At 41.9% G+C, this 144179-nt stretch overlaps 5 protein-coding genes and 1 long non-coding RNA gene across 9 annotated transcripts; 4 read left to right on the top strand and 2 right to left on the bottom strand.

Annotated features, from left to right (window-relative positions):
• The first annotated feature begins 36381 nt into the window (after positions 1–36381).
• Positions 36382–53757, top strand: LOC117531048 (urotensin-2 receptor). The gene is made up of 2 exons (XM_034194056.1): positions 36382–37538; positions 53638–53757. Exon 1 carries the CDS (start codon positions 36432–36434, stop codon positions 37506–37508), a length of 1077 nt encoding a protein of 358 aa, XP_034049947.1. The 5' UTR covers positions 36382–36431; the 3' UTR covers positions 37509–37538; positions 53638–53757.
• uts2r2 (urotensin-2 receptor 2) lies at positions 53264–80622 on the bottom strand. Of its 2 annotated transcripts, none has more exons than XM_034194057.1 (9): positions 80539–80622; positions 77540–77760; positions 75273–75348; positions 75131–75173; positions 69669–69733; positions 69100–69156; positions 66112–66265; positions 63438–63561; positions 53264–53817 (listed from the first exon to the last, which is right to left on the bottom strand). In XM_034194057.1, the coding sequence occupies exons 1-9, from the start codon at positions 80604–80606 to the stop codon at positions 53681–53683; spliced, it is 945 nt and encodes a 314-aa protein (XP_034049948.1). In that variant the 5' UTR covers positions 80607–80622; the 3' UTR covers positions 53264–53680. The 2 variants fall into 2 exon arrangements, with proteins under 2 accessions (XP_034049948.1, XP_034049949.1); XM_034194058.1 differs by having other exon boundaries at positions 53264–53821; positions 63442–63561.
• Positions 80623–82227: 1605 nt separating this feature from the next.
• On the top strand, positions 82228–90830 carry hexdc (hexosaminidase (glycosyl hydrolase family 20, catalytic domain) containing). 2 transcript variants are annotated; one of them, XM_034193279.1, is made up of 11 exons: positions 82228–82420; positions 82513–82628; positions 83740–83827; positions 83946–84110; positions 84204–84387; positions 85799–85870; positions 85971–86169; positions 87615–87776; positions 87854–87961; positions 90025–90114; positions 90207–90830. In XM_034193279.1, exons 1-11 carry the CDS (start codon positions 82334–82336, stop codon positions 90376–90378), a joined length of 1443 nt encoding a protein of 480 aa, XP_034049170.1. In that variant the 5' UTR covers positions 82228–82333; the 3' UTR covers positions 90379–90830. The 2 variants fall into 2 exon arrangements, with proteins under 2 accessions (XP_034049170.1, XP_034049171.1); XM_034193280.1 differs by having other exon boundaries at positions 84204–84390; positions 85802–85870.
• A 725-nt stretch (positions 90831–91555) lies between these two features.
• LOC117530414 (cytochrome b-245 chaperone 1 homolog) lies at positions 91556–96160 on the bottom strand. 2 transcript variants are annotated; one of them, XM_034193282.1, is made up of 6 exons: positions 96044–96160; positions 94735–94822; positions 94618–94659; positions 94347–94517; positions 94114–94258; positions 91556–91712 (listed from the first exon to the last, which is right to left on the bottom strand). In XM_034193282.1, the coding sequence occupies exons 2-6, from the start codon at positions 94820–94822 to the stop codon at positions 91556–91558; spliced, it is 603 nt and encodes a 200-aa protein (XP_034049173.1). In that variant the 5' UTR covers positions 96044–96160. The 2 variants fall into 2 exon arrangements, with proteins under 2 accessions (XP_034049173.1, XP_034049174.1); XM_034193283.1 differs by lacking the exon at positions 96044–96160 and adding an exon at positions 95033–95069.
• Positions 96161–99392: 3232 nt separating this feature from the next.
• Positions 99393–129451, top strand: LOC117530415. The gene is made up of 5 exons (XR_004566358.1): positions 99393–99404; positions 114582–118701; positions 121458–121543; positions 121634–121927; positions 128205–129451. It is a non-coding gene; the product is annotated as an uncharacterized LOC117530415 (long non-coding RNA).
• Positions 100001–114298, top strand: narf (nuclear prelamin A recognition factor). Its single transcript, XM_034193281.1, has 11 exons — positions 100001–100073; positions 100157–100219; positions 101328–101456; positions 101542–101674; positions 103767–103901; positions 104563–104681; positions 110454–110583; positions 111400–111472; positions 113249–113386; positions 113508–113665; positions 113780–114298. The coding sequence occupies exons 1-11, from the start codon at positions 100017–100019 to the stop codon at positions 114025–114027; spliced, it is 1383 nt and encodes a 460-aa protein (XP_034049172.1). The 5' UTR covers positions 100001–100016; the 3' UTR covers positions 114028–114298.
• Positions 129452–144179: the final 14728 nt, after the last annotated feature.

The following is a 144179-nucleotide window of genomic DNA, read 5'->3' as shown; positions in this document are numbered from 1 at the left end:
TGCACGGTCTGTGAAAGAGGAGAGGGTGAGGTCTCACGCTCGTCAGCACACTTCCTGAGGTACGTTGGATTTTGTGACTAACAGTTATACAGTCAGTAAATGTGGTGTCCCTCACACCTTATTGTATTGAGCTGTATGTTAGTCATGTATCAGCTTCCACTGCGGTGGTGATTTGTGAACGAGATGTTCCATACCTGCAGGTTGGAAGCTGATCAGTAATCAAGCCAGGAAGTGTTTGCTGTTTGTACACCTTTAAGTGTTCTGTGTGTAGAGTGTGGACTCACATAATGGTTCCTTCTTTCACAGACTCGGTTGTTGCGGCCACCTGGGGGGTGTCGGCGGGGTCCTTGGGTCCGAAACAGCTTCTGGCTCCGGACCATTAGCGCTGCTGGGAGCGCACCACGCCAGACCGCACCTTTTTGTTATATTATGATCACTGTTATGTATTAAATTCAGTTAGCCTTTGTACCGTGCTCTGCTTATTTTATACTGGGTCCTTCAAACGCTGGTCGGTTCTCCGAGCTGCGTCCGACACATAACAATTCTGTTGATTCCTATCTGACACTCTTTATATATTTATGACCTAGTTTGTACAAAAAGATTTGAGAAAGATGGCAGACATTATAGGGCCCTCATTTTCATTATGTTTCTTAAACACGTGTTTCTTTGCATACTGTGAACAGCACATTGGGTCGGCTTTGGTTGTAGTAAAGTACTTTATAAATATAGATGTATGGTCCTGTGTGTTCTATACACACACTGTGGATATTTTATGAAAAACTAAATTGGAGTCTTTTCCATCACATTTCTAAATCAGGTCCATATATTTGTAGAGTGTATTTGGAAGGGGGATTTAAAGATACTTCAGAATAGGAAATATTACTATTGTACGAGGTCTGTCCATAAAGTATAGGTCCTTTTTATTTTTTTCAAAAACTATATGGATTTCATTCATATGTTTGTACGTCAGACATGCTTGAACCCTCGTGCGCATGCATGAGTTTTTCCACGCCTGTCGGTCACGTCATTCGCCTGTGAGCACTCCTTGGGATGGACTGGTCCCGCACCCTCGTCGGAATTTCTTTGTCTGAGAAGTTGCTGAGAGACTGGTACTTTGTTTGATCAAATTTTTGCAAAACCTGTGAGGCACATTGAAGTGGACATGGTTCGAAAAATTCAGCTGGTTTTCGGTGAAAATTTTAAGGGCTGATGAGAGATTTTGAAGTGATTCTGTCGCTTTAAGGACTTCCCACGGAGCGGGACATCGCGCAGCGCTGCCAGGCGCCATCGTCAGCCTGTTTCAAGCTGAAAACCTCCACATTTCAGGCTCTATTGATCCAGGACGTCGTGAGAGAACAGAGAAGTTTCAGAAGAAGTCAGTTTCAGCATTTTATCTGGATATTCCACTGTTAAAGGAGATTTTTTTAATGAAAGACGTACGGACGGATTCGCACGATGTGCTGCCACAGGAAAAACACCTCTGTGTTGATAACCGTTTGTAAAATCCAGGTGGCTTTTGATGGCTTTCAGTGGAGTGAATATCTGAGAAATTGTTTAACAGCTGGACATGTTCCAACTTGTCCTTAAGGCTTCCAACAGAGGTGTTTTCCTGTTGCGCTGCGCTGCGCCGGCTGGAAGCCAACGTGCCTGAGGTCACAGGTTAGTATCCAAGTCTCATGACCAAACACAAAGACAGAAAGGAAACAAAAGGTGCCACAAATGGACAAACTGCAGAGGCAAAGTCACCAGTTTACATGTGTAACTTTCTAAGTTGCGTTTCTCTGTGATGGACAAAGACTTTCACATGAGAGAACGACATACCGTCTGTGTGGCCCAGACGTTTTACAGGTAAGTCAGAACAGCTGCCACGCCACTCCACATGCACCTGGGTGCACGTGTCCAAATACACATGCATGGAAGGAACTTCAGAGTCACTTCACACCACCTGATACAAACCAGGGTCGAGAAAAACTTAAAGTGCAAACAAATAAGGCAACAGAAGCTGAAGAAATCCTAACCCTAACCCCAACCTGCACCCTTTCGACTCTTTCTGTAATCAGTTTGAGGCCTCGGCTGTAGATGATACACAAAAAATATCACACTTGTGGGCTGAAAACTGAACACACACCATTTGGAAGGTATCTGTCTCCTTTTGGGGATCTGTCTACTTTTTCTTCAAGCACCATCACCTTTGTATTAAGGTGGAAAAACAGGCACAAACAATGAATAACTGGAAAGAAATCTGTGCACCAGTAAACACGTCATCGTGTCATCTTGAGTGCACAGAAATCACAACGCTGAAATGCAGTTTTCTGCACGTCTTTTTGAGACATTTGGGGTTTATTGTGCACCTACACATGATGAAAGCAGCAGCAGCAGGAGTTGGGAAAACATATTGTTTGATATTTCTCCAACATTACGACAGGACGAGTTTATTTCAAGGTTTCCTGACGTCACCTGAACCTTCGTTGCTCTTGTTGCTGCAGTTGCCGCTCTGCTGCCAACCTCTCGTTCTGCTTGAACGTCCTCCTGCTTCCTTTCACACGTTTGCATTTCAGTTCTGACAGAAAATCAATCGCAGATTTAATTCCAGGGCGAACACATCATCAAACGGGAAACAACAGCCGTTCCCTCTGGAAGCTCACACCGTCTTCGTCAAAGTCCGACCTCAGTCAAACTGACAGCTTCTCTGTGGAAGCACCTCAAAGTCACATCACAGCTTTTCCGTGCGATGATGAGTCTGGTTTGGAATTATATTTCCAAAACGGTAACTTAAACCTGAGCAGCCGACAGGTCTGGTAAAAAATAATCAAACAGCTGCTCAGAATAATGGTGGGAAGAACAGAGAAAAAAAATGTAAAAGGTTGTCACAAGAGTTGAAATTTGGCATCAACATTCACGTTGAGATGTTCGTCAAATCCTTCTGATCTGCCAAGTGAAAATCAAAGATGGCTGACAAATTTCTGGCCAAAATTATATTTTTCCCGTATCTCTAAAGATTACTGATGGACTTGAGTGAATATTGGGTTTGTTCTTTTTTTTTGGGGGGGGGGGGGGGGGGGGATCCTAACAGGGATATTCCACAGGGCGCCGTTCCACTACAGTCACCCACAAATTCAAAAGTGCAAAACCGGATGAAACCACTTGATCCAGTTTGTCTCGTAACAGGCTGGCTTACAGAGTGCAGACCTGGCAACCCACCTCGACCAGAACCACAACAAAACGCTGCTCCTGCTTCAGTTTTTTTCCCTGATGGATCACAATCAACCTACGTTAAATACCCCATTTAAGAAAGTTCAAACATGACTGAAGCTGTTAAGATTACGAACACCCGGAAGTTACCACCTACTGTCAACAATTTCAAGAACCTGGATGAAATTTTTAAACTGTTAAAAAAAAACTGGATTCTGGAAAAATGGAACTACTACATACAAACTTCTACGTACATCAATTAGTTCAAGACAGACAAAGATGGATCGAGAAGTTACTGTGATGCTTCAAAACGTGCCCTGATTTACTACTCGGGATTAAATGGGAAGGAACGACACTCTGTGGAATCAATCAATCAATCAATCAATCAATTTTTTTATATAGCGCCAAATCACAATAAACAGTTGCCCCAAGGCGCTTTATATTGTAAGGCAAGGCCATACAATAATTATGTAAAACCCCAACGGTCAAAACGACCCCCTGTGAGCAAGCACTTGGCTACAGTGGGAAGGAAAAACTCCCTTTTAACAGGAAGAAACCTCCAGCAGAACCAGGCTCAGGGAGGGGCAGTCTTCTGCTGGGACTGGTTGGGGCTGAGGGAGAGAACCAGGAAAAAGACATGCTGTGGAGGGGAGCAGAGATCGATCACTAATGATTAAATGCAGAGTGGTGCATACAGAGCAAAAAGAGAAAGAAACAGTGCATCATGGGAACCCCCCAGCAGTCTACGTCTATAGCAGCATAACTAAGGGATGGTTCAGGGTCACCTGATCCAGCCCTAACTATAAGCTTTAGCAAAAAGGAAAGTTTTAAGCCTAATCTTAAAAGTAGAGAGGGTGTCTGTCTCCCTGATCTGAATTGGGAGCTGGTTCCACAGGAGAGGAGCCTGAAAGCTGAAGGCTCTGCCTCCCATTCTACTCTTACAAACCCTAGGAACTACAAGTAAGCCTGCAGTCTGAGAGCGAAGCGCTCTATTGGGGTGATATGGTACTACGAGGTCCCTAAGATAAGATGGGACCTGATTATTCAAAACCTTATAAGTAAGAAGAAGAATTTTAAATTCTATTCTAGAATTAACAGGAAGCCAATGAAGAGAGGCCAATATAGGTGAGATATGCTCTCTCCTTCTAGTCCCCGTCAGTACTCTAGCTGCAGCATTTTGAATTAACTGAAGGCTTTTTAGGGAACTTTTAGGACAACCTGATAATAATGAATTACAATAGTCCAGCCTAGAGGAAATAAATGCATGAATTAGTTTTTCAGCATCACTCTGAGACAAGACCTTTCTGATTTTAGAGATATTGCGTAAATGCAAAAAAGCAGTCCTACATATTTGTTTAATATGCGCTTTGAATGACATATCCTGATCAAAAATGACTCCAAGATTTCTCACAGTATTACTAGAGGTCAGGGTAATGCCATCCAGAGTAAGGATCTGGTTAGACACCATGTTTCTAAGATTTGTGGGGCCAAGTACAATAACTTCAGTTTTATCTGAGTTTAAAAGCAGGAAATTAGAGGTCATCCATGTCTTTATGTCTGTAAGACAATCCTGCAGTTTAGCTAATTGGTGTGTGTCCTCTGGCTTCATGGATAGATAAAGCTGGGTATCATCTGCGTAACAATGAAAATTTAAGCAATACTGTCTAATAATAGTAGCTACGCTAAGATAGCGGATTCCTAAAAACACGCAAAGTGAATAATGTGTAAATAATTTATAGGTGATTCAGCAGAAGGAGTGCTTTAGTTAAGGCACGTAAAGATTACACTGGGAAACAAATCGTAATCTAGATAACTAGATCAATCTAACTGCGCAGAGTAAACAGCTAACAGATACAGAAAAACACCGCTGTGCTCCGGAACAGGAAGTGATACAATACCGCAGTGAGAGCCAACCACCAGTAGAGGCCTAAACAGGCGCCTCTCAGCTGAACGCCAGAGAAAGGCAGCCGCCTTTGATGTGTGATGAATAGAAAGATGTCCTAGCTTTACGGAGGGCTTTTTTATAGAGCAACAGACTCTTTTTCCAGGCTAAGTGAAGATCTTCTAAATTAGTGAGACGCCATTTCCTCTCCAACTTACGGGTTATCTGCTTTAAGCTACGAGTTTGTGAGTTATACCACGGAGTCAGGCACTTCTGATTTAAAGCTCTCTTTTTTAGAGGAGCTACAGCATCCAAAGTTGTCTTCAATGAGGATGTAAAACTATTGACGAGATACTCTATCTCACTTACAGAGTTTAGGTAGCTACTCTGCACTGTGTTGGTATAGTGCTGGGGGGTGCTGGGGAAGGTCAAACTCACTTAAGAACTCACTTGGGTGACTGGTTTAATTCATCTGACTGGTTTAATTCTCATTCATAATGAGCTGATCCTGCTGTTTTTCTCTCTGTCTGAAGCACTGACGAAAACTTTGGCAGATTTTTTTTGGTTGGGACTGTTTACACAGAGACTGCTACCTGCTGCTTTGGACTTGAACTAACAGTCTTTTTCAAGACTTTTTTACTTCTTTATTTATTTTTTTTTATTTTTTTATTTTTTTACTTTTTTACTGTGCTCCAACGCCTAAGGAAGACCTCTAACGGTCGAAACATCGCGACGGAGCACTTTTATCAGCTAACTTTCATTAGCGTTGGCAAGCTAACTAGCTTGCTAACGCTTTCGTTTTTATTTTTTTATTTTTTTTATTTTTATTTTATTTTAGCACCGTTGTTGTGCGTTCCCTGTGCTGCTTCATGGCCTGTTTGGTGCCTTGATTGGGGCACTCCTTCTGCTGAATCACCTCTGGATTATTTACACATTATTCACTTTGTGTGTTTTTGGGAATCCGCTAGCTTAGTGCAGCTACTAGCTCTTAGCCGGTTTAGCATGGCGGCTTCTCCTGTCTCTCCCGTACTTTTTTGCTCTGGGTGTGAAATATTTAGTTATTCCTCGGCCTCCTTTAGCAGTAACGGTACTTGTAATAAGTGCAGCTTATTCGTAGCTTTGGAGGCCAGGCTGGGCGAATTGGAGACTCGGCTCCGCACCGTGGAAAATTCTACAGCTAGCCAGGCCCCTGTAGTCGGTGCGGACCAAGGTAGCTTAGCCGCCGTTAGTTCCCCCCTGGCAAATCCCGGGCAGTCGGGAAAGCAGGCTGACTGGGTGACTGTGAGGAGGAAGCGTAGCCCTAAACAGAAGCCCCGTGTACACCGTCAACCCGTTCACATCTCTAACCGTTTTTCCCCACTCGACGATACACTCGCAGAGGATCAAACTCTGGTTATTGGCGACTCTGTTTTGAGAAATGTGAAGTTAGCGACACCAGCAACCATTGTCAATTGTCTTCCGGGGGCCAGAGCAGGCGACATCGAAGGACATTTGAAATTGCTGGCTAAGGCTAAGCGTAAATTTGGTAAGATTGTAATTCACGTCGGCAGTAATGACACTCGGTTACGCCAATCGGAGGTCACTAAAATTAACATTAAATCGGTGTGTAACTTTGCAAAAACAATGTCGGACTCTGTTGTTTTCTCTGGGCCCCTCCCCAATCGGACCGGGAGTGACATGTTTAGCCGCATGTTCTCCTTGAATTGCTGGCTGTCTGAGTGGTGTCCAAAAAATGAGGTGGGCTTCATTGATAATTGGCAAAGCTTCTGGGGAAAACCTGGTCTTGTTAGGAGAGACGGCATCCATCCCACTTTAGATGGAGCAGCTCTCATTTCTAGAAATCTGGCCAATTTTCTTGGATCCTCCAAACTGTGACTGTCTAGCGTTGGGACCAGGAGGCAGAGCTGTGGTCTTATACACCTCTCTGCAGCTTCTCTCCCCCTGCCATCCCCTCATTACCCCATCCCCGTAGAGACGGTGCCTGCTTCCAGACCACCAATAACCAGCAAAAATCTATTTAAGCATAAAAATTCAAAAAGAAAAAATAATATAGCACCTTCAACTGCACCACAGACTTAAACAGTTAAATGTGGTTTATTAAACATTAGGTCTCTCTCTTCTAAGTCCCTGTTGGTAAATGATATAATAATTGATCAACGTATTGATTTATTCTGCCTAACAGAAACCTGGTTACAGCAGGATGAATATGTTAGTTTAAATGAGTCAACACCCCCGAGTCACACTAACTGTCAGAATGCTCGTAGCACGGGCCGGGGCGGAGGATTAGCAGCAATCTTCCATTCCAGCCTATTAATTAATCAAAAACCTAGACAGAGCTTTAATTCATTTGAAAGCTTGTCTCTTAGTCTTGTCCATCCAAATTGGAAGTCCCAAAAACCAGTTTTATTTGTTATTATCTATCGTCCACCTGGTCGTTACTGTGAGTTTCTCTGTGAATTTTCAGACCTTTTGTCTGACTTAGTGCTTAGCTCAGATAAGATAATTATAGTGGGCGATTTTAACATCCACACAGATGCTGAGAATGACAGCCTCAACACTGCATTTAATCTATTATTAGACTATATCGGCTTTGCTCAAAAAGTAAATGAGTCCACCCACCACTTTAATCATATTTTAGATCTTGTTCTGACTTATGGTATGGAAATAGAAGACTTAACAGTATTCCCTGAAAACTCCCTTCTGTCTGATCATTTTTTAATAACATTTACATTTACCCTGTTGGACTACCCTGCAGTGGGGAATAAGTTTCATTACACTAGAAGTCTTTCAGAAAGCGCTGTAACTAGGTTTAAGGATATGATTCCTTCTTTATGTTCTCTAATGTCATATACCAACACAGAGCAGAGTAGCTACCTAAACTCTGTAAGGGAGTTAGAGTATCTCGTCAATAGTTTTACATCCTCATTGAAGACAACTTTGGATGCTGTAGCTCCTCTGAAAAAGAGAGCTCCGTGGTATAACTCACAAACTCGTAGCTTAAAGCAGATAACCCGTAAGTTGGAGAGGAAATGGCGTCTCACTAATTTAGAAGATCTTCACTTAGCTTGGAAAAAGAGTTTGTTGCTCTATAAAAAAGCCCTCCGTAAAGCTAGGACATCTTTCTACTCATCACTAATTGAAGAAAATAAGAACAACCCCAGGTTTCTTTTCAGCACTGTAGCCAGGCTGACAAAGAGTCAGAGCTCTATTGAGCTGAGTATTCCATTAACTTTAACTAGTAATGACTTCATGACTTTCTTTGCTAACAAAATTTTGACTATTAGAGAAAAAATTACTCATAACCATCCCAAAGATGTATCGTTATCTTTGGCTGCTTTCAGTGATGCCGGTATTTGGTTAGACTCTTTCTCTCTGATTGTTCTGTCTGAGTTATTTTCATTAGTTACTTCATCCAAACCATCAACATGTTAATTAGACCCCATTCCTGCCAGGCTGCTCAAGGAAGTCCTACCATTATTTAATGCTTCAATCTTAAATATGATCAATCTATCTTTGTTAGTTGGTTATGTACCACAGGCCTTTAAGGTGGCAGTAATTAAACCATTACTTAAAAAGCCATCACTTGACCCAGCTATCTTAGCTAATTATAGGCCAATCTCCAACCTTCCTTTTCTCTCAAAGATTCTTGAGAGGGTAGTTGTAAAACAGCTAACTGATCACCTGCAGAGGAATGGTCTATTTGAAGAGTTTCAGTCAGGTTTTAGAATTCATCATAGTACAGAAACAGCATTAGTGAAGGTTACAAATGATCTTCTTATGGCTTCGGACAGTGGACTTATCTCTGTGCTTGTTCTGTTGGACCTCAGTGCTGCTTTTGATACTGTTGACCATAAAATTTTATTACAGAGATTAGAGCATGCCATAGGTATTAAAGGCACTGCGCTGCGGTGGTTTGAATCATATTTGTCTAATAGATTACAGTTTGTTCATGTAAATGGGGAATCTTCTTCACAGACTGAAGTTAATTATGGAGTTCCACAAGGTTCTGTGCTAGGACCAATTTTGTTCACTTTGTACATGCTTCCCTTGGGCAGTATTATTAGACGGTATTGCTTAAATTTTCATTGTTACGCAGATGATACCCAGCTTTATCTATCCATGAAGCCAGAGGATACACACCAATTAGCTAAACTGCAGGATTGTCTTACAGACATAAAGACATGGATGACCTCTAATTTCCTGCTTTTAAACTCAGATAAAACTGAAGTTATTGTACTTGGCCCCACAAATCTTAGAAGCATGGTGTCTAACCAGATCCTTACTCTGGATGGCATTTCCCTGATCTCTAGTAATACTGTGAGAAATCTCGGAGTCATTTTTGATCAGGATATGTCATTCAAAGCGCATATTAAACAAATATGTAGGACTGCCTTTTTGCATTTACGCAATATCTTTAAAATCAGAAAGGTCTTGTCTCAGAGTGATGCTGAAAAACTAATTCATGCATTTATTTCCTCTAGGCTGGACTATTGTAATTCATTATTATCAGGTTGTCCTAAAAGTTCCCTAAAAAGCCTTCAGTTGGTTCAGAATGCTGCAGCTAGAGTACTGACGGGGACTAGCAGGAGAGAGCATATCTCACCCGTGTTGGCCTCTCTTCATTGGCTTCCTGTTAATTCTAGAATAGAATTTAAAATTCTTCTTCTTACTTATAAGGTTTTGAATAATCAGGTCCCATCTTATCTTAGGGACCTCGTAGTACCATATTACCCCATTAGAGCGCTTCGCTCTCAGACTGCGGGCTTACTTGTGGTTCCTAGGGTTTGTAAGAGTAGAATGGGAGGCAGAGCCTTCAGCTTTCAGGCTCCTCTCCTGTGGAACCAGCTCCCAATTCAGATCAGGGAGACAGATACCCTCTCTACTTTTAAGATTAGGCTTAAAACTTTCCTTTTCGCTAAGGCTTATAGTTAGGGCTGGATCAGGTGACCCTGGACCATCCCTTGGTTATGTTGCTTTAGACGTAGACTGTGGGGGGTTCCCATGATGCACTGTTTCTTTCTCTTTTTGCTCCGTATGCATCACTCTGCATTTAATCATTAGTGATCGATCTCTGCCCCCCTTCTCGGCATGTCTTTTTCCTGGTTCTTTCCCTCAGCCCCAACCAGTCTCAGCAGAAGACTGCCCCTCCCTGAGCCTGGTTCTGCTGGAGGTTTCTTCCTGTTAAAAGGGAGTTTTTCCTTCCCACTGTGGCCAAGTGCTTGCTCACAGGGGGTCGTTTTGACCATTGGGGTTTTTCATAATTATTGTATGGCCTTGCCTTACAATGTGGAGCGCCTTGGGGCAACTGTTTGTTGTGATTTGGCGCTATATAAGAAAAAAGTTGATTGATTGATTGATTGATTGATTGATATGGCATTAGAGAACATAAAGAAGCAATCATATCCTTAAACCTAGTTACAGCGCTTTCTGAAAGACTTCTAGTGTATTGAAACTTATTCCCCACTGCAGGGTAGTCCATCAGAGTAAATGTAAATGTTATTAAGAAATGATCAGACAGAAGGGAGTTTTCAGGGAATACTGTTAAGTCTTCTATTTCCATACCATAAGTCAGAACAAGATCTAAGATATGATTAAAGTGGTGGGTGGACTCATTTACTTTCATTGACTTTCCTTTTTGCTAAAGCTTATAGTTAGGGCTGGATCAGGTGACCCTGAACCATCCCTTAGTTATGCTGCTATAGACGTAGACTGCTGGGGGGTTCCCATGATGCACTGTTTCTTTCTCTTTTTGCTCTGTATGCACCACTCTGCATTTAATCATTAGTGATCGATCTCTGCTCCCCTCCACAGCATGTCTTTTTCCTGGTTCTCTCCCTCAGCCCCAACCAGTCCCAGCAGAAGACTGCCCCTCCCTGAGCCTTGTTCTGCTGGAGGTTTCTTCCTGTTAAAAGGGAGTTTTTCCTTCCCACTGTAGCCAAGTGCTTGCTCACAGGGGGTCGTTTTGACCATTGGGGTTTTACATAATTATTGTATGGCCTTGCCTTACAATATAAAGCGCCTTGGGGCAACTGTTTGTTGTGATTTGGCGCTATATAAAAAAATTGATTGATTGATTGATTGATTTACTTTTTGAGCAAAGCCAATAGAGTCTAATAATAGATTAAATGCAGTGTTGAGGCTGTCATTCTCAGCATCTGTGTGGATGTTAAAATCGCCCACTATAATTATCTTATCTGAGCTAAGCTCTAAGTCAGACAAAAGGTCTGAAAATTCACAGAGAAACTCACAGTAACGACCAGGTGGACGATAGATAATAACAAATAAAACTGGTTTTTGGGACTTCCAATTTGGATGGACAAGACTAAGAGTCAAGCTTTCAAATGAATTAAAGCTCTGTCTGGGTTTTTGATTAATTAATAAGCTGGAATGGAAGATTGTGGAATAGACCCATAACTGGTTGTATGCCTGGGTGGTTGTCATTCAGGACCCAAAGTGGTTCCAAAGTGGTCCTGTGGTGTGTGGATGCGGTAAATGGGAGCACCAGCACGTGTCCAGACTTGACATCCTAAACCTGATTATGTCATTACTTATCCCCCCAGTGACCTTGTTGCTTCTCTAAAATGATTATAAATATATAAATATTCATATGGATCCAGTTCTGGAGTGTGGCTGTTCCCACCAGACTTGACGTTGTGTCCTGATGATGCGCGTGTGTCCACTAACGGCTAGTTTCTGTGTTGTAGCACCACAAACAAAACCCCAAAAGTCCTGTTTTATTTCTTCAAGAACTGGTTCGTGGAAATATAACTGATGGATTTAGGTTGGTGCCATAAACAGAAAATGGATCAATGTTCAGTATTTTGATGTTAACTGATCAAATTACATAAAATCACTGTTTCCAGCAGACGGCTGATTGTGGACCATCAGCTTGTCTCCTCAAGCTGAAATATGTCAAAATATGAGAAGTTGAAATCGATACATGATGATTTCCAGCGTGAATTCATCTAATAATCTGTCGGGGGGGCAGGGGGCAGCCTGTCAATCTCTGGGCACATCAAAGGAAAGCTAACAGGCTGCCAACATCTGCCTTCTGTCAAAACACATTTTATATAAAAATGAAGCAAACGTTACTGTACCTTCAGATTAAGTGCACACACGTGCACACCACGTGCACAGACTCTCCAGAGATGGACGGCTTGTCTGTAATTAATGTTGAGCCAACATTAGCAATTAGCGTCTTAATCCTTCATTGTGCTCATATTATCTGCGTGCTCGAAGAGCCTCTGAGCTTTTTTCTTTCATCTCAGCGGACTTGTAGAAATTGTCATAGTCATATATTTGCTTGTTAATTCGTCCCGCGTGTCCGCCTGCAATTATACGTTGGTTTTATTGACCTTACAGGCCTTAAGTCCTGTTGCGGTGTCAGGAAAATGTTCTCGCCACGGTTCTGGAGGTCAGAGTCGAGTGCAGGAAATGAAAAAATGCAGTGAAGGTTTTGGTTCTTGAAGCTGTTATTGTAAAAGGCCTCAACTGTGACTGTAAAGAGGACACGAGGCAAAAGCTAACAGCCAATTTTCTGGTTGTAGTCACACAAAAATAGCTATTAGACAGTATTTCTGCTGAAATTTTAGAGAACACTGCTCGCCATGATTGACTTACGAAATACAAAAGTGACTAGAAAGGTTCCCTGAGGAGTCGGCACCAACCCCATCACACGCCAAGTTCATGATGGCAACACAAAAAGTGATTTAATCTATTAGCTTGTGAAACCGTCACATACAGTGGGCCAAAAAGTATTTAGTCAGTCCCTGATTGTGCAAGTTCTCCTACTTAGAAAGATGAGAGAGGTCTTTTCATCATAGGTACACTTCAACTATGAGAGACAAAATGAGAAAAAAAAAAAATCCAGGAAATCACATTGTAGGATTTTTAAAGAATTCATTTGTAAATTGTGGTGGAAAATAAGTATTTGGTCATCCACAAACAAGCAAGATTTCTGGCTCTCACAGACCTGTAACTTCTTCTTTAAGAAGCTCTTCTGTCCTCCACCTGTTACCTGGATTAATGGCACCTGTTGGAACTCGTTACCTGTATAAAAGACACCTGTTCACAGCCTCAAACAGTCAGACTCCAAACTCAACCACGGCCAAGACCAAAGAGCTGTCGAAGGACACCAGGAAGAAAATTGTAGATGTGCACCAGGCTGGGAAGAGTGAATCTACAATAATCAAGCAGATTGGTGTGAATAAATCAACTGTGGGAGCAATTGTAAGAAAATGGAAGACATACAAGACCACTGATAATCTCCCTCAATCTGGGTCTCCATGCAAGATGTCATCCCGTGGGGTCAGAATGATCATGAGAACGGTGAACAAAAATCCCAGAACTACACGGAGGGACCTGATGAAGGACCTGCAGAGAGCTGGGACCAAAGTAACAAAGGCTACACACTACGCAGAGAGGGACTCAAATCATGCAGTGCCAGGCGTGTCCCCCTGCTTAAGCCAGTACATGTCCAGGCCCGTCTGAAATTTGCCAGCATATGGATGATCCAGAAGAGGACTGAGAGAATATCATGTGGTCAGATGAAACCAAAATAGAACTTTTTGGAGGAAGAAGAATGCTGAGTTGCTTTCCAAGAACACCATATCTACTGTGAAGCATGGGGGGGAAACATCATGCTTTGGGGTTGTTTTTTCTGCAAAGGGGACAAGACGACTGATCCATGTAAAGGGAAGAATGAACGTGGCCATGTATCATGAGATTTTAAGACAGAATCTCCTTCCATCACTGAGAGCATTAAAGATGCAACGTGGCTGGGTCTTCCAGCATGACAATGATCCCAAACACACCGCTCAGGCAATGAAGGAGTGGCTCTGTAAAAATTATTTCAAGGTCCTGGAGTGGCAGAGCCAGTCTCCAGACCTCAACCCCATAGAAAATTTGTTGAGAGAGTTGAAAGTCTGTGTTGCCAAGCGACAGCCCCAAAACATCACTGCTCTAGAGGAGAGCTGCATGGAGGAATGGACCAAAATACCAGCTACAGTGTGTGAAGACTTACAGGAAACGTTTGACCTCTGTCATTGCCAACAAAGATTATGTTACAAAGTAATGAGTTGAACTTTTGTTACTGACCAAATACTTATTTTCCACCATAATTTACAAATAAATTCTTTAAAAATCCTACAACATGATTTCCTGGATTTGTTTTTCCTCATTTTGTCTCTCATAGTTGAAGTGTACCTATGATGAAAATTACAGACCTCTCTCATCTTTCTAAGTAGGAGAACTTGCACAATCAGGGACTGACTAAATACTTTTTTACCCCACTGTAATGGAGTAGATTTTGTGTCATGAAATCTAGGGGTACGTGTTGAGGTTATGGTTAGGGCTAAAATTAGTGAACAAAGGGTGACCACATCATCAAAATGTAATGTATTTTGAGACAACATCACAAAAAAAAAAACGTGTGATTGGACTGTCCGTACATCCTGACACATTCAGTACTGGAAGTGTCTACTTGCATGTAACAATATTAACAATTCCAAATTCTATTCATACATAGTGCAGCCTTGTTAAGGTTAGGATTAGTGGTTAATGTAGTTTCAGAATCTACGTATCAATAGCAAATACATATACAAGTACATAGCCTCATGATCGCGTGACCTGTATGGACCAATGAGACGCTATGTACCAATAGAAGTTCGCTACAAGAATATGGCTATGTATGGATAGCCATTGCTCTTGATATTTGATTGCCTATGTGGCACGACGGCGTGAGTGTTGCGTCCCCTGCGGTTGACTTTACCGCTTTGGGGACATTCTGAACTAAATGTTATGTGTCGGACGCAGCTCGGAGAACCGACCAGCGTTTGAAGGACCCAGTATGAAATAAGCAGAGCACGGTACAAAGGCTAACTGAATTTAATACATAACAGTGATAATACAAAAAGATGCGGCCTGGCGTGGTGCGCTCCCAGCAGCGCTAACGGTCCGGAGCCAGAAGCTGTTTCGGACCCAAGGACCCCGCCGACACCCCCCAGGTGGCCGCAACAACCGAGTCTCAGGAAGTGTGCTGACGAGCGTGAGACCTCACCCCCTCCTCTTTCACAGACCGTGCATCAAACCTGGACGTTTCTCAGCATCCGCTGCTGATGAGATGGCTCCCAAGACGACGATCTCACCCGTCTGGTCACAAGGTCGAGTCTCCGGCAAATACACACTGTGCACTCCAGTCTTAAATGCCAACATGCTCCAATCCATCCAGATGCACCTCAGCTGTGAGTCCTGACGAGTCGCAGGTGATCAGGGTGAGGTCCTGACAGCCTCAGCAACACAGCCACTCAGTCCCAAACGCACGCCACCTGGGAGGAAAACAAACAGACAAACAAACCGGCAGCCAGGCCCCCCCCAGCCATATAACACTAAAACTATCTCCATGGGGGTGGGAAGCACAGGATTTATCAGCCCAAAAAAAAAAAGGCGTCAACTTGGTTAAAGTTAAAATATCCATCTACCAGCTAGCTGTCAAATTAGCTAGCTATTAGCTAAAATTATAAAATTCTGCCCAAAGCACTGACTATTCTAAAAACAGATCCATAAAGTTATAATGACAACACCAGACTGTAAAAATAAACTATCAGCCATGCTAGCTAGTTAGCTAGCTATCACAGTTTAGCCATTTAAGTAGACTTTCCATGCTAACCTGTGGTGGAAGTTATCACAGCAGCTAGCAGTCATCTGAATTTGTACATTTCTGTCCTAACAACATACACACTTCTATTAAAAAAAAAAAATTGCTATAATTGGTCACCTATACGTAGGTCAGTAATTAGTGTTACTGGTTGGAGGCTGTACTATTTGCCTCCTCACTACTACACTCTTCATGCTAGTTCTTGGCGGGAACTTCCCACTAGTCCTTGGTTCCACTAGTCCTAGTGTTAAGGAGAGCATGTCAAGGCTGTTTTTATATTTATGAAGGGCTATATGTTGCACTAAAGTAGGTAATGTTACAAAAGTGTGACAATTAAAACAACCTTTTAATTATGGTGAATTAGCATCATTTGATGATTTTCAATTCAACAGATTTATAGACAACAGTACAGTTAAAGGTGATTAATGGTGTCTGTCAACAGAATCATACATTTTATTTTTGTAAATTGAACAAAACTGGATCTGATTTGTTTGCTTTTTGAAAGCATTACATTTACATCCCCTGGCAAAAATGATGGAATCACCGGCCTCGGAGGATGTTCATTCAGTTGTTTAATTTTGTAGAAAAAAAGCAGATCACAGACATGACACAAAACTAAAGTCATTTCAAATGGCAACTTTCTGGCTTTAAGAAACACTATAAGAAATCAGGAAAAAAAAATTGTGGCAGTCAGTAACGGTTACTTTTTTAGACCAAGCAGAGGGGAAAAAAATATGGAATCACTCAATTCTGAGGAATAAATTATGGAATCATGAAAAACAAAAGAACGCTCCAACACATCACTAGTATTTTCTTGCACCACCTCTGGCTTTTATAACAGCTTGCAGTCTCTGAGGCATGGACTTAATGAGTGACAAACAGTACTCTTCATCAATCTGGCTCCAACTTTCTCTGATTGCTGTTGCCAGATCAGCTTTGCAGGTTGGAGCCTTGTCATGGACCATTTTCTTCAACTTCCACCAAAGATTTTCAATTGGATTAAGATCCGGACTATTTGCAGGCCATGACATTTGACCCTATGTGTCTTTTTGCAAGGAATGTTTTCACAGTTTTTGCTCTATGGCAAGATGCATTATCATCTTGAAAAATGATTTCATCATCCCCAAACATCCTTTCAATTGATGGGATAAGAAAAGTGTCCAAAATATCAACGTAAACTTGTACATTTATTGATGATGTAATGACAGCCATCTCCCCAGTGCCTTTACCTGACATGCAGCCCCATATCATCAATGACTGTGGAAATTTACATGTTCTCTTCAGGCAGTCATCTTTATAAATCTTATTGGAACGGCACCAAACAAAAGTTCCAGCATCATCACCTTGCCCAATGCAGATTCCAGATTCATCACTGAATATGACTTTCATCCAGTCATCCACAGTCCACGATTGCTTTTCCTTAGCCCATTGTAACCTTGTTTTTTTCTGTTTAGGTGTTAATGATGGCTTTCGTTTAGCTTTTATGTACGTAAATCCCATTTCCTTTAGGCGTTTTTTTACAGTTCGGTCACAGACGTTGACTCCAGTTTCCTCCCATTCGTTCCTCATTTGTTTTGTTGTGCATTTTCAATTTTTGAGACATATTGCTTTAAGTTTTCTGTCTTGACGCTTTGATGTCTTCCTTGGTCTACCAGTATGTTTGCCTTTAACAACCTTCCCATGTTGTTTGTATTTGGTCCAGAGTTTAGACACAGCTGACTGTGAACAAACAACATCTTTTGCAACATTGCGTGATGATTTACCCTCTTTTAAGAGTTTGATAATCCTCTCCTTTGTTTCAATTGACATCTCTCGTGTTGGAGCCATGATTCATGTCAGTCCACTTGGTGCAACAGCTCTCCAAGGTGTGATCACTCCTTTTTAGATGCAGACTAATGAGCATATCTGATGTGATGCAGGTGTTAGTTTTGGGGATGAAAATTTACAGGTTGATTCCATAATTTTTTCCTCAGAATTGAGTGAGTCCATATTTTTTTTCCCTCTGCTTGGTCTAAAAAAGTAACCGTTACTGACTGCCACAATTATTTTTCCTGATTTTTTATAGTGTTTCTTAAAGCCAGAAAGTTTCCATTTGAAATGACTTTAGTTTTTTGTCATGTCTGTGATCTACTTTTTTTTTTTACAAAATTAAACAACTGAATGAACATCCTCCGAGGCCGGTGATTCCATAATTATTGCCAGGGGTTGTATTTGTGAACTTTAAAATCAGTTTGGGGTTGTAATATACACCATCAAATAATATAAAGCGGTACAGGACCAGTGGAGCCTCCCGGCTTTCGACACACACTGGCAATTTTTTATTCTTCCAATTCCTGCGATCGGAACTCACTCCAGGAGAAAGACCATTTTCACCAGACAATTATCTGCCTCGTCACCCACTGATAGAGGACAGAAAGAAAAGAACTGTCTTATTTCCACACACACACACACACACACACGCACACACCACCAGCTGTCCAGTTCTAACTGAAGTACAGGAGGTGGATTGTGGATCTGATCTTGGACGCCTCACAGTGTGACGGGTCGTGTCCTCTGACCTCTCAGATGCTCCTGGACTGGAACTGTAGATACACCTGGAAGTTTTATCCTGAAGGTTGTGTTGTGTGGGCCGCTGAAGAGGAGGTACTGCTGGCCCACCACCACCAGGGGGCACCCTGCCTGGAGTGCGGGCTCCAGGCACCAGAGGGCGCTGCCACCTCACAGGAGCAGCCGGGGTGACAGCTGTCACTTATCACCTATGACAGCTGTCACCAATCATCTGATCTGCATCGGTATATCAGCAAGACGTCATCTCCACCTCTTTGTCGAGATATCGCTCTACCGAGGAGGTAACGTACTCAGCCAATTGTGTTCTTGACAATAATACTTTGTTGCTTGTGTGTTGGATAGCAGATAGTGAGTAGTACAGCTGGAGACTGTATTGGACTTTTTGGATAAGTACTCACACTCCTGCACTTACCAGTATTTTCCTGACGAGAGGTGGAGGTGGTGTTTCCACCATACGTGTTGCTGGGTGCAAACGCACCCACATCTAACTGTTTTTGTTCCTCGCCAGCAGTACCAGATCCGACAAGCGGAGGCAGTGGCCACCTGGGAGTTCGGGACTTGGCGGCTCCGGTATTCCCGGGGTTCGGTGGCGGAGGAAATCGTGTGGTTCCGGTTCTGCTTTGGACAGACGTCTTCTATCTTCGAGCCTGCCCACATGACACCTTTTGTGATTTGACTTCATTATCTACTATTGTAATTTGTCGTGTTTGTTGTGCTTATTTCACAACAGTAAAAGTGCTATTTGACTTCCTCCATTGTCCGTTCATTTGCGCCCCCTGTTGTGGGTCCGTGTACCTACACTTTCACAACAGGTTGTTTTTCTCTGAGAATCTGGTGCTTTTCATGGGATGACAGCAAACAGCATGATGGGAAACCCAAAATAGAAAATGAGGAAGAAATTGTTTGACCTGGAATTTATTTGAAAAAATGAATCTTTTTCATTCAAACTAGAAGACTTTTGGTCTGGGCAGGGATTCACGCCTGTTCCTCAGATCTTCTTTATTACATAATGACTTGTACCTGCTCCGTGTCTGTTACCACGTTGCTGGTCTAACATGTTGGTGTTTTTTTTTTTTTTTTTGCTCCTTGCACGTTGCTGGATTACAGAATCCATGGCAACGCCGATCACATCGCTTAAGAATTGACGTGTCCGAGTTCACGGTCATCCTAGATCAAAATGAAGATCCAGGCTTTTAATGACAAGTGATACAAATTATTGGTTGAGTTAATCAGGTTTGAAAGGGGAATCATTTGCACCATCCGTCACATTCAGTTTCACGTTACACGCTAACATTTGTCATATGTGACAGAACCCGACGTTGACCTCTGACCTTCACTTTGGAGACCACCATCAAAAATATTGCATTTATTGATTGTATTAGCTCAACTAATAATTTGCATCCCTTTTTACCAAAGCTGAAGCAACTGTAACTTTTGACCCCTGTGCAAACCGAAATTGACCTTTGTCACCATTCTTGCTGTTTTTACCCCATAACTCCAGAACTTTGGGTCAGTTAGTCCAAACTACATCTTATTTTAATCTTTATGAACAGATAGATAATACAGCGTATTCTTCAATATAATTACAGCATCTTAGGTAAAAGGACTGCACTTATAAAATGCTTTTCCATCTGAATCAGAAGCTCAAAGGGCTTTACAATGATGCCTCACATTCACCCATTCACTCAAACTGATGTCAGGGTGCTGCCATGCAATGTGCTGAACTACACACTGTGAGCAACTGGGAGATTAAGGACTGTTCCCAAGGGCCCTTAGTGATTTTTCAGGTCTGGCAGGGATTTGAACTGAGGATCTTCTGGTCTCAAGCCCACCGCTGGACCATCACCTCCCCATCACCTGACCTTCCCTCACCATTTTTATATGTTGGCTCCTAGTCCTTCTTTGACCCCTACCTGACTACAGTTGCCACCCTGGGTGGCCACCATACAGCTTAGTGTCGGTCACAGTACTGTGAGGTTGGATTGCGTCGTTTAGCCCCTCAAAGTGGAACCAAAAGCTGATTGGCTCACAGACTAAAGACATCTACAATGTTTCCCAGCTCATAAGACGCTTCCATCATCTGAAGACAAATTTTACAAAATGATGTCTGATCTTTGAGTTCCTGAGTTCAGTATCAGATTCTGGATTTGCGCTTCATGACACGACCTTTGCTGCTGGCGTGCGGCCTGACAGGCTGGAACGTCTCAGCACGGAACACAACTAATTACAGTCAGCAAACCGGGTGTCTGATTACAGCCGCTGCAGTGGAGCTGGAAAGCATCAGTCAAACGCTGCATCACTTCATCCATCCAGCAGATGTTCCTCACAGAGTAAATTGGGTTTTGACTGCACACGCCGGCTGTGCAGCGTCGCAGCGTCAAACTTCACAACCTGAGCAGCTTATCAACGTGGCGGGACAAAGACGAGGAGACGAGACGGAGCGTCTGTGTGTTTGTTCTCCTGCTACTCCGAGGTCCTTAAAGGGCTCCTGGCAGACGTCAGGTCACTGGGGTCAAAGAGCTTCTATCGATTTATGGAACAGAATTATTGATGCTGATTATCATATATTAATATACAAACTATCATTCTGAATTTCTTTTTTTTATTCAGATGAGTCAAACTGTAAATACAAACCTAAAATGTAACTTTTTTGTAGGTGAATATAAACATTGCCTTTTTTCCTGCCTGTTTGCTTGTTTTTTTTTTTTGTTCTACTTTTTCCAGCTTCCTCTCAAATTTAACTCTGATTTATTTGTACGTGTGAGGAGAGTCGGTGTAAAAGCAACACAAATTTAAATGTGTAAAATCTGACATTTATATTTTTGCTGCAGAGAGATAAAAGAAAAATTAAATCTCAGAGGCAGTTGAACTATAAAACAAGATATTTTGTCCTTTAAAAAAACAATAAAGTGAGATAATTATAATTTTACAACAAACACATTATAATTTCTCCACATTTTTTTAAATAGCTTCATAAATATCTGACACAGTACCGGTCCAGACAACATGTCTGCAGTCACGTCCAGACTGTAGGTTTTTTTTTTTTTTTTTTGGACACCACAATGGAATTAAAATGAAACCATCAGGATGCGCCTGGAGCGTAGAATTCAAGGTGTTTAATTTGTTGTGAGGTCAAAGACATATTCAGTGACGTGGAAATATTCATGTATCTGTCCTCTAACTTCAAGAGAACTGGTTGTAAAAGTGATTACTGTATTTTCCAGAGTACACTGAAAAATGAACCAACTTAATTTGTTTCAACTGGTAACACAGGGGCATCGGACTGGGGGGGGTAAAGGGTACTATGTACCCAGGGCCCAGAGCATGGGGGGGCTCCACAAAAAACTGGCATTAAATACATTTTTGTGTTGCATGTTATTAATGTCCATACAATTCATGTTGTAAAAGAATATAATTAGAATGAATGTATGAATGTTGCAAAACATAATTCTGCTCTAACAATAATATTGAAAGATCTCTGAGGGCCCTTCACCCCTGTGCACAGTTGTACAATGGTTTAGTCCAGGCACACAGGCGACACCCCCCCCCCCCCCCCCCCCCCCCACACACACACACACACACCAAACGGGATCTGACAGAAAGAGGTGTTTAGTCGTGCTGAAATAACTAATCGATTTAATCGATTATTAAAATAGTTGTCAACTAATTTAGTCATCAATTAGTTGTTAAATAACTTTGTTTTACCGCAAATGTTTCGTTTCTTCCATATAAATCAACCGTTTCTGCAGCGCGGCTTTGCTTTGAACCTTGAACCAATCGAAGCAGTGATTCGTAGATCAAAGCAGTGCTTCAGTCGGGTGCTTTGTTGATTCAGTGTTTTATTTCGCTTAATCTTAATTTTTCCCCACTAAACCCCAAAGAGCATATGTCTGTGAGTAACATTTACCTTTTTATGTTAATCTGACCTGTTGTGGTCTTCTGAAACAGTTGATAGATGTATTTTATAACTTAAAAACCGGACCAATGCTAATGCGTTAGCAAGTCTATGGCGTTTTCAATGTTGAAGTTAGCATTAAGCTGTTGTAGCACATTTGTTTTCTGTATAATAATTCATGGCTCAGTGTTTGTTGTTGTAAAAGAGTCAAATGTATTACAAATTGTAATCTTTTATTCATTTATTTTTATTTATATATCAATAATAACAATAGAAACAACAACAATAATAGTAATAATAACTAATAATGCCACAATACAGTTTTAGAGAAACAGACAAAAAGAATCTGACAAAACAAAACAGAAAAGATTAAACCAACTAACAATGAACCTAAATAAATATAGAAATAACTGTTTCCTGTGAACACCTAGTGACTCTTAAACCTCCACTTCATCCGTTTTATTACGTTTAATGAGAATGGAATGCACCACAGGAATGCACCAAATTGCACCATTTTTTTTAGGAAATGGTGCAATTTGGTGCATTCCTGTGGATTTTAACAGACAGGAATGCACCAAATTGCTCTCCCAACTTTAAACAGGGTTCTGACTCCCAGGTGTGGTATACATGATTTAGACCTGGTATGACTACGCATTAGAAATTTGGTGTTTGCATTAATAAAAAAGAACATAACGGGGGGGAGGGGGGGGGGGTCTTCAATATGGCTAGTACGTAGGGCCCAGAATTTGGTGCTACACCCCTGGTAACACATGAATGAACTCGGTGTTTCTCAGTTGTGAATCTTGCGCCGTCTCCTGCTCCGTAACTCACGCGAGAGGTCAGTTTCAGCAGAGTTCCGATTTCTGGAGCTCAACACTCACAGTGTAAACACATCTGGTGAAGTACGGACAATAAGACGACATCTGAGCACGCCAGGAGTCCATCACAGGTGCTCCACCTCCTCAGATAACACTCTCAACTTGGGAGCGCATATCATCAACATCATAATCGCCCGTGAACTCGCTAAATTAACACCATCCACATCCTCACTTTGCCATTGTTTACATGTGCTGAGACAGCGGAACTCTGCTGGCACCGCGGTGCATTCTGGAAAGCGCAGGGGACCACCAGGAGCATTATGGGAAATGCTGAAACACAGAATTAAATTGTTTGAAATTAAGTTAATAAGTCAGATTAGCCTGTGTTAATCTAATTTATTAACTTAATTTCAAAGAACTTAATTAATTCAGGTTTTACCAATTGACACAATTCAATTACGTTGGTTCAATCGATGTATAAGTCGCACCAGCTTAAAAGTCGTGCCTGTTTTCTGTGCAATTTGGGATTTCTGTGCATTGCTGAATTTTACTTTATATTATTGCCTTTTATTCTATTATTAGCATTTATTTTGTTTAGTTCTTTGATTCTTGATATAAAAAAATCATAATTTTTATTATTAATAACAAATGTGCAATTTCTGGTATACAGTATAAATTGTACCAGAGTATAAATCACAGGATGTCCCAAACTAAAAAAAAAAAAGACTCATACGCCAGAAAACATGGTATTGGGATTAACAAACTCATATTTTACTTATTGTATCTGAAAATATTTTAAAATAGCTGTAATTTATAAATCTTTAATGTGAGAATTTTGGTAAAAACACCATGAATTAAAGCTAAAATGTAAACTAGAAGAACATCTTCAGTGTTTCATTTCATCTTGATTGTGTTTGTGGAGCAAGCAGCTCATCCCACACTTCCCTATCCTCACCCAGGTCCTGTAAGTCTTCCCCGGGGATCCCAAGGCCTTCCCAAGTTAGGTGGGAAATATATTCTCTCCAGTGTGTCCTGGGTCTTCCCCAGGCCTCCTCCCAATTGAACGTGCATGGAAGACCTCCCCAGGGAGACGACCAGGGGGCCGCACCCGGATAAGCGTCTGAAAATGAATGAATGAATGAATGTACTGGTGGACAGAGGCAAAATTATATATGCACACACACGAAAAACTTGTGCTGCTGTCCAAACTCTTATGGACCTGGCTGCAGGCATCTATGCAAACTTCTCAAATCCATCTCTAATGTCTGTGGATGTATGTATGTGTGTGTGTTTCTGTCCATATCAATTTCAGATTTGTTGAGATTGAATTAAATTATTCAGCCTCTGTTCCTGCGCGCGGCATCTGAGCCTCTCCGGGCCGCACGCCTCTGATTTGTTTTCAGACTGCAGGCGCCGACGTGGGTTTGATGGAGACACGTGTCCAGTTTCACAGGTGAACATCAAACAGTCCTTCATTAAGAATTCATCTAAGCAGAAGTTGATCCGACATGTTGGACGTCACTGAGGAAATGCTCGTTATTAGCAGGAATGTGGAGCTCAGCTTTATTTATTAAAGATTCAAAAGATTTATTTATTAAAGATTCAAAATTAAATAAACACGACTTCTGGCAGTTTGGTTTCTACATATTACAGTTATTCTTCAGGGTTTAAAAATATTGGTTGCAACTCTTCTTTTTTATCTTTGCAGAAACCTGCGATCGGTGAATCTCACGTGACCTTTACGTAATTATTGAAATCCTGTAAGTACTGCTCAGAGTTAAGTTTTTTTTTTTTCATTGGCAACCTGCACTATGTAGCTTTGAAAGTTCTAAAACTTGTTTTCACTGTTTTGGTTGATTTTAATTTTTTTGACACTTTTTCTCTCCACTGAAATCAAACACTAATATTTTTATTGCCCCAATGTCAGATATGAGGCAACTAGCGCCCCTTACTGGTTTGGAGTGGCACCTAAATAACTCTGTTCTTAAAGATGCTCTGACTTACATTTTAAACTTTATCATGGCAGTCAACAATGATTTTCTCTGTAAAGATTTAGTGGATTAATGGCATCCTGTGCAGAGAATGAAGCAGCACTCCCTCTGTGCTCTGAGATTTTCTGTCCCGTTAACATTCTCGGTTTGGCTGCACATGCACAGAGTGCATGTGCATGTGTGTACACGTGAGCCCCGCCCTGTGAAAACAGTTGACCCTCCTGTTGTTATACAGACAGCAGCACTTCACTTTTTTTCCAAGATGGCAGATAGGAGCAACTTTCTAGAAATTCTTCACAAAACCACATTCAGAGGCTAAAAATGCCTCTGATCACATATGTGGTCAGATCACAACCCACTTACTTCTGTCTTTTCTCACACAGGGAGCCGACAGACCTGTTAAAATGCTCCAGCTGCCGTTCCTTCTGCTTGATGTGAAAGGGGGGATATTTGAGGAGGAGTGGCCGAGGATGGAAGCTTTGTTTATGTCTTAAAATGAGACACTAGTGCAACATCTAGTCACAGAAAAATGTATTCACAGCACATTTCAGGACTATACAGTGTGGACTACAAATGGCATTTTCACTCATTTACACTCTTATCTTGTCAGCACTCATTAACATTTGAATCATTCCTGATTTGACCAATAAAAGTTCGAGTGAGGTCACTGTCCTCTGAACTCACACAAACTGGTTATGAGATGAACCCATGCTGCAAATATCTTGTGTCTGTGATGATTTGGTGCCAAGTAATTGTAGGACAAAGGTGCACAGAAAGTCCAGTACTGCACCAGTATGTAAATGGATGATTTTTATGCACCAACCAAGATTTAACCCACAGCGGTTGGTCGAGGTCAGCACCGTCTGAACTCATATGAGAGCGTTGTGACATGAGCCAAATCCCCAGTATATAAGGTCCGTAACAGCGCCCGTTTGTGCCGCTGCCACACGGCAGAGTCGGAGCGCAAAAAGTTCCGGATGGTGGATAAACACGGTATGAGCAAAACCTGTTAAGAATACAGACAACAAAAAGAGAGAAACGTGTTGAATACTGTGATTACGAGTGTCTTCTGTCAGTGTGTCGCAATAAATTTTACAACCAACCAAAGAGCTGAAAAACATCTATTTTGGGTATTTCGTAGAAAGACATCTTCATGAAGAGGCTGAGATCTTCCACCTGGGTGATATTAAAATACAAATTTTCCTTTTCAGAGTGAATTTTATTGTTGTGTGTAACAGCAGATGCGTTATAATTAGCTGGATGAACGGTGTTGCAGTTAAATCCGATAATGGAGCTTGTTTTACTTTCTGACCTGATCCGAGGCAGAAACACGTAATAATTCCAATGATGTCTGCAGACAACAACAGCTGACGTATCGTTCAAAATCATCTCCGTCACTGTTGATGGTTATTTACAACAGGAGATAAAACACAGTATGTATTTGTGCCCAGAGCAAGCACGACTGAGGTGCTGACGATTCACAGGGGGAGTGGGGAGATTTTTTCCCGACTGTTGCTGAGCGGTGCGCCTGCTTGGGAGGACTCCACATCAGTTAGAAGAGCACTTGCACATTTGAGTTATTTTCCAAAGACCCTGATGACAGCATTAGTTTTTGAGTTGTTGCCTCCACAAGCTGACTTGTGATGGACGAATTCCACTCATCTACATTTTTGCTGCACGAGCCAAAAATGCGTCACTCTCAAGAATTCATGCATGTTCTTAATGTTCAGAATCTGGATTTCACCTCATCAGTGGAACAGACTCTGAACATACTTCCATGTGCACGGTTTGTTTCCTGCAGAGCCGCTCGCTCTCTGTTACGCCTCAGCCGCTGCACCTGCTCTGAATCTGCATGCGTTACTTAAACCAAATTACTCATAATCTTTTTTGATTAAAATGTCTTTAATGAAGAGGCACTCGCTGCAGATGGCTCAGAGGAGACAACGTTCCTGCTGCCGTACAGACTCAATGAGGCGTTCGTGGGTTAGGGTTAGGTGAAGAAAGCTGAGGTCAAGAGTTCACGTGTGTTTTCTGGACTTGAAAAAGGTCTCGGACCAGGTACCCTGAGGGGTACTTGTGTTGTGGGAGGTGCTGCAGGAGCAATGTGGCAACAGGTAGATGATTCAGATGATTATGTAAAAGCTGTTCTGGAAGGAAGCATTCATGTTGTGGATCAGCTGCAGCTGGTGGAAATAACCACACATGGGGAGTTGATGCACAGTGTTCACACAGACTGATCAATTTACTGCTCTGATATATTCAATCATCTTTACACTTATATTTATTCACCCTTTTGACAGTTTTCTGTTTAAATCAATATATATGGCTTAGGAACATAATACAGTGATACAGCAGCACCACAGCACATCAGAGAGTTTTTTTTTTTTAGACAGTGTGGATTCTGATGATGAGGAGATGATCCCTCTTTTGTTCTGGATGAGGAACCAGAACAGGTGGATCCACCAATGTGCACACACATCTCCACAGTGGGTCGGATCACTCGCTTCTGTTTGCAGCTTCTCCAGGACTCAGGCGCTACACAGCTGCGTCCCGGCGCCAAGTCCTGGAACGCAGAGACGCAGACACACACAGATCCAGCAGTGGCTCCAGGTGCGTTTCGTTTAAAGCGTCAAGATCAACATTAGCTTCGGTTTTGTTTTGTTCCTCTTTCGGTCCTTTTGTACTCTTCATTCACAGGCTGTTCGGTGATAAAGCTCGTTTGTCCACCTTTTCTCAACAATTTGTGACTTTTTAACTTTTTCCCTTCGTTCAGGAATCGTCATGTGCCGTGTGACCGGTACATTAGGGAGGTCTTCTGGGTACATACAACATACATACTCACAGTTGGCTGTTTTTCCAGTGACGTCATCAGTTAATAAATATAACTTAGCAGTACTGGACCTATGAGCAAAAATTAAATGACTGTAATTATACACAACTGAGAGTTGTTTGTTCTCTGTTAATAACAACACACACAACTTTCTGCAAAAAAATAACTTTCAAAATGAACCAAAATTGTTACCGTTTTATCTTGGTGATCACAACTTAATCTTGAACCTGAATTGTGTTTTCCTGTTGCAACAGTCCCCAGTCTCCCCTACTTTTATTTTATATATTAATATGAAAACATCATAAAAGATGACATCTAGTCCCCGAAATCCCTCCTCAGCAAAATAAAGCCACAGCTTCTTTTCTCGTCGCACGTGTTGCTGCTGCACCCAACAGGAGCACGAAGGCTTGAAATTACAAACCATTAATTTGCAGAAACCAGTTGGTATGAAAACTGAATTTTTGCACGTGCAGCTGAGTGTGAAACAGGCCTCAGTTTGAACTTGGCAGCTGCATGTCGGCCTGCAGAGAATCAACTGTGACTTACCCACAGTACAAGGATTCAAGCAAAACAACGACAAAAAATGACAGCAAACGGCATCGCTGCTACTCAACGAAATCCAAAAACCAACCTCATGTCCCACCACAGGAAGCTGTGGTAGCTTTTAAATCTTATTAACTGTCATTTGAAGATCTTCACCTCTTTGTTCCCATTTTATACGGCTGTTTAAAAATACAGGAACTACATCAGGACACTTTAGATACACGTGGCATATTTTGAAAGGCCACATATGACTTCCTGTTCACATCTATTCGCGGGTCTGTCGCATCTACTTTGACCCTGAACCTGAAACGTTAATGGGTTCATCCTTGGGTGGGACTTAACTAAGGGATGTAATGTGGTTAAAAACTCTCTCACACACACACACACGCAAATATCAGTTAAAAATGAGACCATCTGATCTGAAAACTCAGACCTCAGACACAAACCCCTAAAACAGCCACTTTACTTGCACTCATCATCATTCTAGGACGTGCTTATCTGGATCCTGGATGCTCCGCATGTTCTGGATCACTTCTGAAAACGTGCCACTTATTTTTAAAGAGTTTGTCTCTATGCTCATAAGATTTAATGAAGATCTGCTCATAACTTCTGGACTTACATGTTGCTATGTGACAAACATTCTTCTGGATCTCAGTTCCAGATTACTTTCAAAACTGAGTCACATATTTCCTGGAACATTATTGATCTACTCACAAATTTCATCTGAAATCTGTTCATTGCTTTTTGAGTAATAAACAAACAGCAGAGAGAACATAACCTCTTTGCATTCTTTGGGATTTTTTTTCTCAACAATTCAGTTTTTTATATAATTAGTGAATCTTCACTGTTCAGCTTCTCAGGCGACAGACTCTGGAGATTTGAACTCTTGAATTTTTGACCTGCATTATGCAGAAAAATGACTGACAAATCACAGAACACAATGCACGCCGTCAGTCACTCTGACTGGCCGACTGATGACGGGTCGCTGATTCTAATGTCGGTGATTTGAGGCCGTCCACAAAAGAAATCAGTGGTATTAATGATGATGACGATTCTTTTGTAAAGTGTTTAATTAAACGTCGCTACGTGTCTAATGAAGAGCTCGAACTCAAACGTCTCATTTTCAGCTGCTTGAAATCAACCTGATTGTTTGCTTTTTGCATAAACTGTTGTTTCTGTCAGAGACAGACAAGTTTGAGAAACACGGATGTGATTAAGAGCTTCCCAGTCAGACGTGATCAGGCTCTTCAGGGTGAAGAGGGGTTTGTTTGTTTGGTTTTGTAGCTGTAAAGATACTGAGAGAGTGCAGACACCTCACCAAGGCCCCACAGTCTCACATAAGGGTGATTCTTTAACTACGGGCACTATTGGCCTTGTAAATGTAATTTCCACCACACCATTGCCTTACAATATAAAGCGCCTTGGGGCAACTGTTTGTTGTGATTTGCCGCTATATACATGTGCTCTGATGTCACTGTTTATCTCCATAGAAACTACCCAAACAATCTTTCATACAAACTGTTTAAAGGGACATTACAGTGTTGTGGTGGAATTTACAGCAATAGTGGACAACTACATTTTGTTTAAAAAAAATCACAACAGTTGTATGACATTGAATACCCCAATTATGTTTTGATTATTTTACTGATATTTTATTTAGAGATATTTTAAAACATTAGAAAAAAAATGTTTCTTTACCATTCATTTTTATCATTGAATATCAAAAGTCTGGGTGTGGGACAAGCACAAAACGGCAATATTTGCATATAATGATGCTGAAAAAAGGTGAAAAAGTCATCATAGACTACTAGAACAAATTTCTTAACACATTCATTGTAAAGATAACTATAAAAGTGTGAAATTTCCCTTTTTCTGTTTTTCATACAATATGATCAAAGGACATAAGTGCCCGTAGTCTAAAAATCACCCATAAACACAACCGCTGGACCATCCTGTCCACCAAATGTGTATCTTTTTCTGCATTCAGATCAAAGTAGACCTTGAGACTGGTAGTTATGGGATGTTGAACATTCTGCTTGGATCCTGAATTTTGTTCCTCATCACTCATATTTGATCCTGAGATTTGATCCCAATAGTGACCTTTGACCTTTAATCTGATCAGTGACCTCTGATCCTTAATGCTGTCTGCTGAACTTTTATCTTTAAAGCTTACCTTGGACAATGATGGCTGGCCTTCATTGTGGTCACTGAACTTTGATCCTTAATGCTGATCTTTGATCGTTAATGCTGTGCTTCAGTCTTGATCACTGAATTTTGATCCTTAATTCTGACCTCTCATTTGGATTGACAACCTTTGAGCCTTAATATTGACCTTTGATCCTGATCAGTGAACTTTGACCCTGAATACTGACTGAAAGCCATTGATACTTAATGCCGGCCTTTGATACCGACTGCTTACCTTACTTACTGAACGTTGATTCTTTAAACTGATCTTTGATGTGGATTGCTGATCTTTCATCCTTAATGCTGACCTTTGATCTTGGTCATTGAACTTTGAGACTTATTTCTGCCTCTTCATTCTGAATGATGAACTTTCATACTTAATGCTGACCTTTGATCATGGCTGCAGAACTTTGAACCTTAGTATTGATCTTTGATGCTAATAGCTGACCCTTGAGTCTTAAAACTGACCTTTGAACCGATGGCTTTGATCCTGCAATTAATATTAAAAATAATTAGGACAGAACAGCATTAAGGATCAAAGAAGTGATCTCACTGATCCAGGTCCACACTAGAATTAAAAGGGCTCTTCCTTAGCCTGTGCCACACCCTGACAGAGTGTGTGTTTGTGTGTGTTATGTGCATTTCTCAGGAATGAGAAAAAAAATATATTTGTGCTAACAATTAATGACTAATTTAGAGACAAATGTGGAATTTTATTCCTGGAATCACAGACAAACTGTTTTCACAAATGGCAGAAATATGACTGTTTTCCTGTAAATCTCACCTGCAGCATTTTCAGTTACTGGTCAGAAATATCTTTTATAGGCAGCAGCAGAAACCAAACCGAAGGTACAAACAGAGCTGACGCATTTCAAAAGAAGCAAAGAAACAAAAACATGAAAAGGAGCAAAGCTCACAAGTGCAAAGGTCACACGTGCAAAAAGGTTGCAAGTAATAAAAAGATTAATTACTTTGAGAAATGTCCGAAGCAAAAATAATATGATGCAAAATGCCAGCGAGTTAACTCTAGTGAGGAGTCAGAGGGAAAAAAAATGAGAATCGAATACAGAAGATCGGCTGTTTGAGCGCAAATGAAAAGTGTATCGTTGATCAAAAAAGGACCTCGAGTACCTGCAGTGAGGATGTGCTGTCAGACATCTCACAGATACTTTGCGCAGAACTGACTAAAACATGGGATGCTGGTATTTAGGATGTGGACCTCCAGACTGCACCCCCCCAGACCGGGTGAACCCCCCCAGACTAGGAGCACCCCTGGATGGCGTCCTGGCTAGTGGTCAGTTCTTGGTTGCACATCATCATTTTGAGCTCACCCACCGCTAACTCATCAGATACAGAAGAAAAAGCAAAAATAAAACCAGTTTCTTTTGGCTCCGCCCCGTTTCCCGCTCAGGGTCTCGACAGTAGATCCAGCGCGGACTGGCATGTGGATTTAGTTCAGCTTTTACATCTTCTCATTATTTTGTAAAATTTAGTGAGAAATAAAAACTTCTAAATTTAAAAACGCTGTTTTTGAAACCAGGTCTCTTACGGAGACGTTAGCATGCTAACTAGTGAAACGGAAACATCACTTTGTCAAAGACTTTGTATGAAACAATTCAAGCCAATGTTGGTTCTGTGAAGCCTTCAAACATGAAGACCTCATAGCGACCGTGTCAAATTTTCCTGTAATCGATCGTTAAACATTGTACGCATTAACGCCAAGGAACCACCAGCTGGCCACGCCCCGGAAACGCCCATCAAGCTACAAACACCAACTGCTTGTTGCTGTCATTCATAGCTAATGTGACCGTAGAGTCACATTTGCAGCATCAGTAGCGCTAATGTCACCAAGCTACTGATAGCTGCCAACAGTGCTAATGCTGCTAACATGCAGGTTAAATACTAAAATTTCAGTCAACAGAAATACTGGAACACAGACTTCTTAGATGGTCCACGAGTACAATTAACCACAGTGTAGTAAACCAGATGTTTGCAATAACATGCTCAGAAGAGACGAACTTGGTTGGGTTCACAGCAGCTAGCAGCCACCGCTAGCAGGGCTTCTGAGACATAACTGTCACTCAAAGTGACCACTCCCCTAACTGTTCTAAACTTTATGGCTTAAAACATCTTAAACTGTTCAAGTCAGTTCGGGGAGTATGCGCTGGTGCCACGCTTCACTACATCCACGACACCACAGAACCACCTTGGGTTCTGGATGGCAACCACCCAAAATTCGCCCCCATACATTTGTCATTAATGGGGAAATAGCTCTCAGGACCAAAACTGTATTTTTGTAAACATGTTTATTTCTGATCTTAAGTTAGGGATTTTAACTTGAGGGTCTACGGAGAGTGGCTTGCTTTTGGTGCCAGCCTCAAATGGCCATTTTTTTTTAAATCACTTCCACGTTGGCTTCTTTCACAAGCACCAAATGTTGGGGCTTACTGTTTCCTACCTCTGACTGGCTGAGTGAATTCGCAGTGGGCGCAGCAGAGAGACTGGGGAAAACATGCAGAGCCTGTGATTCCCAGCAGCAGAGGTGGGAGGTCAAAGGTCAGAATTCTACCAGACAATGAGTTGTGTTATTTTCCAGCAAAATTCTACACTAAACAAGACCTCAACCTTATTGATACAATACTCAACTGAATTATGTGCTAGAGCTAATGTGGCTAACTCACGGGCCGTTATCAACTGTCCATTAAGTGACCATCATCGCCTGTCAATCACCCGTTTGTTTCCTTAAAGACGGACTTGGATCACGTGCCCAAAATGTGCAGCACGACAAACCACAGAGTTCAATCATGCCGGAGAGCTGCTCCTCTGACACCCGTTTAACCTTGAAAATCACATCCGGTTGCCTCTGTTTCAGACCAGCTGAGCGCTTTTGCAAGTTGCACACAGAATGTGCTGGCTGTCGCCGCGGTAACCATCACTTCTCGCCTCCGTCATTCGCTAAAGACCTGGCTGGTGACGGCATTTCCGACTCCAGCGCCTCTCTGCCTGGAGATGAGACTTGAACGCTCTACAGAGTGTTTAGGCGGTGAGGATGGATGGTACGGTGTGATAGTCAACCGCGGGTGGATGGAGAGGTTGGAGGACACCTGTGCGGTGTGGGAGAGAATATTGGCTCAGACCGCGACCATCAATTTAACAAGACGGAGAGGCCGGAGGAGAGAAAACTCAACACGGCGCCCTCAGACCTCGAAATGAGAAGACTAAAAATAAAAGTGACATCAGGAGGAAGTTCCAAATATGAATGACAGGGAGCTCGTGCACGTCTGCAGGTGGAGCCGTTAAACCGGCGCCATCTGAACGCTGCTCCTCTGTAAAGACACTCATGTTTTGGATCATATCACTTTACTGGCTTTGCAAAAACTAACAACGCTTTTCTGGTAAAACGAAGTGAGAAAATAGGCTCTGACCTGGAATCATCCATTGGCTGTGAGGCGTGAAGTGGGCGTGGCGTCAGTGTGATGGCGGTCACTCGCCCGGCTGAGGCTGTGACCCCGTGTGACTATAATGAGGCAGATTATAGAAAAATAAAATCATGCATTTGGTGGTCCAAGCACCAGATTTGGCGTGATGACTCTCATGACATTACTCAGTTGTTTGGCCACTTTAAAATTCGAGATGGTGGCCATTTTCCAAGATGGCCACCAAAATGGCCAACTGACAAAAATGACTTTTTGCATTGAAATGCTTCAATCACAAGTATCCCTGAAATCCAACATTTCACGCTGGCCACCAAATCAACCCCAAATCATTTTTCCCCTCACAAAAAAGTCTTTACTTATTAGTCAAAAATATTTTTTTGCATAGAAATGCTCCTATCTGACCAATTAAAATGATACTAATGTCAAACTTCATTTAGTTACATTTAATTTTATTTCTATTTTTTTTATTCATGATATTTTGTTTTATTTTGCTTATTTGTCAAGTTAGAGTGACGTTTATTACATTTAATATTAGTGATTTCCATCCAGCACATTTTAAAACCACTGCATGTCGACCTGTTAAAAGTTATTTATTGTTGAATATATTGTGTTGTAATTTTTTTTTAATTTAATACCTGCAGCCAAAGTGGACAAACAGCGATTTATGCCACTAAGAGCGTCATATTGTTGAAACAACAATATGACAGGGAGATGATGGTCTAGTGGTTACAGCATGCAGTCAATACTCATGGCCCAGTACACGGCACTTAAAGGGCAACGAAAACCTCAATTTGTCAGTGTTTTGTTTTGCTGCCATTCTTGACATTTTTTAATTGTTTGTTTAGTTTTTGTAACGTTATTGTTTAGTTTGACTTCCTTCGACCAGCTGAATGTTTTCACACAGTACAGAAGCTGGTTTCTGAGTGCTGCTGCTGCTACGTTCATGTACTGTCAGAAATTACAGGTTAAACTCAGCCTGTTTGCTTGGACTTTTTGTCTGGGTGGGGGGGGTCAGCTTCAATGGACTCAGGCACCTTATATAGGCCAGAATTAATCTTTTGTGTGGATACAATAAATTATTTATTATTTTAATTATTTTGCCACAAGCAACTGCTGAATTTGAAACAACAAAAAAGTTGTGTAATTTCCGATGGTACTTGAATGCCATTTTTTACTAAATATAACAGTATAAAAGTTATCAGTTTAGCTTTTAGTTGTAACTTCCGCTAATTTTTTTTAGGGTTTTATTGGTTTAGCTTTATAAATGTTTTCAGTGAGCTAACTTTTTGGTTAGCTGTGCCCATCACTGTTTATATAAAGGGGAGCCTGGTGCAGGCATTACATTTTGGAGTGCAGACAGGTAATGGGATGGAGTCAGAAATTAACACATTTTTGCCAGATAAAATTGATTTTTAGTAATGAACTGGTGTTTCTTTTGTAATACAAATACAAACTTCAAACATAACTTTTTTGTGTTTTCAGGTTTGGCAGATGTTGGCGCTCTCATGAGTGCTCCTTTAGTGTCAGATTAAGTGTTTCCTGCATGGTTCAGCTCCAAGAATAACAATATGACAGAAATAAGTTTTTGAATGAACACAAGATTCATCTTAAGAAAAACCGTTTCCAAAGGTTTCTTCTTACATAAGTGTCCTTGATAGTAAAATCTGATGTTTCTGCACTGACATTCTGAACTAAAGCTGCATTAAGAGATGTTTCTGTGAAAAACACAAATTGGTCTGTGTGCAATCAGATATCTTCAAATGAAATTAAAAATATATCTCTGTAACTAGTAATAGTCACCTGGAGGTGACTATGCACAAACAAAGAGTAAGGAAATAAAAAATACTCCAACATTGTCCTTAAAACTGAGAAATGACCATCTCAGTGTGTGTGTGTGTGGGGGGGGGGGGGGGGGGGGGGGGGGAATAAATTCACTTATTTTTCTCCTAATTTTATGTTTTTAAAAGTTCAGTTTTGGACTTTTTAAAGATCTTTGGACTTTTTAAAGGTCATAAAAATATACAGGAATCATTTGAAGATTAACACATTTTTGATTGACTCATTCAACAGACAAAAAACAAACTTTTGCTCACTCAAAATGAGTATAAAAGGTTTGTTGTTTTTTTAGTACAAACCTAATTTTACAGCCAAATTAAACTTGTAGAAAAAAAAAAGTTTTTCCCCACGCACGCACATCTGCGATGTGAGGAACGTGCGCAGACTCGGGCACGACTTAATATCACAGACTTGGTGTCTGGGCTGTGCGCGTGACGTCAGGAGCGACGAGCAGCGCGGAGGCGGACGCGCGCAGAACGCGAACCTGCGCCGCCGCCGCGCGTCTGCAAACTTCTGCAGCTCCACTGAACCGGGAGGAAAAAAGACAAAATAAAAAAAACAGCTTGAGGACTTTTTGTTTGTTTCTTCATCTGGGAGCGAAATGAACACGTCCGTTCATGTAAGTCCGCCCACAGTTGGCGGCGGCTCCGGGAGCGCGGACCATGAACTCGTCATCACCTCCACTTTCGGGACGCTCCTCTCCGCCGTTTACGTCGTCGGCGTGTCGGGAAACGTGTACACGCTGGTGGTGATGTGCCACTCGATCCGCTTGGCCACGTCCATGTACATCTCCATCATCAACCTGGCGGTGGCAGACCTGCTCTACCTGTCCACCATCCCCTTCGTGGTGTCCACCTACTTCCTGAAGGACTGGTACTTCGGGGACGCGGGCTGCCGCATCCTTCTCAGCCTGGACCTGCTCACCATGCACGCCAGCATCTTCACGCTCACCGTCATGTGCACGGAGCGCTACCTGGCCGTCACCAAGCCGCTGGACACGGTCAAGCGCTCCAAGAGTTACCGCAAGGTGCTGGCGTGGGGCGTGTGGCTGCTGTCCCTCTTCCTCACCGCGCCCATGATAGTGATGGTGACCCAAAGCACTAAGATCACGCCGGACGGGCGCGTCAAACGCATGTGCGCGCCCACCTGGGCGCCGCTGTCTTATAAAGTCTACGTGACCGTCCTGTTTGGCACCAGCATCATGGCACCGGGGCTGATAATCGGTTATCTGTACATTAAGCTGGCGCGCACGTACCTGCAGTCCCGGCGCAGCTCAGTCATCCACAAGAGCGCCAAGCGCTCCCCCAAGCAGAAGGTCCTGATCATGATCTTCACCATCGTGCTGGTGTTCTGGGCGTGCTTTCTGCCCTTTTGGATCTGGCAGCTGCTGCCTCTGTACCACACCAAACCTTTAGGACTGGCCTCGCACACGCACACGTGCATCAACTACCTAGTGGCGAGCCTCACCTACAGCAACAGCTGCATTAACCCTTTCCTCTACACGCTCCTCACCAAGAACTACAGGGAGTACTTGAAGAACCGGCACCGGACCTTCTATAGGTACACGTCGACGTTTAAGCAGCGGCCGCACAGCCTGTGTTCGTGCGGGAAGTCCGCGTCCTCCAGCAATCAGTTCGAGTTCAACTCGGACACGTTGGTCATGGGGAAGCTCAAGTGACTGGAGGCCAAACGACTTAAGAACCAACAGGTACGTGAACAACTTTCCACTACGCACATAAGCGTCAACACCGACCCTAACATGGCCCTAAAGGTTTCAAACCGTGCGTAATGACGTCGTCTGTGCGTAAAAGTTTCCCCTTAACTGTGCGTAAATTGCCCCAAGGACTTAAAATCCGCGCGTGATAACGTCGTATGGTCTTAAATCCGTGCGTAAACATGGTCACGCGTTGTTAAACTGTGCGTATTGGCGCTATGGTTGTAAATGAAATAAAAAAAAAAAAACGTGCATCACACCATCGGATTGTCTTCAGTCTGTGCGAACAAGTGGCCCTTTGTTCTTAAATACATGCGTAAAAATAATCCTGCTGCAGAATCCTCATTATCTGACTGCTCTGCTCCATCCATTCTCTGCTCTCAGGATACGAGCTTCAGGGCTCAGAAACCACGTGAAGGATTTACCTTAAAAATGTACATTTAAACTAACTACTGCTTTTAACAGAATATTGTAGTGCATCACCCTGCTGAAATTCTTACCTTCTCCATTTGGTTCAAGTTTCATAAAAACACAGCACAAGGCACTTTGTTTCTTAAGACCATTTACATTATTTGGATATCATGGTTTTGTTTCCAGTCTAAAAATTCACCAAGTTTAAAGACAAATGCTCCTTTAGTGTTAATAACACCAACACACATAAGCTACTTGTGGCAGTGACTACAAGCGCACACCAACACATCACCTGACAAATTTACTGCAAAGTTTCTATCCCAACCTGGATCCAACTTTTTGTAAAATAGTTTTTAAACAATTGTTAATTTTTTAATTAGATACTTGAGACATGAGGTGGTACTTGGAGGTAAGAGGATGTAACAGTTATTTCACTGGTCTCAGTTTTTACCAATAAGTGAATTTTAATTGAAGCTTCTAATGAATGAGACTCAACTCAGCAGAATTAATTGATCCTGCATCTCGTAAGACACAAAAGAAATCACCATTAACTGAATTTTCTTGCATCCCCACCCACACAGATGTAAACATACTTCCTGTTGTGTGAAGTCGGTGCCAAAAACATCAACTGCTGACACTCAGCAGCTCAAACTTTGTGGATGAGAAATCACAGCCTACTTACAAAGTCAGAAGTTTATGATACTTTTGTCATTTACATTTTAAGTCAGTAATTAATGAGCCTTTACGAACTCGCTCAGTATGGTGAGATGTGTAATGAGAGGTGTGTAGTCACAGTATAAATATTGCAATATTTAATTTGCACGTCTTGGAAGTTTTGTGGTGGTTTGACTTCCTGCGAGTCCTGTAGACAGTGTTGCCACAGTTACTTTGAAAAAGTAATCCAATTACTGATTACTCCTTGAAAAAGTAACTTAGTTACTTTACTGATTACTCAGTTGGAAAAGTAACTAAGTTAGATTACTAGTTACTTTTTTAGTTACTTTCCCCAGCTGCCAACAACAACCCTCTGCCATCTCAACATGACAATGATACCTGTTTTGCCAAAACTCACTTTATAGTCACCCTTTCTTGACTTCAATGAAAATAAATACTTGTTTTATAAAAAGTAAAATAAAGACATCTTTCTTGACCTCATATTTAACTGTTGACAGCACTGTAACAGTAAAACTTGACATTTCTAACCTATTGTTTATAAATGTAACTATTAAATTTTTTCTAACATTTAAATTCTCTCTAAACATTTTACTTGTCGAAATTATTATTTTAAGTAGTAGTAGTTGTAGTAAAAAAAAAAGGCTTCAAAACTGGACCTTTAATCTAGGGGTGTTTTGGGGGGGGCATCCCTGCCCCACGCCCCCATTCCATCTGCATTCGCCCCTGCTTTGGCGTTTGGGCACAAAGAATGGATAACATTTATTTACGCAGGAAACATGACCAGGTTTACAGGTAAGAAAGTTTTATTGTGTTTTCACATCATGTGGTCCTCAGAAAGAGAGTTTAGGTGTATTTGAGTGGAAAATAGTGTTAGTTGTTGACGTGCCTGACGCGTGGCGGAGGATCAGCTGTTTTTAACAGCAGATACGGAGCAGCTCAGAGAAAAAAAAAAAAAAAGCATAAAAATGTCTTTGTAAAGCTCAGTGCATTTGTGCTGTTGTCACTGCTTTAAGAGGTGAGGACGAGTCGTAGCTGCTGCCCGGGAGCTGCTGCAAAAAAACCGTGGATGAAAAGCTCGCAGCTCACTTAAAGTGGGCAGTTCAGTCCTCCTGCCCACGGACCACGTTTAATGCTGCTGTCGACCCACAATGCAAAAATAATAGTAACGCACAGTGACTTGGAGAAGTAACTTTAATCTGATTACTGATTTGGAAAGATTAACGCGTTAGATTACTCGTTACTAAAAAAAAGTGGTCAGATTAGAGTAACGCACGCGTTACCGGCATCACTGCCTGTAGCCACTACCTACCGTCACTGATGGAGAGGGGTCCAGGTCTAAATGAGAACTAGAGGCCACAGTCGCACTGAGCTGTGTCCCAGCAAGGAGGCGTGGTCGCTATTTTAATTACAGGCAATTTAGTGAGAAGCGCTCATAGACGCTCAATTAGTCTCATCAAGAAACAGGTGGAATGTGCTGGAAAGCTGCGCATGTTGTCAAAACCACAAACAGAAGGAAGAAGGGAGACAGTATTTCCTTCCATAAGTAAGTGGTTTTGGTTATTCTTGTCACTTTGTGACATTTGGTCAATAAACAGGTGCACGGACCATTAACTCTTCACTTATGTCTAGTTAAATGGACTGCATTTATATAGCACTTTTCCAACTGTGTCTGGACTGTCCACCAACAGGCAGACCTGCAGTCCGTCCTTACCTCAGGAGCTACATGGGCACCCCCTCGGACTTTTGATGGCTTTGTTTCATGTCAGTTTTGTTCAGCAATGTAGCAAAAAAAGTCCAAGTCAAGTCAAGTCTGGCAGCATGAGCTTCAACATACCACAATACCTTGGGTCCTGGATGGCAACCACCCAGGCAGAGAAAAGATCCAATGCCACCTCTTGAAAGTAACCATGTGTCTGCTGCAGCCAGGTGAAACATGGGCGTGTCCTTGGCAAAATGGCAAATGGACTGTATTTATATAGCACTTTTCCATCTGCATCAGATGCTCAAAGCGCTTTACAATAACGCCTCACATTCACCCCAATGTCAGGGTGCTGCCATACAAGGTGCCCACTACACACCAGGAGCAATAGGGGATTAAAGACCTTACCCAAGGGCCCTTAGTGATTTTCCAGTCAGGCTGGGATTTGAACTGAGGATCCTCTGGTCTCAGTCCCAGCACTTAACCACTAGACCATCACCTCCCCTAGTCTAGCTAAAATACTTGTCATAAGTGATTAAAATTGTTCAACAACAACGACTTTTTTTTTTTTTTTGCACCTTAAAATAACCGAGCCGCTCCTTGGAGATTATAATGACCCGCGCTGTGCCGCTCAGTCTCACACACACACACCAGTGACTTCATGAATGAAACTGTCAATAAAGGATAATTCTATAGAAATATAATATAGCTGTATAACTTTGCTTTATGTTACAAAAAAATAAAAGTACTTCATAATAACTAGATTTACCCACAAAACAAAGTTTTGGGAAACTGAAAGGAACTATGTTTTTTTTGGGGGGGGGGGGGGGTTTACACATGTGGTGACAGAATAGTCACCGCCATCCACCCTACGGTCATATTAGCTACAAGCAACAGCAAGCGATGGAGGCAAAGTGATAACTTTCCATTCATTATCAATCAGAGCGGATGTTTCACAGCGGCAAGAGACAGCGGTCGCTCCGCCGCCAACGAGACGGGCCGCAATAGATCAGACGTTTATTTTGTGCAAATACTGAGTGACAGGACACGGTGACTGTCAATCAGACTGAACAGGCGGCATGACATCAGCAAATCAAAGATGGCATAAAATGCTCCAAAACATCTGTTTTTCTTCTATAAATCTGCTTCTCATATTTTCTAAAAGTTAGTGAGAAATTAGCACTTTAAAACTCAAAAACTCTGCATTTGTAACACCCATCAAGTGACAAAGCCAACTGCTTGTCATCATCACTAATGTGATCAGTGGTTATATAGCTTCTTTACCTCAGCTAAGTTGCTAAACTTTCTATCTTGGTCAGCTAATAAGCTGTTAATCATTATTTGTATCTGAACTTCCACATGATCATAAACTGTATTAGTCTGTTAACTGGAGCTGTTTATAATAACTAGCAGAACTTTACAAATCCCACATCCCATGAGGCTAGCAGTTATGTCTGCTAACATACTAGCTGCCTCCATTTTGGTTCCAGGTTGCTTTTGTTATAAAATACATTTGGATGGAAACAGCTCATGATTAGGCAGGAATTCATAAAGTTAATCTCACAATGAAGCAATTGTTTTTGCTTCCTTCTGCAAATCAGCTCACAGCAGCAAATTATTTCGACAAGCTGAAACTTACTGCCGCAATTCCAGCAACTGGTGCCAAATGGGTTTTCATAAAGGAAATTTATTTTGACAGGTGGGTGGGTGATTGATAAAGATATATATATAGATCTATATTTATTTTAGAGAGTTTGCAGCTGTTTATCACGACTTCGAGTATAGAAAGGAAGTTCTTTTAGTGACCTTAACGTCTTGAAACTCATCTTTATAAATTGATTTATCATGCAGGAACGAACACACGAACACACGAGAACACACACACACACACACACACACACAGGCTGTTGTGAAGCAGCTGGATGATCATTTTACAGCCACGCTGGCTGCTCACGTCTCATTGTTCCTCAAACACGCACTGAGGCAGAAACTCACCCTCACAGTCAGATTTCTGACAATTACGATGACAAAGTTAATTTTCTCAGCCGTGACATCAAATGTCAAACTCGTGCATAAATTCAGTACAGCTGATCACTCACCACTTCACAAACTGCCAGAGTTTATTCATTCAGGTCCAAGAATGAACAAGGTTCAGGGTTTAGGTTAAGGTAGAGTCTGTAGCCTCAGATTAGACATAGATGGGTGATTCTTAGACTACGGGCACTTTTATGTCCCTTGATCATATTTTATGAAAAAAAGAAAAAAGGGGAAATTTCACACTTTTATAGTTATCTTTACAATGAAAGTGTTTGAAGAAATTTGTTCTAGTAGTCTATGATGACTTTTTCACCTTTTTTCAGCATCATTATATGCAAATATTGCCGTTTTGTGCTTGTCCCACACCCAGACTTATGATCTTCAATGATAAAAATGAATAGTAAACAAACGTTTTTTCTAATGTTTTAAAATATCTCTGAATAAAATATCAGTAAAATAATCAAAACATAATTGGGGTATTCAATGTCATACAACTGTTGTGATTTTTTAAACGAAATGTAGTTGTCCCACACTATTGCCGTAATTTCCACCACAACAATAATGTCCCTTTAAAAAGTTTGTATGAAAGGTTGTTTGGGTAGTTTCTATGGAGATAAACAGTAACATCAGAGCACATGTATATAGCGCCAAATCACAACAAACAGTTGCCCCAAGACACTTTATATTGTAAGGCAATGGTGTGGTGGAAATTACATTTACAAGGCCAATAGTGCCCGTAGTTAAAGAATCACCCCTGAGTAGTTCAGCCCTTTCAGTCACCTACAGTGATCATGTGACGGCAGAAACTCTTTCCTGGCGAGGTGTCACTTGTGATTCTCCCTTGTTGCAGACATTCTTTACTATTAAAAGTTAGAATGTGCACAAACTGACTGTTTTGGAGACAGAATGTTTTAAGATGCCTCATGACCTAGGCTTTCCCAAAATCACCCAGGCAGACAAGCAGTCCCTCTCAACCCGCTGGGGTCCGCAACACTGAGGCACCTGTGCGCTGGATCATACACACAGAAACACACCACATGGCCAAAATATTCTAGTTGATGCTTCTTCATAGCGCAAATGAGAATCCTCAACTGAGTCTCTCTCAGAGTCATTCCAGCAGTACCCCAGGATCCTGTGAAGAGATCTGGTACCAAAGACATCCAGTCATCACCTTAGGTCACTGGCAGAGGTCGGTAATCCCAGCTTCTGTCCTGTTGTGTACCATTTCTACCTGTTTACCTAAAACAAGTGATTTCCCCTGATTAGCTCATCTACCTGCACCAAGAGTTGAACCAATTGGGGACCTTTACTCAATGAAGCCAGGATTACCCACTTCTGGTCATTGGTTAACATCAAAGTCTCACAACCATATGGTAAAACGAGACGCACCAGTATCCTAAAGACTTGGAGCTTCCTTCCAGACATCGGCAAGTACTTCTGTCCAACAACGTTATCACTCCAGAAGCTCGTCCAGGTGTCTCTGAATCTCAAAAGTAGGGGATCAAGAGGCAGAAATGTCAGTGTCAAGATAAGTGAACTCTGTACAAGTTCAGTGCTTTCACTGTATACAGACACACTTCTGATACCTGAGTCTAGGCAGTGATTAAAAGCCTGGAGCTTGACCTGGGATTACAGGCACACCCAGGCATAGAGTCTTCATTCAGCTTCTTAAGTTCTGCAATCAAAGTATGCTTCGACCCTGCAAAGATCACAGCATTTTCCACACAGGTCAGTAAACCTTTCCTCACCGAGCCTTTGCTTCGGTGCCTAATACACATTTCAGGGCCAAAGTCCTAAAATCACACAACCACATGCAGCGGCCATTTTCTCAAACAAAAAACAGAGAAACCACATCTCCAAAATGGAACAGGAATCATTTCATTAAACGGGGTTCGGCCACGTAGGTGGAACCTGACTCCAGACTCAGCCTGCTCTCAAACAGAGGCACCGAGCAGAAACCAGCGATAATACCACCAATAACCAACACAGAACAATTAGTTATACTGCTCCAGTCAAGACAACAGCCTGTGGAAAGTGACAAACTGTTTTATGACGCCATTATTTTGTCAAATTATCCGAAGAAGGCCGGAAACAATCTTGGCATTGACGGTATTTAGAATCTTCTTCCTGAAGGCATTTAAAAAAAAAACAAAAAAAAAACTCATAACGGCACACTGGGTTCCTTCACACAAGGACAAGAGTGTCCCGGCCAATTACACACACGCACACACACACGACTGCATGAATGTGGAATTAACGAACCGCAGCAACGATATACTACCCCATCCATCAAGGAAAGGCCAAGCTAGAATAATGACACGAAGGAGGTCGTCTCTAAATCTTCACTTTCCAGATTTCCAATAACTGCAAACTCGCCTTCACAAGACCGGATGCAGCAATAAAGTTGTCAAATGACAAATGTGGAATTGGAAACTTTATTATATAACTCTATAATGATACCAGCTGGCGTGGAGACAGTAAGGTCTATAGTGATCAGACATTTGACCCCAATGACAATGGCCTTAACCCAAATTATTGACCTCGGGCTAACCTTTCCTGGGCAGTTCTGGAATTCACCCAAGTGTATACCACATTCGGTCCAAACCGGGTTGAACCTCAAATTTCTTTTCAGGGTAATTTCAGGATCAACCTTCACTAACCTTCCAAATTTTGTAGAAAATCAGCAAGAGAACCGGTAAGTGGTAGGCCATCAAAAACAGACATGACCTTGACCCCAATGATTGTCCTTTGGCAAATGTGACCTTGCCTGGGCAACTCCAGAACCCACATGAGTGCCAAGTTTAGTGCAAAGTGGAGTGAAAATTCAGAATGTTGTCTTTTGAACCCAAAACGCTGACCTTTGCCAAAACAAACCGTTTTAGTACAATTCCAAATCAAGTCTGGTGGAATTCCAGCGAAAAGCACCCAAGAAGAATGAGTGAACAGACCAGCATTGTTTAAAGTATCGTATGATATCGATGACATCAAGTCCAGCCTGGGCATGTGTGCACTGGTTCTACGCTTTGCTGCATCCACAACACAATGGAACCGCCTTGGGTACTGGATGGCAATCACCCAGGCAGATAACCAGTCTATTCCAACATCTGTCTGCAGTGAGCATACACTTGGCCTTCTCCACCTACTGGGGTCCTCAATACTCAGGCACCTGTGTGCTGGATCACGCACAGAAAAACGGGCCACGTGGTTGACATGTCGTAGCCGACGCGCCCTCACAATGCAAGTGATCCTCCTCATCCTCGTCTCTCTAAGTAACTGCCCGTTTGATAAAATTAATTCCAGGGGTGCCCAGGGATCTTTCAGAGACATCCCGTTGTCATTTTAGGTCACTTGTTAGCATCTAAGTCTCAGAACTACACAGCAAGACGATCAGCACCAGAACTCTAAGGACTTGGACCTTCATTCACCTGCAGCGATATCGGCATCGCCAAACACCTGTGTCCAGTCACCTCACGACTCCACGAGCTCCTCCCAGGCGCCTCTGGATCTCAAAGGTCGAGGACCCAGAGACAACGTCACTGCGCCTGAGAGGACATCAAATCACCTTTCATGGGGCTCCATCTATAGATTACACGACCATCCTACCAACCATCCTAACACTGCTGGTTCTCAAGACCAGGCACCTAAGTGGCTCTACTCTACTCTTTTCTACTCTCCTATTTTACTCTTCCTTTTTAGATATACCTTTATATACTAGCATAGTTAGCTGATCAAAAATAAATAAAAATCAAAACCGCCATTTGTAAAGAACCCAGGCGTCTTTTAAAGTAATAAAATTGTCTAAATGTTTTCCCATCAGTTTGTAATATTTAAGTTTTGTTGTTTTCTGCATGCTGGAAACTCAAAAAAAAAAAAAAAATTAAAACGGCATCATGTACATACTCCAGAAAATTGGGATTGGAATGGTTCATTGTTTCCTGACATTTAATTTAATCTTTATTTAACCGGGTTAGTCCCATTGAGATCGAGACCTATTTTACAAGGGAGACCTGGACAATGATAAAGTTTCCAGTCCACCTAACCTGTGTGTCTTTGGATGTGGGAGGAAGCCGGAGCACCCGGAGGAAACCCACACAAACACGGGGAGAACACTCAAACTCCACACAGAAAGCCCACAGGTGGGAATCGATCCCATAATGTTCTTGCTGTGAGGCAACAGTCCTAACCACTAATCCACCGTGCTGCCAGACGTGTGTATATATAGTTGAAGATGTGTAGCTCCACTGCTTTGCAGCCTTTTTTATTAATTTCTTGAAAACCCATCGAGTAGTTTGTTTTCAGTAATCCTCCAAACAATCAGACGCGGTGAAGAAGCTGTAAACCTGCTGAGTCACTTTGAAGGTTCGTGCAGATCAGATTTTTTTTTTTTTAAGTTTGTTTCTGCACATGGTGGGTTATTACTGACCACAGCACGCGGTATGAATGTATGTATGAAAGATTTTGTTCCATTACAGGCTGGATTTGTTGTCTCATCCACACAAACAGGCCTCTGTTGGGCTTTGATCAAAACCTGTGGCTGTGAAAACGGGTCTCTCGTGTGCTGAAAAGAGCAACATGCAGCAGGGACACCGGCACATCCATACGTTCAGAATAAATGTCACCGGCGTTTCGTCATGTACCAACTGTGTCAGCAAATGTGACGACAAAAGAAAACAAATCGCTCCAAGAAGCTGTACATCCTGAAATCTAAACCAAGTTTAATAAAGAGGTTTTTCATGTGAAACAAATGCGATTTAAAAATCACATGCCTCCATCCTTTTAAACTACCCCGTAAAACGCATTTGATAGCTGGTTGGATGAATGAATGAATCATCCCCTCCAGGTTTCAAGCACAATAACTTAAAAAATATTGAATGCCATCATCCTGTCATTCAGCAAATTACACGATTATCAAACCATCTGTGGCTTGTTTAAGGATCACCTCATTAGGTAGGTTCAGTTTTCGGAGACGCAGACTGCACACGGCACTTTGTTAAAAGCACACAGGGATTCTAATGTGTTGTGACCTGCTGAATTCAAAAACTCCTGTTGCCAAGTTGCATCTTTACTCCTTCACCCCCTAATTTGCATAAAACAAAATGGCTGCCTGTTTTTAATCAAATTTTCCGCAAGTTTGCTCGTATAAATTAAGGTTTTATTTCCATGTATTTTAACCTGATGAATTCAAAAACATTGCAAAAGGAGTCATCTTCAGGCTGCAGAGTCCCAGCAGCAACCGACATGGGCTGGTAGAGGAGCAACGGGCAGCTGATGCCAACTCTGCTGGCATCAGCTCCCATAGCACCAGAACGCTGCCTGCAACTTGTGAGCTGCAGTTGCACATCTGGCTGCTCGTGTCGTCACTGCAAATGCAGTAAGTCTGTCAGACTTTGCTGCTCTTCACACAAATGAAGCTCTCAAACTGCATCTTAGATCGAGTGGAAATAAACATTTAAGATGTTTTTATCAATACAAAAAAAGAAATGTGAATTCTATTATATATAGTATTGTGTATAAGATGTTGATTGATATTTGTTTCTCAAACAATGTCAGATTCAGATGTACATGTTTTTACCATCTTTTAAGAGACAAACGTATTTATCCCAGAAACATGTTTCCTTACAGACTGTCAATCTAAAATAAGTACAAGTTTAGCTTTATTTTAATTTCCCACTTGTATAAAACTGACAGCAATTATTGCCTTGGAAAGTCTGGCATCTGGCTACACTACTTAAGACCTCAAAATGAAAACATCTTAGTTATGAAAATAGTTATTTTCATGTAACTGGAGGCATAACAGGTGAAAATACTAATCTTGATTATGCAAACTGAGGATTACATGTACAACTGTAATATAGCTATTTTGCAGTTCATCTCACTAAAATACTTGACATTTTTCATTGTATTTCTGGAATACTTGCAAGCAGTCTAATAAATAAAATGGGTGGTCTTGCTGTTTTATGCAAATTAGTAGTGAAGGGGTGGGGCTACAGGTTGGCAACTGCAATTTCTGAAATCAGCAGTTCAAAATACATGGAAATAGAAGTTCAATTTTGTCAATACAAACAAACTTGTGGAACATTTTACACAACTTGTGGCATTGTTTTATGCCAATTATGGGGTGAAGGAGTAAAGATCCAACTTAGCAACATGGATTTTTGAATTCAGCAGGTCAAAATACATTAGAATCAATCTGTTTTCTGCTTTTAACAGAAAATGCCTTACACACTTTATCCAGGCCCTTTTTCTGAAAGCAGAACCCAATACCTCAGAGATTTACCTGCCCCCTGCTGGAAGGATGATGAATTAGGAACAGGTGTAGTTATCACATGGAGTTTCCAAACAGAAATTAACTAAATCAAAGAAATACACAGCAACTTTTTGATTTACAGAGGATATGTTACAAAAACCCAAATAATGCAGTCACACCTCCACAAAACCCGCAGAGGGGATTCTGTGTAGAGCTGTAACAGAAAGAGACAGTGAGGGAGATGAGATGGTCAACCGAGGTACATAGTGAAAGTGGTCCGTGAGAGAGAGCGAGACAGTTTTTGTACCACAAAAACAAGTGAAATAAACTGTTATATTCTGAGGACTATATTCTTAAATTCAAATAAACAGGGTCACAAGTCAAACAACTCTGCAGAGGGAAAAAAAAAAAAAAAAACTCTTGCATGTATGCAGCTATAGCAGAAGCATCTCGCTTCTCTCTGTTACCTTCAACACGTATGGTTTTGAATGAGCTCACTGTCAAAAACTGGATCCGGTGGCCACCAAGGCCACCACTGTTTTATTTTTTATTTTTTTGGTCTAATCCTGCTAACTAACGCGAGAAAAACAGCGTAACATGATGTCACTCCGCTAGCTACTTAGGCCAAGAACATAATAGACAAATATGGGTTCATGCCAAGTCCAAGTCACATGTGATTCCACTAATTACAGGGGCTGATTCGCACTGCAGTGGGTTCTGGGCTCGATGATGGTCTCATAGCACATTCTACACTTCAACACCTCAATCTGAAATGAGAACAGAGACACGATGAGCAGCTGTGCGGAAAATAAGAGCCGAGACCGACAGTTTCTGGAACAAATGATCAAGTGATTGATCAATCAAAAGAACCCCGCGAGTGTCTGACTCACAAAAGAAAACTCTTGTAGCAATCGACTGCAGCAAATGAAACACGGGTCCACATGAGGAAATGGCATTCAAGAGTGACTTTTGCAGAGGCGACAGAAGATGCACAAATATGCTTTAGGCTAAGAATCAAGGGACAAAGGTTTTGTCAGGTTTTTATTTGGACTCGTCCCTACGTGGCTACACTGGAGGGGGAAATGTAGCAGTCCCCAATAAGAAGAGAGTTCTCAGAAGAAAACCTTGATCCACCGGAGTCTATGATGGCCTCCTCCAGGGGCTCTGGTTACGGACTTCATGAGTCCACACTGATACTTTAAAAGTCCCCCTCCGCCCAACAATTCGTAAAGATACAATCCAAGAGGCTTTTAAATTTGTTTATGGTTTTACTTGTTTTAGCAACTTCTGGTCCAAGGTTTCCATTCACAGAGTCATCTGGAAAAAGACACCGTTCCTCATGCTGGGAATTATCCTTTGGTTCTAGATCATTTCGGAATGTCCCGCCAACTTTCTAGTTGGTATTGTCAATAAAAAAAGGGGAAAAAAAAAAAACAAATCAGTACTGACCTTGTCTACTTATTCTGAACATACATATGTGTCAAGACTGCATGTAGCCTCCTTGTTTCCAGGGTTACCAGCCTCGTTCTCTTCAGTCTTTCCTCGTAAGAGATGATTCCATCACCTTGAATCATCTTCCTTCCTTTGTACCTTTTCCAATTGTCCACATCTTTCTGCAAATATGCTTGTCCACAATATTCCAGATGTGGTCTAACAGGGATTTATAAAGGGGTACCGTACTGTAGAGGGTTCCGTTGTATTGACGATTACCCCGAGAATTCGACTGGCTGATTTGACTGCCTTTCTGACACATTTGCTCATGTGTAGTGAGTTTTAGCCCATTACTCCTAAATCTCTTGTGTTAATGAGGATTTTGTCACCACAGGCTACATATCTCTTCTTTAAGGAAAGGACCGCTTCCCACTAAGAAAATAGCATTTTGCCCAAAATATAAAGGCGGGCTCCCGCTGCAGATATGTGGCTCAAATTCACATCCTGATTTCCCCATTTTTTGGAATCAGGACGTCTGATTTATTAGAACAGCAGGCAATATTCATGATTCCAACTATTTGTGCTGATGACACCAGAGTACGAGCAAGTCCCGGGACAGGACTGCTGACAGCACAACATGACTCCACACAGTCTAAGAGGTAACCCTCAGCTTAATACCACACTTTTCTTTAAATTGCTCAGTTATTTCAACACTTTCCCACTAAGCCAAAATGTATCATCTTAACATCTCAAAACTGTCTCTGCTGAAGAATGCGACATGATTTCTTGGGATTTATGCGCTGGATTCATGTTGCAAGAGACATTCGGAAGAGTCCGCTCGCCGTCACTGCATGTTGGACCCAGAGCACCACAGAATGCCATTATTCATGTTTTGTGGATTATGATCTGTCATGACATCACAAATCAATCTTTACATGTTTAAAATTTTCCTGATGTTCAATGTTCTACAATGCTACTTTTACCACTTTTTTCACCTGTTTTCTAGTCCCGACTGGGTATCTGATTTTGTATGTCAAAAAGGTAAAACAACCAGGTGTCAAATATCTGCAACGGTGGAGTAGCTTACAGCTTTAGTCCTGGAAACATAACTGACAAGTACAGGGTCATCTTATGGCCCGGTCACACGGCGATTCCTGAACGAAGGGAAAAAGTAAAAAAACAAATCGTCGCAAAAAGGTGAACAAACGAGCTTTATCACCGAATAGGCTGCAAATCAAGAGCGCAAAAGGAACAAAACGAAACTGAAGCTACCGATCTCCACGCTTTAAAGGAAACGCGCCTGGAGCTGCTGCTGGAGCAGTGTGTGTCTGCATCTCTGTGTTCCAGGACTCAGCAATGGGATGGAGCTCATAGCACCTGAATCCTGGAGAAACTGCAAACAGAAGTATGCGATCCGACCCACTGTGGAGATCTGTGCACACGTCGGTGGGTCCATCTGCTCCGGTTCCTCGTCCAGAACAAAAGCGGGATCATCTCCTCATCAGAATCCTCACTGTCTGGTTCAGACTGACGACACGCTGTGTGCTCTGTCTCATTCCAATTCAAAAACACTGGTCTGCTGTGGTGGCTGCTGTATCACTGTATTAAGTTGCTAAGACCTATATATTGATTTAAACATAAAACTGTCAAAAGGGGGAATAAATACAAGTGTAAAGACGCATTGACTCCCCATGTGCAGTTAGTTCCACTAGCCGCAGCTGATCCACAATGTGAATTCTGCCTTCCACAACAGCTCTTTATATAATCATCTGAATCATCTACCTGTTACCACATGTACAGAAGGGCTGGATTGTCATTCTTCTTCTTTGTCTTTCGGCTGCTCCCGTTAGGGGGTGCCACAGCAGATCAATTGTTTCCATCTCACCCTGTCTTCTGTATCTTCCTCTGTCTCTCCAACCACCTGCATGTCCTCCCTCAGCACATCCATAAACCTCCTCTTTGGTCTCCCTCTTCTCCTCCTGCCTGGTGGTTCCATCCTCAGCATCCTTCTCCCTATATACCCTGTGTCCCTCCTCTGCAAACAATCTCAATCTCACCTCTCTGACTTTGTCTCCAAACCGTCCCACCTGAGCTGTCCCTCTGATGTGTTCATTCCTAATCTTGTCCATTCTCGTCACTCCCAAAGAGAATCTCAACATCTTCAGCTCTGCCTCCTGTCTTTTTGTTAGTGCCACCATCTCTAAGCCGTACAACATAGCTGGTCTCACTACTGTCTTGTAAACTTTCTCCTTCACTCTTGCTGATATTCTTCGGTCGCAAATCACTCCTGCCACCTTTCTCCACCCACTCCACCCTGCCTGCACTCTCTTCTTCACCTCTCTACCACACTCTTCATTACTTTGAACAGTTGACCCCAAATATTTAAACTCATCTACGTTCACCACTTATGCTCCTTGTAACTGCACTATTCCACTGGGCTCCCTCTCATTCACACACATGTACTCAGTCTTGCTTCTACTGACTTTCATTCCCCTTCTCTCCAAAGCATATCTCCACTTCTCCAGACTAGACTCAACTTGCTCTCTACTCTCACTACAGATCACAATGTTATCTACAAACATCATACTCCATGGGGACTCCTGTCTGATCTCATCCATCAACCTGACGCTGCGTTTAAATACTGTTGGAAATTACACAACTTTTTGTTGTTTCATATTCAGCAGTTGCTTGTAGCAGGAGCGTGGTTTTCATTTTATTGTTGGTAAAATAATTCATCGTATCCACACAAAAGATTAATTCTGACCTATTTAAGGTGCCTGAGCCCCAACCAGATTAAAAAATCCAAGCAAACAGGCTGAGTTTGCCCTGTAATTTCCCACGATACATGAACGCAGCGGCAACAGCAGTGCTCACAAACTGGCTTCTGCACTGTATGAAAACATTCAGCTGGTCGAACGAAGTCAAACTAAACACTAACGTTACAAAAAAAAATTAAAAAAAAACCCGTCAAGAATGACAGCAAAATGAAATGCACATGAACTGAGGTTTTCGGCAGCATTCGTTCAAATTTTTCAGGTTAAAAATCCTGACGAAGCGCCAGCTGCAGGAACGAAGCTGTGCAAAGGTTAAATTATGCCAACGAAGGTCTAGATTTCTTGTTTTGTTTGGGCTTCATTTCCCTTCGTTAAGTGCCGTGTGACCGGGCCTTTACATTTGAGCCAATAAGGTGATAACAACAATAATAATAATAAAAGCATGAAGATTTTCACAAAACATATTATTGTACATCATGTTTTTTCCACTCCAAGTTGTTTCAGCTGAGAAACAATTTGTGCCCAATTGACAAAGCGGCAGATTGTTGAGCTTCATAATCAAGCTAAAAGTCAACTGATGTTTAGTGTCTGATAAAAACAAGTAAAAGAGGAAAACACCTGTACAAAAGAAAAGGTGGCGGGATGTGGTGTTTAGCTTTCTGAGGAAGCACAATCGGCAAGTCGATATCTTTAATAAAAATTAAATATTGACTGTGCACTCGTAGCACGCTGCTACGAACGTGAAAAAAGTGAGAACCCACGTCATAAAAACAAGTTCACCTCCTCGTCCTTCACAGCTCCACTTCCTCTGTGTTGCAGGTTTTGTCTGAGTCCGTGCTCAGCGGCGACACCTGTGGGCGCCTCACGGCAGGGTGGGGTCAGCGATGGCGTGGGCGGAGTCGCAGGTGAACGACACGGTGATGGCGTATCGTGTCCCCCACGTCACCTTCTCCACGCGGTGGAGGTTCTCCGAGCCGGAGGAGAAGAAGGAGACTCGACCTGAGGAAGGAGGATGTTGGGACATGAGGAAACAACTCCAGAGATTTCAGAATATCTGGTTCGAGCTACAGAGACATGCATTCATTATTCAGGAGGACAGGTTTGAGACAAACGTTGTCCAAAATGTGCAGCATGAGTCTGCAGAGTTACTTCAGGAAACATTCACGAGGCTTTGCTTCAAGGGGCCGGTGAATGAGCGAACACATTTTAGCAGCCGGGAAGCCTCTTCTTAGGGTTTACACATCCAAGCTATCACTGTAACATACGATGTCTATTAGAAAAGTATCCGACCTTATTTTTTTCAAAAACCATATGGATTTGAATCACGTGTGATTGCGTCAGACAAGCTTGAACCCTCGTGCGCATGCGTGAGTTTTTCCACTCCTGTCGGTTGCGTCATTCGCCTGTGAGCAGGCTTTGAGTGAGGAGTGGTCCACCCCCTCGGCGGATTTTCATTGTCAGGAAATGGCGGAATGATTTGGGCTTTTTTTCCATCAGAATTTATTCAGAAACTGTTAGAGACTGGCAGCTGGAAACCATATCTGGCTTTTGGTGAAAATGTTACGGGCTTCACAGAGAATAAGGACTGTTACTACAGCTTTAAGGATGGCTTTAAGGACGCTCGGCGCGCCGCGCTCCGTGCCGCCATCGAGAGCCACAAACCACCGGATCATTTCTAAACAGATGGCTCTGTGGAGCCAGGACCGTCGTGTGCACTTTCTCTGGTTATCACAAGAGCTGGACATCAGCCATTTGCCGGCAGATTTCACTTTTAACAAGAGATTTTGTCATGGAAAGCCGAGCGGAGGCTTCGCACGTCACGATGGATTTGCTACTGGAGCGAGAAAAAACCACCTCCGTTTTGGTCTCACAGGACGGCTTTGAAATGGCGTTCAGACAGCTGTCGGTGGTTTTTCCATCGAGTGATTATCCAAGAAATTGTGGATGTGCCTGGACATGCCAGAACATATCCCGTGAGGCTTCATCACGGCGTTGCTGTGCGCCATGCGGCACTGCCGCGACATGCGAAGCCTCCGCTCTTCTTTCCATGACAAAAACTCCTGTAACAGTTGAATGTGCCGTTTATTTCCAAACTGGACGCTGTGTTTTATCCGGGACGTTGTCTGACTAGCACAGGAATTGTGAAAAGACGTGGACATCAGCACTTTTTCGGCACACTGAGACAGACGGGCGGAGGAATTCCGCGCGTCGCGGCAGTGCCGCATAGCAACGACGTGATGAAGCCTCACAGGACATGTTCTGGCATGTCCAGGCACATCCACAATTTCTCAGATAATCACTCGATGGAAAAACCACCGACAGCTGTCTGAATGCCATCTCAAAGCCGTCCTGTGAGACCAAAACGGAGGTGTTCCTTTGTCTCGCTCCATCAGCAAATCCATCGTGACGCGCGAAGCCTCTGCTCGGCTTTCCATGACAAAATCTCGTTAAAAGTGAAATCTGCCGGAAAATGGTTGATGTCCAGCTCTTGTGATAACCAGAGAAATGGCACACGACGGTCCGGCTCCATAGAGCCATCTGTTTAGAAATGATCCGGTGGTTTGTGGCTCTCGATGGTGGCATGGAGCGTGGCGCGCCGAGCGTCCTTAAAGCTGTATTAACACTCATTCTCTGTGAAGCCCGTAAAATTTTCACCGAAAGCCAGATAAATTTTTCTAATGGTTTCCAGCTGCCAGTCTCTAACAGTTTCTGAAAAAATTCTGATAGAAAAAAGCCCAAATCATTCTGCCATTTCCAGACAATGAAAATCTGCCGAGGGGGCGGGACCACTCCTCACTCAAAGCCTGCTCACAGGCGAATGACGCAACTGACAGGTGTGGAAAAACTCACGTATGCGCACGAGGGTTCAAGCTTGTCTAACGCAATCACACGTGATTCAAATCCATATGGTTTTTGAAAAAAAAAAATAAGGACGGATACTTTTCTAATAGACCTCGTACATGTTAAAGTTTTCCAAGTCTTGTTTTCTTATAAAGGTTACCTCTACCTTTTGAAGGCTGTTGTCTCATTTTGCAAATATGAATAAAAAGCTGGAATCTCGTTGTGCCCAGTTTGTTTGCTCCACATTTGCCATTGGGAAAAGTGGCGCTTGTGTTTGTGAGTGTGTGCACAGGTAAATCCCCCTGATAGGTCATTAGCCGAGGATGTTAGCGAAGGTGTTATTGAAACAACAACAAAAAAAACAAACAACTAAGTTAGTGTAAAAACAACAGCGTTTTATAGAGACAACTCAAAGAATGGAAAGAAAATGAAAGCATGGACAAATGTGTCTGAGCGGCATAAAGGTCACAATCTGCTGTAGCGAAAATAAAGTGCCAAAACACTCTGCAGAATTTGCACAATAAAACTTTCTTTGAGGCTCCATCTGAGGTCCTCTGGACGCTGTGATGGACCATGGTGGTGAAAAAAGTCTTGAGCCATAAGGTGAGACTCTCGATGTTCACCTACAGTGATGAGCTTTGGGTAGTAACTAAAACAACGAGATCGTCAATACAACCGGTGGAAATAAGATTCCTCCATCGAGTATCTGGGCTTACAGTCCTGGACAGGATGAGCAGCTCGATTAGACCCGCTGTGTATTTCCATCAAAAGGAGCCAGTTGAGGTGATTCAGGTATCTGGTGAGGATGCCGCGCTGGTCGTCTCCCTAAGGTCTGCCAGACATATCCAACTGGGAGGATGCCCTGGGAAGACCCAGGACACACTGGGGCGATGATATCTCCAGGTTGGTTTGGGAATGCCTGGGAAATAAAGGACTTGGTGAAGGACAGGGAAGCGTGGGATGAGCTGCTGGGTCCACCGCAATCATGCTCCTGACCCAGATAGGCATCATAAAATAAATGAACAAACAAACCTTCTCTTGTGTCATCATCATCAAATGTTCACTGTAAAAGATATGACAGAAAGATTTTAACAAAGCAGTGTTTATCTTTAAAGCTACTGGGTGCAGGATTTGGCATCATCTAGTGGTGAGGTTGCAGAATGTATGCTGTCACTGGTCATGGGTTTGTTTACCCTTCCAAGTTTTTTTTTTTTTTTTTTTTTGCTTCTTTGGCGACAGGAATTCATGCTGTGAAAATAATGTTTCGCCCCATCGTCAAACTTGGTTGCCTGTACCAGCAAACAGTAGATGGTGTATAGGGGCCCAACCACTGACTTTTCTTTTGACTTCAGTCTTCCGGCCGCACTGCAAAAATGCCAAAGTGGGAGTAAGTATTTCCCTTTTGGGCTACTGTACCAACCCGCTTCAAAATGTTGACCTCCGTGGAAAGGGTTGGGAACCATCCAAAGGAGTCAGAGGGTAGGAATAAAATGTTGCTGTAGCACATCACAAACTAACTGCAATCCAACAGCAGCAACAGATTGACAAAAGTAAAAAAAAAAAGTAGTAGTAAAAGTAAGCAGTGGTGGGTTTAATATTTTTCAAAGAATTAACAAGTGGAAAAAAAAATCCTCAAGAAACATTCTGCACAGCTCCTGCACAAGATGTCCCTTTCAGACTGTTTAAAAAAAAAAAAAGTGGAATATCTTTCATAGAATTATGAGATTTGCTGTCACACCAGCCCTAAACTGGAGCCCTTTGAGTGCAACACCTCCAGACTACTTTATTAACACAGAGCCAATTTCCAATTAATAAGGACTTTAACTTCAGACACCTGACCGGCACACATGCTCAGAGCCAAGCAGATGCTTAATGAAGTGTGACATCTAAAGTCAATAATTGGGGTTTGCTGGCAGAACGAACTACCCGTGAACAACACCAGCAAAGCGACACTCTTGCCTGGCTCGTACGCTGATACGTGAAAAAATTAAGACACTCCCACAGCTGCACACTTAATGAGCCAATTAATCTGTTTGATTGAAGCCTCTGCAGAGGGTGTGAAGAGGTCTAGAAAGTGTAGAAACTGCCACCGAGAATGGGCTTCTGCAGTCGCCCATCTACCTTATTATGCAAAGAAATACCTGAAAATCTAACTACAGTTCAAAAACTACATATAGAAAAAGGATCAACATCAACAGTGACTGTAGAGCAGGTGCACAAACTGCTCCACTGTGGGTGTGTGTGTGTGTGGTCAGCGTCTGAGCAACAAGCTGAAACCTGTACACAAGGTCACTTTACAACCACCTCAGACAAGGTCAGCCACCAGGGGGCTGAACCTGCAGCCTAGTCTAGGCGATATCTTGACAAAGCCGATGTATCAAGATGATACTTGGGACACGATGTCTCCTTACTCAGGTTAGGGACAGTGTTGCACTTGTTTTCTACCTCTAAGCCAAACTTCGAACATGTTTAGGGTCTTAAAAATTATAATCTACAGTAGGAAGTCTCATTCCAATCTGTGGAGTCTTTGTGGTGATATCACAAGCCTTCACAGACGTGGCTCGCTGGTGGTCACAAGTAGACTAGATATTAAAGGTGTAACCATTCATCTACTACATTAATGTATCGTTTCATATTCCTATGATCCAACTACATCAATCTGTGCTCGGCAAGTTGTCCTTCTGGAAGACATATCGATCAAATGTTGTTTTCAAACAATCAATTGTATTGAATCTAGGAAATAAAGCATTTGATTTAAGCACAGCACAGTTTATATGGATGGGGGGGGGGGGGTTAGACTTAATGATAATAATGATAATGACTTAAGATGTTAAACATTACTTGATTTAGTCTGGCTGTCTGCGACGTCTTCGCCATGCGCCAGCAGACAACAACAAAACATAGCATTACATGGGGCATGGCAAAGGACAAACCAGCGATGTCTGAAAACAAAAACAGAAGTAGCAGGTAAACCTACTGTTGAAAGGTTGGTTGCACTTACGGTACTTTTACTGAGAATTTATTGAATCTTGAAAATGAGAGCAGAAAAAGTTAACCTCCTGTTAATTCAACCTGAAGTGTTGGTTGAACTTTATTCAAATAAAATGTGAGTGCATTCGGCATTAATTGTTGTTTACTGTTTGTTTATATCCGTAATTTATACCTGATTCCCCTACAAGAAACAAATTTAAAAACCAACTACAAAAAAATGGTGACTTCTACAAAGTAAAATACAGTAACCAGTTTGAGTTAAATTAACTCTTGGGTTTTACAGTGCAGCTGAATTAACTGATCCTGTAATTTAGTAGTGATGCATCCTCATTAAGATCTCAAAACAATTCCATGCAATTACGGAATATTTCGTCTGGATCTGGTTCAGAAGAAATGTGTGCTTTCATCTTGGTCACGACACAGGGGTCACCACAGCAGTCCTGATATGGATCTGCATGTTGATTTGGTACAAGTTTTACACCGGATGTTCTTCCAAATGCAACTTCCACATTACATGGAGAATGGGCAGCGGTGGCCTTGAACTGGAACCTTCTGCTTCTGGAAACAAGTGCACTAACCTCCACTGCACAGTAACTGATCTCCAGTTTGGCGTCTTTGTCTGTAAGGTGGCACAGTCCAGCTGGGACGGTCTAACTCTGCTGCAGTTGTCTAAGCTTCCACGTTTATGGACTTTTACATCTTTGGCCTTTCGTTGCTCCGTTTCCATCTGTCATTTTCAGCTGTGTAGAGCATCTCTATCTCTCACTCATACGCTCTACTCTTCAGATGTCCTGCCGTCTCCATTAGCGCGCTCTAAACTTTATCTTTCCGCCATGTCCCAGACGACAGTTTTCCCCGCTCGGATTCTCTGGCAGTCGGTCGGCTCATCAAATCTCCCTCCTTGTTTTCTTCCTGAAATAAATGTCTACTTCAATCCCCTGTTGCTTACCGTGGTGGTTACATATTTAAACTTTCGCTCTGAGAGCCAAGCCCTGCTGCTCTGCCTGAAGATATAATTACACCGGCATCAGGACGGTGATTATCTCCCTATAAGGTCCAGATAAGTGGATGAGATTTCAGTCATTTCAGATGTCAGTCACCTTCCCAGCGTGAGACATTCTCAGTAAGAATGTGCTTTTCCTGTTACCGCCACCTGTTCTGATGTCCTCCCTGAGGCAGGTGAAGGCACAGCGGTTGGGTTTCTCAGCTGCATTCTAACCAGGTCAGATTTAATCCCCAAAATTCTGCTGAGCGTTAGACACTTGTGACAGAGCAGTTGTCATCCCTCAGTCTGCTCCTATCCCGTCTTATTCTTCCTTCCTGATCTTTTTTCACTCAGGTGTTTTTCACTATCACCGATATACAGCTGGAAGGCTGCGGTGCTGCCGTTTAGTCCATATGTGGACATCTTTTATGACACACGTCCTTCAGCTAAAGCGTCACGACCCAGAACACCTGAATCTTGGGAAAAAAAAGTATTTCTGACAGGCTGACAGTGAACTGTTCACAGCAACACAAGGCAGGAGAGGAAGGTGTCAGGTGAGATTACTACTGAGTGAACTGTGGCAGCTGGTTCGGATTAGAGGATTGAAGATGATGGACAACAGGAAGCATATAAAAGGGAAGAACGTGCAGAAGGAGGAAAAAAAAAAAAAAAAGAATCAGAAGAGCCCAGATGAAGCAGAGCAGCAAAAGATGTCAGAAATGATGGAGGAGATGTAAAGGTGTCAGGCAGAGGTCGGAGGTCATGCCTCAGGAGGAGTCTCCAACATGGAGCTCAGTCTGAATGTGTGATGTTCAGAGAAACATCAAACTATGACGAATGCACCCTGCTGACTTTACACAGACCCCCCCCCGTGCACCGTTCTGCCTTTTTATGATGCTGTGCTGCATAAATAAAACAGGTCATGACCGAAAAATGTATTTTCTGCAGGCGAGTGTTCCATCTGGTTTCCTCCACAGCTTCGGTCAGATGATGGTCTGACTTCTTCTCAACCCTCCGAATACCTCTGATAGTATCATTTCAAAGATAAACACTCTTGCTGCGTACACGTAACCCTTTGACGCTGACGTGTATTTGTCTCTACTTGTTTCAGCCCCGTTCTCTCCCTTTCATGGCTCGTACATCGCGGATGGTCACAATTTGAAACCTAGAAACCTTCATGGTGATGAACTGGGGTATTCTGTGTTTGTGCTGTGCTCTCGTTTTAACCACAGGTGGACTTTCAAGATGTTCAAAAATGTATTTTCCCAAAATGGCAGACAAAGACATACTTTGTTAATCCCCTGTATCTCAAGTACTTGTACCACTTTTCACAAAATTCATCCAAAATGTGTTAGGAGTTGATTTCAGAATGCAGGCACCAACTTATGAAACTGACATTCTTCCTTCCCACTGTAGCCAAGTGCTTGCTCACAGGGGGTCGTTTTGACCGTTGGGGTTTTACATAATTATTGTATGGCCTTGCCTTACAATATAAAGCACCTTGGGGCAACTGTTTGTTGTGATTTGGCGCTATATAAAAAAATTGATTGATTGATTGATTGATTGATTGACAGTTTGTAAAGGAAGGGCAATAACTCTGCCAAAATGCATCCGTCTTGTACAATATTACAATGTGCATATTATCAGCCTATAACAAAGATTTGTACTGCGTATCCATAAATTTATACTACAAATGTGAGAGGAGTCGATTTCTGAATGCAGGTAGCCAAGCATAAAACTGATGGGAGTCCAACTTTGTTAATCAAGGTCCATAACTGGTAAAATGAGCCCAACTCAAACGATATTAAAATATGTGTATTACCAACCTATAACAAGGACGTGTACCAAGTTTCATGAAATTCCTCCGAAAAGTGTGAGAGGAGTTGATTTCAAATTCCCTTTTTGGGACAGACAGGCAGACGGATGGAAATCGCCACAACATAATCCCACTTCAAGCATTGAGCCAGCGGTTTAATAATTGGAGCACGAACTTTACGTTGATATAAATATACCTTCCTAATTATGACCTTAAATGTAAGTATGAATTATTTTAAGATTAAAAAAAAAACCAATTCCATGAACACATAAGTGAGACTTGAGTTAAAATCTGTGTATCATGAAAAATAAAAAAAAATAAAAAAATAAGAGTTACACTGTAAATGCAGAGGGATGCATTTGCAGGTTTTTATGAATTTTTAAAATATGTCACACTTTTTTTTTTTTTTTTTTAAACCAGACTCAAATGCAGGTCTATGTTTGAGTTACTCAGTGAAAAACCAGGTTTCTCTGGTTTTTGCTCAAGAAGGGGAAAAAAGAAAAAAGGACAAATGTTTGATTTTTTTTTTTTACTTTACAAAGACTAAAAAGTCAAACCCACTCCTCCTACGAGCTGAAGCTTTGCCCTCTGACACTGCACTGTGGATTGCGCCGGCTTTCCAACACATTTTAGAATTTCAAATCCACCTCTGGATTCCTTCAAGCACCTAAGAAGAGCAGCTACAAGTTTAAACAGCATCATCTTAATTAAATCTGTGGTTGCATATCATTTATTTCAGAAGGTGCATTAATTAAGCCCAAGAGATGAAACCAGATGCTTAACAAGTTTGTCAACAGATGGCTTTAAATTTTGAATATTCTGCTTTACAGAAGGTCAAGTGCCACTGAACGTGATCACCATCTTCATCATCTGTCTCCAACTCACACAAACCACCTCAGAGCTCCAATTTTATGAGCTGCATTTTACATCCGATTCCTTCTACACACACGTTTTGATGTTGGGAGGAAACCAAAGTGCACAGAGGACAACCACACGGACACAAGGAGGGAACTGGGCGCTGGTGCAAGAGGCCGATGGTACAAACCGAATGCGCGTGCTTCTGCTATCAGGTTGGGGGAGCACAGCGTTATTCCAAGATCGCGACATTATAGTGTGAAGCAGGTTACCGACCAGAAAGATCTTACCGTCACATCTGGGACATGTTTCAGGGTCTTTGTCCACCATTCTTTGGGTAAGTTACGGACATTTACCGCAGAGTTATCCATCGATTCATTCATGTCTGTGTAGCTTACGCAGAGTATGTGTGCAGGGGCACCGCTAGGGATTTTGGGCCCCATGAAAAGAAATCTTACTGGGCCACCCCCCATATCACTTCAGTATTATAACTGTATTAAGGGCTTCTCTGGGCCCCTAGAATCCTTCTCCTTATTCTCCCCATTTCGGCACCCCTGCACACGTGCACCCCGAGGCCTTAAAGAGTACTCTTCATGCACGTGCCAAACAACCCAACCGTTGTTGGACTGACTGTTGAACTGATAACTTTCTTGCTGTGAGATCAGAGATTTAACAACTGTGCCACTGTGCTTAAATTCTTAAACAGCAGGCAAATAGTTAAAACAAATTTAATAAGAACTTCACAACAACCCCAGGCAGAATCAGCACTGATGTGAGTCAAGTTATGTCTGGAAGCCAACACCAGCCATAACATCCAGCAGACCCCAAAACCGCCTCGGGCCCTGGATGTCAACCAGAATTCTTGAAGGGAAAACTTGTGTTTTCAAAGTCTATTTCATCATATTTTTATACTTAGTCTCTGTTCTTTGATCTACTCCTGATCAATTCACCTTCAGATTAAAATATTGTTGGTGAGCGTCTGAGTTTTGTTCTCACCTCGTTCTTGAGTTTTAAGATACAAAGGTTTGACATAAGTAGGGAATTCTTCCTGACACGCAGAACTTACAGTTATGAATAAAATACAACACTTTAAAAACAGATTTCTTCTTCAGAATGGAAAGGGTTGCTTACCCGCCCGGGGTTCCACTGTCCGGTTTCCATTCTGGTCCATGAAGATAAATCTTCCTCCAGTGAAGTCAGAGCCGTAGTCAGACAGGTAGAGGAGGGAGGTGTAGTCAAAAGAACCGTAAGTCACCTGGGAGAGAGCGAGATGGGAAAAGTAAGATAAAATCATGAAGATCCAAAAACAGCTTGAGTCGTTTCGCTGATCAGGTGAGTGCAGAAAATCAGAGCAGAGGAAGAACGGGATCCATCGTCCCAAATTACAGAAGATCAGAACCTCAGTCAGGCCTCCAAACGTGTTCAGCTGCTTCAGTCAATCTGCTCCGGGGGTCAGTTTGTAAGCAATAGGACATTATTCTCTCAACCTACCATTCAATGTCAATATGTCAGTAAATTAATAATCAGTACTCTAAATTAGATTAAAAAAAAAAAAAAAAAAAAAAAACAACAACAACAACAACACCACGCACGCACACACACACACCTTATTGGCTGGTGGAGATCAAAATCCATCTACAAAGATATTAGAGGCCATTTGCATTTAAACGAGAATCGGGTTAGCCAATTAAGTTCCAAATGGCTGCAGAGACAGAAGCAGGACAAGAGAGCGGCTCCGTTTAGTGCACATTTGTCCCAGCTGTCGAGGGCCAGCAGGAGGAGGAGGAGGTGGCAAAAAACCAAAACAAGTCTGGAGACGGACAACAGCTTCCCAACAAACGACACAAACAAGGCTGTCTGTGAGGTCACCTGTCTGACACTCAAAAAGCTGCAGCATGCACGATTTAGGACCGTTTATGAACAGAAATAGAATACAGCATTTTTTTTAACCATTTGATCTTTAGTGTGTAATCACCAAAAAGAAAGAATCTGTGTTTTCAGGAGTGTAGAATGAGGCCGTTATATGGGAACAGGCCGCCATGTTGATACAGTGGCCCAAAAGGGACATATTTATGATGCGTTCCCTTTGTACTCAAAGGTTAGAATTTCCAGGTTCCACCCCTCCAGGAACACCTTCTCAAATCAGAATTTCTTCCTGTCAGCTTGTACGAACTCCACGCACTCAGAATTCACAATCGCTGGTCTTTTTTTGTGTGTCCAATTTAATAAACCGTGCACAAACGTCTGTCCTACTACTGTCTGTGGACATGCTGCTGCAGTATTTTTTATCCATGAAATACTGTAAGGTGTTATCGGCTACTGGCGGTAATATTGGCTAAGCATTTAGCTGTTGTTAACAACGACCGTCTAGTAAGTTAAAATGCTAATGTAACTTGTACGCCATCTGTTCTCTTCCATAAAGACTTTGGTGGTAGGAAAATTGTTTTTGTAGCACTCTGTAAGCCAAAATCTTGGAGGCAGGTGGCTTATTTTCCAACTGTGTGGGAAATGGAAGGCATTCACCTCAAGGTGTGACGTCATTCCCCGTTGAAACTTACAATTTCAGAGGTAAATGGAACACAGCGCATCCGGAAGAAAAAAAGTAATTAATTGAATCAGTGGCTGCTCCCCTGTACACATCTAAAGGCTGTTAGCGCAGGCTAACAAGTTTGAGAACCCACATTTTTGAGAAACAGAGGATCTTGCATATTAGTTATTGAAAAAAGAACACATGAGAGCATGAATTTCCATCGCCAAAAAGACTAAAACCTGAAGGGAAACAAAATGATGACCATGACACAATCTGCAACCTCACCACTAGAGGACACTAAATCCTACATACTGTAGCTTTAAATCTCTCATTGATCCCAAGCCAGTAGAACATGTACATTAACAAAGCGGCCTCGGAAGAGAACATCACGTGTTTGGTAAATTTACAAAAGAAAGAAACACTTCTGTGTTGAGAAAGATTGCAAATCTACTGCAGCTTCATGAATACAATAAATATTAAAAAGATTAACCATACGCATGAATGTTTACATTTTGTAGTTTGGTCAACTCAAGGAATTACCGTTAGGCTAGTATGTCAAAGAGCGGCAAATTCTGATGAATGCAGTAACTTTTTGCTGCCCTTGAAACAGAATTGCTTTGTCTGGCTGCTGCTGCAGAAGAGAAAGAAAAAAGAGGAAGAAAAGCCACACTGTTTGGGCTACGAACAAAAACGAACTTTAGCGACATGTGTTACAGCAATTTACAAAACGCTTAAAACTGTTTTACAAACGTTTACGGAAAAAATAATTCACTAAGAAATATTGAATATGTTCAAAGTTATTTGCGACAAGAAATACTGTTTGCAAACGGTTTTGCAGCCTTTTACGAACCCTGACAAAACCCAAAAGTTGCTACGTTTGTCAGCATTCGCTGCTCCGTGAGATACAGGCTTTAATTAGCTACAGCAGACTAAATTCTCCGGTGACGGATTTGAGTGAGATCAAAAATCATGCACTAAAATAGAAATACAAGTTCTGTGGTGTAACTTTTTGTTTGTCAATGAAGAAACAAATATTCAACCTGTTGGACAAAAGCTTTCATTTGAAAATGGGAGGATACTGGTCCTTTCACAATAAAACTGCCTCATCAGAAAGAAAAAAAAAAAAACTTTATAAAAAGCAAACAAACTTAAAACTAACTAAAAATAAATAATCACCTCTTCTAGCATTTTCTGCAGAAAAATCTAAACTGTCAAATTACAGTCAAAACTAAAACAGAGCAGCACGTGGACCGGGTGTGACATCATGCTACCTACCTTGTCCACGTGTGGATGCCAGTACTCGTCATGTTGCATCTTGGCTTCAGAGCTGTTGATTCTGGAGAAGAAGGTGGGTTTGGTGAGGTACATAAGAGTCGGGTCCAGTCCAAACGACTCTGCAATGATGGCCTGAATCCGACCACGAACATCTCTAAAGTTAAAAAAAAAAAAAAAAAAATCAGATCAAGTGGTCATGTGACAAACAATTTAAGGAAATACTGTACCGTGCAGAGGATTTAGACCCTATGACTTCTCAACACCTGATTTAAGCAACTGTTCAACTTCTGGCCATGTAACTTACAAATAATCGTCATCTCCCCTTGGATGCCAGTTATTGCCCTTCATGCATGTCTTCATATTTCTGTAAAGTTCCAATGAATCCAAATAGTTGAGGAGGCGTCGAATCACAGACAGAGACAGGGTGAGTCTTATTCACCCTACACCCCCCAAAAATATTTGAATAGAATAGAAACTTTAATGACATTGCACATACATACATACGAACAACAAAACTTGTCCTCTGCATTTAAACATATGAATTACAGTTAGACACAATCCAACCACTAGGGGCAGTGTGTAGCTACAGTCCGGCACCCGGACGGTCCACCCCTAAAAATCTGTCCGGCTTTTGCATCTGTGCATGCGTCATTTCAGACCACAGCAGCACATCTGAGATGGATTCTCTTCACCCATCCATCCATCCAGCCATCCATTTTCTTCCGCTTTATCCAGTCGGTTCGCGGGGGCAGCAGCTCAAGCAAAGCTGCCCAGACCTCCCGATCCACACACACCTCCCCCAGCTCCTCCGGGGGAACCCCAAGGCATTCCCAAGCCAGCCGAGAGATGTAGTCCCTCCAGCCTGTCCTGGGTCTTCCCTGGGGCCTCCCCATTGGGACGTGCCCGGAACACCTCACCAGCGAGGCGTCCAGGGGGCATCCGGAAAAGATGCCCGAGCCACCTCAACTGACTCCTTTCGACGTGGAGGAGCAGCGACTCGACTCCGACCTCCTCACCCTATCTCTAAGGGAGTGCCCAGCCACCCTGCTACCCTGTGGAGGAAACTCATCTCGGCCACTTGTACGCACGATCTCGTTCTTTCGGTCATGAGCCAAATCTCATGACCATAGGTGAGGATCGGCACGTAGATCAATCGGTAAATCGAGAGCTTTGCCCCCCTACTCAGCTCTCTCTTCACTACGACGGTCTGATACAGCCACCGCATCACTGCAGACTCTGCACCGATCCATCTATTGATCTCACGCTCCATCCGTCCCTCACTCGTGAGCAAGACCCCGAGATACTTAAACGCCTCCACTTGAGGCAAGGACACTCCACCGACCTGAAGAGGACAAAGCACCTTTTTCCAGTCGAGAACCATGGCCTCGGATTTGGAGGTGCTGATTTTCATCCCGGACGCTTCACACTCGGCTGCAAACCGCCCCAGTGCACGCTGAAGGTCCTGATTTGACGAAGCCAACAGAACCACATCGTCCGCAAACAGCAGAGACGAGATTCTGTGGTTCCCAAACCAGACCCCCTCTACACCCTGGCTGCGCCTAGAAATTCTGTCCATAAAAATAATGAACAGAACCGGTGACAAAGGGCAGCCCTGGCAAAGGCCAACATGCACTGGAAACAGGTTTGACTTACTACCAGCAATGCGAACCAAGCTCCTGCTGTGGTCGTACAGGGACCGGATAGCCCTTAGCAGAGGACCCCGGACACCGTACTCCCGGAGCACCCCCCACAGGGTGCCCCGAGGGACACGGTCGAACGCCTTCTCCAGATCCACAAAACACATGTGGACTGGTTGGGCGAACTCCCATGAACCCTCGAGCACCCAATGGAGCATGTAGAGCTGGTCCAGTGTGTCATGACCAGGACAAAAACCACACTGCTCCTTCTGAATCCGAGGTTCGACCATCGGTCGAATTCTCCTCTCCAGTACTCTGTAATAGACCTTACCGGGGAGGCTGAGGAGTGTGATCCCCCTATAGTTGGAACACACCCTCCTGTCCCCCTTCTTAAACAGAGGGACCACCACCCCGGTCTGCCAATCCAGAGGCACTGTCCCCGATCGCCATGCGATGTTGCAGAGGCATGTCAACCAAGACAGTCCCACAACATCCAGAGACTTAAGGTACTCAGGACGGATTTCATCCACCCCAGGAGCTTTCTAACCACCTCGGTGACTTCGGCCTGGGTAATGGATGAGTCCGCCTCTGAGTCCACAGTCTCTGCTTCCTCTTCGGAAGACGTGACGATGGGATTGAGGAGATCCTCGAAGTATTCCTTCCACCACCCAACAACATCCCCAGTCAGGGTCAACAGCTCCCCACCCGCACCATAAACAGTGCTGGTGGAGAGCTGCTTCTGCCTCCTGAGGCATTGAACGGTTTGCCAGAATCTCTTCGAGGCCGACCGATAGTCCTCCTCCATGGCCTCCCCGAACTCCTCCCAGACCCGAGTTTTTGCCTCTGCGAATGCACGGGCTGCGGCACGCTTGGCCTGCCGGTACCTGTCAGTTTTGTAGGAATGATCTTGAGGCAAATTCTACAAAATAAATCTGTGAGCGTTCTGACTTGATTGTTTATACCACTTGATTCCTCTAGGAGTCACTGTTACACAGCTGATAAGTACTGGAGAAACTCAAAATTTAGGGTCCACAAAAATCAAACTGTGATTTAATGAAGTTGATCAAAAACACACAGTAGTCTAAATTTTCAGGGTCCACAAAATCGACCGCGAGTGAAGCCGAAACAAGTTAACGGGGTTCACCTGTGCACTGGTAGAAATGTAAGTTAATAGTTACACAGAGGTCAACTCGGCCCAATGGGGGCGTAGACCTGCAGCATTTGACTGCTTCTGTCTGTCTGGAATGTTATGGAAGCGTGAATATGGAACTTTCACACACAAATATCTCAGTTTAGACACAAAAATCAAACAATTTTCACTAAATGTTTGGCTGATATTTTTCACAGTCACCTGTAAAGCTCAAAGTCCTCCTGGGTGAACACGTCCCTGATCTGATCAGCGAAATACCTGGAGCCACACCCCCAATCACACACCAGAGGAGAGAAAAGCAGAGGAGATCAGAACCGCTGGTGTTAATTCACATTCAAAGCACAGCAGCCAAGTGCACAACACCAAAATCCAAACACAGCAGACAGAAAAGACCTGAAAACTTCACAGGGCAAAGGATGGAGAGCGTAACCATGACAACGCTTCCCGAAGCAAATCAGCCAGATGCTCTGGAAGCGTCACACGTCGTCCACCTGCTAAATGAGACGAGCAGGAGAATCGAGGGAGAAACAAATGAGGGGTGAGACGTGTAAGCAGGGGGAGACAAACATTCCAGAAGAACTGGGTTCTGATGGCAGTGATGAATGAAGGCCGCACGGGGCCACTGGACCCGGACAAGACAGCTCCCCTGGAACAGCAGCAGGCAAACTGAGGCTAAAGTCAAATCCACGGAGAATCTGTTCCATCTGCAACACATTCGGGAAGTAACTCCTGCAAGCCAGCAGACATAAGAGCAACACGTGCACGCTCACCTGTAGATGTTGACGAACTGCTTTCCCATCGATAATGCCCCAGAATGCAGGTCCAAGATGGAAGCCTGCAGGGGCCAAGAAGGAAAATGGAAAATCAGTGACACGCTCCAGTTAGTAAGCGCTGAAGCTAAAACTCTTGGCGGTGTGTTCACTGTCCCCATGTTATTGCTCTGTGCTTACTTTGAGATGCTGCATTACTCATTAAAATAATTAGTTTTCCCAGAAGTCCCTGTTGTTGCCCTCCCATCAGTTATGCATCGTAGCGCATCTCATTTTCCAGCTGTGCACCAGTCATGCTGAGGCCAGAGGACAGACACCTCGGGGACATCTGAGTGAGAATGTTCTCTCTCTTTGTAAGTCAGTGTTCTGCTTATAATCACAGCCTGCCCCCCAGTGTCAAGAGAGGGCAGCTACAACAGCAGAAAGACCAAATAATCCCTCATAATGAGTTTTCAAGCGAGATTCTGGTCGTATTAAATAGAAACAGGCTGGAAAAGGTTTGTTAGCGTCCTCACATCTGCAGCTTTCAGTCCAGTTACCGTACAAACTCAGGTTCCCAGACAAATGCCGACATTATATAGCGCATTATGGATAAAAACTATTTTCTGGACTCTTAAGTTGCACCTGTCCAAAAATGCCTCCTGAAGGGGGGGGGGCCTGTCAGACCATATGGTCTGGAAAATATATGATCTTAATTTATTCTAATGGATTAATTTTCTGAGTGACTGAGTGTTTTATTAGCAACAGCAAACATTGACGGCATGTTGAGTGAGTGGTTTAGTACTTTATTACACACCAGCTGACATGGAGAGGAAAAAAAAAAAAAAAAGTGTGGGATTCAGTGTGCCAATCGGAATTCCTGCCTGTGTGAGATGTCTCATGAGTGTGACACCAGGGGTTCTTCAGCTGTGTGTGCGCACTGCCGAGTGGCGCCACCTACAGCATGAATTGAAGCCATGTGGATTACTGGCAAGTGGGGATGGACCTGATGTCTGCCTGGGTGGTTGCCATCCAGTAATCAAGGAGACTGAGCAAAACACAGCATCAGTGCGTATTCCAAGACCTGAGCCCCACCTCTTCGGTTACGACGCATTGATTCCTATAAAAACGATATAATCCCTCCAGCGTATCCTCAGTCTTCTTAATACCCGTCTGTCCATCTCACGCTCCATCTTACCCCCGTACTTGTGAACAAGACCCCGAAACTCCTCCACTTGGTACAATAACGCTCTCTTAACCCAGAGGACCGCAGTCTCAGATTTGATGCTGATCCTCATCCCAGTTGCACCCCCCCCACCCACCTCCAAACCCGCTCAGTGCACATCGACAGTCATAGTCTGATGAAGCCAACAGAACCACATCATCCGCAAAATCAGAGATCTGAGGTCACGAAGCATCACACATTTAACAAATTATTCATTTAAACTAAAATATCATTATTTTCATTCAGAATGGCTCTCAAAATTAAATCCAAATTAACCAGCAGTGACATTTTTTTTAAATTTCATCTAACCTTAACAATAAACTGCTACATGCAAACAGCGCATGATGAGATATGAAGGTGCCGCCGTGGTTACACTAGCATATGAAATGTATCAAAGGTCCGACGCAAACCCCGAGTCCTTCTCTCACTTCATCATGACACCACTTATACCAATCAATAACAAATATTCTGCTGACCAGCATGAACTTCATTGCTCTCATCCTACTGGCTCTGGAGATAACAGAAAATGTGTTTTTGTTGACCTTTGAACTGGACCTTTGTCTGAGCCTCTCCAAATGTTAATCATCTCAAGATGTTTAGCCGCATGTTCTCCTTGAATTGCTGGCTGTCTGAGTGGTGTCCAAAAAATGAGGTGGGCTTCATAGATAATTGGCAAAGCTTCTGGGGAAAACCTGGTCTTGTTAGGAGAGACGGCATCCATCCCACTTTGGATGGAGCAGCTCTCATTTCTAGAAATCTGGCCAATTTTCTTAGATCCTCCAAACCGTGACTATCCAGGGTTGGGACCAGGAAGCAGAGTTGTAGTCTTACACACCTCTCTGCAGCTTCTCTCCCCCTGCCATCCCCTCATTACCCCATCCCCGTAGAGACGGTGCCTGCTCCCAGACCACCAATAACCAGTAAAAATCTATTTAAGCATAAAAATTCAAAAAGAAAAAATAATATAGCACCTTCAACTGCACCACAGACTAAAACAGTTAAATGTGGTCTATTAAACATTAGGTCTCTCTCTTCTAAGTCCCTGTTAGTAAATGATATAATAATTGATCAACATATTGATTTATTCTGCCTTACAGAAACCTGGTTACAGCAGGATGAATATGTTAGTTTAAATGAGTCAACACCCCCGAGTCACACTAACTGTCAGAACGCTCGTAGCACGGGCCGTGGCGGAGGATTAGCAGCAATCTTCCATTCCAGCTTATTAATTAATCAAAAACCCAGACAGAGCTTTAATTCATTTGAAAGCTTGACTCTTAGTCTTGTCCATCCAAATTGGAAGTCCCAAAAACCAGTTTTATTTATTGTTATCTATCGTCCACCTGGTCGTTACTGTGAGTTTCTCTGTGAATTTTCAGACCTTTTGTCTGACTTAGTGCTTAGCTCAGATAAGATAATTATAGTGGGCGATTTTAACATCCACACAGATGCTGAGAATGACAGCCTCAACACTGCATTTAATCTATTATTAGACTCTATTGGCTTTGCTCAAAATGTAAATGAGTCCACCCACCACTTTAATCATATCTTAGATCTTGTTCTGACTTATGGTATGGAAATTGAAGACTTAACAGTATTCCCTGAAAACCCCCTTCTGTCTGATCATTTCTTAATTACATTTACTCTGATGGACTACCCAGCAGTGGGGAATAAGTTTCATTACAGTAGAAGTCTTTCAGAAAGCGCTGTAACTAGGTTTAAGGATATGATTCCTTCTTTATGTTCTCTAATGCCATATACCAACACAGTGCAGAGTAGCTACCTAAACTCTGTAAGTGAGATAGAGTATCTCGTCAATAGTTTTACATCCTCATTGAAGACAACTTTGGATGCTGTAGCTCCTCTGAAAAAGAGAGCTTTAAATCAGAAGTGCCTGACTCCGTGGTATAACTCAAACTCGCAGCTTAAAGCAGATAACCCGTAAGTTGGAGAGGAAATGGCGTCTCACTAATTTAGAAGATCTTCACTTAGCCTGGAAAAAGAGTCTGTTGCTCTATAAAAAGCCCTCCGTAAAGCTACGACATCTTACTACTCATCACTAATTGAAGAAAATAAGAACAACCCCAGGTTTCTTTTCAGCACTGTAGCCAGGCTGACAAAGAGTCAGAGCTCTATTGAGCCGAGTATTCCTTTAACTTTAACTAGTAATGACTTCAGACCCCATTCCTACCAGGCTGCTCAAGGAAGCCCTACCATTATTTAATGCTTCGATCTTAAATATGATCAATCTATCTTTATTAGTTGGCTATGTACCACAGGCTTTTAAGGTGGCAGTAATTAAACCATTACTTAAAAAGCCATCACTTGACTCAGCTATCTTAGCTAATTATAGGCCAATCTCCAACCTTCCTTTTCTCTCAAAAATTCTTGAAAGGGTAGTTGTAAAACAGCTAACTGATCATCTGCAGAGGAAGGGTCTATTTGAAGAGTTTCAGTCAGGTTTTAGAATTCATCATAGTACAGAAACAGCATTAGTGAAGGTTACAAATGATCTTCTTATGGCCTCAGACAGTGGACTCATCTCTGTGCTTGTTCTGTTAGACCTCAGTGCTGCTTTGATACTGTTGACCATAAAATTTTATTACAGAGAATAGCGCATGCCATAGGTATTAAAGGCACTGCGCTGCGGTGGTTTGAATCATATTTATCTAATAGATTACAATTTGTTCATGTAAATGGGGAATCTTCTTCACAGACTAAGGTTAATTATGGAGTTCCACAAGGTTCTGTGCTAGGACCAATTTTATTCACTTTATACATGCTTCCCTTAGGCAGTATTATTAGACGGCATTGCTTAAATTTTCATTGTTACGCAGATGATACCCAGCTTTATCTATCCATGAAGCCAGAGGACACACACCAATTAGCTAAACTGCAGGATTGTCTTACAGACATAAAGACATGGATGACCTCTAATTTCCTGCTTTTAAACTCAGATAAAACTGAAGTTATTGTACTTGGCCCCACAAATCTTAGAAACATGGTGTCTAACCAGATCCTTACTCTGGATGGCATTACCCTGACCTCTAGTAATACTGTGAGAAATCTTGGAGTCATTTTTGATCAGGATATGTCATTCAAAGTGCATATTAAACAAATATGTAGGACTGCGTTTTTGCATTTACGCAATATCTCTAAAATTAGAAAGGTCTTGTCTCAGAGTGATGCTGAAAAACTAATTCATGCATTTATTTCCTCTAGGCTGGACTATTGTAATTCATTATTATCAGGTTGTCCTAAAAGTTCCCTAAAAAGCCTTCAGTTAATTCAAAATGCTGCAGCTAGAGTACTAACGGGGACTAGAAGGACAGAGCATATCTCACCCATATTGGCCTCTCTTCATTGGCTTCCTGTTAATTCTAGAATAGAATTTAAAATTCTCCTTCTTACTTATAAGGTTTTGAATAATCAGGTCCCATCTTATCTTAGGGACCTCGTAGTACCATATCACCCTAATAGAGCGCTTCGCTCTCAGACTGCAGGCTTACTTGTAGTTCCTAGGGTTTGTAAGAGTAGAATGGGAGGCAGAGCCTTCAGCTTTCAGGCTCCTCTCCTGTGGAACCAGCTCCCAATTCAGATCAGGGAGACAGACACCCTCTCTACTTTTAAGATTAGGCTTAAAACTTTCCTTTTTGCTAAAGCTTATAGTTAGGGCTGGATCAGGTGACCCTGAACCATCCCTTAGTTATGCTGCTATAGACTTAGACTGCTGGGGGGTTCCCATGATGCACTGAGTGTTTCTTTCTCTTTTTGCCCTGTATGCACCACTCTGCATTTAATCATTAGTGATTGATCTCTGCTCCCCTCCACAGCATGTCTTTTTCCTGGTTCTCTCCCTCAGCCCCAACCAGTCCCAGCAGAAGACTGCCCCTCCCTGATCCTGGTTCTGCTGGAGGTTTCTTCCTGTTAAAAGGGAGTTTTTCCTTCCCACTGTCGCCAAGTGCTTGCTCAAAGGGGGTCGTTTTGACCGTTGGGGTTTTTACGTAATTATTGTATGGCCTTGCCTTGCAATATGAAGCGCCTTGGGGCAACTGTTTGTTGTGATTTGGCGCTATATAAATTGATTGATTGATATCCACCCGAGTAGTGTTCCTGCCACATCTGGTGAAAATCCATCCAGTCATTTTTTTAAAAATGTATTTATTTGTTTGTGCTCATTTGTTCACACACACAGGACTGATTGCAATACCCTGCTTTGCCACTATGCTGACACGCAGGGTCATTTAGATGTACTCACTCCTCCTCCAGATCCTGCCAGTGCCAGACCCCTCTCAGCCAGCCTGCGTACCAGACAGACAAAAAATTTCAATGAATCAATTAAGCATCAGTAAAGTGTGAAAGTGTGTGTGTGGGGTGGGGGGGGCTATGATGTTGTTTACCTCCTGAGGATCTGAGCTTCCTCTCTTGTCACCACATTATCAGTGACTGCGCGGCCACATTTCTGAGGGGTGCATCCTGGGAAAAACAAGCAAATATTTACAGTGACCAGCAATAATGCCCCCACCCCTCACAAACATTAATTAACCAGACAAACAGAAAACACGGTGCCTTGTTGGGTTTTGGATCATGGAAGGGATAAAAGAGAAAATGGGGGAAAATTCTTCTCATAAGTGCCACAAAAGTTTTCTGGAAGCACTTTTTGTCTGTCATGTATTAAACCTGGTTTAAAGAGGACCTTTGCAACATTTTGACCATAATTTTATAGTTTGCAAGTGATTGTAATAGTTAAATAACTCCGTCTCCTTCATCAAGAGTCTCGGCACAGAAAACCAGCCTTGTAACTTCAGGGACGCCGACCCGGTCTCGGGTAGGCTCGGGGTGTCACAAGCGATACGAACTGCTTTATGGCACAACAGCAACAACAATGAACAGAATATCTTTAACTGTCATTGAACAGAAGTACAATGAAACTGAGGTAGAGCCTCTCATTTTAGTGCTGTTTAAGAGACACCAGAGACAAAACCAAATAAAAACAAATCGGAAAAGGAGCAATAGGAACCGCTGCATCTGTGCACGTAGCCATCTTACTACTTTTACATACACGCCCCACTGTCGAGGCACCGGTGAGCTAGCAGCTCTAAGAAGAAAACAACAAAAACTTTCTTACATCATCATTATCATGGCAGAGCCGGTGAAAAAGAAAAGAAAAAAAGAACTGCATTCGTCGGCTTGACTGAAAACAAATGCACATGGAAAGCAAGGAGAGAGGGGAACGCCAATGTGTTTTTAACAAGACGTTTGTGACAAATGTACTCCTGAGCTGTAGGGGGAGCTCCGTAGAAATGAATGCAACCAATAAAACAAAAGCTGCATAGTTTTTTAAATCCTCTCATTTTACAGACCCATAATGCCCTCACTCACACTTTTAAGAATTATTTTGTTTGTAAATGTTCTGCTTTTGCTCCTTCGTGCAACTTTTCCTCACATTTTAATGATTTTCACACTTGCCTGACAAAACTCTCGTTCCAAGTGTCCTGCTACGAGACGCCTTCAGATGAAGCAGCTGCTTCCAGTGCGTCTGTATTATAGTAGTTGGGTTTAGATTTAGGAACCTATAAACTATTTTGATTCCAGTAAGACAAAATAGGAAAAAATGTCTCAGGAATTCCAAACAAGAACCTTGTACAAATGACATTTAAAGCTACAGTGTGAAGGCTTAAAGACACGCCCCCCCCCGCCCCCCGCCCCCCCCCCCCCCCACACACACACACACCCCCCTAACCAACTGTTCACTAGTTTATAATTACCTACAACACCAGATCAATATATGACCGTAAGTTTAGAACAAGCCCTTCATATCAACATGGGAGCCGGCCCCCTCTTGGAGGTCGCCATGTTGATACAGCAGAACAAAGAGGGCATAATTACTCAGTCTTGTACATTTTGCAGCTTGGGCAGAAAACAGAACTGGAATCAGTGGCTGCCCTATTCACTGTCTACTGGTTGCTAAGGCAGGCTAACAGATTTTAGAACCCTCCTGTATGTGAAACGTAGGATCATACATTTTGCTTATCATAAGAGAAGGCAATGTATCATCAATCCATGTCGCCAAAGAACCAAAAAACAATACAATCTGCAACCTGACCACACGATGGCACCAAATTCTGCACACTGTAGCTTTATTCATCAACTGATACAAAAAAGGTGCAGTTCACTGTAATTTGCATGTTGCTTAAAATAAGGGGGGGGGGGCAATCTTCTTCCCATATTTACAAAATTTTATTTGTGCTACAACAGTCAATGACTGGATCCATTCATAAACTGAAAATCACCAACAAATGGGCTGGACAACATCAGTCCATCACCACAGTAGCTGGGTTGGTGGAACACAACAATCTTCATGACATAGGCTTGTTCTATAGTGCCATCTAGTGGAATGTTTTGGCGCCCATTCGCCCTGGAGAAATTATTTCACTCAGGTGGGGTTTGTCTTATCATTCAGGTTAATTATTTTTTCTCACCCCATTTATTTTCAGTATTTTTTTTTCTTTTCATATTGAAAGTAACTGCTGTTTTTCAGTTTGTTATCTTTGGACTGCTCCACCTTAAGTACCATCAGGCACAGTTACGAGGACTCGGTCTCCACCACATCCTGTTTACACAGCAGAGCGCTGACTGATGATTACGTGCAGCGTGACGGCCTCACCTGGAAAGCGTTTGTAGTTGTCGTAGTCTTCGGAGCAGTACACGGTGTAGACTCTGGGCTGTGGCGAGATCAGCTCCCCCTGACGGACGAGGGTTTCTGTGATGTCAGAGTCCTGGGAAGTCACATGCAGCCATGCTGCCATGCCACAAACAGCAACCAGCAATAACACCACAAGCCACCGGAAACCTCTCCATGCAGATCCCTGCCGCAGCGCATTACCTCTGACAAAGACACCAAGCATTAGGTGAAGACAATCAAATCATTTTAATGCGTGATGCCAGTGAAGGCAAACATGCATATAACTGTGTTGATCTTTATGGAACTATAGTATATACACGTTAGCAAGATAAATAATGCTGACCAAACTTGACAGGTAAACAATACTTATGGATGGGAAGAAGGGATTTGATTTTGTGAAGGAGCCACCAAAGATCAAGGACCTTGGTAATGGCAGAAATTTAACCATTATCTGCATACTTAGACCAAGGTCACAGGTCATGGTTAAATTTCTAGCACCATGGTAATATATAGAATAATGGCTCATTTTACATAAATTTCAGCACTTTTGGTCAAAGTTAGTACAGTTTTCCCCAGCGAACAAGATTAGTGCAAAAGATGTTTGACAAATTTCACAATTATCGATAGTTGGAGAATGGCAAAGGTTCCCTCTAAGCATCCAAAACCTGTTCAGATCAGGTCAGGTGAGTCAGCAAGCTGGCACTGGTGCTCCACAGCCCTGCCGCTCCACAGCCCTGCCTCCAGACCCGCCTTGGGTCCTAGATATTAACCACCAAGCAGACAACCGAACTGGTCCATCCACACCTCTCAAGAGTAACCATCTATCAACGGTGGCCAGATGAAACATGGGCATCACCAACCACGGGTTTCTTCAATCAATGGAGTCCTCAACTCCGAGGCTCCTACATGCTGGATCATGGCCAGAGAAACATGTCACATGTCTAAAGTACCAGAGCTAATATTCCCTCAAAATGCAATTGACACAGAGTCATTCCAGTGGATTCTCTGAAGAGTCCAAGTACCAAAGACATCCTGTGATCGCATTAGGTCACTGACTAGCATCCAAGTCCAACAACTATACAATAAGACAAGACGCACCAGAAACCTGAAGACTAAGACCTTTGTTTTCATGCAAATATATTGGCATCACCAAAGGCCTCATGACTCCATTGATGTCAAAGGCCAAGGACCCAGAGTCAAGAACATCACTCCACATTAGAGGGGAGGTGATAGTCTAGTGGTTAAGGTGCTGGGCTTGAGTCCAGAAGATCATGGGTTCAAACTGGAAAAAAAAAAATCACTAAGGGCCCTTGGGCAAGGTCTTTAATCCCCTATTGCTCCCGGTGTGTAGTGAGCGCCTTGTATGGCAGCACCCTGACATCAGGGTGAATGTGAGGCATAATTGTAAAGCGCTTTGAGCATCTGATGCAGATGGAAAAGCGCTATATAAATGCAGTCCATTTACCATTTATCGTCTCTACAAGTTCAACACTTTGGTTGAAGTACCACTATACTAAAGACATCTTGTCTTCACATTAGGTCACTGGCTGACAACTATACAATAAGACAGAAACCACCAGGACCTTTGTTCTCCTGCAAAGGTATTGACATCACCAAACACCTCTACCCAGTGACCTCATGACTCCATAAGGACTTCATAGCCATCATTTCAACTCAAAGGCCGAAGACCTTTGAGATCAAAGACATGAGTGTCACTGAACGCCTCTTCAAGTTCAACACTTGAACTAGTGTTGGTCAAGTCCAGGAGGACATAGAGTATCTTACTGAAATTAGACAAAATGCGGTGTTAATACGGTGCTTCATTATATATTATACAAATAATTAATGTTTACGAGTTCAATGGTACGAATATTTCATGGAGGTGAACAAACCATTCAACTCGGCTTCACATCGAATGGTTTGTTTCAGCTTTCACCAAATTAAATATTCGTTCCATTGAAAAAAATGTAAAAACATTCATTATTTGTTTTATATAACAGCTAAAATAGATCCTTATTTGATACTTTATTAATTTATAAATGACAGAAAAGGGACTTACATTTTGGTGTTCTACTGCTACTAATATCCAAATTGCGACATATAGCCCGTGATGCTGTGCACCGACTTCAGACTTACGTTAAAAAAAAAAAAAAAAAAAACTGTCCACAGTCGAGCCAAAAATCACATCAGCTTTTCATCTGAGCAGTTCTTCATGCATCCAGACAGCAGCGGAGTGGATTTTGTGTGTGTTACAAGAACTAGCGCAGTTAGCTTAGCTCAATTAAATCATTGTGTCACGTGTTGTCCCACAAGCGGGTGGTGCGCTACAAAAAAAAAAAAAATAATAATAATAATAAAAATACTGTACTCCTCAATGCAGCGGGAAAAAAAAAATCACTTCAGAAATTAGTCGAGCTTGTCATTCTAACTTAGACGGCTTACAGCGCAATGGATTTGTTGTGTGTATGCGCGCAGAGTGCAATGGTACCAAATGTATGGAATCAAACTACACTCTAAACACAATGCAACACAAATGGGACGAATTAATCCATGTCATGTGACACACAAAGCACCAATCAAATGACAAGGATCCACTCAGTTGTTATATAATACTTCATATTATCAATTGCCCACAAAATCCTGCTGAATTTTCAAGGAACCAAAAGAAAACTGGACTATGACAGAGGTTGTTAAATATTCTGCAATTATTATGACAAGAAATTCATCTTTTAAGCATTTTCAAACAGATTTAAACTCGTTCCAGCTTCTCAAATATGCAGATTTTCAGTATTTCTGTTTTTCTTGATAAAGCACGTTAAAAAAAAACAAGAACAGAGAAATTTAACAGGTTTTAAATGTCAATTCGATTCTTCTAACACGGTTTAAAACAAATGTTTATTCAAGTTTGAAACACGTTCGAGCAGAAACAACTCAAATATTTAGTCTTTTTAAACAAACTCTGCGGCTCTTCCATATCTCACCTTTTGATCTTCTTTTCTATCTCAGCTGCATTCGAGTTCTTCGTGTTTCTCTGTCGCACCGGCGGCATTTTCACTTAAATTTCTGCAAAGGAACATTTAAAACCAAACAAACTGTAATGAAGGTTTCAATTTTCTATGATGAGCCACAAACGCACCAAGCTGCTGCATCATTTCCGCACTTCCTGGTGGACTCACACGTGCTCGTTTGATTGGCTCCGCGAAGGAGAAAGTAACGTTTTCATTGGGCCACATGCCGCGCACGCGCACCGACACATCTGGGGTGCGTTCAAACTGACAAAACGTTGTAAAACGTTTTGCAGAAAGTCTGCTGCAAAAAAAAATGGGTATTTGGGTTTGAGCGTCAAGTTGACATTATGGAACAAACATTATGTGTTTATAATAATGTCGAATTGTATGTATTCATGTGTGTGTTTAGTCTTTTTTATGTTGAAGATTAGTCAGCCTGTATCTTTTTAAATTATATCAGTTTTATAATTATATACGAGTACTTTTTCCCAATTTTGATTGAATTTATGCTGTTTTGCTGAGCATTGTTGGCGGGTACAGTTTGAGAACAAATCAATAATAAAGCAAAAAAAAAAAAAAAAAAAAAAAAAAAAAAAGAGAGAATATGTTAAATTGCTGGACTCGGGTGCAAGGCACCTCTTTATCCAGACCAATACAGACATACCAGTGTAGTTATTCAAGTTTTCTAATGTTGTGTTTTATTTACTATCACCTTTTGCCAAATCTATTTTTTAAACTGATTACACTAAACATCCTCTGGCTGTTCCATGTATCCACCACTCTCACTGTAAACAAAGATTTGCTCAAATCCAGATGTGAGCATCTTTGGACCAATTTCCTAATTTCCTGAATATCCCATTTGTGTGTCTACCAGGTACTATTACTTCAAATGTTTTTTGCTTAGTAACTTCAAATTGAGCGCATATTTACTGCACATCTTCTTCAAAACAAAGAACCGTGCCACATCATTACTTCCTTGTTTGATACTATTTTTCTCTAAAAACACACACACACACACACACACACACACACACACACACACACACACACACACACACACACACACACACACACACACACACACAAAAGCAACACTTTTTATTATTGTGCATATCTGGGAAAGTGTTGCCAGATCTGAAGACTGTATCTTTTTTTAATCTGGACTTGAGGGTTGTTTTGTTTTTCATATCCAAAATGTAATCGCCAGTTCCTGCATGTGAATAATTAGATATAAGCCCCATCTTAGTAATAAAATATTTCAGATTGCATTACTATCTTCACATTTTCTTCAATTTTTTTTATTACACTTTGATAAATAATAATAAAAATAATAATGCATACATTACAACTGCGCAGGTGATTAAAGAATTTGCAAGGTTTTGAAAATAATGCTGTCATTCCTTGAATTTAATTTATTCTTGGAACTGTGAAGAACGGAGGGAATGTCCAGTATCATTCCTGAAAGGACAAATGAAGTTGTACTTGTTATTGTGTTTATTTAGAATTATCTGTAAAACGGCGACAAATTTTCATTTTAGAAGTTTTCTTATTTTTATCTTATTTGGACCTTGATACTGGAGTGAGATCTGGCAACTCACACCTCAGACAGAACTAATAGATCGCTGCGTACATCGAGAGAATTTGCAGCGTCGCAATCTGCAGACGGTTTGTTTGTTTTCGCGCAGAGTTCCGCTTTGGTTCGTTCGTTTTTCCTCTTTTAATCTCAGGAGAAGCCGTTTTATTTTGTGTTATTTAGAATTTAAACAGAATGAACTCTCCACCTTGGCGTAAAGGAAAGAAACTGGTTCACCTGGATTTAAAAGGTGCTCCACCAAGAAGGGAATACTTGTACCAGGTAGGTCAGAGTCCAGGTCCAGGTCCAGGTCCAGGTCCAGGTGGGACTCACCTGCTGTGACGTGTCACCATTTGTGTGGTTGATGTGTTCAGCTGATGGACCTCTTCTCCTGTCTGGGAGCTGACGGTCTCCTGGTGGAGTACGAGGACATGTTTCCTTATGAGGGTGACCTGAAGCTGCTGCAGGCCACGGAACCTCCTGCTTACAGGTGACCTTTGACCCCTGACTCTTTGTGCCAACTAACAACAAATCCCAGGCGGGGCACATGTTGTTCTTTTACTCACAGCTGTGCGTCTATAAACTGGTGGTTTGGGCAGACTGGAACTTTTAATTTGTTCAACAGTAACGTCCAAATGGGGACCTGATTTAAAAAAAAAAAAAAAAAAATCTCCAAGATGTTATTCCTTGGTTTTTCCAATGCTGAGGCATGTTTTCCAAATGTGTACCGTGACCACACTGAAATTCTACCACTGCGCAGAACTTCCAGAATTGTGCAAAGCCATGGTCTAGAAGCAAAAGTATTGCTCACATTCCTAGATTTTTTATGTATTTTAAAAATTAAACCCAAACTATAAATAGTTTAAAATAAAATAATCTGTAAGGTTGATCAGAAGCATCAGGTTTCGAGCCTCGCACCGACAGCCGAAGTGTGTAACGTGCTTCCAGAAATGATGGTCATATTCGGGAGTGCCAAAAAAAAAAGGGGGGGGGGATGCAAGTTTGGTCCACTTTGCATATTGCACAGAACAGATGCACCTTATAAAATCCATTGAGTGAATGAATGAGTTCCAGCCGTATGATTCCAGTTTAACAGTAAATGTTATATGCAACCCGACACCGAATAAGCAGCAGAAAAAGTCAATGAATGAATTGTAACTTTACAAATGAAAAGCATACGGACAAAATGAGGCTAGACTGGTGAACTCTGATTTACCAGATTACTCCAAAAAGCAGCATCCTTCAGAATAACTGTCCCACCTGCTGATCACTGCCACCTGCTGGTTGGTTGGTAGATGGATGATGGAAATTAGGAGCACGTGTGGTTGAACTTGTATGCAGCTTGCCTGCCATCACATAGTAAGAAATACAAATATATACAGACTTTGTGTGTTTCAGCACCTTTTTAAGGTTGTGGCACATCATAAAAATCACACTAATCCTCTAACTAGTAACTTTTTGTTATTACTGTATGTGGAATTTCTGGGGTGGGGGGGGGTCAAGTGTTAGAGAACAAAAAACAAGACATTTGTGTTCTCAGCTTTTTTTATTAACCAGTGTTCTACTCTGTAAAATATTTGACTCGTTTGCTCTGTTTTCAGTCGAGACGACATCTTGTCCATTCAAAACTGTGCCAAATGTAAGGGGTTAGAGGTCGTCCCCTTGGTGCAGACATTTGGTCACATGGAGGTGAGAGTGTCATCTCAATCTCATGCTGCTTGTAAACAGTTTTGCATCTGGCAACAAGGTGAAACAGTGCTTTTTGTGTGATATCCTTGCTGTCCACCTGTTTGTCCCGTGGTTGTAGTTTGTGCTGAAGCATCGGCCCCTGAAGGGCCTCAGAGAGGTTCCACAGTGTTTGGGCACCCTGAACCCCCACAGAGAGGAGGGGGTGAAGCTGGTGATGGAGATGCTGAGGCAGGTTGTGGTGCTGCATCCGGACCTCCACACGCTGCACATTGGAGCAGACGAGGTACTTTTACACACACACACACACACACGTTGCTGCACCATCTCAGTCTCACGCCTTCAGTTCTGCCACCGCCTGTTCCTCTGCCTCCTCCAGGTGTATCTGCTCGGTGAGGGGGAAGAGTCAAAACAGTGGCTGGCCACACCTGGACATACGGTGGAGCAGCTTTTTCTGAGACACGTCACCAAAGTGGCCAAGGCTGTCAAGGAGGCGTGGCCTCACATAACCATTATAATGTGGGATGACATGATGAGAAACATGAGCCATGAGACGCTTAAAGGTGATGCACAAAGTCTTGTGGGTAATTCAACAATAACGGAATCACAATCAGCAAGTTTTTAACAATAAGATGAAATATGGGCAGATTTTGCTGTTATTGTAATTCCGTTACCATAGAACTGTCCATATGCATTATGAGCGCCTCCCCCCAGTCCATCCCTGGTCAGTTTACCTGATAAACGTCACCTCTTTTATTGTTTGACAAGTCAAGTCTGGGACCATCACAGCAACACCACATATCCACCTTGGGTCCTGGATGGGAACCACCCAGGCAGACAACTGGTCCACAGATCTACAGTAAATATCTATTTGCTGCAGCCAAGTGAATTGTGGGCGTGTCCTTGACCTTCTCCAGCCAATGGTGTCTTGAAAACTCAGACTCCTCCTCATGGAGAAACACGCCACATGGCTAAAATCGCGTAGTTGACGTTCCCTCACAATAAAAGCGGTATGCCTCATGTGAGTCTCCCTGCGTAACCACTCGTTTGACACCAAGACATTAAAGTCATACCAAAGGAACCTCTGAAGAGCCCAGAAGACATCCAGTCATTGACTTCGGTCAGTCATTAGTTAGCATCAAAGCATCAGGACCCTGAAGACTTGGACCTTCGTACTCCTACAAACATATCCTATCACCAAATACCTGCATTCAGTGACCCCATGACTTCATAAACGCTTCCCGGGCGTCTCTTGACGTCAAAGGTCGAGGACCCAGAGACGTGAATCTCACAGTAGAGACAGGTTGGCTCACTACGAGTTTGACAATTCTACAACAGATACAATACTGACGACTGAGTCCAGGAAGTCATGAAAGGTCTGGATCTTCATCTTGATCCAGGACGGTTGCAAACCGAGGCACTCTGTTTCCTCACTCAGCTTCTCAAGTTCTGCCAACAGGATCTCCATTGATTCCACAAAGTCAGTTCACTTTTCTTGGCCAACAAAAGCACCTAAGTTACTGTTCTCCACGACCCTACCCGAAACCCAGGCCGCGTAAGCACTGAATAAAGTAGAACTCGGAACTCCGATCCCTGACAAAATTCACAAGGCAGAAGTCAGAGACCCCCCCCAACCAGGACTTCATGTGCCAGACCTGTGTATATACTGTTTATAATGACCAGGAAGTTGATGGGGGGGGGGGGGGGAATCTCCCAGATTTTCAGGAGATCAACTGAATCAAACTGTTTGTGATTTTAAAAAAAGTACTGCCAATATTTTTGGTTCACTGAAAATATTGATCAGCAGATGTATTTAAAAACACCCCGGGGACACTAAGGGGGGAACCATAGACTCTCATCCGCTTCATGCAGGGATAAGAACCGGTCTGATGGGTCTCCACACATGTAGAACTTGTTCCAAAGTGTCTTGTCTGAAATCACCTGTTTATTATGACATCTTTATTCTTGTGACAGTGAGTGGACTGGTCGGCCTCGTGCAGCCCATGCTATGGGACTACACACCTGCTCTGGATGTGGACAGAACCGGTAGGAACTTTGGACATCTGTGTTTGAGAATCGTCCTCTCATACATTGTCCCGCTGACTGCAGTTATCAATGAACACGGATTCTGTCTGTACATGTGCAGTGTCCCTGCTGGAGAAGTACTGCAGTGCCGGTATGTCAGAGCTGTGGGCAGCCAGTTCCTTTAAAGGCTCAACATGCAGTTACACGTGTGTGACCAACACACAGAGACACGTGGACAACCACCTGCAGTGGCTGAAGGTGGCGGCTTCCGTCTCTGCTGGGATCAACCTGCAGGGCATCGCCCTGACAGGCTGGCAAAGGTCAGAACCACAGAAAACTCTCCAGGGGAAGTACAAGCCGACCTTTTACCATACGTTACAGATATGACATTAAAATCCCGCCCTCATCCGTACATGAGGGTGGGACATGTCCATATTCTTGAGCCGCTTAGGTGGGTAGGGAGAGTTCCCATGGGATAAAAAAGCTTTTCAACCTACCCTCCCTGGTTCTCATGACCAGGCACCTAAGTGACTCTACTCTACTCTTCTTTTTTTAGATATACCTTAGTATACACTAGTAGAATTCTACCTTAAAATTGGAATGTGTTATAGAAGACATACCTTACTGAATTTTCATGAGCATCAACCACTGCAGTTGCGCCTGTGATAACTTCAATAAAATGCATCAGATATTCAGCATTAGAACTCCCAGTCCCAAATGAGTTTATCCTAGAGCACTTTGAATTTGAGCATGATCTGGTTTCACCAACCCCCCCCCCCCCCTTGTAAAGGTCAAACAAGGTCAACATCCATTGAATTCTATGACATGTGACATATGTTACCCTGTAACATTATCACTAAGCATGACAGATGGTGCAAACTATTCCTTTTTAGAACCCTATTAACCCAAACAATAATTTACATACTTTTTTACTGAAACTGGAGCAACTAAGAAAAAAGTTGATTGATTGATTTTAATATTTGACCCCTGTACAAACTGAAATTACCTTTGTCACCATTTTTGCTGTTTTTACCCCATAACTCCAGAACATTCCATCACAGATAGTCCAAACTATACCTTTTTGGAATCATTGTGATCAGACAAGTAATGTGATATAGTTTTCAACATGATTGGAGCATTTTTAAAGTTTGACCTCTGTGTAATTATTCACTGATCCCTAGCTGGCTACAGCTACCACCCTGGGATGGCTATCATACATTTTTGTGTAGGACATGATACACTGAGGCTGGATTCTAAGTGTCTTTTTTTCCCACCCTTAAGTGGTACCGATTAGGTCAAAATTCATGACTGGCTCATGGACTAGTATGCATGTATACTGACCCCAAGAAGCCTACTGACTTTGTGGTTAAAGGTCAAGGTCACTAGAGTGTACTTTGTAAAAAAGTCTTGGGCCTAGTCTAGCGCCATAACTTCTTTCCAAAACCTGCTTGGCCCATGGCCTATACGAAGTTTGGTGACAATCAGGCCGTTACAACTGAATTGTCACCTGACTGAGTGACCTCTGGCCCACTGGCTGCACATGGGGGAGACGAGGTGACTCAAGGACAGCAGACTCAGACTGTCTTATCTCAGCAGGCACCTCTTTGCCACACAAAAGGAGCACGATAAGAAGAGAGGAATTTTCCTCATACTTAAATGTCAGCCCAAAACTTTAGAATTTTCCTCATACTTAAATGTCAGCCCAAAACTTTAGAAGACGATGGAGTAAAGTCTCGTCTGTTTTGTCTTTTTTTCCTCACCTCAGGTATGACCACCTATCAGTGCTGTGCGAGCTGATGCCTGTGGCTCTCCCGTCATTGGCGGCCTGCCTGCAGACCCTCATCCACGGCCAGTTCAGTGCTGAAGTTCAAGGCACAGTGGGTGAGAAGCTGAGCGTCTCCTCCGTGGAGGTCAAGGAGATGGGGAGGTAAGAGAGGTGGAGCTACAGGCTGTAAACATGACAGTCTGCAGGCTCAACATCACCGTGTTCCATCTGTCCCTCAGACATTCTGCAGAGGAGTCGTCGTTTGCAGGGAAGAAGCTTGCAGAGTTAATCGTGGAGCTCAGTTCACTGCTCAACTCAGACGACATCCGGTTTTTTGACAATGGCATGTGAGTTCGTGATCAAACTGACCTCAGTGTCTTAGGAGTCACCTCTTGGAATTTAATGCATGGGTGTAAGAATGTGTTAAATGTATGGCTCAAAGCATTGCATGAGCCATGCTTTTATTTTGAAATCCAACTCAACATTCATCCAGTCTCACAGCTATTTACCCAAAGTAGAACAGACCATTAGAGCCAGATCAATATGAGGGTAAAGCTGTGTTCACCTATTGTGCCAAATCTCTCCCCTGACATATCTGTGCCAAGATGCGGTACTGTGCACGCGCAGCAGCCCAAGTCTGGCACATGCGCAATGACTCGTGACCATTTTGGCTCATCACAGCACATTCAGATCTTGAAGAACAAACATCAGAGTTGCTGAGTTTCATCATCCATCAAGCTGATTTGAACTCTGAAGAGGGAGGGATAGGCCTGATTTATGCTTCATCTCCGGAGTAGTGCCCTCTGCCTCACCGCGTACCCTCTCTGTAGCCTGATGTGCACCTCTCAACAACTGAAACTACACGTCCAAACAACGGAGACCACACGGGCTATGATTAGGCACTTATCCGGTTTTACTCCTTTCTCTCTCATCATATGTAAAGGTTTTTGCAGAGCACACGCTGATTACATTTCAATCCTGAATCAAATAGAGGAATGTTTGACAGAAGAAGTCTGCAAATATGACCAAATTTACAATACGGCATAAAAAAAACTACAAAGACACTGAATTGATCAGCAATTCATGGAGCGATTGGTTTAGAGGTTTATGATTGTATAAAAAAGTGGAGGTCGTTGAGACAGAAACTGGTTCCTTGAAAAAGGAAAAAAAATTACAAATAGTCAGAAGCAGTGGTGGTGCAGGTGGAAAGAAAGTCCCTGCCTTGTTCTTCACGTTGCGCCCCCTACTATTCAGGCAGCAAATTGCAGTGCAACACCCACCAATGTGATGGAGAACTTCAAAAGCATCACACCCACATTAACATACGAGTAATTGTGTGGCTACGAAGTTACGGAGTTGTAGAAGCATAAATCGGGCTATAAGCCCAGCGGGTCCAGGGGTCTTGCATGTAAACAACAACAATCTAGGACTTGCAACATTTCTAGCAATGGTATCATTGCGCTATAACACTGTTAATAATTGGTTGCCTCCTTGGTTGCAGCGTAGCCAGTAGAAGAAGCGTTAGCGAAAACTAAAGTTACAATCTTCCAGCTAGTGACATTTCACGCAAACTGCACATTTTTAACATTGCGATTTCTCAAGAAATATTAGAGTTAGGAAGTTTTTATATATATATATATATATATATATATATATATATATGTCAAATTCATACTTGGTATAATAGTTTACATCTGTAAGATGTAGATACTGAGATAACTGAGTTGAAAATCTGCAAAAAAATTTGTCACGATGTACATGCAGTGGGACAGATTTGACACCATGACTAATTGCGCGGCTACTTTTGCGATATTTGTCCCCATGCTCGCTAGATCTCAAGGTGTGACGAATATTGTCAGTGGGAGAGATGTCGCACCTTACTGGTTTGCACAGGTCTTTACTGTCCCAGAACTGTCGGTGGTGCTGTACTTTCTCCTACTTTGCAGCCACAGCTAAATATTCTAGCATTAGCTATGCCATTAGCCCCATTTATTTCAGACTATAGAGTATTTTGCAACAAACTGCACAGCTACATTTTAAAACATGCAGGTTTTTTTTAAAACTTAGGTTAACTAATTAATTGCTGCACAAGGCTATGTTAGCATTAGCCTGTCAGCTGTTGTGAGCACAGTCACGTCAGACTTCACTCTTTGGCTCCAGCGTGCTCACAGCTGAATAAATTGTAACTTTTGATGTGATCACGTTCCTCCCCTGAAACTATCGTCATGCATAAAATCCAAAATAATGAAGGTGACACATGCAACACTGAGGTTACAACCACAGCAAATAGCCTCAGCTTTTAAATCATAATCATAGTTTTGTATAAGGTTTTTTTTTTTTTTTTTTTTTTTTTTCTGGGGGGGTGCCCAAACAAAATCCAGGCAGTGGTGTAACTGTGTTTGCGCTGCAGGTTGGTCAGAGGATGGTTCAGCCCGTACCAGCGGCGCCGGAAGCTGGTGAACCCGTTCTTCATCATGCAGATTCACAGTCAGGCAGCAACGTGAGCATGTATTCTAAATATAAAAAACAAAACTCTGAACCACAGTGTCCTCCCGTCCCCATTTAAAACACAGTGTGGTGGCATGTCTGCAGGTATCTGACTGCACTGGGTCAGAAGGTGGACACTCTGAGAAACGAGATGGTGCATCTTTACCCAGAACAGACAGTGGACGAGTGGATCGAGCAGCACGTCAACCCTGTGGTGACGCCTTTACGCAGGATTACAGACGACATCGAAGCCTGTCTGGAAGAGCTGATGCCATAACATTAAAAAACGGATCGGAGAATATAATCCAGGGTTTGTGTTAAAAAAACAAAACATTTATATCATTCCTGACAAAGTATCAAAACAAATAAAATGCCTCAGTAGATAAGGTAAGTGGCAGATCCCTGATTAGATCCAAGCTTCAGAGGACAAAGGGCTCGCCTGAGACTTTGGTTTACAAAAACTGAACTTGTACTTAAATGAGCCACGAAAGTCCTTCATGCTTGGCTGCAGCCAGCATTCATCTGGTTTGTGAGAAAACATGCAGATGTTTTTAAAACAGGGAGGTCCAGAAAACAGGGAAACAGAGCATTTTCAGTTCCCTCCACTGACACACAAACAGTCATTAGAGTTCAGCAGGAAGACACCCAAAGTCTCAAACAGTAATTAGATCATTTAGATCAGTGTTATGGTCTCACCATATAACCTGGGGATTAGTTTGAAAATGGGACGAGACAAAGTTACTGGTCTGGATTGCTTTGGGGGGGTTTTTGGGTTGGGGGTACAGAGCCCCTAAAGGTACGTGGTTCTACATGCACCTTTAAGTTACCTTTTAAGTTGGGGGGGAAAAAAGACATACCAGAGATGGGCACAGGATGTCCCCGTGACAGCTCTCCATGAGGTTGGTGTAGCCATCTGCCCTTTGGTCTTGCTATCAAAGGCTCTGGCAGTCACATCAGTTTGTCCACCCTCGGTCACCACGGCCACAACTACAAGTACTCACCTTATCGAATATAAAATACTACATTTTTTGCTCCATTATGGTTTACTTGCAGCTTCCATTTCAGCTTTTAATATAAATTATTCAATACTTTCAAAGGATTTTTGCACAACTTTTAATTTAGGTCCACTGCACCCTGGATAGCTTGTCTTGCAAAAACTGTTTGGAGAACTCGCAAACGTATATCCAGTGCCCGTTTCTGGTACCCCCCACCCCTTCTTCTTCATGTCCCTTTTGGGGCTCCATAGATTTCTTGTAAAAGTTAGCATAAAATAGTCTTACAGCACATATCTGCAGTCTTCTGCTTGAAAAATTACCAGAAGTGTGATGAAAGCAAATCTGCAGAATATATCAGGGGGGCTGATTGAGAACCGACATGCTCGGAGTGTAACGGACGCTAATCCAGCAAACCTCGGTCTGAGTAGTGATGTAACACTCCAGAGAGGCACTGACGTATCAGAGTTCATCAGTGTGGTCCTCTGGGCCGCTGCTGCCATCCACAGAATCGCCTTCATCTTCTGCAAACTCTGCGTCCTCGTCCTGCTGCCCGCGCTGCTGCAGCTCCTCCAGCCCCAGGAAGTGTTTCAGCAACACAGCCAGCGCCTCCACGTCACTGAGCGCCCACAAAAGACACAAGACATTCTTTGAAATATTAGCTATTACGTCTTACTTGTTTCTACCAAATAGTACAACCCCAAATCAGACAAAGTTGGGACAAGATGGGAAAACAAACAAAAAACAAGAATAAAACAGTGATCTTTCCATTTACTATGACTTTTTTATTTCATTACAGACAAGACAAACAAAAGATATTTTGTGTTGCATGTCATCACCTTCATTTCATTTGTTCATATTCATCCATTCCTGCATTTAAGGCCTGAAATACACTTCAAAAAGAATTGGGACGAAGTTTTCTTGAGACGGAGACACGAACATTTCCAAGTCACTAAATACGAGGGTAGGCTGAAAAGTTCTAAGGCTCACTATGATGCAGTTACTGCATTAATATCTGACTTCAATTTCATCAAGTCAAGTCTAGCAGAATCCACTGCACCACAGACCCGAAAGGGATCCTGGATGGCAACCACCCAGGCAGACAACCAGTCATAACAGTACAGTACTGGATGGTAACTCTGTATCAAGTAGGCAGTTCTCAAAAAATGAGTGACCATGCTGGGAGGAGACGAGTGAGGGAAGAAATGAGGTGAAATATCTTGGGTTCATACTATCTGCAATGAAACAGAAGTGAAAGTAAATGTAAGGATTACTGGGGAGGGGGGGTGTGCACATTTTCCAGATGGCCAAAACATTTTCTGATTGGGGTTGTATGTTTTGCTTTTTCCTAATAAATTGTAGTAGGCAGGGATTAAAATCTGCTTTAAGAAAAACTTCCAACACAACACTGACATGTGATTCTACAGAGCTGATTTGTTTGCATATTTGCACACATCAATGTACAGCCAGTTTTCATGTTCACAGACCTAAAAATGTCATTCTCATTGAATAAAATTAGACTTTTCTCTGAGCGCCTTCCTGCAGACTGACTCATTGGTGGTAGATGTGTCCGTTTGTTTTTGGGGTAATTATAGATGATCTGGGGCACCTGGTTGGTCTGTTTCCTGCATCCTGCACTGTGAAACAACCCCCAAACTCTGAATTCAAGCCACAGTTCACAGTGAAGCATGGTGGTGCAAGCAGCATGATATGGGCATGTTTCTCCTACTATGAGCTTTCTCTTCTCGTGCCCCTGTTCTGTGGAATGATCTCCCTGCGTCAATAAAACAGTCAGATTCTGTGGAGACTTTCAAGTCCAGACTTAAGATGCACTTATTTTCCCTTTCATATGGCAGCATACTGGTGCAGTTTTGTTTTACACTTTTTACTCTTAATTCATGTTATTAGTAATTGAAGTGCGCTGCGGCCTCAACTTCACCTAAATTCTGGGTCTTTTAGTGAAGCTTAGGGCTAGTGGCCGGCGATCACCTTAGTATTTCTTCTGTTTTTCTTGTTGATTAATGCTGACAAATTCTACAGTATTTTGTTTGTCTTTCTGATGCCTGATTCTGTTTTTTTTCTGTTTAAGGTGCAGCTCCATCCAGAGATGGGAGTTGTGTTTGTGTTGGCGATCCTCCTGTCCTGTGCACCAACAGCAATTCTTGTATATTCGTCCGTGAATTGTTCTGTGAATTATTTCTGTAATTTATGTTTGTATCATGGCCCAAGCAGAGGGTCACCCCTTTGCGTCTGGTCTGCTTGAGGTTTCTTCCTCAGAGGGAGTTTTTTCCTTACCACTGTTGCTCTGGGGGTTGGTAAGGTTAGACCTTACCTGTGTGAAGCGTTTTGAGGCAACTCTGTTGTGATTTGACGCTATATAAATGAAATAAATTGAAATAGAAATTTATGGTGTTGGGCCTATATATCGCATACCAGGTATCATGGATCAGTTTGGATATGTCAAAATACTTGAAGAGGTCATGTTGCCTTATGCTGAAGAGGACATGCCCTTGAAATGGGTGTTTCAACAAGACAATGACCCCAAGCACACTAGTAAACAAGCAAAATCTTGGTTCCAAACCAACAAAATTAATGCCTCGCAGATGTGAAGAAATCATGAAAAACTGTGGTTATACAACTAAATACTAGTTTAGTGATTCACAGGATTGATTAAAAAGCAGTTTGAACATAATAGTTTTGAGTTTGTAGTGTCAACAGCAGATGCTACTATTATTGTGAACACCCCCTTTTCTACTTTTTTTTTACTAATAGTCAAATTTCATAGCCTTAACAGTGTGCATATCATGAATGCTTGGTCTTGTTGGATTTGTGAGAATCTACTGAATCTACTGGTACCTTGTTTCCCATGTAACAATAAGAAATATACTCAAAACCTGGATTAATCTTTTTAGTCACATAGCACTACTATTATTCTGAACACTACTGTAATAAAGTGGCCAGTGAGTTTTACACATCAAGCTACATATTTGATGCGTTACCACTCGGTAACAAATATCTACCTGCGTCCGCCCAGCGTGGCGCTCTGGGTGAGGGGGTAGGAGAAGCCAGTAGCCATCCGCAACATCAACAGGTAGCCCTTCCCCAAATAGCGAACCTTCTCCTCCTGGATGCAGACATCTCGCAGGTGATTCAGATCCAGCACAACTGAGAAGAACAACATGAAGTCTAAGATTCAGAAGTCTGAATGCACAACAGCAGAATCTTCACCACACAGCCCAGGCTCAGATCTCACCTTTTTCCTGCCCTTTACTCCACAGTGTCAGGATTAAAGTGTACAAGCTGAAAGTCTTGAGCTCAATCTGGTTGTTGGTTTTGTCAAATATCGCCTCCTCCCATTCTTCCATGTTTTGCATGGCCACAAACAGGCAGCCCAACACATAAAAAAGCTTCCAGAAGATGCTGTCTGTATAAACCACATGAAATGTAAAATGAGATCAAGCTCATCTGGCCAGGCAGAAAGATGGAATAATTCTTAGCAGATTTGGTGGATTCGTTTTGGATACCTGAGCTGTAGTAAGCAGCAGCTAAACCTACAGATGCTATGCCTGAAAATAAAATAATATTTCAGTGAGAAATACTCAGGAGTTTTTGACTTTGTAGAAAGGGGATCTTAGGCTTACCGACAAGGAGCGACCAGGAACGAATGCCCGGAGATCTCTTCAGGTGGAGCAGAGTGGAGCTTTGCTCCTCTATAGTCATGTATCCCATCTGAACACACACCAAGAACAGCAATGAGCCTGAAGCCAATGTCAACCAAATCTGTACCAGACACAATACAGCCTCAGTATACCACGAATAACACAAAAAATATATGCCAACCATCTAATGACTTTGAATTTTAACACAGAGAACGTTCCAAGTGCACAACTTCATCAGCGATCCATGAGGGACAATTTCCAGTTTGTGAGCTGTACTCACGGTGGTTCTTTGTGTGGGAATCTGGAGTATGACCTCTTGATCCCAAGTGCCTTAACCTTCCCAGATGAGTTGCTGCACAAAAACGACTTTAAGGAACCATGAACTTTCTTTTCAAACCAGTAAATTTGGCTGAATCACTCATTTTTACTGGAAATTGTCATGCGCCAAACATAGTGCATTGTGGGAAAATTACAGTGCACTTAGGGAAACACGAAGCCACTGGATCCCAGGATGGCAGGTACAGCCAGGGCAGAGTCATTGAAGAATTAAATGTTAGGCCGTGGATATTGTTACGGTAACCATAAGTATGTGTTGGTAGGTTATTATTACAGCAGTGATGTGACTAGTGACCACTAATAGCCCAAATAAGCCAAATCTTCCAGAGATACATGAACCAAAACTGAAACAATAAATGTTGGCTGACATGAAAGGAGTGAAAAAACAAAAGGTTTTGTTCTCCCTGTCGGTGAATCGAAGTCTGGTCTTCTGCATGACAGCTGGGGATATTTTCCACAATACCAACAAGAAATTAGGCACAAACAGAGTCACTGCACATCAGCAGTAAGCTGCAGTAAGAACAGTGCCAAGATTTAGGGTTACGGGTGGCGTAACTGTAACCACTTTGTAAATGTTACGTGTGTTTAGTTCCTTTAAGTGGAACCAAAAACCTTCTTGGTCACCACAGTTCTTCACATTTACACAGACAGACTCATGTTAATATACAAGTAGCCAGGCTGAGGGTCAGCTCCTAAATAAAATCCTGATTCTAAAAGTTAATTATAACTTTATCAGTTATCCCCATATGCAGCATTGAGTTCGTGTGCTAATAAACCCAGAACTATGTGGGCAGCTTGATAACACCAAAGGCAAGTGAAGAACATTGTGTTTTAACTGTGATTTGGTTTAAATGATTCTTTAACTGAGGCTAAAATCCATAAAAACAAACGATTATGACACAAACAGCATCACCACAACTATATTAAACTACATATTTAAAACAGTATCACATACCTTAAGCTCTAATTTTTTTTTTTTTTATGGAAAAAAAAACAAAACAACTATACGAGGAAATAGTGAATATTAAGGAACTTGAGCTGATGCTAACGCTGCTGCTGAATGGGCGCTACTTCCTTCCTGGATTTGTGAATTCCGATTGGTCAAATTTGTTCTTGTGGTGCCTTCAAAATAAAAGCCATTAAAGAGTATTTATTAAAATAATAATAAAATAATAATAATCAAAAACTGTATTCTCAAGATAGAAATTTAAATGTGAAAGCATGTAGTCACCTAAATACCAAGTTAAAAATAAATAAATAAATGAGAATGAGAGCAAAGTTATTTCAAAAAGCGTTGTTTTCTCGGAAGCATTCAAATTCCCTGACCAGTTGTGGTTTGAAATGGGCTCATTTCTAATTAAACTGTGTTGGTAGATCATAGGTTTGTTTGTTGTTGTTTTTTTTTTTTTTCAACAAAACTATTAATCTGCTTTTTTAAACAGAGGCAAAACACAATTTGTTACATAAAAAGTTAGATATAGTTTTTAAACATAAAAATCAACATGTAAAATAGCAAAATTATAAGAACAAACTGACCGAAGCAACAAAGGTGTATGTAATATTAATATATTAATAAAGTTGAATAATAATAATAATAACAATGATAATAATAATAACAATGATAATAATAATAATAATAATAATAATAATAATAATAATGTGTCCAAGAAGGACACATCCAGGCTGGACAAACTGATCAGGCGGGCTGGCTCTGTGGTTGGTATGATGCTGGACTCTCTGGTGACGGTGGCAGAGAAGAGAACACCGGACAAACTGCTGGACATTATGGACGATGCCAGTCAGCCTCTGCACACCGTCATCAGCAACCAGAGGAGCCTCTTCAGACACAGACTGCTCCTCCCCAAGTGCAGGACCAACACACTAAAAAACTCCTTTGTCCCTCAGGCCATCAGACTGGACAACTCCTCACTCAGGGGGAGGAGGAGTAACAGGAAGACAGAGGACGGGAAGGAGAGGAACAGTAGGAGTCAGTAAAGCGGTATTTCTGGTATTTATATTTGTATTTACTTTTGCAAATTGCTTGTTACTTCTACTTCTGATACTCTGTGTTCTTCTTACCCTGCGTGCTACTTCTCCAGTGCTGCTGGAACCTCAGTTTCCCTGAGGGAGTCTTCCCAAGGGATGAATAAAGTTCTATCTAATCTAATTTTATCTAATCTAGTCTGATAATAATAATACTAATACTAATACTACTACTACTAATAATAATAATAATAAAGCATATGTACAGTAAAATGATTAAAATTAGATATTTTAATAAACTGAAATCAGCAACACATCTAGTTGTATTATAAAGAAAATATTTATTCCATTGAAAATATTTTTTTTATATTAGAACGAAGTAAAGTTTTATTCTATAGGCGCGCTACAACACTTCCGGTAGTCTTTGCGCGTGCGCTTACCGGGAGAGTGCACAATGGAGGCCGTCTACCCGAGTGCGAAAAAAACCGTCCTGAAGTGTGGAAGCCGTGGACTTTTTTTAATCATTTAGTTTGTGGAATCGCTGCGGCAGCTGTCAGGAGCAGCGACGGAGAGACAGACGCGACACATTTGATGTTAAACTGAGACTCGGATGAAAAAACTGCGGAGTTCGCCTGATTCTCTCTATCTGTGGCGCTGTTTTCTTTTTTTTTTTCTCTGCTGTTTCGGCTTTTCTTCTCGTGGCTTTGTCCTAAAACCTCCGGTGAGTTACGTTCAGATGTGACTGTTTGTTCTCCAAACGCTGTTATATCAGATTTCGGACTGAATCACAGGCCTGTGAAGAAGGAGCGTCTGCAGGGGCGGAGGCAGGAGTTTATGTCGGGGGCTCCGATTTTAGATTTTCTACTATAAACCCTGTTTTGTATTTTTGAGAGCGTGTATTGCAGTTACTGCATTGTTTTTTTTTCTTATTATTTGTAAAGATTTTAGTTTTATTTATTCTGCTGGAATCATATAAACACAGTCTGTGTATTTATACACGGTCTGTACGTGCACGAGCATGCACCCTGCTTGCAAATTGAAATAGTCGCCCAAGCATTTGCAAATTGTTGGTTGCAGCCTCATAACTAATAATCAAAACATAATTACTACCATGGATCTCGATGCTTTAAACGAAACGCACCTGGAGCAACTGCTGGAGCAGTGCGAGTCTGCATCTCTGTGTTCCAGGACTCGGCACTGGGACGAAGCTCAGCTGCAAATAGAAGCACGTGAGCTGACCCACTGTGGACATCTCTGCGCACGGTGGTGGATCCATCTGCTCTGGTTCCTCATCCAGAAAAAAAGAGGGATCATCTTCATCGTCAGAATCCTCACTGTCTGGTTTATACTGTGACGACACGCTGCACACTACGTCTTGCTCCAATTAAGAAAAAACAAAAAACTGAAGCGCTTGCTCAACATTTATAAGACACCTCATTTTTACAAAAAAAAAACCCCACACCACCACACTAACCAGACACACTAAATATGCCACCAAAATTATACACACTGCAAACACACCAAATATTTCTCAAATCTCTCAAATACCAAAACTCTAATTGCTGTCTGTACATACAAAATGCATGCGTACAAGAAAGTGAGCTAGCGCTCTTTCTCTTTGCTGTTTTATTTTTTCAAAACCCTGCTGTTTCTGATCACCCCACGCATGCACAGGCGCTGTGTACGTGGATCAGACGCACAAACTTCACGCCTTCTCTCAAGCTGATCACACTGGGTTAAACGAGGCTGATTGTGCTCCTGTAATGCCCACTGCTGCCAACAAATACACAGCCATCAATGATTGTGTCCGCTGTCAGCAGCTCCACGGAAAAAACGAGGCTGATCGCGCCCCTGCAAAGCCCTCTCACTGCGATTAAATATGCAGTGATCAAGGATCACTTCCTCAAAACTTTTGAACTGTCATGCGCTGAAAGGGCCAGCAGGCTCTTCTTTCTGCACGGGCTGGCGGACAGTAAGCCCTTCAGAGTTCATGGACAGAATGCTGCAGCTCTGGCTGGATTTTTTTGTGCAGCAACTCTCCTCATGTGTGCACAGCACTGGAACAACACCACGATCACGGACTGCCGTGCACTGGCGGAGAGGCCGACAAATTCTTCCTGGCCGGCCAGCACCACAGCATGACCCCGGCAGCACTCACCACATCACACGCAGCAGCAAAAGCCCCACACTGCACACACCAGCACCTCTACAATAGTGCTCACAATCCAGCTTCTGTACTGTCTGCACTGTTGCTTGACTCAGGTCAAGCAACCTAGTCCAGTCGAAGATTCAAACTTCTCTACTATCTGAAAACATTCAGCTGATAGAATGAAGTTAAAACTAAATATTAACATTACAAAAACTAAGCAAACAGTAAAAACACGTCAAGCGAAATACAGACGAATTGAGGTTTTCAGCGGCATTCATTCAAATTTTTCAACAGTTCAAAAATCCTGATGACGTGCCACCTGCAGGAACAAAGCTGTGTGAAGGTTAACGATGTCAACGAAAGTCCAGATTTCTTGTTTCGTTTGGGCTTCATTGCCCTTCGTTAAGTGCCGTGTGACCGGGCCTTCAGGCTGCTGATGCTCTAATGAAGGACCCACCTCAGGGCTAAATGGCAAAGTGACACCATGTGTTTATTTCTCATCATTGTTTTGTGCCTCTGCTCATCTTTGTGAACAGAATCCGTGTCCTTGTGGCTGTTTTTAGTGAACACTGTGTATATAATTAAATGGGTGTTTAACTTAATGACAAGATACTTTGTTTGCCAGTTTTGCACGTGGTTAAGTTAGTTGGCCAGTGAGTCGATTCCAGAAGGGCGGGCGTGTTTAAAGGGTGACAGGCTGCAGACATAGTCGTCGTTCCAGTAGTTCACAGGGAAACATGCTAAATATGTTGCTGTCTGCGCACACTCTCCATTTTGCAGGTAGCCGGCAGAGAAAATGTCAGAAGTCTCACTAGCAAATCGAAAGGACAAATGTGAGAACTGCACCAAACAGGTGAATTTATTGTGACGGTGATAAATCGCCTTTCTGAAGTTTGAGCTTGCTGTTAAATATTCATTTTAATTCTCTGCACGCAGTGCAACAAGAAGCAAAGCGGCGACGTGAAGTTGCACCAGGAGCAACACGAGGTGAACGGACAGGTGACATTTGTTTCTGTACTTTGATTTCAAACGACTGACTGGGAATAACGTCTGTGACTGGCTCATTACTGATGGAATTTGGTACATTAGGGGGAAAAATACTCAGAGCTGACTAGTTCTTCATATGTTTTGTATCACAAATAAAGCTGCAATTATTAATTGATTAGTAATCGACTATTAAATGTAATGACGTTTATTTTGATAATCCTTTTGAATCATTTCTTTAAAATGAAGCTCTAATCAGTTCTGATTAGAGCTTCTTAAATTTGAATACTTTCTGGTTTATTTTATGAGTTTCTTCCCTCGTCTCTGGCAGTAAATTGAATATCTCAGGCTGTGGACAAAACATGATGTTTGAAGGCATCATCTTGGGCTCTGGAAAACATTGGGGTTTTTTTTTAAATAATTTTTGTTTAAATTTAAATGATTTATTATTTAAATTGTTTTAATTTAAAAATTTTAATTTAAAAATAATTAAAAAAAAAAATTCTGTCATTTTTTCATTTTATGCACCTAACCCAGTTTTTTTTTTTTTTTTTTTTTTTTTTTTTTTTTTTTTGGCGGGGGGGTTTAACCGCGGATGATAAATTGAAAAAAATAATGAACTGATTATTCAAGATGAAATGACGACTGCGGACCGCCCTTCTTGCACATGATTAACCTCTGGGTACCAAAACTTGGCACCAAAAGACGAGGCATGTTTCGATACTCGGTACCACCGAAGCATTTCAGTCTGTGCCACAAAAGACCTGAAGTTCAGTACCCAGCCCTAGTGTTATTTGCACCCATGTGGTTGGTGGAGACGATAGCGATGAGCAGATCACCAATCTTTGTTTTTCTGAGTAATTAATTTTTTTTTTTCTGTCCAGTGCACCTTGTGGTTTAAGTTTGTTTTTTGGTGAGTACATGTGATCTTGAAAAATTTCTCAGGTAAACGCTGCTGACACTTACCTTCAGCCTTCAGTCCATCGCAGGAGACGGCTCTCCAATGATTCCTGTGTTTCAATTCCAGAATTGTCCCATTTGTCCTCTGCAGACATGTCTGGTGTTTGCGTCTTTATTTTCAGTCCGGTCACTTTTCTAAAACCCGTTTTCTCCACTGCGTCAGGTGAAAGAGGCGCCCCAGCTACTGCTGAGCGCGTGTCTGGTGTGTGACGGCTGTTTGTCGGAGGAGGAGACCCTGAAAGTGTCTCAGCAGAACCTGAACGAGGTGGAGCGAGTTCTGGCCCTTAATAAGGTTCCAAACACAAACACTCGTGCTGTGATTTTGGACAGAGCGAGGACGTTCCTCCCTCTCACATGCTTTACTCTGTTTTTGTTAGAAGTGTGACGAGTCGAAGCACAAGGTGCTCGTAGCGTCGGTGTGTCCTCAGTCACTGCCGTTCTTCGCTGTCAAGTTTGGCGTGGACATCACCGAGGCGGCAAACAAACTCTGTGGTTTTCTCAAGAGCGCCGGTGAGCAGCATCATTCATTCCATCCACATGACGCGCTCACGGTCTGTAGGCACACGTGCAGACATTCAGTTTTTTTTCTCTCTTTTTGTTTTTCTACTTGGAAATGCAGCTTTATTTGCCTTTATGCTGTTTCTGAGTCTTTCTCTGCAAAGTCATATATGGTCATAAGAAAACCCAGTTTGGCAACTCTTGGCTGCACCATTTAGCTCAGGGCAGGCCCACCATGCGTTTATGTCCACTTTTCTTGCCAGGCACAGAGAGACTGAGGCTGCTCTGTGTGTGCTGCTCTTTTTCTGTGCTTTCCGAAACAGACTGTGAGAGTGGCTGGGAGTCCACTGAACTTTGGGGGGTTAAAAAGGACTTTTCCAGACTTTTGTCGAGTGATGTACCTGCCTGCAAGGACTCTGTGCCAAACGCAGAAAGGCAGGCGCTGCTGTGGAACAACTGGAGGTGGTGTGCAGAGATGTAGCTCGGTCCGTTAGGGTGCCAAACTCAGCTAGGTGTAAGAACATGTTAAAATCTTTTCAGACATTTAAAGGACATAAAAGTATTCATGACTGTAAGTCTCTCCCCACATATGTGCTAATAATTAGTGATCATTGATCTATTTTATTCCTTTCACTCTGAGCGTTAGCAGGTGCATTTCCAGAAAATGTCTTAGTCTGCAATTCTCGCCATTGTTCAGTGTGTGACATACATGTTAGAATGAGCAGAAACTTCCCGGTGACTGACAGATAGAGGAAAACGAACCTGCTGCGTCCAAAACAAAGCTTTTGAGGTTTTATTCGAAAGTGATGGTTCAGATTTACAGATAGGAAACGACACATTTCACCCCGAAACTCTTAACTCTTTCACATTCTGTCGATTTTAGAACCTTAAGTGTGGTGACGTGCTGTTTGTGTGGCAGGACTGGCTTACTGAAGCTGTGAACATGGACGTGGGACATCTGTTTTTACAGACTGCCTAGACACAGAGATGGATTTGTTCCATGGGAAAAAGTCAGAATACATTATTTCCAGGAGTTAATGGACGTTATTTAACGTGCCACAACGTGAGAGAACTGAAGGCGGAGCTGCAGCCGGCGATTGTGTGTAAGCGTGCGTGGGGGCTTCTTTCATTGTGTGGAGTTTACATTTGGAAAACGATCTACAACTGGGTGAGAGTGTCATGTTCAGTTTTTCCCCCCATTGTGTCTTTTCCTCAGTAGAGCTGGCAAGCTTTTTTTGTTTGCTTGTTGTTTACTTTGACAGAGTCTGTGAATTTGGATCTGAAATGTGTGTGTGTGCGCTGCTCCTCTCAGCTGTTTTACTGCTGCTGTGAACATGAATGAGTGTCTCCATGACGTTTTTTTCCCCAGCAGCCCATACAGATGTAATTTTTTTAGATTTTATTGATGATAACACTAATAATTTATCATTCACAAAGCTGAACCTCGAGCAGGCTGCGTTTATGACTAATGGCTGTGCAGGTGCACTAAACAGAGCTACTTCTTTTACCGTGACTGCATCAAAATGAACAGTTTTCACTTAAAAACGGGTCGTCATAATACAACATCACACTTTGTCAACTTTGTAATTAATCTGTGCCTCAGTTCTTAACATTAGCAGATACGATCCGTTCAAGCATGCGCTGGGACGCTTCTTAAAGCTACGTCATCGCTGTCAGAAACACTCTAGTACTCACGAGAACTTTGGTTTCAGAAGTCTCCGTAGCTGTTTTTTGCGAATGCTGTATACTTTGAAACCGGTCATGGAAGTGCACAAAGTAATTCCGGTGAAGGGCACAAAGTAATCCTGGTGAATCATTGGATGGTCACTAACGGCCTAAATCTAAATTGTTATGATTTCAGTCCAACAAGTCCTTTAAGATATAAATGCTTTTTCACTTTCTTTCAGACATTTACCTCCTTTACAGTAAAGTTCCTTCACGGCTGTTCAAACATTCAGTGACTTAAGAGAACGATGAATATACGACCCAAGATTTTTGCATTGGGGTTTTGGAGGGGTCCAGTTATCTGTATCTCTGGTTGATGCTCTACATCCTGACTCAGTTTTTTTTTTTTTTTTTTTTCTGATTTGGGTTTTCTCTGCAGGAGTGCACTACGTGTTCGACACCACAGTAGCTGCAGGTTTCAGTATCTTGGAGAGTCAGAGAGCGTTTGTTCAGCGGTATCGCAGGAAGCACCATGACTCCAGCGCTTTGCCCATGTTCACCTCCGTGTGCCCGGGTAGGCTGCCCGCCTCCTTTCTTTCTTTCTTTAACCTTTATTTAACCAGATAATAAAAACCCATTGAGATCAAGACCTGTTTCATAGTGGTGACCTGGACAAGACACGACATACAAGACAAACCAAATAATAAACCAAAACAACACCTGACCTCCTGACCCCTGAGTTTAGCCGGTTAAACCGTCCTCTCTTACTAATAGTTGCTTGAGTCTTTTTCCCTGAGCAGATCGTAGCACAAAGAGCCTGTTGGTGTGACGGGTGTTTTAGCAGCAGAGATATCAGCCGGCCCCTGGAGGGTGGAGATAGACCTCTCGTCTCTCACCACTCCCTCCCGTCCACAGATAGCACCAGCGAGGCCGAAGCATTTATGTTGCTGTTGAAGAAGTTCTGCAGACACAATCCTTTTATTCACTCTGTGGTGTTTTCACTTCTCTGTGAAGGCCACGTTGCTCAATTTAGCACATTTTTCAGACTGACACAAAGGTTGCAACAGAATTTTGCATTTTCAGCCAAATTACCAAAAGCAGAACAATCAGAATAAGAAGCCAATATTAAAATGCAGCTGTAATGCTTATTTAGAGGAGTTTAATGAAGGTCATTATGCATGTGTGTGCTGTTCGTAGCTGAAGCTCATTGTGACGTGTTGGATGTGCATGTGCAGGGTGGATCCGCTACGCCGAGCGTGTCCTGGGAAGTTTGGTCACCCCTCATATCTGCACAGCCAGGTCTCCTCAGCAGATCATGGGCTGCCTGGTCAAAGACTTCTTCTCCAAACAACAGGTAAGACAGCACAAAGAGGTACCCCTCTGCAACACTAGGTGGTGCCGTTCTAAACAGTGTGCACTTGTTTGGGTGGATAAATTAAACATTGCTTATTATCTGTGAACCTGGAATAAAAACCGTTGATTTCACAGAGATTTATCAGCGCTGGATAACACAAATTGGACAGATTATTGACAGACATACGAGGAGAGACGCTGGGTCCAAAAAGGACTTCATGAATCACAGCAGCTCTCGTTTAAAGTGCAGACAGATTCCACTAAGAGCCGTCCGGATCGGGACAAAGCAGACTGATGTTAGTCAGATGTGCAACATAGAAATAGATAAATAGATGTTCTTTCATTAATTTCATTAGTTTTATGTGCACGAAGGAGCAAAACTGTCAAAAAGGTCCTTTGTTAGTAATAATAATAATACATTTAATTATATAGCACTTTAAAGAGAAAAATTCACAAAGTGTTTAACATAAAACAACATTAAAACAGTTCATATAAAAATGTTAAGTCGAAATAAAAATTAAAAACAGCAGATATAATTCAGGCTAACAATAAAACTGAAACTGAAGAAAATAAGTGCTGAACGCAGCGATCATTAAATAACTTTTGTCATGATTTCTTTATAATAGCTGGTGTTTCCCACGAACGTAACAACATTTTTGAAATAATCCTGATACCAAACGTGCAACAAAAAAACAAAGCATTTTAACTTTGTCTTTGTGTTGAAGGTATTTAGTTGCTGAAATGTCTGTTTAATCTACTTCTTGTGTCAGACATTAGAGAAAATTTGTAAATTCTGTAGATTTCTATTAATTACATAATTGAATGACTCATTTGGGTAAAATTTATCTTCCAGCAGTGCAACATTTTACCAGCTTTTTGTTTTTGTTGTTGTTATTGTTAATGGATGATGAGCATCGAGTCGCACTGAGTTGGTTGTAATTTTCTGGGATTCTGGGTTTTGTTTTTTGTTTGTTTGTTTGTTTGCTTTTTGTTTTTTGGAATAACACTGTTTTGTGGCGTGTAACAAAGACAAAGAATTGCTTTTTGACTTTTCATGAGACATCTGCAAGTAGACAACCCAAACAAGTCGTGCAGCAGGTAACAGAATATTTACAGAGGGATCCTTCAGATGGTGGTACAAATACTCCTTAGACATGGACTGTCTTGAATAAACCGACTGGCCACTTGATTTTTCAACAGGCGGCCAAGTCGGGGCGAATGAAGAGTTACACAGGGGTCAAAATTTTAAAATGATCCAGTCGTATTGATAAGTATACCACATAATTTGTCTGATCATAAAGATTCAAAAAAGGTATAGTTTGGATTAAAAACAGTGACAAAGTCAATTTCAATTTGTACAGGGGTCAAAAGATAAAGTTGCTCCAATTTTTGTAAAAAGTGATCAAATCAAATCAATTTTATTTATATAGCGCCAAATCACAACAAACAGTTGCCCCAAGGCGCTTTATATTGTAAGGCAAAAGCCATACAATAATTACAGAAAAACCCCAACGGTCAAAACGACCCCCTATGAGCAAGCACTTGGCAACAGTGGGAAGGAAAACTCCCTTTTAACAGGAAGAAACCTCCAGCAGAACCAGGCTCAGGGAAGGGCAGTCTTCTGCTGGGACTGGTTGGGGCTGAGGGGAGAGAATCAGGAAAAAGACATGTTGTGGAGGGGAGCAGAGATCGATCACTAATGATTAAATGCAGAGTGGTGCATACAGAGCAAAAAGAGAAAGAAACAGTGCATCATGGGAACCCCCCAGCAGTCTAAGTCTATAGCAGTATAACTAATGGTTCAGGGTCACCTGATCCAGCCCTAACTATAAGCTTTAGCAAAAAGGAAAGTTTTAAGCCTAATCTTAAAAGTAGAGAGGGTGTCTGTCTCCCTGATCCGAATTGGGAGCTGGTTCCACAGGAGAGGAGCCTGAAAGCTGAAGGCTCTGCCTCCTATTCTACTCTTACAAACCCTAGGAACTACAAGTAAGCCTGCAGTCTGAGAGCGAAGCGCTCTATTGGGGTGATGTGGTACTACGAGGTCCCTAAGATAAGATGGGACCTGATTATTCAAAACCTTATAAGTAAGAAGAAGAATTTTAAATTCTATTCTAGAATTAACAGGAAGCCAATGAAGAGAGGCCAATATGGGTGAGATATGCTCTCTCCTTCTAGTCCCCGTCAGTACTCTAGCTGCAGCATTTTGAATTAACTGAAGGCTTTTCAGGGAACTTTTAGGACAACCTGATAATAATGAATTACAATAGTCCAGCCTAGAGGAAATAAATGCATGAATTAGTTTTTCAGCATCACTCTGAGACAAGACCTTTCTAATTTTAGAGATATTGCGTAAATGCAAAAAAGCAGTCCTACATATTTGTTTAATATACGCATTGAATGACATATCCTGATCAAAATGCCTCCAAGATTTCTCACAGTATTACTAGAGGTCAGGGTAATGCCATCCAGAGTAAGGATCTGGTTAGACACCATGTTTCTAAGATTTGTGGGGCCAAGTACAATAACTTCAGTTTTATCTGAGTTTAAAAGCAGGAAATTAGAGGTCATCCATGTCTTTATGTCTGTAAGACAATCCTGCAGTTTAACTAATTGGTGTGTGTCCTCTGGCTTCACAGATAGATAAAGCTGGGTATCATCTGCGTAACAATGAAAATTTAAGCAATGCTTTCTAATAATACTGCCTAAGGCAAGCATGTATAAAGTTAATAAAATTGGTCCTAGCACAGAACCTTGTGGAACTCCATAATTAACCCTAGTCTGTAAAGAAGATTCCCCATTTACATGAACAAATTGTAATCTATTAGATAAATATGATTCAAACCACCGCAGCGCAGTGCCTTTAATACCTATGGCATGCTCTAATCTCTGTAATAAAATTTTATGCTCAACAGTATCAAAAGCAGCACTGAGGTCTAACAGGACAAGCACAGAGATGAGTCCACTGTCTGAGGCCATAAGAAGATCATTTGTAACCTTCACTAATGCTGTTTCTGTACTATGATGAATTCTAAAACCTGACTGAAACTCTTCAAATAGACCATTCCTCTGCAGATGATCAGTTAGCTGTTTTACAACTACCCTTTCAAGAATTTTTGAGAGAAAAGGAAGGTTGGAGATTGGCCTATAATTAGCTAAGATAGCTGGGTCAAGTGATGGCTTTTTAAGTAATGGTTTAATTACTGCCACCTTAAAAGCCTGTGGTACATAGCCAACTAATAAAGATAGATTGATCATATTTAAGATCGAAGCATTAATTAATGGTAGGGCTTCCTTGAGCAGCCTGGTAGGAATGGGGTCTAATAGACATGTTGATGGTTTGGAGGAAGTGACTAATGAAAATAACTCAGACAGAACAATCGGAGAGAAAGAGTCTAACCAAATACCAGCATTACTGAAAGCAGCCAAAGATAACAATATGTCTTTGGGATGGTTATGAGTAATTTTTTCTCTAATAGTTAAAATTTTATTAGCAAAGAACGTCATAAAGTCATTACTAGTTAAAGTTAAAGGAATACTCGGCTCAATGGAGCTCTGACTCTTTGTCAGCCTGGCTACAGTGCTGAAAAGAAACCTGGGGTTGTTCTTATTTTCTTCAATTAGTGATGAGTAGTAAGATGTCCTAGCTTTACGGAGGGCTTTTTTATAGAGCAACAGACTCTTTTTCCAGGCTAAGTGAAGATCTTCTAAATTAGTGAGATGCCATTTCCTCTCCAACATACGGGTTATCTGCTTTAAGCTGCGAGTTTGTGAGTTATACCACGGAGTCAGGCACTTCTGATTTATAGCTCTCTTTTTCAGAGGAGCTACAGCATCCAAAGTTGTCCTCAATGAGGATGTAAAACTATTGACGAGATAATCTATCTCACTCACAGAGTTTAGGTAGCTACTCTGCACTGTGTTGGTATATGGCATTGGAGAACATAACAAAGAAGGAATCATATCCTTAAACCTATTTACAGCGCTTTCCGAAAGACTTCTACTGTAATGAAACTTATTCCCCACTGCTGGGTAGTCCATTAAAGTAAATGTAAATGTTAAGAAATGATCAGACAGAAGGGGGTTTTCAGGGAATACTGTTAAGTCTTCAATTTCCATACCATAAGTCAGAACAAGATCTAAAGTATGGTTAAAGTGGTGGGTGGACTCATTTACATTTTGAGCGAAGCCAACTGAGTCTAATAATAGATTAAATGCAGTGTTGAGGCTGTCATTCTCAGCATCTATGTGGATGTTAAAATCGCCCACTATTATTATCTTATCTTAGTGATGCAAATTATTGGTTGAGTTAATGTGAGCGAAGTGTCGCACAGCGGCCTGAAGCTCGCTCATGGTACAGGGCGTCCTAAACAGGAAGTGCCAAAATTCAAATCCACAGTAAAACAGGAAATGTTCAAACACTTCCTGGATTGACAGACGAGATCCCATGAAATCCCGTGGGAACTCAGTGACAAGCTCACACTCAAACAGGAAGTACCAATTTATCAGTCACAGTGAAACAGGAAATGTCAAATGTTGAACACTTCCTGGCATGGGTGGAGCTAGAGCAGAGGCTGGGGTTTCACTGGACTCCCGTGAAATCTGACTGGACACAGATGATTGACATGTCACGGCACCACACATCTGGTTGAAACGAGCTGCATTTTGAAACCAGTGAGTCACATTGACTGCTAGGTTCCTCCTGTCCAGTAGTTGGTGCTGTGGACCACAAAAAGTTCTAACCCACCTTAGTAGAAGAAGAAAAATGTTTGCTTCAGACATGGTTATATGGTGAGGAGCTTTTCCGGGCATGTGAGAGGCAAATAAAGAAAAATGCTTAAAAAGGTGGGGGGGGGGGCAGAGCCCCCCAGAAGCTGAAAGGTTTTTGCCATGCTAATGCTCCCCTGAAGCATTTACTCAGCATAAAGTCTGAAAGACATAAATGACATGGTGAGATGCTGAGGAGCTTCGCTTGTTCATGTCTGTGACATACGTATGCATATTAGAATTTTTAAAAAGGAACAGTTTGCACATTCTGCTACTGTTTATCATGATACGGGGTATCATATGCCATACGTCATAGAATCCAATGGACGTTGACCTTGTTTAACCTTTACTTTGCAGACCAAACATTCAACACAGTCAAAACTATTCCATTAACCCAATTAGCTCAACCAATAATTTGCACCACTTTTTACCAAAATTGGAGCAACTTGAACTGAAATTGACTTGTCACCGTTTTTGCAGTTTTTACCCCATAACTCCAAAACATTCAGTCACAGATTGTCCAAACTATACTTTTTTGGAATCCTTATGAACAGATGAATAATGTGGTGTAGTTTTCAATATGATTGGAGCGTGTTTTTTTAATTTTGACCCCTGTGTAATTCTTTCTGCAGTTTGTCTGCTGCAGAAAACATCCCTTATAAGACAGCATATTTAAATTTAAACCTTCTTAACACTGCATGGTTCGTAGTTACGTACACCTTTTTTGTGGAGCTGTAGTAAATTTCCTAATAAACCATGAAAAAGGAACATTTAAAAAAAAAAAAAGTGTTTTGCATGCATGTAGAGGACGAGCTGCTTGTTCTGTCTCGTGTTACAGAACACTGTTGGCAAAATACTTAGAACGCTCCAACAGTAACACGGCGCTACCTGACGCACACAGAAATGCTCAGGTTGGAGGTTCTGAGTGGAAACTGAGGTGCGTTCTGTAGAATACAACCGGTGTTATTTGTGTTGGGGTTTTTTTGGTTTTCATGTTGTGTCCCTGCAGAAACTGAGTCCGGAGAAAGTCTTCCATGTGGTGGTGGCTCCCTGCTTCGATAAGAAGTTTGAGGCCGTCAGAGAGGAGTTTTATAACAACCTTCTGGACAGCAGAGACGTGGACTGTGTCCTCACATCAGGTTTCTTCATGTTTCATTTGATGTCAAGGCTCCTTGCTATGAATATATTATTCTGTTTTAAACATCCAAAGTAACTTCAGAAAGGGCTTTGTAGTAACACTGCAGTACAGCGTTACTACAAAAAATGAGAAAACCATTGAGATTACGGGCTCAGTAGCTTTGTTGCTGGAATCACCGTAAGTCACTGCAGTGACGTCCAACTCAAAACATGAATCTGGCACGTTTTCTGTGAACAAACTGCGCGCTCACACGTGGTTTCTTGTTGACATGATTTGGGACGTGTAGTGTGAAAGTAAACCACCAAATCAGGAGTAACATGTTTGTCTGGAATTGGGAACCCTTCAAATGAACTATAGGTGTGAAAGTGCAGGAAGGCACATTACGGTAAATATTATCCGAAAACGGGCGTGAACCACGTCCACCGCAGCAAAAAAAAAAACTGGTTAGAGCCTCCTGTTTTTTCTTCTTCTACTTTTTCTACACTTGGTTGTAGGTTTCCTTCAAGCCGTTGACGGAATAAATGAAAAAAATGTACTTTTAGTCCTTTGGACTGAAGGTCCGAAAGTACTAATGCTTGAGGCTGAGAAAAGTTGGACTGTCCCCCGCACAAGCATAAACGATTTCAGACAAACCCATACAAATGACTTAATTAAAGCCGCTTTTCCCCATATTTGGTCATAGTGACTCTGCTTTTCCAGAGAACATCAGGGTCTCTTCTCTGTATTTTTAAATCTAATTCTGTTGCATGCTGCATTTTGAAATTTAAAATTTATCTGTGAAAAAAGTAGAGATCTGACAGTAATGTGATTGTTTTAGGTGAGATCTATCGCATGATGGAGCAGCGGAAGGTGACTGTGGAGGAGCTGGACTCCGTCCCCCTCGACCACGTGTAAGTCATCAAACTACAACCCCTGGCAAAAATTATAGAATCTCCGGCCTCGGAGGATGTTCATTCAGTTGTTTAATTTTGTAGAAAAAAAGCAGATCACAGACATGACACAAAACTAAAGTCATTTCAAATGGCAACTTTCTGGCTTTAAGAAACACTATAAGAAATCAGGAAAAAATAATTGTGGCAGTCAGTAACAGTTAGTTTTTTAGACCAAGCAGAGGGAAAAAATATGGAATCACTCAATTCTGAGGAATAAATTATGGAATCATGAAAAACAAAAGAATGCTCCAACACATCACTAGTATTTTCTTACACCACCTCTGGCTTTTATAACAGCTTGCAGTCTCTGAGGCATGGACTTAATGAGTGACAAACAGTACTCTTCATCAATCTGGCTCCAACTTTCTCTGATTGCTGTTGCCAGATCAGCTTTGCAGGTTGGAGCCTTGTCATGGATCATTTTCTTCAACTTCCACCAAAGATTTTCAATTGGATTAAGATCCGGACTATTTGCAGGCCATGACATTGACCCTATGTGTCTTTTTGCAAGGAATGTTTTCACAGTTTTTGCTCTATGGCAAGATGCATTATCATCTTGAAAAATGATTTCATCATCCCCAAACATCCTTTCAATTGATGGGATAAGAAAAGTGTCCAAAATATCAACGTAAACTTGTGCATTTATTGATGATGTAATGACAGCCATCTCCCCAGTGCCTTTACCTGACATGCAGCCCCATATCATCAATGACTGTGGAAATTTACATGTTCTCTTCAGGCAGTCATCTTTATAAATCTCATTGGAACGGCACCAAACAAAAGTTCCAGCATCATCACCTTGCCCAATGCAGATTCGAGATTCATCACTGAATATGACTTTCATCCAGTCATCCACAGTCCACGATTGCTTTTCCTTAGCCCATTGTAACCTTGTTTTTTTCTGTTTAAGTGTTAATGATGGCTTTCGTTTAGCTTTTCTGTATGTAAATCCCATTTCCTTTAGGCGGTTTCTTACAGTTTGGTCACAGACGTTGACTCCAGTTTCCTCCCATTTGTTCCTCATTTGTTTTGTTGTACATTTTTCGATTTTTGAGACATATTGCTTTAAGTTTTCTGCCTTGACGCTTTGATGTCTTCCTTGGTCTACCAGTATGTTTGCCTTTAACAACCTTCCCATGTTGTTTGTATTTGGTCCAGAGTTTAGACACAGCTGACTGTGAACAACCAACATCTTTTGCAACATTGCGTGATGATTTACCCTCTTTTAAGAGTTTGATAATCCTCTCCTTTGTTTCAGTTGACATCTCTCATGTTGGAGCCATGATTCATGTCAGTCCACTTGGTGCAACAGCTCTCCAAGGTGTGATCACTCCTTTTTAGATGCAGACTAACGAGCAGATCTGATTTGATGCAGGTGTTAGTTTCTGGGATGGAAATTTACAGGGTGATTCCATAATTTATTCCTCAGAATTGAGTGAGTCCATATTTTTTTCCCTCTGCTTGGTCTAAAAAAGTAACTGTTACTGACTGTCACAATTATTTTTCCTGATTTCTTATAGTGTTTGTTAAAGCCAGAAAGTTGCCATTTGAAATGACTTTAGTTTTGTGTCATGTCTGTGATCTGCTTTTTTTCTACAAAATTAAACAACTGAATGAGCATCCTCCGAGGCTGGTGATTCCATAATTATTGCCAGGGGTTGTAGGTTTTTTTTCTGGTTTGTTTACCTGAAATGAGATAAAGAACCATCAGAACTGACAAACTGTGTCCTGCAGGCTGGGCGAGCCAGGAGATGGGATGCTGGTGAGGCACGAGGGTCGTGGTTCTGAAGGCTTCTTGGAACACGTGTTCAAGCACGCTGCCAAAGAGCTGTTCGGCCTGGACGTCCAAGAGATCACTTATAAGACTCTGAGGTGAGTCACGGAGCCCCAGTCAGCCACGATCTCAGTTTTATCATCCACACATGCCGATGTTGCCAGATTTTATTAAATATAAGTCCTTTTTGAAATACTGCCCTCTGGTGTTGGTTTGAAGAAATCGAGACTTCCAGGAAGTGACCCTAGAGCGGGACGGGGAAACACTGCTGCACTTTGCCGCGGTCTACGGGTTCAGAAACATCCAGACGTTGGTTCATCGTTTGAGAAAAGGATCCGTGCCTTACCAGCTGGTGGAGATTCTTTCCTGCCCAGGAGGTAACATCAAAGCTTCTGACTCTCAAGTTTTCTTACAACCTGATAATACCAGTATTGACGATTCCGAGAACCTGCAACTTGAAATGGTACTGTCTGTGTTACGTGTGGACTTAGGGTGCTTGAGCGGCCGCGGTCAGGCGGAGAGTGAAACCAGAGGCCGAGTGGACAAAGCCCTGGTCCAACAGATGGAGGAGGCCTACTGCAGCCTTCCAGTCTGTCTCCCGGAGATCAATCCCACCCTGTACACACTGTATCAGGACTGGCTCCAGGGCCAGGACTCCCCGCAGGTGTGCACACTCTTACACACCCGCTACAGGAGTCAGGGTCAGACACACAGCCAGCCTCCACACATGCAGTGGTGAGCAGAACTGGAGATGTTGGATGTGACAGGAGTCCAAGGAGGGTTGGATTCACGCTGACAACAAGATGGACAATAATGCCAAACACCAGGACCCAAGCGGTGCAGTACCTCATTAGGCTTTTTCTCTCTCAATTTTAGGTTTTGTTGCCAAATCTGAGCCTGAAGAGGAACCACGAGCTAATCACCAATAAATCCTGGATATGAAAGGCCAGAATTAAATCTGTAGCAAGTATGAACTTTCTGTGTCACTTCCAACAGCAATAAGCCACTAAGAAAATATTTAAGAAGCTTTTTGCACAACAGGAACAAGATCATTTAATTAAAGGACGCAAAAAGTTCATTCAGGGAGCAAATCCAAGCGGAAACATTTTATCTGTAATTGCTGTTCCACACTGAAAGACGAGCCAAAGCGTTCTCGTGCGGTGGCCTTGCTTTGGCTGATATGCAACAGTATAATTGTCTGATAATATTATTATTATTATTATTATGTAGTCGTAGTTAAACAGAGTTTGACTGCCGTATGAGTTTATAGGTCATTTAACAGAATGCACCAAGATGATTAAAAGTTAACTGTTTGGTTTTTTTTATGCTATGTTTAATGTTTGTCCCGGTAAGAATAAAGCGTAATTCTTTGTAAATTTTTCTAATTATTTTCTCATTTTAATGGTGCAGGATGTTTTCATGTTTAACAATACTTTCCAAATTGTGTGTCATTATGTTCTTTCTTTTATGAGTTCATACATAGGTCATATGTGTTAAACACTTGATATGAGTAAAGGAACAGTCTGGTGTTTTTGTCTTACGGGGGATTTATCATCCTTCACTAAACAACTTCTTCAAGACTCTTGTAGAGTTAATATGTTTATAATTTTAAAAAATTGGATTAATGATTGACTTCCTGTAACTCTTGCATGAGTTTTGTTACAAAAGGTTATGCAAAGGTACACTTATACACATCGACTCCCAACTCCCGAAAAGATGTGAAGCCAGTTGGAGGAGACTTCTAATGTAGCTCCTGCTGGAGGAAAACGTGCTGCCTCAGTCACCTATATCACACAGCGTTACATACATTATCTGTATGTACACAAAAGTTCAGGAGGAAGAGATTTGTCATTAACCTGGTGGGTAGATAGCAGGGTTCTTGCCAGCGCAGTTAAGCATAGGGGGGCCCTATGCTCTGATTTAACCAGCATTGGGGGGCTTTTGTGTTTGTTTGTTTTTTATTTTCTTCTTTGAAGGACATGTCACATGTTATTTAAAGTCCCAGTTAGTAGCACAAAGTGGCACTCAAAAGACAGGAAATAGGGTTTAAAAGGGCTATAAACTTCAAAACTTTCTTGGGGAGATGCCCCTGGACTCCCCCTACAATACTCACAACTGCAACACTCATCACGTGGCTGTGCCCCACAAAGTTCCCCCCTATGCTGTGAAAAAATCCTGGTGAGAACCCTAGATAGATACTTTATTGATCTCAACGGAAATTATGTGGTGGTCTGTCACTCCCATTCACACAAGTTAACACTTGTTAAAAATTCATTAAAACAAAAACAAATAATATTCCACTCACAAAATCAAAATAAAATCAAAGTGAAAGGAGTTAAGATACAGGAACATAGGAATGTCCAAAATAGACCCCTAGTACACACCTAAAAAAAAAATAGCTAGCTGTATGACACCTCATCTTAAAAAGAAAAAAACGCCCTCACAAAGGATAAACTATTCTAAAGACACAATATTTTGTTTGCAGTAAGTTGTAAAATACTGAAAAGAATAACTCCATTCTCTTTGTATAATTATCTGGTATTGTGGTAGCTTGCTAACTAACTCGTAGTTTGGCCCAGTCGCTACAATGGTTTTCGGTCATTTTAGCTAGCTAGCATTCAACTGGCTTGGAAGTAAGCATCTTAAGTTTGTGACTAAATATTGTATGGTGGTGTATTCCAAGTTCAGGATATTAGCCCTTTATGGAATATAAGATTTGAAAGTCCCAGATGGAAGGAGGCCTGTGTGGAGAAAAATTGGCTAGCTGTATGTCACCTCATGCTTTAAAAAAAAATAAATAAATAAAAAACGTCCCCACAAAGGATGAACTATTCTAAAGACACATTTTGCTTGCAGAAATTTGTAAAACAATACTGAAAAGAATAACTACATTCTCTTTGTGTGATTATCTGTTTATTTGGTAGCTTGCTAACTTTTGAGCCAGTCGCTACAATGGTTGTGTTTTAGCTAGTTAGTATTCAGCTGACTTTGAAATAAGCATGATAGTTTTGTTTTTGATTAAACATTGTATGGTGGTGTATTCAAAGCTCAAGGTAGTAGCCCTTTATGGAATATAAGATTTGAAATGCACACAAGACAGAAAATTTAAAGTCTCAGTTTTTGCATCAACAAAATGAAGTAGAGCATGTTTCACAAAACATACCACATGATGTCATTTGGTGTATGAAATGGCATTTTATGGTGGTTTTCATAACCACTTGATAAATTGGTCATCTGACTAGAATAGTATAACATTTTCTCAGGTTTATTGTTGAACAGTCTTTGAACATTCTTCTTAACTTTCCGCTCGGGCACCTGTACGGGCCTCGTTTTGATGAAAATCGACACTGTGGGCACAACAAAGGGTCAACAAATGCTACGAGAGAACACCAGAAAATCCCAAATATAAAAAAGTACTCCAGTAAAACTGGTTAAGGCGTTCCCTATGTGTTAATTTCTTAACACATTTATTTAACCCTTTGATGCACAACATGGGTCAAAAATGACCCGTATTAATTTCCCAGGTTATTTCATGCTGACTGAATTTTTCTTTGTTCTATCCTTAGAAATCTATTTATTTTAAGATTGAATATTCCAAGTATTCAAGTATTCTTTAAATATCTTGTTTTTGATTACCACCAATCTTTTTTTTTTTCATTTTTCCCTTTCATACTTTATGAACATAGATAGTTTTTATATTACTACATCAAGTTTGCACACATGGGTCAAAAATAACCATTCATCCAAGAGCAATTTAAAATTAATTGACTTAATACGATAATAATAATTTGTTTCATATCAGCAGATCAGGCAAATCCCAAAATTCTTTTGGGATTTGGGTGTGTCCATCCATGTACCTCTTCGTATGTGGCATAACGAGCTTCTTGCCCAGCTCCATGATGAACAGCCACCGTGGGCCACCTCGAGGTTCTCCGCTTACATGAGTAGTTGCTAATACTGGATCACTTCTGGTTTCTTCTTCTGGCTGCTGTCATCTGCTGCTTTGTCATCATGCTTGGTGCTCAGGAGGACAACAGCCATTCCTTTCTGTTGCACAAAACTCACCGTGGTCATGTTGCCACTGAATCCAAACTCTGAGCTGTAGATCAGTAATTTGGGTGGCTTCACGATAGGTGGTGTGTCCAGCTTGATCTGAAGAAGAGTCCCAGTAATGGTCAGGTTCTTCTCGAGGAGCTTCTCAGCCAGAGAGACACTGGTGAAGAAGTTGTCCATTGTCGACAAAAACAAACACATTTCACAGTTTCACACCAAATGCTGCAGTAAATACATGTGAGTTATTTCTGTCACGTGTGTCAACTTGATGTAGAAACTCAAAAGCTGTGATTGTTCATAAAGTAAGAAAGAAAAATGATGATTTGCGCTAAACAGAAATGAGATACTGTGTGTGTGTAATAGTAAATGATAAAACATTTATTTCAAGATAAATTATAGAAACACTCAACCGTACATAAAATGACATAGAAAATAGATTTGGGTGACTTTTGACCCATGTTGTGCATTAGAATGATAGTGATACAAAAAGGGTTTTTATTCAAAAAGTGAGAAAGGAAAAAAAATAAAATTAAGATGTACATATGATTATCAAAAACAAGTTAACTGAGGAATACCTTGATTCCCAAATTATGAAATTAATTTATTGCAAGATATTGAAAATAAAAACTCAGCCGGGTCACTTTTGACCGATGTTGTGCATCAAAGGGTTAAATATGTCATCACTTCTTAGGGGACACTTGATGGTTTGTTTTTCAAATGGTCATCCTGTAAGCTTTTATCACGTACCAACAATCTGCTCAGGTATCTTTGGATTACAACAAAACAGGTCGGGCACCGCCGGGGAGAAATTTGCCCAGTTTTGAATTTGCCCATTAGATTTTTATTTGCGCAATGTTTTGTTCTTCCTGCAAGTGTGTAAAATGTGAGAATAAAAACACGATTTTAAACTTTTTAATTGCAAAACCTTCTTCTACTGACACTTGTGATGTCTGCAAGGAGAATGTTGCTTTTGTCAAATATTCTGCCCCTCACCTCATATTCCAGAAACACTGTCACTGAGAAGCTGGGTCAGAGGTCACCACACCGGGCTACACCTGGATTTGTGAGTTAAATTTTAATCTGGACTCAGCGGCTGCAGATTTCACACCTGGTTCTATCTTCAGTATCCTGAAACGAAGGAGAAAGTCACACAATTTACAGTAAATGCATGCGCGTGTTTGTTGTAAATTGTGTAACTTTCTCTGGCCGCCTGTTGCTTTCTCATTGGTTTAGAGTTTGTTGATCTGCAGGTGTGAAGCAACAACACGAGGAAATTCTCCCAGTTGCAGTCTTTCCTTCAGACCTGATGTTCCACGTGTGTTCAGCCTCCGGCTCGTGTCAGTCAGACGCTCTCCTGCAGGTAAGGACATGATTTCTGCTGTTTGCTCACAGATTAATCAGAGTGATCAGAGCTTTGATTTGCTTTCAGGTAAACATTGTAATATCACCGTAAACCTGATCCTGAAAGCCTCCGAATGTAGAATCGGGTTCAAAGTGGATCTGACACAAGATTACCATAATGACACTTTAGTGATGGTTTTTAAAGGTGGCCTCAGATACTTTAATGGAACATAATGAATAAGTGGAAAATGGTGACAGCTGTAATTGTTTGCTGCACAATTAGTTGCACCAGAAACACTTAGTTTTACTCCTGAGCTCAAAGTGAATCATTTTAATCCAGATTGTTTCAATAGTCAGATTTCAGATTTCTACATTTAAGAGTCTTTTATTGTTGATACAGTATTTGTCAGACAGTTTGGGTACATTTGATTATAATTTAGACCTTTTTTTCAGCAAACTTTAAAATTTTCAAAAACGAAAATTTTGATTTCTTTGTAACACTGATATAAACGAAATTATTTTAAAAAGCTGGTAAGATGATTTAATACAATCCTGTTTTCTTACCAACTGCAGGAAATACATTGTGTATCTTTGTATTTCTAAATGTGACCCTTATTTGAAAATATTAGATTATTTGGCAGCTTTTTGTTATCTGATTGCCCAATACTATATATTCCTTGGCTTTAGAAAAGGGTAAATGAGTGAGTCAGTCTCCAGTTTGCTAACACAATAACTCAAAACCAATAAATACGCTCATCTTGTGACTTAACCAGTTAAAAGGGGATATAATGAGGACAAACTCTTTCACATATGGGTAACATAGTGGTTATTTTTTTAAAACCCTTAATAACACAGCCATAGCTTGTCACAAAGAAGGAGAAAAAAAAAACGTGTGAATTTCACCACAAAATAAAAAGAAACAAAGTCGATGCAGTGAATGTGGTCTGTGAGAAAACGGTGTGCGTTTCCGCACAGGAATATCCTAAATCTGTGAAATAAACTACTTTGACTGTTTTATGCAGATTAAGTTTTAAACTCAAATAATCTCTCTCAACTGGGACCACATTTAATCCACATTCCTAATCTCCTACAACTGACAAATTCTCTGTAAATTAAGAAATTGCTATTAAACATGTTCAACAATAGTGTATTTTTATTTACTTTAAATTTTAGTTCAAGAACATAAACCTTTTGTTAATTGCTAACTGCAGTGTAATTCTGTGCTTGTAATTCACACATCAGCATTTCATTTTAAACTGTGTTTGTCCATCAGGATTATGACCCACAGGAAAGAATCAGTTCAAAAGCAACTGATTAATAGTAAAACATTAAAAATAGAATTTTTGTGCTCTAAAAATTCTACCATAAATTGTTCATTTATACAAAAAAATCCCTTAATCATAAACAAAGCTTCAAACCATATTAAAAAAAGACAAAGTGCAGCAAAGCGTCTCAATCGAAGCTCTTTGAACGTGTCTTAACTTGACACTTTTACTTTCAGTCAAAAGATCATAGATCAGAAAAAGACCAGATTTTACAGTCATTTATAGTAATTTAATTTTTTTAAGTTTCAGTTTTGATTTTTTATGTTTTGTCTAAAGTACACTTCATAAGCTGATTAATTATACATTAGCGGTTTTCAGCCTGTAATTCATTAAAGACAAGAGACAGAAGACAATCATCAATAATTAATCAGCAGGAGGACAAAACACCATGAACACACATGGTGCAGCAGCAGGAAGGTTCAGGGTTCAAAGCCCCCGAGTCCACTTACGTAAATGGAGCTGTGCTGGGAAGAACCTCTGGTGTAATCTGGGAGCAGCTAAAGGAATCTCAGCTTTTACTGTAAATTATTAGACTTTTAATTTGTATTTTTTGGACGCTGTTCTTTAGTTCTGCAGAGAAACGACCTGTTTTTAAGGCCATTTACACTTTTGGACTTTGTGTTTCATTTCTGCTGTTTTAATGACAAATCTACCTGGTGCACTTTTAGAAAAGGACACTGTTGTCAGGTCCATAAATATTTGGACAGTGGCTGTTTTGAAGTTTTATGTCTACAACCACAATGAAGCTAAAATTAAATTATTAACATATTTATATACAATCACTCCCATTTTTTCAGAAGCCATAAGTAATTTTAACAACTAAATATAACTCAATATCATGATTTTTCCAGCAGTCACCACTGTTTCAGCCAGGTTTCCTGAGGCACGTCAGAGGGTGGACACATGAACATGTCCAAGTCACCGACTGCATCTTGGACTTGATTTTCCACCCATCATTAAGAAAAATAAATGCTATGGTACTACATGATCAATGTCTGGAGTAGATGTTATCAAAAACTGAGTGATCATATAAAAGTATGGGAAGCCACCAAAACACCCACGACACATCAGAAGGACTTAGAGACTTCTGTGTTTGTGACTGATTGAAGAAACTGTGACCAGGTGGATCCAGAAAGTTTGGGCTGGGGGGGTTCTGATTCATCGCAGTTGGGCAATCTGCTGAGTGGACTCTGCTTGTTCATGGGATGATGACGTAATATTGTTACTGATATAAAAATTTATTCTATTTATTCTTCTTTATTTTCAATTTTTTTCCCTTCATATATTTTTTTTTGTTGTTGTTTGCTTGTGGGAGGGACCGGAGTGTTGATATTGATCACATAGCCGCCTCAGCAGAGGTGATAATAAAAGAAATGTTTTGTAGTTTTTCGTTGCAGTGAAGCTCCATGCAGTCACGTTCTGATTTTGAATATTTTCTGTCATTTTGAAGCAGAGAAACCAGTGGGATGCCTCATTTGTGGACGTGTCTGCTGTACATCGTTACCATTCATCAAAGTGCTGTTTCAGCAGAGAAAGGTGCTGCCATGAACTTTAATTATTGAAACCTTAAAGGCTCATATTAATTACTGCATGCCCCCCCCCCCCCCCCCCCCCCCCCTTGTGCAGAAGTGTTCTTGAAATGCAACTCAGCTGTAACGTGTGTGAGCACAAAAGTGAACTGCACTATAACGTTGCTTTCCGGCTGCCTTGGTATGGGATTTGGATGGACAGAGACTTCGAGTGGTGTAAGTGTCTGTAACGACAGTGTTCAGACACACGATGTTTTCTTCTGCAACTGGGACAACAAGAGTTACGTGTCCCTCCACATCCAAAGCGTCACTAAGGATGAAAACTACACCATCGTAGTACAAACATCGTGTGATATTAGCACCGAAACAGTCGAAGTAAAGCCTAACTGTGGTGAGTTTGTTTTTTAACACAAATAATAGGTGATTGGATGAAAAATCCTTCTTTACATTCCGTTCCAGTAAAATCGTTTTCAGTGATCTTTACGCAATAACTTGTTAATGATATACAAAAGCATATTTAACTGAAAAGGTCTGCACAACAGCGAGATATAAATGCAAGAAAAATATTTCTTGATGCGTCTGAACCAATCACAGCTTATCTTTCACATCCTGGCAGCGTGGAAACAACATGGCATCCCTCGCTGGTTAGAGAAGCGGAAATAAACTATTTTTCCACTTTGAATCCGTAAATAATGAAAAATCCGCCCCAGTGATGGCAGTGACGTGGATGAAGGTTGATTGCTGTAAATCCTAGCGAGGTGGACTGACGTCCTTTCATGATGTTGTCGAGGGACACCCGACGTGTTATCATTGACTACATTTGATCACCAAGGAAACATTAGGAGAATATTTGGTAATATTTTGGGGCTCACTGTTGACGGAGTACTTGTTAGGCCCTGTGTACCTGTTTAGAGGGTTCTTACTTTACATGTACATGGATGTGTGTGGTCTGTGTACAAAGAACATACACATGTGTACATTTAGTGTGTTTTTAACTGAATACACCCAGTAATTAAATGTGATGCTCCTCAGTCCTCAGGCTGAAAAGAGCCAAAGATCAAGATGCTGCTGCACTGAATGAACCACCAGCCCAAAAAAAGCCCTAACCTCTTAAGAAGTGGCACCAGCCTGGTTCAGAAGGTAACAGCAACCTGAATCATACAGTAGTGTTCAAAATAATAGTAGTGCTATGTGACTAAACAGATTAATCCAGGTTTTGAGTATATTTCTTATTGTTACATGGGAAACAAGGTACCAGTAGATTCTCACAAATCCAACAAGACCAAGCATTCATGATATGCACACTCTTAAGGCTATGAAATTGGGCTATTAGTAAAAAAAAAAAAGTAGAAAATGGGGTGTTCACAATAATAGTAGTGTGGCATTCAGTCAGTGAGTTCATCAGTTTTGTGGAACAAACAGGTGTGAATCAGGTGTCCCCTATTTAAGGATGAAGCCAGCACCTGTTGAACATGCTTTTCTCTTTGAAAGCCTGAGGAAAATGGGACGTTCAAGACATTGTTCAATTATAGGCTGTTCATCTACAATGATGTCCAATGCTTTAAAATGGACAAAAAAAAACAAAAAAAAACAGAGCTGCATGGAAGAAAACGGAAAACAACCATCAAAATGGATAGAAGAATAACCAGAATGGCAAAGGTTCACCCATTGATCAGCTCCAGGATGATCAAAGACAGTCTGGAGTTACCTGTAAGTGCTGTGACAGTTAGAAGACGCCTGTGTGAAGCTAATTTATTTGAAAGAATCCCCCGCAAAGTCCCTCTGTTAAATAAAAGACGTGCAGAAGAGGTTACAATTTGCCAAAGAACACATCAACTGGCCTAAAGAGAAATGGAGGAATATTTTGTGGACTGATGAGAGTAAAATTGTTCTTTTTGGGTCCAAGGGCCGCAGACAATCTTTTTAGTCACATAGCACTACTATTATTCTGAACACTACTGTATAAAGTGGACACGTGGATAACCACCGGGGGTGTTTGTTCCAGCTGATGAATTCCATGTGTTCCCAGACTTGGGTCCAGTGCCACACTGAGCCGTTACCTTATGAACATCACGTGTCCAATCAAAACACTCTGCAGACTTTTATCTCTAATTTTTTGCAAGTCAGGACAAGAAAACTATTCAGCTGAAACTCATTGTCCTGATGTCATTAATAATGTTTGTCTGCTGGTACATGAATGAACATAAAAGGCGCAAATATTTAGCATTTTGCCAGTTTGTCAACATTCTGACATCTCATTGGAATCCTTTGTTACTTTGCAGGTTTTCCTAAATCCAAAGCAATTTCTTGTTCTTTCACAGCATAAGAGGACGTGGTTACAGGCCCGGCGCCAAAAAAAAAAATATTAAGGGGGCGATGAATTTATCACAGAGGGCGGGGTTCCCATGTAACAATAAGAAATATACTCAAAACCTGGATTAATCTTTTTAGTCACATTGCACTACTATTATTCTGAACACTACTGTACGTTCTAAAAATAGCCCGCAATAGGCAAAATCCACAAAGTAGACAGCATTATTTTTTACAATTATTATAGCCGTTTTAAGGCTGTAAAACTCCTCACTACACAGTTTATACACTTTTCTCAAACAGGCATTAACATTTTCTCACTTTTCTCTCGTGTGTAAACACTCTCAATGTTCAAACCTTAGTAGAAAAATAAGACCAACCTGTTTTCAGGCCCAAACATTTGTTTGAGAAATAAAAATAGAATGTTTTCCTATAAATAATTATGATGGCATTTAGAACTAACGAATTTAATTTTAACGATCAGCGTACGAGGTTGGACACATAAGAAATGATTATTAGTGACTGACCAGTATTTCACAGTTCCTCTGATCGCGCCTCTTTGTCGTGGCGCCGCTCCACTGAAGGCCTCGCTGCAGGTGTCTTTTTCCGAGTGAAGAACACAGTTATGGGTAGTTGTTGGCGCTCTGTTTTCTTCTGGACGAGAAGATTCTTAGAAACAGACACACAGAACACAATGCGCATACTCTCCCTTCAGTGCCGCAATAGGTGTCCCGTCATCTCGACAGAACACCGGACGCAGAGCACAATGCGCTGTAAAAAAAAAAAAAAAAAAAACATGCAAAATTGGACTACAAAAATCTGCGAAACTGCGAGGTGCTATATTTTCCAGTATTTCTTTTTCTTTTTTATTTTTATTTTTGATAACTCTCACATCCACTCTCGTGGCGCCGGGTCCACGTGGTTACAATCTTTTTGAGGTGATTCAGTTGTGTTGCTGAGTTCCATCTAATTAGGGAATAACCCTGTTGTGACTGATGATGTGCGGATGTTCATGCTAGTTATACGGTCACAAATAGAGCTTTACCAGTGACGCATAGCTTAGCCAGTAAAACGGCTATTTGCGACCGTATAACGGCATGAACAACCACATATCATCAGACACAACAGGGTTATTCCTGTTCTAATCTATACTCAACAAAAATATAAACGCAACACTTTTGGTTTTGCTCCTATTTTGTATGAGATGAACTCAAAGATCTAAAACTTTTTCCACATACACAATATCACTATTTCCCTCAAATATTGTTCACAAACCAGTCTAAATCTGTGATAGTGAGCACTTCTCCTTTGCTGAGATAATCCATCCCACCTCACAGGTGTGCCATACCAAGATGCTGATTAGACACCATGATTAGTGCACAGGTGTGCCTTAGACTGCCCACAATAAAAGGCCACTCTAAAAGGTGCAGTTTTGTGTTATTGGGGGGGAGATACCAGTCAGTATCTGGTGTGACCACCATATGCCTCATGCAGTGCAACACATCTCCTTCGCATCATCCGTGAAGAGAACACCTCTCCAACGTGCCAAACGCCAGCGAATGTGAGCATTTGCCCACTCAAGTCGGTTACGACGACGAACTGGAGTCAGGTCGAGACCTTGATGAGGACCACGAGCATGCAGATGAGCTTCCCTGAGACGGTTTTTGACAGTTTGTGCAGAAATTCTTTGGTTATGCAAACCGATTGTTTCAGCCGCTGTCCGAGTGGCTGGTCTCAGACGATCTTGGAGGTGAACATGCTGGATGTGGAGGTCCTGGGCTGGTGTGGTTACACGTGGTCTGCGGTTGTGAGGCTGGTTGGACGTACTGCCAAATTCTCTGAAACGCCTTTGGAGACGGCTTATGGTAGAGACATGAACATTCAATACACGAGCAACAGCTCTGGTTGACATTCCTGCTGTCAGCATGCCAATTGCATGCTCCCTCAAATCTTGCGACATCTGTTGCATTGTGCTGTGTGATAAAACTGCACCTTTCAGAGTGGCCTTTTATTGTGGGCAGTCTAAGGCACACCTGTGCACTAATCATGGTGTCTAATCAGCATCTTGATATGGCACACCTGTGAGGTGGGATGGATTATCTCAGCAAAGGAGAAGTGCTCACTATCACAGATTTAGACTGGTTTGTGAACAATATTTGAGGGAAATGGTGATATTATGTATGTGGAAAAAGTTTTAGATCTTTGAGTTCATCTCATACAAAATGGGAGCAAAACCAAAAGTGTTGCGTTTATATTTTTGTTGAGTAGTTCCATTGTTTGCACTGTTTATTTTTTGTAGGTTATTTGGTCGGCGAGGCTTACCGTGAGGCAGTGTTGCTCCAACAGTGGTCACAGCCGGAGTAATCCATCAAATGTGAAACAGTAATTCTGTATCAGAATCCCCATCAATACTTTTGTATGGTAGCTTAAATGCAAACAGTGCTAACAGCTAGCAGTGCGCGCAGTTGGTGTTCTGGTGAATTGTGCGTCTCCTCGGTTTTGCATCCCAACAATACTGTGCATGTGCACGCATGTGCAGTTGCGCCGAAGGACAGGAATGACATTTGACAGTAATAACATCTCATCAGAACACCGGTCAGGGCGCGGAGTAATACATCTTTGGCCACCGTTACCACAAATTATACAGTCTGAGCTCTCAGACAATTAACCAATCAGATTCAAGGAAAAAAATGTAATTGGATTAGAATCATTAATATTCTCATCATAATTAATTTAAATTCCCTTTTGGAAGATCACTTTGTGAGGAGTAATGGAAGCTGGTGGCAACAGATGGATAACATGCACAGAGATGACTTATGAAAGATGGTATGTTCCGTCTTTCACCTCATGAAATATTTGCACCATTGAAAGAATGAAAAAACAGTCATTATTTGTTTAATATAATGGTGAAAATACATCTTTGTCATTTGATATTAAACAGAAAAGGGACTTACATTTTGGTGTTCGTCACTGGTACTTAAAACAGTCCAACACAAACTTTAAATAGGAGTCCAAAATTGTTCTCAGTCAACTTGAAAAAAGTTAGATAGTTCAAAAATAATTGTGATGACATAGTCCATAATACTTCCAAAAAAAAGAAAAGACTTGGTGTAGTTCCTCAGTCCAGCAAAAAATTCCGTCACAAATGTGTCCAGCTTTTCATCCTAACAGCTCTTCATGCATTCAGACGGCTTACAGCAGAGTGGTTTCATTTTTTTGTGTCAGAAGAATTAGCAGCATCAGTTAGCATCTTCAAATCGTCGTCCGCAAGCAGAACAAACTCTGCCATGTTTAGCTAATGGAGTGGCTATACGCCCAACCGTTGGTCGTCAATAAAGTAAATACGCGAGCATATACGCCCAACCACAACCAACCAATGAGCGCGCTTGTAAGTTCACTTCCGGTTTCAATGCGGGAGGGAAAAAAGGCGGATATTTTTTCGCCGACCGCAGGGTTCGCACCTCGCGGAGGGGCTGTGATCTAAAGCGGTTCTGTTTGGCTCATCACCCAGGGAACAGTATCAAACTGACACCATCTTACAGCCAACAAGCAGCATTTTGTTCAAACTTTTTCGTCGTCGTTAACAGGCTTCTGTTCAAAATGCTTATGAAGTTTGTCTGTTTTGATCCATTGCGTTATTTTCGCAGTAATTAAAGACTGCGCCATTAAATGTGTCAAATATACGCCACAATAGAGCCTTAAAACGTGGTGTAAAAAACGTAGTTTAGATGCACAAAACATGTCAAATACATGATCACGGTTGAGCGAATAAGATAAGACATTATATTTATCTGCCCAATGGTTGGGCGTGTAATGTTCAACGTATGACTTATCTGCCCAGTGGTTGGGCGTATAGCTTTTGCCTTTAGCTAAACGCCGACCCGGTAGTGCGAGCGCACATGGTGGTTGGAGTGTGCAATAGCACATTTCATATAGCACTAAAATTGCCCAGTAAAAAGAAATATATAACAGCTGAGTGGATCCTTGTCATTTGATTGGTGCTTTGTGACGGATTGGAAACACACATGTGACATACAAGCCACCAATCAAATGACAAGGATCCACCCAGCTGTTATATATTGTATAATACGTATATATAATATAACGCTGTCACCTCACATGCACGCCATTTTCATTGATTTCATGACGGAATTCTCCAGATTTCTCCTGTTTGTGCATCTTAAATGTGTTGAACTTTTCAAATTAGTAATGTTTGTATTTTAATGGACAATCAGTGTTATTTTCAAATAGACCGATTTTACTGGAATGAAAACTTGGAATGAAAGCGTTAATCCTATCGCCTATATGTATAAATGTCTGTTTATTTTTGTTTGTAATTATGAAACTTATTATTTCAGGGCCACTTCCAGTAGTTCAGACACCTCCGTTGAATTACCAAGCTCTCCTGCCAGGAATTCTGGTCTTCATCGCTGTTCTGGCAATCACGGCTGTAGTCGGAAGAAAGATGATGAACCGCAGGCGGCAAAGGATTCAAAGTGACGCCATTCGTGACTCAGAACCACTGAAGACGCCGTGACTCTGTTTAAACAGGACAACCCGGCCCAGGTGTGACCTCGGCCTGGAGAAGTCTGACGCGGGAGAACTGAGTCTTTTATCATAGAGAAGCTTGAATCTTCGACTGGACTGGGTTGCTTGACGCGAGGACGTTTCGCTTCAAATCACAGAAGCATCCTCAGCTAAATTTCTTGCTCTGGTAGTCTGACTACCAGAAACGCCCTCACGTCAAGCAACCCAGTCCAGTCAAAGATTCAAGCTTCTCTACTATGGAAACCACCTGGACAACTGAGAGCCTTCATAGAAACATTGAGTCTTTTATCGTCACATTACATCTGTTGTTTTCTGTATTTTGCTCGAGGATACAAAATGGGGTTTTTCCCTCAATAGGGAGTTTGTCCTGACCACTGTCTTCTACATGCTTTCCCTGGGGTGGTGGGGGGCAGCTTGTATTGTGATTTGGTGCAACATAAATAAATTGAATTGAATTCTGTTTTATTTGGGGTGGTTCCATGCTGTGGGGAATGAACTCATGTTGCCTGACCTGACCTGACCTGCAGCAAACTGAACGTGCATTTAGAAATAATTACAAATGGTGCTGTAGGTGGACTTTATTTAAAATCCAGATCTCAGTCTTGGTCTCTCACCATCACCACTGTTCCCCGACTGATCTGGTCTTCTAGAGCCCTCATTTTCCATAGCGCCCATATATCAGTGTTCATTTTAGCAGCATTATATCAGTTTTGTTTTGGTCAAAGTCAACTAAAATGTCAATGAGTTTTAGTCATAATTTAGGCATCTGAAATATGTTAGGTTTAGTCGACTAACTCATTCATTCATTTTTATACCTGCCTACTCCAATCAAGGGCCACGGTGGGGCCGGAGCCTATCCCAGCAGGCCTAGGGAGTGAGGCGGGGTTCACCCTGGACAGGACGCCAGTCTACAGTCAACTAAATCACATAGATTAAACATGTAAATATCATCAGATCTCATGTTTAGTCGACTAAAAAGGGGAGATTCCTGAATGCAGGCGCGACACGTTCAGTGCGCATCGAGCGCGGAGCAGAGAGGATTTTAAATGGAGTGATGTAATATAAATAACAAAACGAAAACGTGAAGCTTTTACTTCTCTCTAAACTTTCTCTAAAGGTGTGATTCTGCCGTTACCGTCCTGTTCACACCATGTGCGCGTCGTATGCTGAATTTATGAGATCATGAGATGAAATAAACGGTCAAATATCTTTAAAAACATTTAAAAAATGAGAATATATGAATGAACTGAGATACACAAAAAAAAAATGTTCAGACGCACAGATCACAAAAAGCAGGTGAGAACTCTGAACTTTAACAGCTGTTATTTTCCAAAGGTATTTATTTGTTCAATCTTGAGCTTAATGCAGTGTTTAAGCACAAAACGTGACTGATGAGGAGAAGCAATTTAAGAAATGCAACAGAAACAACCACAAATCAGAAAAAGTTGGGACTGTATGTAAAATGAAGATAAAAATAAAAATGTTGCACCATTCCCAGTTTCTCCACTCACAGAAGCCAAACGTTCTTCCAGAGTTGTGTAATTATACTACAATAGTAGAATATAAAGAAGGGAAAAAAGAAAAAAAAAACAGACAATATATTCGTCAATCGCAATTATTTATCTGACAATTAATCGTCTCCAGAAATTTCTAATCGTGACAGCCCTACTTGAGATCAGAGCGCAAAATGCTTGAGGATTTTCGAAATCCGATGTTTTCTGTATCGATTTTCTATTGCGATAATTGGGTTTTGCGCAAAACCAGAGGTAATAGCATTATAATATTATTTTAGTTGGTGGTGTGCCGCAGGATTTTGTAAATATAAAAAGGGTTCCGCGACTCAAAAAAGGTTGAAAAACACTGGTCTAGTTAAATGTATGGTTGATGTCATTATCTACATGTACATTAGAGTTCAAACAATTTTTGCAGGAAGGTTATTAGTAAATTGACTGAAATCACCGCAAACATTCTTGTCAAATGATTTTGTTTTTATGTAGCTACATACATGTACAAGAATTACCCTGCACATTTTGGTTTAGTAATGAAAATGTGCACATCAACTTAAAGCAACACTAAACTGTAGTCTTTGACCGGTGGGTTCTCAGTTCAAACTTGAACTGTATTTTAGTGTCATCTACCCACATGCCAAATAGTTTTAAAATCTGTATGTTATCAAGCAGAACCAATTTGCATATTACCTTAGACATGCAGAGTCCAAAATTAAACTTGACCTGTATTTTATTCAGGGTTGGCCGAAGTGGGAAATACTGCCTCAATAATTTTTTTTAGGAAAATGGGAAATAATTGGAAATACATGGAAATACACTTTTCAAATATTTTCAGTTATTTCCCTGTACCTCTGTATACAACCCAAGTACTTCCAAGTATTTCCCACCTGGGCAGGAAATACTTGAATTTGCTTGGGAATAGCCAACCCTGATTTCAGTGTCGTCTACAACACAAAAACATTTTTTTTTTTTTTTTTTTATTAAATCCGTCCAAAATTTTTAACTTATTACATGGAAACCAATTTGGAGGATGGGGGACAGAAAGACAGATGGACAGGCGCAATGCTACTGCCTCCTCCTGACTTTGACCGTGGGGGCATAATAAACATCAAAGTTTAGTTCATGTTGAATTTTATGCATTTGTTTTGGTTAAATAAAAAAAAAAACACAGATTTAACAAAATCCCATTAATGATTAAAACAAAGTAATTGTATTAATCAAGGAATATTTTCTGTCCTAAATTACTTTTTTCCATCATCAACATCACATATCATGGTTAAAAATATACATCAATGTATGTGCCACAAACCTGTAACACAGTCTTGATTCGATCTTACCTGGTTGAACTTACATTAGTACTCTCCCATGTGTTAAAAGCTACAGGTTAGCATCACAGTCATTAAAAGAAGAGAAAATACCCCTTAAATAAACATCAAGGCTCAGTACATGTTGAATTATCTTCATCCACTTCATACATTTGTTTTGGTTTAATAGCACCCACTTAACAAATTCCCATTAAAAAACAATTTAATTTCATTAGTCCCAAATTTTAACATTTCCCTCCAGTAATTTTATTGTAACAAATTACCTTCAGTGGTCACAAGGTATTTGTTATAGAATCAAAGTTACATGCAAATCAACATACCTTCTGAAGATGATCAGGAAAGTTGAATATTGTTGGAACTGCATTCTGTCGTAATCTAACAGTCTGGCCAGTCCTGTCAAAGCTCTCCTTGGTGAAATTAGTTAATTATTAATTAAATGTTAGTTCTAAAAGCCATCATAATTATTTATAGGAAAACGTTCTATTTTTATTTCTCAAACAAATGTTTGGGCCTGAAAACAGGTTTTGATCTTTGGTTTCATTCTATAATACTGGACTTATTAAGGTTTGAACTTTGAGAGTATTTACACAGGAGAGAAAAGTGACAAAATGTGTGTAGTGAGGGGTTTTACAGCCTTAAAACATCTATAATTGTAAAAAAATATCTCTGCTACTTCGCGGAATTCACCTATCGCGGGCTATTTTTAGAACGTAACTCCCGCGATAAACAAGGGACCACTGTACAAGAACAAACATACAGGTCTGTACCTTTAGACTAGTTGATCTTTGACTTTGCGAGTCACTGAGAGTGAGTCGGTGAACAATTAAACAAGATCTAGATAAATATTAACGTTAGATAATAATATTGACATACAAGGTTTATTAGAAAACTAACCGGCAGTTTTATAAAAAAAAAAAACTATATGGATTTGAATCACGTGCGATTACACCAGACATGCTTGAACCCTCATGCGCATGCGTGAGTTTTTTCATGCGTGTCGGTGACGTCATCCGCCTGTGGGCAGGCTTTGAGTGAGCACTGGTCCAGCCCTCTCGGCTGAAATCCTTTGTCTGCGACGCTGCTGGAGACGGCGCCCATTGCTAAATCAAAATTTTTTCAGGACCTGTGAAGGATATCCAAGTGGACACTATTCAAGAAATTCTTCTGGTTCTCGGTGAAAAGTTTAACGGCTGATGAGAGATTGTGGAGTTTCTTTCGCTTTAAGGACAGCTCACAAAGTGGATCGGCGCAGCGCGGTTGGAGGTGGCGTCCGTCTGGCTGTTGCGAGCTGAAAACATCCTAATTTAAGGCTCTGTTCACCCAGGACGTCGTCAGAGAACAGAGAAGTTTCAGAAGAAGTCGGCATGAGGAGTTTATGCGGACATTCCACTGTTAAAGGAGATTTTGTAATGAAAGAACGTGCGGACAAATTCACCGAGTCGGTTCCGTGACGACGACGCAAATCCGTCTGCGCCGCGGCAGGAAAAACACCTCCGTGTTGAAAACCATTTGTAAAATTCAGGCAGTTTTTGATGGCTTTCAACAAGTGAGTATCTGAGAAATTGTTTAACAGTTGGGCATGTTCCAACTTGTCCGTTAAGGTTTCCAATGGAGGTGTTTTTCCTGTCGCAACCCCCCGCGGTCGGGTCCGGCCCGACATGCGAATCTGCCCGCATGTTCTTTCATTACAAAATCTCCTTTAACAGTGGAATGTCCGCATAAACTCCTCATGCCGACTTCTTCTGAAACTTCTCTGTTCTCTGACGACGACCTGGGTGAACAGAGCCTGAAATGTGGAAGTTTTCAGCTTGAAACAGCGAGATGACGCTGCCTCGGAGCGCAGATCGCCGTCAGGTGCCGTGGGCCGTCCTTAAAGCGACACTTACAGACCAAAATCTCTCATCAGCCGTTAAAATTTTTACCGAAAACCAGCTGAATTTATCGAATGGTGTCCACTCAGTTGTGCCTTACAGTTTTGAAAAAATTTTGATCAAACAAAGCAGCAGTCTCTGAGCCATTCCGAAACAATGAAAAAATCGACGAGAGGGTGGGCGACTCCTCACTCAAAGACTGCCCACAGGCGAATGACGTAACCGACAGGCGTGAAAAAACTCTCGCATGCCCACGAGGGTTCAAGCATGTCTGATGTAATCACACGTGATTCAAATCCATATGGTTTTTGAAAAAAATAATAAGGTCGGATACTTTTCTAATAGACCTCGTATATATCTACTGTCTCGATCCAATGTTTCAACAAAATGGCATGAATTAGTGATGGGACAAGTCATGACACAGTCGTCAGCGTCATGGCACAGTTTGATTAACAAACATGAAAGTGTATGGCTGGGACCTACCTGTGAAGTGTAAGTCCTCTCCCATGATTTTCACAAGTATCACGATTCGTTAAATTAATTGCAGTGCAAGACGGCATCTTGAACTTCTATTAGCTCATTTCCCACACATAGATGTAAAACAAAGCTAAATCAGCAAATATTAAGGTAAATTGTGCATGTGCTGCAAGCATCTTTTGCATATCGGAGTTCGATGTTTTGGGGGAAACAACATGGCATTTTCTGTACTTCCGACGGCTTCACGCCTCAACGGCCAATCAACGTGCAGTGATCGATTGGGCCCATTCCACGTAGTGTAGAGTTCAGTGCCGAGATCCCATGGATTCTCGCGGGAACTCAGTGGCAAGCTCGCACTCAAACAGGAAGTGCCAATTTATCAGTCACAGTGAAACAGGAAATGTCCAATGTTGAACACTTCCTGGGATGGGTGGAGCTAGAGTGGAGACCGGTGTTTCACTGGACTCCCCTGAAATCTGATTGGACACAGATGGTTGACATGTCACAGCACCACACGTCTGGGTTGAAAGAGCTGCATTTTCAAATCAGTGAGTCACATTGACTGCTAGGTTCCTCCTGTCCATTAGTTTGTGCTGTGTACCACAAAAAGTTCTAATCCACCTTAGTAGAAGAAGAAAAATGTTTGCCTCAGATTTGAAGTGAACGCGTCGTTTGAACTATAGACTTCTAATCACACCAAACTTATATTGGTGAGTAAACGACCGTATTTTATCCCAGAAATGAGGTCCAGGTTGTTAAAAGCAGCATTTGTCCTTTAATTCGGGGGGTCTTATATACACATGTTTAAGCTAACAGACAGCAGCTGGTTCATGCTCTGTTGGCTTATTAGTGCAGCAGCAGATAATAATAATACATTTTATTTGTTAGGCACCTTTCTGGGCACTCAAGGTCGCCTTACAACATAACAACAACAATATAAAATGACATTAAAACAAAGTTAAAAACAGTTAAGGTTAAAATTAAACAGGACAGAGCAGTTATGGTTGTATTGAGTAGGCTTGTCTAAACAGATGAGTTATGAGTTTGGATTTGAAGTCAGTGAGTGAAGTGGTATTGCTGAATGCCCTGCTCCCCACAGTGACAAGACGGGCGGGGGGGACAGAAAGCTGGAGGGAGGATGCGGAGCGGAGGGAACGGGCAAGTGAGTTGATGTGGATGAGGTCAGTCAAGTACGGGGGGGCGAGGTTGTGGATGGCTTTAAATGTGAGGAGCAGAAGTTTGTAGTGGATGCAGTGTGAGATGGGGAGCCAGTGAAGCTGCTGGAGAACTGGGGTGATGTGATTTATGGAGGGTGTGTGTGTGATGATGCGGGCGACAGAATTCTGGACCAGTTGAAGTTTATGAATAGTTTTGTGGGGGAGACCAAATAGGAGGGAACTGCAGTAGTCCAGACGGGAGGTGACGAGGTTGTGGACAAGAACGGCGGTGGAGTGAGGACTGAGGAAGGGACGAAGCCGGTGGATGTTTCGGAGGTGAAAGTAAGCAGAGCGGACAATGTTATTTATATGTGCGGTGAAGGAGAGGGAGCTGTCAAGGATGACACCCAGACTCTTTACCTGAGGGGAAGGGGAGACAGGGACACTGTTAATGAAAATGGAGAATGGTTGGGTTTTGTTAAGGGTGGTTTTGGTGCTGGTGAGTAGGAATTCAGTTTTATTGCTGTTTAATTTAAGGAGGTTTGAGGTAAACCAGGAGTTGATTTCAGAGAGGCAGTTGGTTAGGGATGATGGTGGAAGAGTGGTGTTGGGTTTACTGGAAATATAGAGCTGGGTGTCATCTGCATAGCAGTGGAAATTTATTTGATGCTTTCTGAAGATGTGGCCAAGGGGGAGTAAGTAGATAATGAACAGGAGGGGGCCTAGGACAGAACCCTGAGGAACACCAGAAGTGATGGGAAAGGGGTGTGAGGTGAAAGATTTTAGCTGGATAAACTGAGTGCAGTCTGAGAGGTAAGAATGTAACCAGGTAAGGGGTGTGCCAGTAATGCCAATGGAGGCAAGACGGTCCAGAAGGATGGGGTGTGAGATGGTGTCAAAGGCTGAACTGAGATCTAGCAGAAGGAGGATGGATAGTGAACCAGAGTCGGCAGAAAGAAGCAGGTCATTGGTAATTTTAAGAACAGTTTTAGTACTATGGAGGGAACGGAAGCCAGATTGAAATTTTTCATACAAGTTATTGGAGGAAAGGTGGGTTTGTAGTTGAGCGGCTACAGATTTTTCAAGAAGTTTTGAGATGAAAGGAAGATTTCAAATGGGGCAAAAATTATTGAGGTCAGACAGATCGGAACCCGGTTTTTTGAGGACAGGAGTGACAGCAGCATTCTTGAGTGAAGGTGGTACAGTTCCAGAGGTGAGGGAGGCATGGATTATGGTAGTGATGAGAGGGGACAACACAGGAAGAGAAGCTTTAACAAGGATAGTGGGGAGAGGGTCAAGTTGACAGGAAGAAGATTTAGATTTTTGAATAAGTGTGGAGATTTGGTTGACTGTAGGGAGGGTAAATGTAGAGAATAGATGGGACGGGGCAGGAGGACATGGGAGGGGTGGGTTTGGAGCAGAAAGGGGGGAGAGTTGCTGGTGGATGTGTTGGATTTTCGCGGTGAAAAATGAAGCCAGGGTATTGCAAAAGTCAGTACAATAAAGATGAAATGGTAGTAAGTCTGGGGGTTTTGTGATGTGTGAGAGGAGTGAAAAAAGTGCTCTAGGATTTCCTTCATTTGCACAGATTAAACCAGAGTAGTATTTGGATTTAGCTATAGATATGGAATCCTTATAGTGGATGATATGGGCTGAGTACATTTCCTTATGAATGGTGAGTCCAGTTTTGCGAAAAAGTCTTTCCAGCTGACGGCCTTTAGTTTTTAACTGTCTGAGAGAGGGGGTGAACCAAGGTGCAGTGTGGGTGAAAGAGACTGAGCAGGTTTTGAGTGGAGCCAAAGTGTTAAGAATGTTATGGAGATGGGTGTTGTAGTGTGTGAGAAACTCATCTGTTGTAGAAAGACTATCAGCACTGGGGATGTTATTAATGTGAGAATTTAAATTGTCCAGGTTAATATCCTTGATGTTATGGAAGTAACAGGGTTGGATTTCGAAAAAGACAATGTGATACTGAATGATAGGAGCAGATGGTCACTGAAAGGGAGTTGTGCAGCTTTACAGTCCATAGGAGCAAGTCCTGAGCAGCAGATTAAATCAAGAATATGACCTTTGTTGTGTGTGGGAAAGTTGACAAACTGTTGAAGTCCAAAACTGTCTAAACAGGATGTAAAATCTTTTGTGAGAGAGTTATTAGCATTGTCCATATGAATATTGAAGTCACCCAGTAGTATGATATTAGGTAAAGAGTGTGGATAAGTGGGTGAGAAAGGCAGAGATGTCAGTGATAAAATCCTTGTTTGGTTTTGGCGGTCGGTACAGAGTAACTGAAACAATCCTTCAAATGGTGATACAAGCATCAAATTCAGCACAAATACAGCTGGAGCAAAATGAATGGAGCAACTTTAACTTTTGACCCCTGTACGAACTGAAACGGACCTTTGTCACCTTTCTTACTGCTTTTACCTCATAACTCCATAAAATTCAGTAAGGTATATCTCCTATTATACATTCCAAATCTAAGGTGAAACTCTACTAGTGTTTACTAAGGTACACCAAAATATCTTTAAAAAAGGAAAAAAAGAAAGAGTAGAGCCACTTAGGTGCCTGGTCTTGAGAACCAGGGATGGTAGGTTGAAAAGCTTTTTTATCCCATGGGAACTCTCTCTACCCATCTAAGCAGCTGAAGAATGTGGACAGCATGTATATAAGTGACATTTACATGACAATTTATATGACAATATTGAGATACGATAATTTGGTCATATTGTACAGCCCTACTGTCAACTAGCTGAAAACTTTGAAGATTAAAAAGCAAAAAAGAAAAATGCTTAAAAAGGTGGGGAGTATGGGGGGCAGAGCCCCTCCAGAAACCGAAAGGCAAAATAAGGAAATTGCTTAAAAAGGCGGGGGGTCTGAGGGGGCTCTGCTCCCCCAGAAACCAAAAGGCAAAATAAGGAAAATGCTTAATCCTCTGGGGTCCGAGGGCATTTTTTGGACGGTTCACTCGCCTGGCATAAATGTTTTATTATTGCTGTTAACAGGTCTCCCTGCATCCCACAATCAGGTTTTATGTCTCTCTTTTTCAGGACAACTTGTGCTTTCAGAATATATATGTTTTTGTTCAATCAATCAACTCAATCAACTTTTTTCTTATATAGCGCCAAATCACAACAAACAGTTGCCCCAAGGCGCTCCATATTGTAAGGCAAGGCCATACAATAATTATGAAAAACCCCAACGGTCAAAACGACCCCCTATGAGCAAGCACTTGGCAACAGTGGGAAGGAAAAACTCCCTTTTAACAGGAAGAAACCTCCAGCAGAACCAGGCTCAGGGAGGGGCAGTCTTCTGCTGAGACTGGTTGGGGCTGAGGGAAAAAACCAGGAAAAAGACATGCCGTGAAGGGGGGCAGAGATCGATCACTAATGATTAAATGCAGAGTGATGCACGGAGCAAAAAGAGAAAGAAACAGTGCATCATGGGAACCCCCCCACAATCTACGTCTAAAGCAGCATAACCAAGGGATGGTCCAGGGTCACCCGATCCAGCCCTAACTATAAGCCTTAGCGAAAAGGAAAGTTTTAAGCCTAATCTTAAAAGTAGAGAGGGTATCTGTCTCCCTGATCTGAATTGGGAGCTGGTTCCACAGGAGAGGAGCCTGAAAGCTGAAGGCTCTGCCTCCCATTCTACTCTTACAAACCCTAGGAACTACAAGTAAGCCCGCAGTCTGAGAACGAAGCGCTCTAATGGGGTAATATGGTACTACGAGGTCCCTAAGATAAGATGGGACCTGATTATTCAAAACCTTATAAGTAAGAAGAAGAATTTTAAATTCTATTCTAGAATTAACAGGAAGCCAATGAAGAGAGGCCAACACGGGTGAAATATGCTCTCTCCTGCTAGTCCCCGTCAGTACTCTAGCTGCAGCATTCTGAACCAACTGAAGGCTTTTTAGGGAACTTTTAGGACAACCTGATAATAATGAATTACAATAGTCCAGCCTAGAGGAAATAAATGCATGAATTAGTTTTTCAGCATCACTCTGAGACAAGACCTTTCTGATTTTAGAGATATTGCGTAAATGCAAAAAGGCAGTCCTACATATTTGTTTAATATGCGCTTTGAATGACATATCCTGATCAAAAATGACTCCAAGATTTCTCACAATATTACTAGAGATCAGGGAAATGCCATCCAGAGTAACGATCTGGTTAGACACCATGCTTCTAGATTTGTGGGGCCAAGTACAATAACTTCAGTTTTATCTGAGTTTAAAAGCAGGAAATTAGAGGTCATCCATGTCTTTATGTCTGTAAGACAATCCTGCAGTTTAGCTAATTGGTGTGTATCCTCTGGCTTCATGGATAGATAAAGCTGGGTATCATCTGCGTAACAATGAAAATTTAAGCAATACCGTCTAATAATACTGCCTAAGGGAAGCATGTATAAAGTGAATAAAATTGGTCCTAGCACAGAACCTTGTGGAACTCCATAATTAACTTTAGTCTGTGAAGAAGATTCCCCATTTACATGAACAAACTGTAATCTATTAGACAAATATGATTCAAACCACCGCAGCGCAGTGCCTTTAATACCTATGACATGCTCTAATCTCTGTAATAAAATTTTATGGTCAACAGTATCAAAAGCAGCACTGAGGTCCAACAGAACAAGCACAGAGATAAGTCCACTGTCCGAAGCCATAAGAAGATCATTTGTAACCTTCACTAATGCTGTTTCTGTACTATGATGAATTCTAAAACCTGACTGAAACTCTTCAAATAGACCATTCCTCTGCAGGTGATCAGTTAGCTGTTTTACAACTACCCTCTCAAGAATCTTTGAGAGAAAAGGAAGGTTGGAAATTGGCCTATAATTAGCTAAGATAGCTGGGTCAAGTGATGGCTTTTTAAGTAATGGTTTAATTACTGCCACCTTAAAGGCCTGTGGTACATAACCAACTAACAAAGATAGATTGATCATATTTAAGATTGAAGCATTAAATAATGGTAAGACTTCCTTGAGCAGCCTGGCAGGAATGGGGTCCAATAAACATGCCGATGGTTTGGACGAAGCAACCAATGAAAATAACTCAGACAGAACAACCGGAGAGAAAGAGTCTAACCAAATACCGGCATCACTGAAAGCAGCCAAAGATAACGATACATCTTTGGGATGGTTATGAGTAATTTTTTCTCTAATAGTCAAAATTTTGTTAGCAAAGAAAGTCATGAAGTCATTACTAGTTAATGTTAATGGAATACTCAGCTCAATAGAGCTCTGACTCTTTGTCAGCCTAGCTACAGTGCTGAAAAGAAACCTGAGGTTATTCTTATTTTCTTCAATTAGTGATGAGTAGAAAGATGTCCTAGCTTTACGGAGGGCTTTTTTATAGAGCAACAAACTCTTTTTCCAGGCTAAGTGAAGATCTTCTAAGTGAGACGCCATTTCCTCTCCAACTTACGGGTTATCTGCTTTAAGCTACGAGTTTGTGAGTTATACTACGGAGTCAGACACTTCTGATTTAAAGCTCTCTTTTTCAGAGGAGCTACAGCATCCAAAGTTGTCTTCAAAGAGGATGTAAAACTATTGACGAGATACTCTAACTCCCTTACAGAGTTTAGGTAGCTACTCTGCTCTGTGTTGGTATATGTTGTGTTTTATAAGTGTAATAAAGGTTTACAATCAAAAATAGGCAAAGAAAAAATAAAGCGAAAAATAATTTTCCACACACATTTATTCAAAACACACAGCAAACTACAATAAACAACTGTTTTGAGACTTTTTAAAGTAATTTGAGGTCTTGTGTGAAAGACTGTACAACAAAAAGGTTCAAACAATAAACACAAATGCACATTTTGAACAATATATACAAAATGGTCTATGTGTTTTGTTGTCCATTGATCTGGTAAACAGTGCTTTACGCAGAGAAAGCAACAGAGTTATCCAGTAACATTCACATGCAAACTAGTGGAGCAATCCTGATAGTTACACAATCTTTGTTTGAGCACGCGAGATTGTCATCAGAGGCTCTCTGTCTGCTCCTCCTTTCACTGATCGCTGTGCGTAATGGTGCAGGGCGCACTGAGTATGTACTACTAATATGTACTCATTGGAGCACCCAGGAGGCTATTCAAACGGGCCAACTAGTAACACATCTCTCCTGAAAATGATCTTTGGCTTTTCACGGGAGGTAAATCTACCCTACAATTGGATTTTGGAAAACAATGTGATGGTGAACCAATTCAGATTGGACACTCACATTGTGCACCTTCATCACACAGCTTCTATGAGGAGTACAAAGATGGCCGATGGCTGGCTCAAAAGTCTGCAGAGTTAACTTTTCAGCAAAAATAGAGTAAGTTTCTATCTCATATCATTAAAAAGTTACTTATAATTAAGCAAAGCTTGGTCTTAGCCATCGTATACAATGGCGTCAGCCCCAGAGGGTTAAAAAGGCAGGGGGTCACTGAAAGGTTTTATTCATGCTCATGCTCCCAAGAAAAATTTTACTGAAATAAAGTCTGAAGGACCTAAAGGACATGGTTAGATGGCAAGGAGCTTTTCCAGGCATGTGAGAGGCAAATAAAGAAAAATGCTTAAAAAGGCGGGGGGTGTCTGGAAGGTTTTTGCCATGCTAATGCTCCCCTGAAGCATTTATCCATCCATCCATTTTCTTACGCTTTATCCGGAGTCAGGTCACGGGGGCAGCAGCTCAAGCAAAGCCGCTCAGACCTCCCGATCCACACACACCTCCCCCAGTTCCTCCGGGGGAACCCCAAGGCATTCCCAAGCCAGCTGAGAGATGTAGTCCCTCCAGCGTGTCCTGGGTCTTCCCCGGGGCCTCCTCCCAATGGGACGTGCCCGGAACACCTCTCCAGCGAGGCGTCCAGGGGGCATCCAGAAAAGATGCCCGAGCCACCTCAACTGACTCCTTTCGACGTGGAGGAGCAGCAGCTCTACTCCTTGCGCCCAGCCACCCTGCGGAGGAAACTCATCTCGGCCGCTTGTACTCGCGATCTCGTTCTTTCGGTCATCAGCCAAATCTCATGACCATAGGTGAGGATCAGAACGTAGATCGATCGGTAAATCAAGAGCCTTGCCCCCCTACTCAGCTCTCTCTTTACCACGACGGTCCAATACAGCGACCGCATAACTGCAGATGCTGCACCGATCCGTCTATCGATCTCACGCTCCATCCGTCCCTCACTTGTGAACAAGACCCCGAGATACTTAAACTCCTCCACTTGAGGCAAGGACACTCCACCAACCTGAAGAGGGCAAAGCACCTTTTTCCGGTCAGAACCATGGCCTCGGATTTGGAGGTGCTGATTTTCATCCCGGACGCTTCACACTCGGCTGCAAACCGCCCCAGTGCACGCTGAAGATCCTGATTTGACGAAGCTAACAGAACCACATTGTCCGCAAACAGCAGAGACGAGATTCTGTGGTTCCCAAACCAGACCCCCTCTACTCCCTGGCTGCACCTAGAAATTCTGTCCATAAAAATAATGAACAGAACCGGTGACAAAGGGCAGCCCTGGCGGAGGCCAATGTGCACTGGAAACAGGTTTGACTTACTACCGGCAATGTGAACCAAGCTCCTGCTGTGGTCGTACAGGGACCGGATAGCCCTTAGCAAAGGACCCCGGACCCCGTACTCCCGGAGCACTCCACACAGGGTGCCCCAAGGCACACGGTCGAACACCTTCTCCAGATCCACAAAACACATGTGGACTGGTTGGGCAAACTCCCATGAACCCTCGAGCACCCGATGGAGCGCGTAGACCTGGTCCAGTGGATGAAACCACACTGCTCCTCCTGAATCCGAGGTTCGACCATCGGTCGAATTCTCCTCTCCAGAACTCTGAAATAGACCTTACCGGGGAGGCTGAAGAGTATGATCCCCCTATAGTTGGAACACACCCTCCGGTCCCCCTTCTTAAACAGAGGGACCACCACCCCGGTCTGCCAATCCAGAGGCACTGTCCCCGATCGCCACGCGATGTTGCAGAGGCATGTCAGCCAAGACAGTCCTACAACATCCAGAGACTTAAGGTATTCAGGGCGGATTTCATCCACCCCAGGAGCCTTGCCACCGAGGAGCTTTCTAACCACCTCAGTGACTTCGGCCTGGGTAATAGATGAGTCTGCCTCTGAGTCCCCAGTCTCTGCTTCCTCTTCGGAAGACGTGACGATGGGATTGAGGAGATCCTCGAAGTACTCCTTCCACCGCCCGACAACATCCCCAGTCAGGGTCAACAGCTCCCCACCCGCACTGTTTACAGTGCGGGTGGGGAGCTGCTTCCGCCTCCTGAGGCGTCAGGCGGTTTGCCAGAATCTCTTCGAGGCCGACCGATAGTCCTCCTCCATAGCCTCCCCAAACTCCTCCCAGACCCGAGTTTTTGCCTCTGCGACCACACGGGCTGCGCCACGCTTAACCCTCCCCTGAAGCATTTACTCAAAATAAAGTCTGAAGGACCTAAATGACATGGTGAGATGCTGATGAGCTTCACTCATTCATATTATATGCATATTATACTCAACAAAAATATAAACGCAACACTTTTGGTTTTGCTCCCATTTTGTATGAGATGAACTCAAAGATCTAAAACTTTTTCCATATACACAATATCACCATTTCCCTCAAATATTGTTCACAAACCAGTCTAAATCTGTGATAGTGAGCACTTCTCCTTTGCTGAGATAATCCATCCCACCTCACAGGTGTGCCATATCAAGATGCTGATTAGACACCATGATTAGTGCACAGGTGTGCCTTAGACTGCCCACAATAAAAGGCCACTCTGAAAGGTGCAGTTTTGTTTTATTGGGGGGGGGGATACCAGTCAGTATCTGGTGTGACCATCATTTGCTTCATGGAGTGCAACACATCTCCTTCGTATAGAGTTGATCAGGTTGTCAATTGTGGCCTGTGGAATGTTGGTCCACTCATCTTCAATGGCTGTGCAAAGTTACGACGACGAACTGGAGTCAGGTCGAGACCCCGATGAGGACGACGAGCATGCAGATGAGCTTCCCTGAGACGGTTTCTGACAGTTTGTGCAGAAATTCTTTGGTTATGCAAACCGATTGTTTCAGCAGCTGTCCGAGTGGCTGGTCTCAGACGATCTTGGAGGTGAACATGCTGGATGTGGAGGTCCTGGGCTGGTGTGGTTACACGTGGTCTGCGGTTGTGAGGCTGGTTGGACGTACTGCCAAATTCTCTGAAACACGTTTGGAGACGGCTTATGGTAGAGAAATGAACATTCAATACACGAGCAACAGCTCTGGTTGACATTCCTGCTGTCAGCATGCCAATTGCACGCTCCCTCAAATCTTGCGACATCTGTGGCATTGTGCTGTGTGATAAAACTGCACCTTTCAGAGTGGCCTTTTATTGTGGGCAGTCTAAGGCACACCTGTGCACTAATCATGGTGTCTAATCAGCATCTTGATATGGCACACCTGTGAGGTGGGATGGAT

This window comes from Thalassophryne amazonica, chromosome 18 (genome assembly GCF_902500255.1).
Source record: "Thalassophryne amazonica chromosome 18, fThaAma1.1, whole genome shotgun sequence".
Classification (NCBI taxonomy): domain Eukaryota; kingdom Metazoa; phylum Chordata; class Actinopteri; order Batrachoidiformes; family Batrachoididae; genus Thalassophryne; species Thalassophryne amazonica.
This window is presented reverse-complemented; position numbering and strand designations above follow the sequence as displayed.

Bases quoted from the DNA above. Each gene is read 5' to 3' on its own strand.
- LOC117531048 (XM_034194056.1), top strand. From the start codon at position 36,432: ATGAACACGTCCGTTCATGTAAGTCCGCCCACAGTTGGCGGCGGCTCC.
- uts2r2 (XM_034194057.1), bottom strand. From the start codon at position 80,606: ATGCCGCCGGTGCGACAGAGAAACACGAAGAACTCGAATGCAGCTGAG. The intron at 69,157-69,668 runs GTGAGCGTGCAC...GTGTGGCTCCAG, and splicing joins CAGTTCGTCAACATCTACAG to GTATTTCGCTGATCAGATCA. The intron at 63,562-66,111 runs GTAGGTAGCATG...GCTCTCTCCCAG, and splicing joins GGCATCCACACGTGGACAAG to GTGACTTACGGTTCTTTTGA.
- hexdc (XM_034193279.1), top strand. From the start codon at position 82,334: ATGAACTCTCCACCTTGGCGTAAAGGAAAGAAACTGGTTCACCTGGAT. The intron at 87,962-90,024 runs GTGAGTTCGTGA...TTTGCGCTGCAG, and splicing joins CGGTTTTTTGACAATGGCAT to GTTGGTCAGAGGATGGTTCA. The intron at 90,115-90,206 runs GTGAGCATGTAT...GCATGTCTGCAG, and splicing joins ATTCACAGTCAGGCAGCAAC to GTATCTGACTGCACTGGGTC.
- LOC117530414 (XM_034193282.1), bottom strand. From the start codon at position 94,822: ATGGGATACATGACTATAGAGGAGCAAAGCTCCACTCTGCTCCACCTG. The intron at 94,518-94,617 runs GTATCCAAAACG...TGGTTTATACAG, and splicing joins TGCTGCTTACTACAGCTCAG to ACAGCATCTTCTGGAAGCTT. The intron at 91,713-94,113 runs GTAGATATTTGT...GTGGGCGCTCAG, and splicing joins GCCACGCTGGGCGGACGCAG to TGACGTGGAGGCGCTGGCTG.
- narf (XM_034193281.1), top strand. From the start codon at position 100,017: ATGTCAGAAGTCTCACTAGCAAATCGAAAGGACAAATGTGAGAACTGC. The intron at 110,584-111,399 runs GTTTCTTCATGT...TGATTGTTTTAG, and splicing joins GGACTGTGTCCTCACATCAG to GTGAGATCTATCGCATGATG. The intron at 113,387-113,507 runs GTGAGTCACGGA...GTTGGTTTGAAG, and splicing joins ATCACTTATAAGACTCTGAG to AAATCGAGACTTCCAGGAAG.